The following is a 144,179-nucleotide window of genomic DNA, read 5'->3' on the forward strand; positions in this document are numbered from 1 at the left end:
GAGAGAGAGAGATGATGAGACAGAGAGAGAGAGAGTGCGGGAGAGAGGGAAGAGAGAGAGAGAGAGAGAGAGAGAGAGAGAGAGAGAGAGAGAGGAGAGAGAGAGAGGGAGGAGAGAGAGAGAGAGAGAGGAGAGAGAGAGAGAGAGAGACCTAAGGTCAGTTACAATTGCGGCATTACGGCGAACAACACTGAAATAACAATCACATTAAGCTTCAGAGCGAACATTGCATCGTATCGGTGCTCCAAGAGCGAGGCGAATATGCCGGGTATAGTTTATTTCAAGAGTCGGTAGCTTCGATTGTCATTGACAGCCACATGTACGTATCTATAGCTGAGTGGATTTCTGGGAAAACAACCCAGCTCACTCGGTGGTGACCGCTGCGCGGCTATTCTTGTTTGGGTTATGGAATTGCAAGCCCTGCTCAAATATTTATAGAGCAGCGACGAGCGCGCCTAACAACACATGCGAACGGCAACAGGCTTTCACATTCTTCTGGGAGGTCTAATCATACGGCATCAGAAATTGAATCGACAGCACGAAAAATAGGCGGCGGGATGCAATTTACCGTTGACGGTCTGTTTATCGGTCAGGATAACAGTGATTTTCTCTCAATTACAATGCGGTCAAAAATTCCCGCTGGAAAATACCGCTGAAACTCCCGCCGTAATCTAATTTACCAATGTCAACAGCAAAAAAAAAAAAACAGCATTGAGGGTAGAGGCGTTAGCGTTGGCAACACTGTGGTTAGTAAGACGTATGCCCAGCATTTTGTTTGAGTGCTCTTTCGCTACTCAATGCCTGATCTGAGCGGTGAGTAGTAACTTTCATCCTCTAAGAATGCAGAGCCAAGTTAAAAATACGTTTGAAGATACCACATCAAAGGCGTTTCAGCAATGATGTGCCGTGTCAGGCGGAACTCAGTTTCACACTGCATCCGGCACTTCCTCCCACCTCCCTCACCTCAATGGTGCTGAGGACGGCGCGGTGCTGTCGCGGTATCTCCCGCACCGCGCTGGCCGGCGAGTCGTACCGCGAGCAGGGGCGGCTCCAGGAGGGAGTCCTGCGGCCCACGTCCGGCTGCACGGGCGACAGCAGGTGCGGCGACAGGGGGGAGCTGGCCAGACCGGGGCTGGCCGGGCCGGCTGGGGGCACCGGGCTGAGCATCGGCGAGTCTGGCAGCAGGTGGTAGCCCACGTACGACTGAGAGCGGGGCAGCGGCGAGTCGGCGCCGGCCGACCAGCCGTCCGGACTGCCGCCCCGAGTTGGCACCGGGAAGGTGCAAGGCGCGAGAAAGTTTGGCGAAAAGTCAAATGTGACCTTTGGCACGGAGCGGGAGCGGGGTCGCGGTGAACAGCAGACGCCCGGCTCGTTCACGACATAGCCGGTGCCCTCCCAGTTTGGCAGGTTCTGGAGCTCCTTCTGAAACGCGCGGATGTCCTCGATGGAGCTGGTGCCGCCGGCGCCGTGGAAGTCCGGGTTCGACTTGCAGTGGTTCTTCTTGCGCCACATGCTCGTGAAGGGGAAGTTGAACGCCAGCGGCTCTCGGCACTTGTCCGTGTCCCGTGACGCGGCACTCGATCCGGTGGTCCCTCCGGCGGCTAGCGCGCGGGGGCCACTCTGCGACGACGAGCCTGTCTCTGACGATGCCTGCTGGCGCGAGTTACGACTCCAGCTCTTATAGGCGTCAATTCTCTCCTCCCGACTCAGCGTCCTTAGTCCGTCACCCTCGGCCGAACACTTCCTCCGAAATCGTGTCACATCGATACCGTCTCCGGAGCTGATGGAGTCCTGGTGGGGTCGCGGCGGCCGCGCGGCAGGATCAGGGGAGGGGAGGGTGGAACAGCTGGAGCGGAGCAGAGAGCTCTGCCACTTCTGCAGGTGGAAGAACGAGGTCATCAGCCGGTGCAGCAGCAGCCGCACGAAGATGATGGGGTGCAGCGCGAACGGCAGGCCGGTCAGCATGCAGCTGGTGAGTCGGGACGGCGGTGACACCTCCGGTCCGTGCTTCCCCGGCCGGTGCAGGCGGATCAGCACTGCAAACACAGTGAAACGGGGCGGGATCAGCACTGGAAGCACAGCATACCGTGGCGGGATCAGCACTGGAAGTACAGCACACCGGACTGGGATCAGCACTGGAGACATCGCAAACCGGTGGATGCATATTCAGCAGAAGCACATCAAAACGGGGCGCGATCAGCATAGGAAACACAACACACCGGGGCAGGGGACCACAAAAACTTTGCGACACATTTTACAAGAAATGAATCACTCGATGGCGTGTGGTAAAGTGCAAAATATCACGGCTCAGGGGTCTCGTAATGCAGCGTAGCTTATTTTGCAGGACCGATTAGAGCAGTATGACTGACAGCTGACAGCAATGTGGGGCCTGTGTAATGTGGCTTCCGCCATGCTTGGTTCATTGCAATGATGTAAAACTACTGCGCAATAGACTCACGAGGAAAGGTAACGGTTTTGTAATGCTGCAGGCTAAAGTGAATTGCTATGACATTTAGCCGTTATTGCGGCATCGTCGCTATAGGATCATGAACACGAGACATCATTGCAGACATACTCATGAGTCAGCTTTGCGACAGGTCTTTACGTGATCGTGTCACGTCCTCGCTTTACGACATCAGGTACAGGAAGCTCGTGACTATGCTCATAATTTGAACGATCGAGCGTAAGTGCTTCGATTTAATCACATCGATCGTTGAGATATGCAACACCACACAGGAATCAGAGCCGTTGCGATAACGAACGTATGCCCTGTGTATCTACTATTGTATCGACGGTTTTAACGTACCGTCTTCTTCCATTGTAAATCTTCCGCCGACCGGTGTCATTCCCGACAGAGACAGGCCGTCCTGAAAACGCCACAGCCGTCAGCAACACACAGTTAATGAGGATGACTATGCGCTTAATGAGTGAGGGAGAACTACGAGAGGATACGCTGCTATATCTGCACGAGGGAATGCTCGTGGCTTCCAGCGCGTACCCGCCAAACGGGCCCCTCAGTCACGTGACTTGTTCAGGAACACACAGGTGTAGGGGACTGTAATTAATTGGCCTAATCTACAGGAGACTTTGCCATTCCTACACGCCATTTGTCGATCGATGTTCAGGAGAGCATCCCCATCAGTCAGCCCTAACTAGCCACAGTGCAGGGTTCGCTGCAGCCTACAGACCGCCGATGGAATGACTCGTTATTATTGCTTTGGGTCCCGGGTTTAGGTGGGATTCATACCATGAAATAGATTTATAACAAGTAAGCCATTTTTCCGTTTACGTAGATCGACAGCAAAACTGTGTGACGGTAGAATGATGCACAGTCAAATGTCGCTTTTACAATTTATTTTATTAAATTGCGTCGCAGTTTACCGTATCGTCGCCATGTCGCATCGGGCACGCAAAACCATCGGTTAGAAGTTGTAATTATGCATCTCGTTTGGAACAACAAACTGAACCGCCCAAGTAGAACAATTATTCAAAGGTCAACGAACAATGCAGTTCGTGTGGCATTTACAAATGGCATGAATTAAGCGCGCCGGCCTTTGTACAAGTACTGCGCATTAATAATAGAAATTAGGTACCCAATTTCTCAGTTGGTTTGGTTCTAGTGGAACGTTAAATAGGCATTCACATACACAACATGCCAATTATTGCTAGTGTGCCGCTCTACTGAACATGTTTAGAAGTTTAGGAAATAGGAGAGAACTACGACCCTTCAAAGTTTGAGGCGGTTGGTATGATGACAAAAAAGCAATAAGATGGCTCCGATAGAATGTTCGCATTCTGGGCGAGAATGTAAAAATTCAAAATTCAAGAACTCTTGCATCAGAAAGCACACAACTATAATGAACGTAATCCATAAAGCTGAGTGATTGTTGAGTGGAAGTTTTTTCTATCGACACATCGACCTGTGAGGTTCTAAGCCCACGCACATATCTTTTTTTACACAGCCATGGCTTCGAGAAGTACCTACAAACCAATTACTTTTTCTAAAAGTCATTCAATCCACCGCAGGGGTCCACATTACCAAACGCAATCATCTCAGATAACCATGCTGCACCCATTTCTCGCGCTCGGCTGTACCCGTGTTCGCGCGAGCGGCGCCCGTTCGGTGTCGCCTGCGTTACCTCGAAGTACTCCAGGATGCTGAGCGTGGCGCCTTCGATGGAAACGCCCAGGATGTGCTTGTTGTCGGAGCTAGACACAGTGAGGGGCGCCACAGAAGTGGAGACGATGTACCGATCCTCCAACGAGCCGTTCACGGGTGACAGCGGGACTGGACCTGGAACGACGGGATCAGTTACGTGAGTATAGCGCAAATCGGAAATAGCAATAGTGAAACAGACGTGTCGGTGAATTGCTATAAGTAGGCTCTAAGTAGATTAAAATCGCTAATGCCTATGCAGCCACGATGCCTAATGCGGAATGATAAAACCAATTTATAATAACCGAAATACCGACGTCATGAAAATCCTGTTCCGTATTGCCTAGCAACGAACAAACAGGTTTGACCCATTCATGTCTGATACATAGACACAAATTGTAATTCGAAACATATAATTTGAATTGCATATCAGCTAAATTTCCTTCTTCAGCAGTCTGTTTTATTTTCACTCCTCGATGAATGTTTTGGATACTCGAATATGCCGTTCAGTCTGGTCTGTACCTATCTCGGAGGAGAGGAGGCAACTTTATCAACTTTATCAGCTATCTGTATTCTATCTCGCCGCCGCCGCCGCCACCGCCGGTGTGTTGTCGTCCATCCGGCGGCGGCCGGCGGCGGGCCGGAGGTAATTTCCCTTCAGGGTTGCCGCCGCGCGTGTATCAATCGCGCCCGGCCGGCGGGGCAACATATCCCAATCAGACGGAACGGGGTTGGTCAGCATTTGTGGCCCGGAGCCAAAGTTGGAGGTCAGCAGTCAGTGGCCATCGCGGCATCGTCTGCCCGTGTAACAGCTAACATTCCCATCCTTTGACTCACTTTGGAGCAGGTCAAAGACGCTGGTTCGCTGGTTGATGCGGTTCTGCAGTCCGATGTAGACCATCACACGGGCGGCGTGGTGCTTGACAAAGCGAGCAAACATCGTACTGTGGTTGGTGTAGTACCTGAAAACCCAGAGTGAGTACGGTTCAGCCTCTGGATACCATGCAGCCTCAGACAGGGAACATACTTCATGCCAAAATTGCTGGCCTTATTTCAACGTGTAAACGTTTGTAAAAGATGTGGTATGTCTGCCATATCTCTGTAGGGCATGTCCACGAGAAACTATATCACAGCCAGTGCACCGACAAACTGTAATCACCCAGGATTGAACGTCGCGTGTTCACGCTCGGAGTGCCGTGAATGTTTCCTAGCGTGATATCTGCCTATCCCGGTGCTGTGGGACCCCATGACATGTTGGCCAGCTCATGGCGTGATGGGTAGCAGAATATCTAGCACGGCGACTCCTAATTATATCCGAGCGGGTCCCGTGCCACCGGTAACCCTTCTCGAGTGTCGGAAGCAACAGCGACCATTAGTGAGATCCTTTCAGCCACGCCTCGGCAGGAATGGTTCGATCGCAGCTGCTCAATGGCCATAACATGGGCTGATTGCGTCGCCAGAGGCCAGCCCGAGAGGTTTAGCTGACTCAGTCAGAAAACTCTAATGGTTGAAATTTAAGACTTTTAAACCTTTAAAGGGATCAACTTACGATATGCACTCGTATGCATCACAAATTCTAATATAGACAAAGCGCCGTTTCCATTGCTATAGATTTTCAAGGCTTTCGAAATGCGTAGGTACGGGGACCCGCAGTTGCTACTGTACACGAACCCCAACTCTAGCCGTCTGTCCTGCCCAGTAACAACCGATAACATTGATATCGACTGCCAGTCCCTGTACAAGAGCAGCTGAGGTTTTCTGTGCGTGCCCTCTGACAGCTTATCGTTGTTCCCTGTGAGGGTGCTGGGACAATTTACTCAGGGTCGCTGTATGTACAGTAGCAACTGCGGATCCCCGTACCTATCTATTAGCGTTGTTTTTACTCTCTGCACTCCAATATGAAGCTCAGCTTTATTGGCAATTTTCCTACGGGATGCTTACCAATGAAGCACAACTTGGAAATGTTTTGGTCCATCGATGTCTACAACGAAGTGTGTTTTTTGCCCATGTTTTCCCAGTCTGTCGTTGTCGAGTTCCGAGTGTGCAGAAGTTAGATAGTAATAGGTTTGTTGTGCACTTTCGGACGTCGGATTGATGCAGAGCGTTCCACCCGGACTAGTGACCAGTCCCGACTAAACTGTGGCCCTTCATATACGAACAGCGGATCTCTGTTTAAATCGCGTGCGGTACGTACTTTTACCTGGCGTTGTCGGGTACGTTACGCCAATCTTTGAGCTGTCACGTTGAAGCACGTCGATTTTAGCGCAAGAGCTCACGCTGTCACTCACCATTCGTCCGACGGTAGAATGAGCTGTATCAGGCTATCCACGAGCTCGGTAGCCAGCAGGGCGTCGTGGTTCACCGGGTCCAGCGCCAGGTTGGCCATTATTTGCAGTGACAGACACAGCAGTTGCTGAAACATGGAACGGGTGTCAGCACAGTTCGCCCTCCGGAGCACTCGGGAATTCTGAGGACAGCAAAGTCTGCACTCGAGGATAACATAGTCCGTTATAACATTCACGGCCAGCACAGTTTGCATTTTAGGCTGCACTACAATGTGCTGCTTATTCTATTTCTCAGAGGACGGATGATGAAAAAATCCGTCCAACAACGCTGTCTCTTTTACATGCGTTATATAATCATTTTATCACCGTATCGTATCGTATCGTTATCGTATAGTCTCTAAGGCGTCTAGTCATTTCTCACTTTTTTATACATGAAGACGATGCACTAGTCTAGTCAGCTTGTTATACAGGTTTTCCAAAGTGGCTATATAAGAGTTGTGCCGCATATTTCGTCCCAGATGGACAAAATCACAGCTGAGCGTCTATTCGCAGTTGTCAGCAGACCGTGGCCACGGATGGTTCCCTCGTGTTTGTCCAATGGAGCCATATGGTGTTTATAGGACACGCTACTACCGGGACACACTTTTCGTACGTACTACGTGGATCCCTAGAGGCACTTCTGGACAGTATTTGTACGTTCAGAGATCTGTGCCTACTGCCTCTGCTGTCGTAAGCGCTCGACCATATGAGTGAATTTCAGAGACGTTATGTTACGTAACACCGAGCTAAACGGTTTATCAACCAGACATGACAGGAAATATGCCGTCCGAAACTCATCTGAGGCGTGCCCAGGAACCTCGTAGCTCTTGGAAGTGGTGCGTACCCTGTATCCTTTAGGCCACCTTTGAATTTGGTGCCAAAGGTAAAGCCGCTTCCCACGTCTTGAATGAAAAGTGGCTTCTAGGGTCATCTATTTGGTAATAGGTGGAAATGTATGCAAAACGAATAAGGCGTGCCAACGCTCAGGAGGATTTCTGAGTCGTTTTTTCTGGCACCGCCCACCGGAACTCACTCGGCTGCATCTGCATTAGAAGAAGCAATTACGGGCCGACGGCATCCTGAAGGGCCCGCGGTGGCACCTTTGACCTATTGTTCTGACAGCTTTTTTTCCGTCGTCTAGCGACGCTTCTGATCAGATGATATATCTCGTAATGTTACACCACTCAGCTTCTGTTGGCTATTGTTAGGTAATGGCGATAGCAACCAGAAAAATACCAGAAACTACCAAGATATAATGTTACGTCCAGTAGGTCTTGTGCCGAGCATTATCTAGAGGTTCGTTATTACTGCGCGCCAGTCGCTGCCTCGGAACGGGCGCGACTGTAGCAGTTCTCTAACGCCGAGCGCACACCATTATATGCTCTGAGAGAGACGACCGCGCGGCATGCGAACCAGCTGTGAGAGATATGTCCCGGCCGGCACGCCCGGCGTGATAAGGTCATACACACAGTGCGCAGGGGTCGATGTAGGGTGGCGTGTAATATCGCCCGAACTCGTAGAAAAGAATACAGATAAAGATGACAATGCAACAGCGGAAAAGTGAGCACACATATGTGTAAGTACGAGTTGTTCAGGCGCCAGGCGTCAGGCACCATGGCTTCACTGAGTGATCCGGAGTATCTCCGGTGTCTTACGGCAAGTCAAAGGCCTCAACATGCGGTCACCAGAAGGCACCACAGTCCAGCCAGGCCACCAAAGGAACGACGTTCTCGCCTGGTCGCCAACCATCAACTCTTTCTGCACCGGGACGTACTCAATACTCATCGACAGGTACTGTAGTCTCACAAGGTCATTCACAAGCACCGCGATCCTGCACTAGGGCCTACGTGTCATCGACAGGCACTGTTGTCTCAACAGGACTCATATCAAGCACCATTGTTTCTTACCGGGTCATGCGTGGTATCCAGGGAGGAGACCAGCAGTCTCAGCTGTGTCTCCTCCACCAGTGAGACCCGGTACGAGCTGCTGTGGGACAAGTAGAGCAGCAGCCGGGCGCTCAGGATCTGCAGACAGTGCGGCTGGCACTCCTGCACCCTGGCGGCCGCATAGCAAACTATCAGCACGGCGGCACAGCCTACCGCCGCAGGTATCAAATCGCAGCTCGGCAGAACAATAGCTGCACTTCCTCGTACACCAAATCGCAACAAATAAGTGCGCATAATATCATGACGGCGTTATGAGAAGAATATCAAAATGAATTAAGAATATTATCATTTATGGAGTAGCTTACCAAAACGGTATATTGATCAATAACTGTTATTGATTTGGTCGTAGTCCATGCCTTTCGGTAGGATCATTGCTCCTTATTCCATATCCTTACGCTGGGGTGGATCGCTCCTTATCACATACCTTACGCTGGGAGTGCATCGCTCCTTCTTCCCCATGACAATCCGCTTGTGCAGCGTGATGGCGTTGTGCATGACGTTCACCAAAGTTCTGGCTGGCACACTGCACAAAGCATCTGAAGAGAACGGCAAAAGAGCTGGATAATAAAACTCGCATTCATTTCACTGGGCCAAGAGTCGAATATGTATGCATCATGCACATAAACAACATCCAAAAGAGATTCAGGGCAACGATTAGCGGGGCTGAACTTAACCTTAAAGTACTTGAGAGCCCGAGCGGACATAACGTAAAACGAGCCGTTTTAAATATAGAAGAAGGAATTCATAATGACATTCCGAGGTTATTACGCTTTATCTTTAATCTTTATTGGCTTGATATCATCCTTTATTGGATGGAAGTGTACTGAATGCGCATATCATGACAAAAGAGTCGCCATTGAGCTACAGGCAGTCAATGGTAATAAATCTTATAGGTAAATAAAAAGTAGTCGTCAAAGCCTTAATTTTCACAGAAGCCAGCAGGAAGTACGCTCATTACATCGCTCGCTCTTGAACTAATAAGGTCAACGCACAATGCCTTCTCAAACATCTTTCGAACAATGATGAATGTACCTGAGTTTGAGCTAGCAGCTATATAGCTCATTGAACTTTACTGCGACCGGTAACCTTCTCGGACAAGTACAAACGATTCGGTGCCGAATCAAATGCCATTCAGGCGGGCCATCAGGCGCGCAGCGGTCAATACGAGCCGCTCCTGCAGCCTCCCACAGACTTCCGGGGGCGGCCGCGGCTCCATGTCTGGGTCTCAAAAGTTGTGCGTTTGGGTGTCGTTCGATCGCCAATCGCCGAGGTACGAGCGCCGCCTGACGTGCCGCTGATCACCGCGTGAGCAGACATTTGGAGTCGGAGGGCCTTGCTGAACGGACATCGTCCGCCCGCCCACCGGACCGGCTAGCACCCGAGTTACTGCTCATTGCGCAGACGACGGACAATGAGATGGTGCTCCCCGCGTGGTTTATGTCCTCTGGTGAAATTCTACAATGGCTCGCAGGAAGGAAGCGTGGGCTGAGCTTGCGACAAGGCTGGTGCGCATATGGCTAGTTATGTCCCAAAGAGTCGTAGACCTCGGCGAATGCAATGTAACAGGATGTGTAGTTGTACGGTCCATCTCACTCCTGTAATTTTTCTCAGTAACCTTTTAGTTCATGCAGTCTCGGTTCACACCATTAATTAAGATCTAAAACGTAGTCTACATAAAGTGCGAGGAAGGAGAGAAGGAATAAATATATTGAAAGTTAAAATCACGCCTCATTCATTGTTTAGAAGCATCGGAGTATTTCGTACACCGGCAACAGTTGGTAGAAAAGACGGCTTTATAACTTTAATAAATTATATAATAAACGGCTTTAATGAATTACCAAATCATGCATTACCTTAAACGAGTCTTATTCCACATCCACCTGTCTTACTCTATTCGAGCCGGCACCTGTGATCTGCACTCCCTCGGAGAGCCCCATTATTTCCCATCCCCGGCCGCGCGGCTGAGAACGCTGACACCACATGGGGCTACGTCTAACAGAGAGCAGCGCAAACAGAGCCAACGATGAGAGGCTGCAGACGGAGTGAATCCAGCGCGGGAGTCCCCGTGGCCGTGAGCAGAGAGCACACCCGCAGCCGCCCGAAGCCACGTTTATTTTCTCCGCCCGACCGCCGGTTTTCTCACTGCACCAGCGGCACTCGGTCCTCTCCGCATCAGACGGAGCCGACTCAGGATGAAAGAGAAGAGCATCTCATTGGTATGCCGGGTGGCCACCGTGCAAATACTCGACGCCTAATGATGCCAGACGCCTGATGTGGCAAAGATTTGTCACAGAATCAGCGGACTTCAACAGCTGTGTGTGCGACGGCTTCGATGAAATTATGGAGGACTAGAAAGGTTATGTAAATACGCCATGTTTGATTATCCTAGAGCGCCAGTGAGCTAATGCGCTTGCATTATCTTGCTGGATTTGTGTGCTAAGAGCTAACACAAAAGTCTCTTAAGTCTAAGGTGATTGCACTGCAGCAAAAGAGCTTCAATTTAAGTGCCAGATGTTGTAAGATCGTGAAAGACCCGGTATTCCGTAATAGTTAGTAGTGCTTGCTCAGAATGAACAAATGACAGACATTCGATCATCATTTATCCGGTTAATGGGGCGCTTATTTTCCGTATCGGCCGCATGTTATATCGATATTTAATACCTCCATACACATCTGCCTTGCTTTAAACACACTACCTTTCCATTGTTTTATCCCCTAAAACTCATTGGCTCTTTTGTAGTGAATTGATTACAAAGGGCAATGGGTTACCTGCAGTGTTAAGTTACAGATCAAATTACCGACTAATTAGCGAACATCCACTGGTTCACAAAAGACCTGCATACGTCACTACACTACGCTTGCCCTCTCTCATGAATATGACATTACTGTGTGAGCAAAACCGGAGACATATTACTCAAGCGTGACGGTTGTCTGGCATGCGACAGCCAGTGAGCCATTATCCATCACATTTGGTTCACATTTGACCAGCAGCCGTCTACTTACCGGTGACATTTGGTTCGCGTTCGAGCCCGACCCGCGGTCGCTCTGGTCCGGACGGATTGTCAAGAAGGTGCTGCTGCCACAGCCCCCGGCGACTCTCTGAGCTCAGCTCCGGTGCAGGGCTCTCCCTGAGGAGACGGAACGACATTCAACACGAGCAACAGACAGTAAGAGCTGCATATTGCATACGAAGAGGCAGAATCCTGCGTAACCTGGCAACGGAAGGCAGCGGGCGCCATTGGGCCAATACACCACTTTGTAGCATCGTGATTAAACATGACATGCATTAACTTAAAATGGCAAACATATACCTTTGATTATTTCCATACCTTTGATTGTTTCTGAATCAGACTAGCTACAAGTGTTTTAGACCTTAGAGCGCAGATGCATTGAATCAAACTGTATAAGCCAGCACGCAAAGAGCACGCCATAAGCCAATGATCTATGAGAATTGATCGTGCCTCGAATGCATCAGCTCCATAAATGACATTTCCACAGCGTTGCGTCACAGCACACCGGTCAAAGACCAGTTCGCGGTGGTTCGGGAGCTTCCTTCCGCGACAGAGGGAGGCGCTGGCTGCCGCTACCACCGCCGGAGAGCCCCTGTGGTTCGGACGGCGCTGCGGCCGCTTCCAGCGCGACGCAGAGGAGTAATCAGTGCCAGACTGCACCTGAGGGGCCTCGGGAGCCGGCCTGGCCGTAACCGCTGCCGGCACGGCCGACTCCCTTCCTACTCTCTCCTCTCTCTCTCTAGACTCTGTCTCTGTTTCTCTCTTTCTGTCCTCTCTCTATGTGTCTCTATATGTTGTCTTCGTTTCATTCTGTAATATTTTTCCTCTGTCTCTCTCCCACCCTCTCTCTCTCTCCATTGCCCTTCATTACCTATTCTTTCTTCCTCTCTTTCTCTGTCTCTCCTAATGCCATCTACTTCAAAGGCAGCTCTCATTTCCATCCGGCACAGCTGTAGCGCCATGTTGCCCCGACTCTCTCTCTCTCTCCACATCCCGGCTCTTTCGACCTCCTTGCTGACGACACAGGCCCCCTCACAGACGGTTGTCTGGCTAATTGTCTCCCAATGTGAGGCCGAGCTGTCACCGCCAGCCGGCTGTCAGCTCTTGTGACGGCACACTGTCGCCGGCGGCGCTGTTGTGATGACCGCAGTCCGGACCGTCGGCCGTCGTCGCCAGCGTCGTCGCGTGTTGTCCTGGCTGATCAGCCGTCCGCGGCGCAATGGTCACACACATGCGGCTGTGGCCGGGGAGCTCGGCACAGCGACCAGGCTTTGTACTCGGCTGAATCGTTTCGTCTGTAGCGCGCCCGCGACTGCGATTGGTTGCCATCCACCCACGCCGGCCTGCCGGAAGCGCCATCCACCGGTATTGATGAGTCTGGAAAACCGCCGCGACGGCTACCGGCCCGCGAGATGAACAGCCTGATGCACTTTGGAAAAGGCATTATCACTCGCTTGGTTGATGAAAGCAGGCTTCAGGTGAGAATTATCTGGTCTTCTTCGTATAATGTTAGCATTTTACGCTGAAAAACTCTGTAAGGCGGCAAAGTAAACACAAAACCACATCGGGGTGTGTTTACATAATGTAATCAGTAATGTCATTGCATCTAAAGCAGATTCATCGAGGACATGTCACATAGGACACACGTGCTTATCAATTGTATTCATTGTTTTCCAAACTTCTGTCACTTTTGATGCGGTGGATGACGTTTCCACCGGAAATTCAGGAGGTCTGTCTGACCTGCCGCGCAGCAATATCGTTTGAACGGCCGTGCCGGAGCACGTGATCACATTCTGAATACAAACTGCGCAGCTCATGTCCGCTATCTGGAGCTGCGATGGTAGCCATCAGGGTCCGCAGGCCTCGTAACGCCAGCCATTGGGCTAGCACGCCGGCCCGAAGCTCACACGAGCCTCAGCCGGAAACTCAAACAGCGCTCTCTAACAGACGTTCGGCGCCGCTGAGATTCGTCCACCGGCTACCTACATCCGGCGTCGTTGAGGCTCGTCCACCGTTTTGTGGAGTCGGGAGGCGGGGCTGGCTGTCGGTGAGGGCCTGTTTTTCACGGCGGCGGACTCGGCGACCGGGCCCGTACCCAGCTCTGACAGGCGCTCTGTTGTTGACCTCAGCCAATGCCGGAAACGTTAGCGGCACGCTCGACTGACTGAAATGGCTCGCTCTGGGCAGCCAGTCGTCACAGAAGGAACAACATCGCCCACGTCAATTGATTTCGTTAAGTGAAATTGAATTTCAAGTGGTGCGGCGCCAATGAAATTAACATACTAATGCTCTCTGGCAAGGAGGTCGGGTCGAACATGGAGCATTGTCGGCACTTCTTCGGCGATAAGCAAGTTCGGCACAATGTTAAGGAGCCACACATTAAAAAAACAAAAACAAAAACATATGTGCATTCTCAACTGATTCTCGTTGAACGTTAACTTTTATTGAGTGTGGTTCGACTAAAGAATGCCCCTGCTGGTCGTTTTGGTCTTGAATGTGATCTTATTACATATTTTGCATAGGTATTTGATAATTACGAGTTTTGTTCGCTGAAGAAGTCCTCATAATTATATCTTACTTTTGAACCAGTTATTCTCTGACCCCAATAGTCACCCCTGACCCAACCCTCTGACCTCACCAGCCACCCTCTGACCTCACCAGCCACCCTCTGACCTCACCAGCCACCCTCTGACCTCACCAGCCACCCTCTGACCTCACCAGCCATCTTCTGACCTCACCAGCCACCCCCTGAACTCACCTGTCGTCACCCAACCAACCTGTGTCTCTTCGACCCCACCTGTGCCCCTCTGACCCAATGGTCACCCCATGACCTCACTGGCCCCCTAGTGAACCATCCCCTGACCCGACCACTCGCCGCCTGACCCACCTGTGACTCTCGGTCTCCGGGGCGCCACTGACACCGTCACGGGTCACCGTGTGATCCACCACGCGGTTCATCAGGTTCAGCGCCGTGAACTGCAGGTCCTGCGAGCCCTGCACCATCTCTGCCGCCATGGTGATCAGCTGGCGCAGACACCGGGTCAGCTCCCGACCGTGCGCCGGCAGCGAGAAGTGAGACACGGCCGTCTGTAGGGAGAGGGGAAGAGAGACAGGGTGAGCTGGTGGCAGAGTGGCAAATGCAGCGGTGGAATCGCTGTTGGTTCATGGAAGTGGTTGAAGATACAAGAGCAGTGTCTATCGCGTTTGCAAGGAAAAGACGAGAGCATGTCATCAATAATGATATCGACATACCTCCCGATCACAAAAAAATAACTATGCTAAGGCCTAAGACTACATCGCTTCGGTAGCTGACAAAACTAAGAAGCCGGATCCTCGAGACGGTAACCGGGGAGTTAATCCCACATTCAGCCAGATAGCACGGAGCCAGCGCTGCAAATAGCCCACACATTTCAGCTGAAACTGTGTTTTATCACCATCTGATAAGACACTGAAGGGGCTGAGAGTCGCTCGCATGCGACTCCATTTCCCGAATAGAGCAGCAAATTGCAAAGTTAATACAGCTGACATCTGGCTAGCAGCACGGGCGCGTGTTAATTTATGTATGTAGGACGTAGGAGCGCCGAGCTGCTGTCCGTGCAGTGGTGCGTCCCACCCCGGGTAGTCAACGGGACAGGGCTGTTGAATGTTGAGGGACCCAGCGCGTGTCACACGTCATCAGTGGCAGCGCCGGCGACCGGGGCCGGCCCGGTGACTCTAATGGCCTTTTATGACGCAAGTGAGCCGCTGCCACCGCCCTGCCCCGGCCCCGGTGGCCCGGGGGCGGGGTAGAGGGGCGGGTTCACTTGTTGCGCACCCACTCATCACGAAGAATAGTCCTGATATGGACAGCCGGGGACGGGCAGATGGACATTAATGCCGGGGTTATGTACAACAATCACAGCTGTCTGTAGCGCTTTAACCCTAGAACGCCTAGGGGGGGGTTGTATCAACCCCCCCCCCTGAGGTTTTTCGGAAATAGTGCAAAAACGGCGGCGCGCAGTGCCGCCAAATTTTGGGTACCTTATGGGGCAAACCTTGCGCATCTTTTGATAAAAAAAATTTGACCGGGTCATGTCAGGTCACGGAGTTATGACGTCACAAAGGGAACAGCCTCCGGCCGGATTTTCACAACCTGAGTGCCAACGCCCGAGGTTTCCTGCCGGTGGTACGGACATCGGTTGATGGATCGTGATGAAACTTCCCATGCATGTTGGGGCAAGTATTGGCTATCATATGGTATAAGAAACTTGACCGGGTCAGGTCAGGTCACGGAGCTATGACGTCACAAGAGGAACAGCGTCCGGTACTATTTTTGAAAAGCGCCCGAACCACTATTTTGCTAATTCTTGTCACCTCAAAGGGAATATGCAGCAATATTAGCTTCTATAGGGAGCAAATGGACCTCCCAAATCCAAAAATACAATCAGATTTCAAAAATTTAAATTTTGATTTTTCGAATTTCTGCCGCCGACTGTGACCTTGCCGACTTCCGGCGCTCCCAACGCGCCATTTTTAGAGCTAGGGAAACGAAATACATACCAAACGATAGAGAATTGATCAAGGAGCACGATAGTGAAGGTTTCAAGTCGATATCTCCCACCGTTTTGCCGCAATCGCCGCGGAAAGTTGAAAAAAGTCTATTTTTCCGAAAATTTGACCTTTGACCGGTCAAAAGTAGGTCAAATGTTGACCTAGGACCAAAAAATATACCACCAATCGCGAGATCTCGTTGAGAGCAATCCGTTGGTTTTTTCCGCTAAGCTCTACGACCTTCCGTTTCGAAACGCCAGGGGGGGGGGTCGTAACAACCCCCCCCCCTGGTCGTTCGTGTTATGAGAAATGGCCTGGTCGTGCGAGGGTTAATGTACATATGTGTGATATGGTTAGTTGATTTACAATTTCACGCTCGATTATGTGGGGCTAGTCGCCAGCATCAGCACCGGCACCACAACCAGAGTTCCAGCCTCCAACATCTCGTGCACACCGAATGGGTGACATCGAGCTGCTGTATGGGGGATGGTAGCCCACGATTAGCACCGAGGAGGATGGCGTCTGGCCCGCCAAAGCCGCCCATAAGCAATAAGGAAATAGTTAGTTGAGTTTACAATGGTAATATCTTGTGACAATAACATAGTTCCGTTGTGAAAAATGTATCTACGAATGTTGTTAAATTAAAGTTGGGATTGAACGAAATGAGGAATTGCAATAGTTAGCGAACTGAGTCATGCGAAATAGACCTTGCAACTTATGGCTGCAGGAAATGTTAATATTTCAAATACTTTGATGTTTCGTTTTATTTGTCTATTACATTTGGTTGTAGCTGACTGTGAAACTCAGGGCTGAAACGATGTTTGTTACAAATGGTGTTGTGCCAATCAAATAATCTTAGGGCAGGCGAAGACAAATGTGAGCTGTCAACCTCAACCCACTACAAATAACTACACAAACGGTTCTGAGAGCCGTTTGAGTGTTGAAGTGCGTTTGCTTCTTTAATCATTTTATGTCCACCAGTACTGCGCAGAGACCTCCAGTGCATCAGAATACCCTATACTGGAATTTTCTTTGGCCATAGGCAACTGTGCTGCAAGAGATGCAGATCATTGTCACTACAACTGCAGCAAATAACCTGATCTAAGTCGCTGGTATGTGCTTCCTTCTACCACTGGCATCGTTCTCGGCATGGTCGCTACGAAGATAGCGGGAGGGAATGACAAACTCTGCATCTGATAGCAGCATAGAACGATACCCTGCGGAGCAGACCGCATCGCCGCAGGATGGCCTCTCTCCGGCGCACAATAGTTTGCGCTCGTATGTTTCCCCGAGTTGTTGGGTCAATCTCAATACCACAGATAAAGTGGTAAAAATTCCGACTAACTTTGCACAAGTGATGTCGGAACACACAGCGAGTTATGTAGGCTGGAACTATACGAGTACTTATGAAAATGCTGTCGTCAGTGGCCGACCCGCGACCCGGTGCTGGGTCGCGGGCCGGGGCAGTCTGCGTTGGTGCTCTTTAAGTTCTGTGTGGCTTAAGCAGAAGCTCCTGTTTCCGTTGATGAAGGCTATAGTCGGTGTTGGGAGCGAGGTTCGTGCGGAGTTACCTGTATCGCAGATGATTGCATTTGTATATGTATGATATGGGATATATACATGTAATACATGCCTGAAGCGTCGAATGTGTGTAACGTTGGTTGAAACCCCTGTTTCGCATCAAGAAACGTTAAGGCGTTTATCGTAAACCTTAAAGAATTCTTACGCTGACATTTTTTATTTTGAATTTTTACATCTCACGAATCAAATAACATTTTCTATCCTTCCTGAGCGACTATTCTTACGTTTAATAGGAAACACGGTTTATGTAAATACCAAATGTTATAATTTTACTTCAACTAATCAAGAAACGAAGAACTCCCAAAAAATGAAAACCATTACAATCAAAGAAGGAGTGGACTTTTTGCGATAGCATACACTGCTCAGTCAAATATATGCACGTATTGTTGAAAAACAACAGCATGAGGCGTCCTTTGCCTCTGCATGATTACCAGAAGATAATGCTGTCCTCTTTCTTACCTTGAGGAGCGTATGCAGAACTTTGGAGAGTTTGCGGTGCGTCTTCTTATCGGTGACCTGTTCCAGCCACTCGATGATTGGCGTTAGCTCGGCTCGCAGATGGCCCAGTACGTGGTAGAGCACCTCCGGATTCTGAGAGATGACTGCCAAACTGTCCAGACAGCGGTCCGGGTCCTCCTCCGGCGGCGGCCCGTCTGCCAGGGGTCACCGGAGGTCAACAGAGGTCACCAGGGGCTAGCAGAGGTCAGCAGAGGTCAGCAGAGGTCTTTACTGACCTCCGGTCAGTAAAGGTTACCAGGGGTCACCGGATGTCAGCAAAGGTTACCAGGGGTCACCAGAGGTCAGCAGAGGTTAGGTACCACTGTGGTTACCGGAGGTTTAGCGAAGGTCCAAAGAAGGGGTCATAGTAGGTCAACTGGTATGCCATTGAAAGCGTAAGTGTGTTATCAATATTGAAACATTTGTCAAATAATTGGCTGGAAGGAAACTGGAAGTAATAAAATAAAGGAGTATCATTTGAGTGAGTACTGAACTGCTGAGTCCCAAGTGAATGAAGGAATACATTCGTGAGTGGATGAGTGAGTGCATAAGTGAGTGAGTGGGCGAGTGAATGAGTAAGTGAGTGGGTGAGTGAGTGAGTGAGTGGGTGAGTGAGTGAACAAACGAGTAAGTGAGTGAGTGAGTGAGTGAATATACGAGTTAGTGAGTGGGTGGGTGAGTGGGTGAGTGAGCTAGCGAGTGAATGAACGAGTGAGTGAGTGAGTGAGTGAGTGAGTGGGTGAGTGAGTGAGTGAGTGAGTGAGTGAGTGAGTGGGTGAGTGGGTGAGTGAGCTAGCAAGTGAATGAACGAGTGAGTGAGTGAGTGCGTGAGTGAGTGAGTGAGTGAGTGAGTGAGTGATTGAGTGAGTATGTGAGTGAGTGAGTGAATGCAGCAGACAAACTCACCGACAGAGGAGAACTGCCGAAGGTGCTGGAGGAGCTGATGGGACCGCTGACTGGCGTCCATCTCCGTCTGAGAAAGAGAAACAAGCCAACGTTTATATGAGGGGCAGAAAAAAGCGAACAATGATGATTCAATGACACCAACACAAAAATGTCGCTATAGCTGTACTGCATAGTGTGCATACTTTATAGTTACCCACGAGTTGTAAATGCAGTTTGCAGTTAGTAAAAGCTTTTTAGGATGAATACCTAATATTTTATCGATATCTGAAATATCGACACAGGTATAAATATTAAATATACCATAATGTGTGTGAGAAGTAAGTTAAATTGATGTTTGCATAATAACGCAAAGGAAAAGAAACAGAAAAGCGGCTATAATAAACCACTTATGTTATGCATGCATTGCAAAGCAACTTTCGACATTCGCGGATCCGGCACTCTCAGACTAGGTAGCCCGGAAAACGTAGGGGTCGTGAGCGCTGAGCTAACCGCTGCGATCCGTGGCGTGCTCGGCTGGTCTGTGGCTCACTCAGCTGGTTTGGGGCTCACTCAGCTGGTTTGGGGCTCACTCAGCTGGTCTGTGGCTCACACAGCTGGTCTGTGGCTCACTCAGCTAGTCTGTGGCTCACTCAGCTGGTCTGTGGCTCACACACTGGTCTGTGGCTCACTCAGCTGGTCTGTGGCTCACTCAGCTGGTCTCACTCAGCTGGTTTGGGGCTCACTCAGCTGCCCCCCCCCCCCAGATTGTTATGCTGTGCCGGCACGCGGGCTTTGTTGAGACGATCAACTTCCGCGGCCGTTCGAGTGACCCGGCTGTTTAGAGAAGCTCGGCTTTACGTAAATCCCAACGTCGCTGCACTGCCAGATTTTGGAAAACGAAGGGGAGTTCCGCATGAAGAACAGCCCATTTCTGAACAGAAATCGACGCACAAATCCCGCCAAAGAAAAGGCATCTCTTTACATCGGAAAATAGGGTTATGATGTCACGGCATCGAATATCGATGCATCCAGCTTTGTAAGCGGTAGCTTTGGTGGCAGCTCTCTCGGAAGAAAAAGACTTGTTTGTTTGATGTTCTGTAAAAATTGAGCAGGGTCGCACATTTTTGATGATCCAATCACTAATGTAGATTCGTTTTATTTACGAATATTTGTTTCACCGATCTTCTTTTTCTCTTTCTTTCTCACTTTCTTTCTTTCCTCCCTTTCTCCGACTCCATCTTTTTTTCTTCAATTCACTGTTTCTTCGAAGAGCATTTCCTGTCCACCGCTGAAATAATCCGCTCCGCGCAAAGTGCGGCCTCTGGGGCGACTCGAAATGGTGCCGCGAAACAACGGCTGCCGTCACCGACGCTGACGCCTGATGGACCACAGTGGAGTTGGCTGGGAGGGGAGGGGCTGGGGAATGGGAAGCCGAGGATCCAGTCCAGACCCGGCGCGACATTGCATTTCACCTGCACGAGCTGCAAGCCGGCCGCACGCGACTGTGGGTCGGCGGAAAATCGACCCGTCGGCTCCCTCCGACGTTGGAGAAGGGGGAGGGAGGGAGGGACGTTGAGTATTCCATTCCCAGTCCAAACTGGAAACGCCACCGATCCACTCAGCGGTTTGCACCAGAGCCGATGGTCGTGGTCTGTACCAATGCATTACTAATACATAGCTCTGCAGTCCGCACCGTGAACGGCATCGTTTTGCATGTCAAAAAGTAATGGTTTGAATCAGTAATACTAAATAAAACAAATACTGACGCTAAAAACACAACAATATCTACACTGGTATATGATACATCATTAAGACCGACCAATTACTCGTGAATTACAATTTGCAATCGAGCACATGTGTTTGCTCGAGGAACACAACATGGCTGATGACCTGACCTGACAGCGGTAAAAGCATAAACAAAACTGATTGCGGATATGGCTGGTCACTGGGCATCTGTGTTACATTTTTCTACTGACAACATCGTCACGCATTCCACTCAGGATCCAATCCATATTTTGTCACCATAAAATGGTATGAGCCGTCCCAATTTTCAAAATTGCTCCGAGCTCGCATAGCCACAGCGGTTCATATTCTATGCTGCGGTGGCTTGAAACGAGGTCAAAGATATTGTTCAATAAGGCGCAGCGCGAAACATCATCACCGCTGGGGTAAACAGGGGCCGAGCACGCGAGTCTGGGCACCCGGGCAATATCGCGCTCCACTCCCTGCGCCTCCCTCCCCTTCCATCCCTCTGCTGACCGACGGGCAGCGTCCAGTCGGCCGCAGTCGGACCGGGTACACCGCTCCGAGCCCCGGCCCAACCGCCGCGCCGCCGGCCACTGAATCGGAATGCTCAATATTTCAGGCGTCGTATCAGTACCGCCGAGCCTGTCCGCTCAGATCATTGATCCAATCGACAGAATAGGGCAGGGAAAGATCACGACGTCACGGCGTATGGACATCTAGGCCGGCAAGGCAGCTGCTCGTTCCGGCAAGCAGCTGCTCGCCCCGGCAAGGCGTAGAAGCGCCGCCGTCATCTCGCGCGAGGTCACGTGCCAAGCTAGTGGGGCTGTCGTTCCGGGTTCAGCCATCGGTGTTTGATATTGGTGCCGCGATGACTGCCGAGACAGCGGTCAGTTTCAGACCTCATTAAACTGAGTGGCAAGTGCTCACCGCCCGGGCGGTAGAGATGGCAGCTCGTTCACTGGCTATAAGACGCTGTGGCGCTTCCGCGGAGCCTGTTGTATGATGTTCGGTGTGACGACATTTTAAATGTGGTTGCTGTCGTGTACAGTGTACACTGCAAGATTTACGGTCAATGTCTGTCAGAGTTAGGGCGTGGTTTATTGCCGAAATGGCGCCAATAAATTTGTCAGGGATGTTGTTCTATGAGCCCTGCAGCAAGCCGGTCGCAAATAATTAACCGACCTATCACAAAGTCCCCGTAGATATTTTCAGTTATGTTCGGAAAGTGGTTTACAAAGAAGTTGAAAACCTCCCAATGACACATAGAGAAAGACAAATTCTAGAATCCAGCTTGGTATGTCCCTGCAAAACACGCACTTTTCTTTAAACATGGCTAATTTAAAGGTAAACAATCATGTAAAATACATATTTGATGTTATAGAATCTGCTACCCGCTTTAAAAAAACTGCGATTCCCGAAATTAAATCTGAAACAGATAGGTGCGAGACTCATACCAATCGACTCCAAAAATTTGCGATGCTCATTCCTGAGAGTCTCATCAGCCGAAAAGCAGATTGCTAGCCTTTAAGCAAATGTTTTGTGATGGAAGGGAAAGATGAACTATTTTAATTGTGTTGTTACTTGTTACCACATAACGCTTCAGAATGAGGTAGCTCGTGTTGGGTCAAATATTGATCCCTACATATCTTAAATATTTAACAATAGATATTTGTATCAGTGAAACGCTAAAAGCGAACAGCATGTCAGGCCTCCTGGCAAAAAGACGACTGGATATGACATGCAAGAAAAGATCAGCTCATGTACGTACTTTGTCTGATATCCTTACCACGAATGTGCGATCCATCAATTCTGGGACAAGAAATCCGCTACCAATCGAGGATGGATTTATGCAGCCCTAAATGACAGCTCTGGCTAGTGTGCCGGTGAACAGGAATTTCCCGGCATGAATGCATGATATATTTGTAATAAGTGTAAGTATTGGTATATAGTGAGTGCAGCAAAGACACCCAACTAAGTGTTTCAGAATGACACTGACTTTTTTAAGCCATTCGTCGTCAATGGTATTTGTGTCGACTGCTTTCAGAAGTCAGTCGTTGCATTTATTCACACTACAGCAACCGTTTGCCATTTTATCCCGCACCGTAGACAGTGTTTACAATGGCTTCACGTGCAAAGAGAGAAAATTTTCAGATGTCGTTTAACTGATTTGTTAAACGTCTACATAGACGTTTAACCTTCCAGGCGGTGGGGGGGGGGGCATTTTTTTGCCCCCCTTTAGTTTTTTTCAATATATCTCGAGAACCGCTGCGCCGATCGTCACCAAACTTTCAGTATACTCCCGGGAGCAGCTAGCGCACATGGTGACCAAAAATTTTTCCCATAGGCTATGATAGGTTGGCCGCTAATGACGTCAGAGTGACGTCATTTTTGCCATTTTCGACCCAAGAAAAGGTTTCGCGGGAAGAGCTGTCAGGCCTACAGCTTTAAAGATACAGAAAAATGTTTCATACATAAAAGGTGTGGAATCAAAAGGGCTACAAAACTGCTATTTCGGTTTTTCGAATTTATTGGATTTTGACCCCCAAAAAATATAATAGCCAAAAAATCCAAAAAGTTTTTTGAATTTCGAAAAACCCGGAACATATATGATAGTCCCTACCGCCTTCTATCTACATACCAAATTTGAGATCGATACCTCTTCTGGCCAAGTTAAAGAGAAAAACTGTTCAAAATCGATGACGTCAAATTTTCAAACTCAATTTTTAGCAATTCCAGACCTCGTAGCTCAAAACAAAGACCACCATTAGACTCCCCGTGACGAGCTGCATTGAATCGATACCTATTTTATGCAAAAATATCAACTTTGAAATTTGACCTTTTTTGACCTGACCTTGACCTGACCTCCACCAGAAAGTGACCTAAACCGTACCTGATGATCTTATAACCAACACCATTGAGTTGGAAATGAAAAACTGGCCATAAAACATGCATCGCATAACCTTAGTAAAGTTGGGCTCATGTGGTGAGGTGACCCTTGGTGACCTTTGGTGACCTGACCTGTGACCTGACCTGTGACCTGACCTGGTATGACCAGTGACCTCTAATAGCAACATATGTACTAGACAACTGACGCCTTATCGCTGATTTTCGACAAAATGCGTTTTACTCGGTGTTATAGCGCTTTCCCTAGAAGCCCCGTGAACGGTGAAACAATTTATCTTTGACCTGACCTGTGACGTCATCGGTGACCCCGAGGTCAATGAAATTTGGTTTCCCTCCACAAATTTGACAGGGCTATCGAACGCCGTTTGAATTTTCCGGATCCGTCCAGTAGTTTCGGAGATACAGGGGGGGGGGCAAAAAAATGCCCCCCCCCACCGCGCGGAAGGTGGCTGGTAGGCCCACCGCCTGCCGGGTTAACAAACTGTTAATTGTCTAGTAGACATTTCGTCTAGTCTGAAATATGTCGTATTTTTTACATAAAATGTATTTTTTTACCTTTAAGCGCCCGAAAGATACCGGCGGTACGGGATAAAATCATTAAATCGCTCGAAGGTAGAAAAATCTTTTAAACGTCGAGCCGATAGGCGAGACGTTTAAAAGATTTGTTCTACCTACTCGCGGTTTAATATATTATACGTATTATCATCGCATGCATGTAAGTTATTTTGCAAAATAACTAGTTTTCTGATCGCATTTTACGATTTGACCATAACAATCGCTCTTCTAGACATGCATGTTGACATTAATTATGTGTTGGTCATCGGGTTGAAAGTATTATTGAGGGATATGTATAGCTGACATAAGTGGAAACAAAGGACGAGCAGGACAAAAAGGAGGCAAACAAGAAAGGAAGTATAAAAGGGAGGAAGTAAACATGACAAGGAAGTCAAGAAGCAAGAAAAAGATGGTGCAATTAGAGACAAATTGCTTCAATATTGATTCCTTTATTAAGTAATTGCAGATCTTACTAGACATAACTAATTTGAACGTAGCTGTGACTTAACATTATTTGAGAGGCTTCATGTGCAGTTCGAAACTATTTCAGCCCCCATTCAGCCCACTTTCACTGACTGCCAGTTATGATACCTTGATCTCCCGGTGAGCCGAAACTGGCTCATTACTCGCCGCTGTAGGCCAGATGGGCAATTCAAACCCGAGGCCAGCATCGATCTGATATATGTACTTATGCAATTAAGACACCTTCAAGCTTTCCGCTAATTGCACTTGTGTTAAGTTATTATGTATTTAGGACATATCCACCTGGGTTGGTTATCACGGGAATCAACGGCAAACGAACCAAGTGATTACTGGTGCAGTCGTAAAACATCATAACTGCATTGCCTAACAAAACTTAAATTAGTAAGAACCCATTTGATAACTATTGAATGTGAAACATTATCTTCAATCAGCATTTTTAACGGTTTGATAACAAAACTTCCTTCTTTTGCAGAGTTGACTACAAAGGACATGGCTGTCCGATGATGCATGTGAGAGGGCGAGGAAAAGAACAAAGTCCAATACACCTACTTTGATGCTAATTCATCCTAGCACGTATGATTACATCCTTATGCTACTCAAAGATCAAAGGAATAACAATCAAGAAGCATTTGTATCTTGTGTGTACTGAGTTTGATGCTGGAGGACTACTAAGCTGCCGAAACTACCAGACAGACATTTCTGGGCATTTATTATTCAAATCCAGACATTCCATGACTTGCGCAGAATGCCTCACCACTCCATAAATGGTTCCCGCCTTCTCTTTTTCTTTATTCGAGTGCAATGTGGCAAATTCTATTGAGATGGGGACGCTTCAAATGGGTCAGCTCTCGGCAATTGACTGCATGAATGGGGACGCAGGACGCACCGGGTGATATATTTTTCGCGCCGGACGGACGATAAATCTAGATTAGACTCCACAGGGAGACCAAGTTGAAACATTTCCTCTAGAATGATACCAACACAAATGGATAGTACCGCGAGAGCGCCTCACCGAACCCGCCTCTGGCTCCGAGACGGCAAACGAATAACGACACCCAGGAGTGGAAACTTTTACCATTTGGGAGCATCGCGGCTAACGAAACGTTTGCGTCGCCAATGCAGCGGGCCATTGAGCTTGACTTACTTGCCCTTTTTTCTCCCTGTTCTCCCTGTCGGTTAATTATATATTGTGCGAAAATATTAGCCTGAGTCACCGAATTAATTATGGATTCCCTCCGGAAAAGCGACCGAAGAGTCATGGCGGACCCCGGCTAGACACTGCCAGAGTGGTACGTATATAGGCACCGTGTCAACTCGGAGCGAGCTCCAGCCATCCCCTGCTCCCGACGAGCTCGTGACGCTGCTCTGACGTCAATCTGCAGTCTGAGCTCCCCAAATCAGCTCGCCGAGCCCGGTCCGAGCCCCGCGTCCTCGTCGCAATGGGCAGAGGCGGCGGAACAGCTCCCATTCTCCGCGGCGTCAGGGGGTGCTCGCCGAGAACACGCCACAGCTCTATATCGGCGTCCCGTCGGACTAAAACTGCACCGGCCGTGGCCCGGTTTACACTCCGGACCCGCGGGTAATCACATTCTGATAGGAGGGCGCCTATTTTGGGAGCTCGAGAGCGGAGCAGCCGGCTTCACAGGCTAGCCAGCGGGGGTGGAGGAGGCTCGGTCGCTTTAATGGTACTCCATCCGTGCGACAATCCGTTGATCGGCCAATGCACTGGCGGATCTAAGAAAGTACTTACAAACCAATTTATGCAGTTTATTGGGTTTGATATGCCGACCTAGCATCACGACCTAGATGATTTTTGTGGTGTGATGAGCAAAGAAAAAGCAGACAGCTTAAATGCGTTTTGAAGTACTTACGGTTGAGGAGGCTCATTGAATGAATTTAGGAGGCTGCCAAAATAGATCCCACGACTTCAGATGCGTTTTATGCGCCGTGGGGAGCAGTCGTACAGAAATAGTGCCTCGATGCGTTTTACTATTTCCGTTCGAACTATTTACCGTCCGGGATACATTAATTTTTGATAGATCATCGAACTATTGCAGTCCGACGACATGCAATGTTCCAAAAATGCGACACCAAAGGGATTATCAAACTGCAGATATGTCAACACAATTAACGTGCCTGCAGCAACATGCATAATAAAACAGCACTAAGGTCACCGAGCTAAAATGAGCGGTACGTTCGAGCCAATCGATATCGAGTGTGTTCTGCAAATCACCCCGATAAATACATAGGTGATTCTGAGGTCTGTGTCTGAGTGCGATAGACAGCAGACATGTGCATGGATCCGAGAAAATGGATCTGGGATCTGGTCCCACGGATCCTGATCTCGGATCCGACAGGATCATAGATCCAGCTCTGTAATTTATCGAGAGATCCGTAGGGATCACAGATCCGAGTCTCATTTTTTGCTTGAGATCCAGTGAGATTATAGATCCTCACTTATTTTTTGTCAACACATATATCCCAAAAAAGCACTTGTTTCAACTCACAAACGTTCTGTTTTAGTGATTTTATGTGATCGCACGTCATAATCCATAGTTTTGTGTCACTTATTGGCATAAAGAAATGGTTTCAAATGTGGTGCATGGTGGGATCCACTCAGATCATAGATCCATGTTCGCAATTTATCGTCAGATCATATGAGATCATAGATCCAAGATATATTTTTCACGCCGGATCCGGTGAGATCATAGATCCCAACCTGTACTTTGCTTCGAGATCCACTGGGATCATAGCTCCATCACTCGGATCCATGCACATGTCTGATAGACAGTATTTTTACCGTCTCAAGCAAACAGTCGGTAGTGGGTATACCTCTAGCGGATTCATGTAGTGGGATAAATCCTAGCTTACTTACTTGGAGACAACTGGCCTACTCCTGTGCCCCTTATAACACAGCGGCTCACATCCTGACATCGATATCATGGATAGCCACATAAATGCAAGGTTCGCAATTTAACCTGTTGCATACATTATGGAACATTATGAACCTTGACAGGAGCTTTTAGTAGAAGTTTAACCCGCGCCCTGGTGGGGTCTGTTTATAACGCGACCTGGTGGGGGGGGGGGCTATTTTTTTTACCCCCTCGTATCTCCGAAACTACTTGACGGAACCTCAAAATTCAAACGGCGTTCGAAAGGCCTGTCAAATTTGTCGAAGGAAACCAAATTTCATTGACCTCGGGGTCACCGGTGACGTCACAGGTCAGGTCAAAGATGACATGTTTCACCGTTCACGGGTCATCTAGGGAATGCGCTATAACACCGAAGAAAACGCATTTTGTCGAGAATCAGCGATAGGGCGTCAGTTGCTTAGTACATATGTTGCTATAAGAGGTCACTGACAATACCAGGTCAGGTCACAGGTCAGGTCACCAAGGGTCAGAGCCCAGAGGTCAGGTCACATGAACCTAACATTAGGTACTAAGGTTGTGCGATGCATGTTTTATGGCCAATTTTTCATTTCCAACTCAATGGTGTTGGTTATAAGACTATCAGGTACGGCTTAGGTCACTTTCTGGTGAAGGTCAGGTCAAGGTCAGGTCAAGAAAGGTCAAATTTTAAAGTTGATAGTTTTGCATAAAATGGGTATTGATTCGATGCAGCTCGTCACGGAGAGTCTAATGGTGGTCTTTGTTTTGCGCTACGGGGTCTAGAATTGCTAAAAATTGAGTTTGAAAATTTGACGTCATCAATTTTGAACAGTTTTTCGCTATAACTTCGCCAAAAAATAAGGTATCAATCTCAAATTTGGTATGTGGATAGAAGGCGGTAAGGACTATCATATATATTCCGGTTTTTGCGAAACTCCAAAAACTTTTTGGATTTTTCGGTTATTATATTCAAAAAATCTATTTTTTTATTTTTGGGGGTCAAAATCCAAAAATTTCAAAAATCCGAGATAGCAGTTTTGTAGCCCTGTCAATTTGACATCTTTTATGTCTTTATCGTTTTTCTGTATTTGCAAAGCTATAGGCCTGACAGCTCTTCCCGCGAAACCCTTTTTTTGGTCGAAAACGGCAGAACATGACGTCACTCTGACGTCATTTCCAGCCAACCTATCATAGCCTTTGGAAACATTTTTGGTCACGATGTGTAAAATTGATGTCCGAGAGGGTACTGAAAGTTTGGTGGCGATCGGCGCAGCGGTTCTGGAGATATATCGAAAAGTCTGGAGGGGGGGCAAAAAATAGCCCCCCCCACCAGGGCGCGGGTTAAAATGTAAGCATACTCCAGCCGATACATTGTAAAAGAAGTACTTCCCACATCATACTCCTGTCGGCTCATATCTTTATTTCAATGTTTTTGTTTTTAAGAAAAGTTTGAGCATCAGACACCTGTCTTTGCATTGATAATAAGATGTGTATCTTCAGTAATGAAAAGTGTGTGACTTCCCAAATCAATCTAAACCAAAATGACCCGCTGATTGCGTCAGCCAACACGCACTTTGCCACTAAATATAGCACGTGTATTATGTAAGCCCAAATTGTCCGATATACCAGTGTCAAAACGGGGAGCTCAAGCACCAGTCTCTGTTCCAGCACGACTCCGCCTATCGAATTGTCGATATAACTACATATTACACACATATCTATTTTAAACGCGGTGTCGAAGTGTAGCACGCAACGCCTGGCATTCTAAAATGAATCTGAATGCGCTCCAGCCGGAAAATCCGACCAAATACGTTTGTCGCAATTTCCTTTTTGGTAATCTGGTAGTGTATCAAGAACTGATATTACGCATAAACATGTTCCTTTGAATACAACAGGAATAGGCAAATCTGATAACTTAATATTTCATTGGTAATTCCAGCAAGCTATACGCTAGCGTACCTAAACCTTAAAAGACCTGTGACACACGTTGTCATCAGTTGGCGTATGCTGATAATCATGCTAAAATCCTTAGACCAAGTGCGCCGTTGTTTTATAAAACTCCGAGCTGTTGCAAGTAGCCTCCGAGAACTCGGCAAAAAATATTATAACAAAGTCTTGGGATATATGTATGGACTTCACAGGGACCGGACTCCATATACCCCACGTACGACCCACGCCCATGCGTGACTGACCTTGGCATTGTTGTCGGCGTCATCTCGGTGCTCCCGGTGCTCCCTGTGCTCCCTGTCTCGGCGAACACTGCCGCTGCGGCTGCGCACGGAGCCTCGCGCCGATCGCGGGCTGGTCTCGGCCGAGGAGCGGCTGGCGGCGCCGCTGCTCGCCGGTTCCTCCCTGCCCTTCTCCCTGGCGAAGAGCCGTGAGATGCCGCGGCAGTGCAGCCGCCGGATGAGACCGAGCTGTGCAGCGGCGCGCGGCTCTCGGCTCGCCTCGTCCGCCAGTCGGGCCGCCTGCAGCGCCAGCGCCCCGACCAGACACTCGACCACGTGCGCCTGCAGGCCGGCTAGCGGCGGGTACAGCTGGGCGGCACACACGCCGCTGTTGTTGGCCCGGTACACAGTGGCGCCCATCTCGACCAGCTCGTGCAGGCAGTCCTCGTCGGGCGCGGCGCGACACACGCACACATGCAGCGGTGTGTTGCCGAACTCATCCGTCACGTTCACATCGGCGCCGTATCCGACCAGCTCGGCCACCGACTCGGCATCCTCGGCGACCACGGCTGAAAACAGCGGCGGCAGGCGGCGCAGGTAGGCCGGAGAGCCGTACACGGCGCTGAACGTCCCCTGCTCGCCGTCCCGCGAGCGCAGCGTCGTTAGCGGCGCTGCCAGGCTCTTGTTGACGCGCAGCGGAGGACGCACCGGCCGCGGTAGATCGTCAGCGGCCCGGCGAACTGGCTCAGCAGGCTCGGCGAACAGCGCCCGCGGGCTGATGCGGACTACGAGGTCCCTCAGAAACGAGCTGTTCTGTTGGAGTGTGGCCAGCGCGCGCGGGTGCGGCTCCTTGGCCAGCACTGTGCTCTCGGCTGACTCCAACCGCGACTGCCGCTCCGACAACTTGAAGCGCACGCCCACAGTCCGCTCGTGCGGCTCCCGTTCCGGTGTCGATGACCGGACTGACGACTCGGAGCGGGTTAGTTCCGAGCGCGGCTCCGATGGGCGCCGCTGCGGCGTCTCGGCCGTCTCAGGTGGCTCGGTGGGCGGGGGCGGGGGCGGCGGCGGCGGCGGCGGTTCGCCGTCTAACGAGATGCCCCACTCGCCGGCGGCGTCTGGTCTCAGCTGTCCCGTGTTCGGATCGAACCCCTTGGCCAGCAGCAGGCGGACCACTGAGTGGGCGCATGCCTCCACTGCCAGCTGGAGCGGCTGCTGCAGGGCCGACGGGATCCAGCAGGCGTCCCGCTCCGGAGCGCTGCGGGACAGCATATCACTCAGGGGTGGCGAGAGAGCGTACTGCGGCACAGTATGTCACTCAGGGGTGGCGAGAGAGTGTACTGCGGCACAGTAGACACTCAGGGGTGGCGAGAGAGTGCACTGCGGGACAGCATATCACTCAGGGGTTACGAGAGAATGTACTGCGGCACAGCCTGTCACTCAGGGGTTACGAGAGAATGTACTGCGGCACAGCCTGTCACTCAGGGGTGGTGACTGCCAGGCAGCGTATGCGACCTATTTGGTAGCGGTGTAAGGGTAGCGAATTTCAAGGTGGTGAGGACTGAGGAAGTAGCCGCGGTAGCACCGGGGCGGGGCAGCAGAACACGGGGCAGCTGAGACCAGACGCCGCCGGCGAGTGGGGCATCTCGTTTCAATAAGAAGCCATCTACGAAAGCCGTAGGCTAGCTTTCCTAACTAAAGAAAAAAAGCACGCTGGTATTCGGCATAAAATTTTACATTCTAACGCAATTTAGTGATTTGAAAATTGGCAAAAAATACACTAAAAAATGACAGCTAGCCGAAAATTTTGGGAACGGTTGTTGTCGTAGATCTATCCACATGCGACTGTTAAAATGAAGAAAATAAAAACTCCAGCCAAATGGATAGCGATGGTAAAACTCAGCTTGTGCATGCACCATTAGTTAGCAATACCACGCAGCTACTAAGCGTTGCGTTCTACCAATTTGTTTCCCCGGTGGTAACCACCTGAGGCTAGTAGATACCCTCGTAAGCTAATATTCCCTACCATAGTAAAATCAACCTTTCCACGGGCGGATCCAGCAGGTGAATTCGGCGATCAAGTCTCCTCCTTTCCATAGAGGTGTTTGCCAATTTTTGATATGTTGGAAGGAGCGTCATCCAAGGACTAGCTGAGACCCTGAGCAATTAATAGTTTTATGGACGAAAGGCCAGAAATTTCTTGCAACAGTTCCCTGGGTGTGCTTCTGCTGCTATGGTAAGGTATACCATGGCAACACCATGACAACACTACACCCTTACTAACAATCCACGTGCGTCTGACTCTGCTGCAGCGGCGCCGCCATGTCAGTTCCGGCCGCGCGCCGGCGTTGTGAAGGTGCTCCGTGGTTTTAAATATTTGAACGGTGATTGTGTGGGTGGTTAGCGTAGCTGACGGTGGAGGATACTCGGAAATAACAAGTAAGTCGTTGTATCTTCAGCATAATAATACTTATCTCACGAGTGCCATTTCCAGCAAAGATCGCAGCCTTTGTTTCGGTTCATGTTGTTGAATTTCCTTGAGACCCTGTTGGACCGGGTAGGGGGAGGGTGGTGGGGTGGGTATCATTGCGGGCATTTCCCAGCGTCGGAAATCAACGTGTTTTTTTATTTGTTAACCCACGCCTCACTGGGGTATGTGCTCTAACGCGCCCCACAGCACGTTACAGCACGTTACAGTGGGGGGGGGGGGGGGGCTCCTAACTCCGAAACTACTGGGCCGATTGTCAAAATTCAAACGGCCCCTGGTAGCCCTGGAAATATTGTTGAGCGAAGCCTAATGTCATTGACCTCGAGGTCATCGATGACGTCACAGGTCAGGTCAAAGTAAAAATATCAGCGTCTTGGCACTCTGGGCGCCGGCCAACAAATCAGATCAGGCTCATTTTTTGTTTGCACACTCGTGAATATATGCGTAACATAACCTGAGGGTACCGAACTTGTACTTCGAATTTTTCAGGTCAAGGCCATCTCATCCCAGGTCACGAAAGCTTTATATCGTGCATCGGTGACGTGAGACATGTTTTATGGTTCATGTAGGCCATATATATCGAAATCAGTGTTGTATGTGTCAGTTTAGGCCATTTTAGCTGAATATAGCTGAGGTCAGGTCAGGTCACTTTAGGTCAAAAATGGTCAAATTTTGAAGTTGACATTTTTCAACAAAAAAGGTGTTTGTCAGATGAAGTTCACATATATTCAACGCATATGTGTTCAAACACATATAGACCCCGTTTCCATGGGCATCACTGATCCGGATCAGCAAACTTAAATCGTATTATATTTCTCGAACTCTTCGTTACATGATATAATTCCAAGTGGATTAGGCTTATATAATCAGTTAATCCCTTATTTTCATTTTCATATATTGTCTAACTATACTGGATTAGCTAATCCATTTTTACTGATCCGGATCAGTGATGCCCATGGAAACGTGGTCATATTCTGCTTTTTTTCATTCAGAAACGTATATGTAAAAAATAAAAAATACAATTTCTGAGTTTTTATATTTATAATTTTCAAAATATTCAACATTTCGAAAGTCCGAAATCAGTTTGGTAGCCCTGTAGAGTCCACCCATGCAAAAAAAGGATCTAGCTTAACCCTCAAGGCGGTGGGGGGGGGGGCATTTTTTGCATCCATCTTTAGTTTTTTTTTTCGATATATCTCCAGAACCGCTGCGCCGATCTTCACCAAACTTTCAGTACCCTTTTGCACATTGTGACCAAATTTTTTTTCCAAAGGCTATGATAAGTTGGCCGCTACGTCGGAGTGACGTCATTTCTGCCATTGTCGACCAAAAAAAAAGCTTCGCGGGAAGAGCTGTCAGGTCTATAAATTTGATTATGCATAAAAATGTTCAAGACATGAAATGTGTAGAATTACCAGGGCTACTATACTGTTCTCTCGATTTTGTTTTTGAAGTTGACCCCAAAAATAAAAAGAAATAGATATAATAGCCAAAAAATCCCAAAAGTTTTTCGATTTTCGAAACAAACGGAATATATGTAATAGCCACTATGGACTTCTATTCACATTCCAAGTATTAGATCGATAACTCCTTTTTGCCAAGTTATAACAAAAAAAAAACTGTTCAAAATTAATGACGTCAAATTTTCAAACTCGATTTTGGCAATTCTAGACCACAAAGCGCAAAACAAAGACCACCATTAGACTCGCCGTGACGAGTGGCATCGAATCAATACCAATTTTATGCGAAACTATCAACTTTGACCTGAAATTTGACCTTTTTGACCTGACATTGACCTGACCTCCACCAGAAAGTGACCAAAAAAACCGTCCCTGATGGTCTTATAACCAACACCATTGAGGCGAATATGAAAAATTGGCCATAAAACATGCATCGCACAACCCTACTTAGTAAAGATAGGTTCATGTGCTGACCCTTGGTGATCGGACCTGGTATTATCAGTGACCTCCAATAGCAACATATGCTCGTATAATAGGCAACTCACGCCCTATCGCTGATTTTTGACAAAATGCCCTTTACTCGATGTTGCAGCGCATTCCTTAAAAGACCCGTGAACGGTGAAACATTTTATCTTTGACTTGGCCTGTGATGTCATCGGTGACCCCGAGGTCAATGAAATTGAAGTTCCCTCGACAAATTTAACAAGGCTATCGAACGCCATTTAAATTTTACCGATCCGTCATAGTAGCTTCGGAGATTCGGGGGGGGGGTCAAAAATCCCCCCCCTCCCACCGCGCGGAAGGTAGCCGGGAGGCCCACCGCTTGCCGGGTTAAAACTCAGATCTTGAGAGCGATTACCGTTGTTCAATGCTTTGCATCAAAATCGGCCGAACATGATGTCACTCTGGCGTCATTTCCGGCCGATCTATAGTAGCTACGAAAATTTTATTAGTGCACAAGGTGTCAAATAAATTGATGCAGCCGAAGGTCCTAAAAGCTTTGTTTTGATACGTCCAGCGGTTTTAAAGATATTGCGTAAACACGAGAGGGGCTATGAATAGCCCTCCCCACAGTAGGGTGGGGGTTAACCCTCGCCCGTATTGGTGTTTTTCCAGCCACGAACGTTTAAGGGGGGGGGTCCGTTGAACCCCCTCCTTGCCGTTTCGCCCCTGATTGAGCTAGAGCTTCGCGGAAAAAACGAGCGTGCTGCCCGTGACGAGAGAAAGCCGATGGTACCCAATTTTATCCTAGGTCGTCGGTCCTAGGTCATCGGTTGACCTTCCAGGTCAGGTCAATGACCCAAAAGTGGGGAAAACTGGGACCTGTTAGAACGTCGTAAAACGTGGCTGCTATTGGGTTTTTTAGGGAACTGATCACGAATATCATGTTAGCTATGATCATAGATGATGTCTTCATGCATTTAGGCCAGGTCGGGTCAGGTCAGGTCAGGTCAACCAGTAAGGGTTTTGCCGGGTATTCGTAGTAGGTGCACTAGGTGGCAACCGCCTCTGACAGCTTCGTAACATGTTACGAAGGCACCAAAACTACTTCGTAAATGTTCATATATGGTTGTTAAATTCGAAATCAGCTAAAAAAACTAGCCTAGAAAGATGCTGATAAAACTCGAAAAAGTAAACCGAGGTCATCAAAGGTCAATGAACTGACCTGACCTTCTGGTGACCTTGACATCCACCCTAATGCATGGGAGCAGCATCATATCCCATGTTTGAACGCTTGAAACCACGAAAGGACTGCAAACGCGCGGCAAATGCGAGCCGACATACGCCGAATCGCGATTCCGGCCAAACATGGTCTCGAAAAGTAGGTCACAGGTCAAAGGTCATTAGTCAGGGCCATTACATTTTTTAGGGTAGGTGTAAAATTGATTATAACTCGAGGGTACTGAAAGCTTCGTTGCGGTCGGCCGCTTTTTACGCGAGGTATTCGCGAAAAACCGAGGGGGAGTCCGTTCGACCCCCCCCCCCCTATACGGGGGAGGGTTAACAAGCCAAAACGTTGCTAATTTTTATTTTGATCTGACCTGTGACGTCAACGGTGATCTCGAGGTCAATAAAATTAGGTTTTGCTCGACAGTTTTTCCAGGGCTATCAGACGCCGTTTCAGTTTTGACAATCGGCCCAGTAGTTTCGGAGTTGGAGCGGGGGGGGGGGGTCTATAAATAGCCCCCGCCTCCCCCAGTGGAGTGCGTTACAGAACATACCCCAGTGGGGCGCTGGTTAAGAGTAGAATTTTTGAATTATTGCCAACACTCAACACTGCACCTCATGGCAATTAATTCATTATAGGGCATTTTACCTGAACCAGCCTCTGGCCTAATGTCCCAAATTTGCTAAATTCCTCACCCTACAAATCCCCTGTTCTATTAGATGCTGCCATTTTTTTAAAACAACTTATCTTAAATCCTTGTTTCATCAAACTGGGAGCTAGGTCACGGGACACTGCGAGTCAAGGTGGGAGGGGTAGGAGATAGAGTGTCACTGCAGCACACACAATCAATCTTTCCATTGGTTTATCTTATATCAATGCCTGCTCTTTTCCAGAGCTGGCTTTCGAAGTTCGAACCTTCGGTATATGGCTACCAATGCCCTTGGAGAAGGTGTTGCGTGATAAATCGCTGGAAGGGCGACATTCAACGATTGTGTGAAAAGAGACCGATTGCATTGTGATGATAAAGTGAACTGTAATAATTGTTGTTCATGCGCGTTGTTTGGTTATGTGCAGACGTAACTTTGTTTGTGGCCAAATGCTTTTTATGTGTGAAATATTTCATGTAGGTTACTAGGTAGATGCTTTGGAAAAGTGAAGAGCTGCTTTGTCGACTGCTAGGTAGATACTGTCATGCATGCTGTTGTGCATCAGTAAGTGGCTGTCGTAATGATAAACAAATTTGGCATGGATAGGCTAAAGCACAGCATATGAAGCATGCTGGTTGATGACTAGTAAGATCCTGTTAACCGACTGGTAATATCACAATAAATATCACATAGTAAACTATTGTTTTACGATGGTTGGCCAGCAAAGCAAAGCTGGTATCCAGATGACAAAAGGATGGTTTTACCATGATAAGTCATTAGTAAGCATTACCAGGGAGTAGCTAACGATAGTAAAGTCCTAGTTTCGTGCTAGTATCACGTGGGTTTTTGGGCATGGTATGACGACATATAGTTACCGTGTTAATACCATGGTAATTTTTACTGGCATTGGTATTCACATGGTTTTACATTCATATTAGGCCTAGTATTTGGGTCGTAAGTTAGTTTACCATAGGTAAGAGGCTGTTCAAAATATGACCACCACTCGAAAACTAACTAGGGTGGTATTTTTCTTAGTAGGCGGTACCAGGATAATACTAGCGTTAGTAGAGCTTTGGTTTCTTATTAGTTATGCCTTAGTTTCAGCGTAGTATGATGAAAAAATATTACCATACTAAGACCATGGTAAACTGATGAGCATTGGTAGTTGCATAGTATTCCTTTGATATTGGGCCTAGTATTTGGATCGTAAACTGGTTTACCATAAGTAAAAGGCTGTTCAAAATATGACCACCACCCAAAAACTAACTAGGGTGGTATTTTTTTCTTTCAGTGAAGGCAAATGTCTAGATCACTGTTTACATAACACTGCATCGGGAACAATCAGACCGCTGCAGAATGCTAAGTCAATTAGGTAAATGGAAAACAATCAGGGAAACCTGCCATTAATTTTCAATTAGCAACCTAGAGACAGAGGAGCATTGGAAAGGAAGCCCAAGTCATGCACCGTGATACCGCTCGATTACGCTTTTTAATGCATGACTGAGGAATGGTACGTCAGTTTGTGGTAACGACCAAACTAACGACAAAGATGATCTTTCCAAGTTTGAGTAGTATTTTATCATCAGGGGCTTGTGATGAGTTAGCTGTAAATCGTTTCTTTATTTGTTTTTAACAAACGGAGAACAGGAGCTCCAGCATCCTGTTTCATCATTGCTGCTGGGGCACTGCGCACTCACCTATCGATGCTCCTGTTCTTGGTTTGCTGAACCTGTAAACAGAGGCGGCGCGTCAGATAAGATAACGCACCTGTCCACAGACTGCAGCCAATGAGCCGCGATAGCCCACGCGGAGCGGTCACTCACTGTCCGACTCACTTTGGCTCGGCTGACCGCCGCCGCCGAGATCACAGCCACAGTTTGATCCCCAGAGATCGTACAGTTCCGACGGCTGTCACCGTCCCGTCGACGGGGACGCTCTTTTCAGTCTTATTGGCCACAGCTCCACTTTTTTCTGCTGGCCATCTACGAAAGCCACCGAGTTTTCACCGCCCCCGTGATCCGGAGAACATCGCTGATAGACACTAAACCTGCCGTGTTTTATAATCGGCTTAGCTCCGATTAATCTCTGATGGAGAATCGAGTCGGGACGCAAACGAAAACGGCAGCATGATTCACCGTCACCGACGATGAGATATTGATTTTAAGATAACAATGAGTTGATGTTTCCTTTCAATATGAAGTATGAAAGAAATCAGAAGTTGGCTCAAGCTCCGTGCATTGTGACACGTTTGAACAATGTCTAAGGATTGAATATCCTAGTTGTTTTGCAAAACCTGGCCTAAACTGAGCTTGATTTGGAACACGTTATGACTAATGCCACATTTCATTGTTCAGCTTTGTGACGATTCCACATCAGCTATTCTTTCGCAATAGTAGGAAGCATCCATCGTCCCCAAAGAGCATTGCTCGCTATTTCATATATATCATCCAGTCATATCCATGTCACTGCTTCCGGGCGGTTAAAAAACTACATAGAAGCATGGTCAGGTCAAGCAGTAGCGAAAACACGTTTGTGCATAAAAAGACATCCATTTTCCGACATTAGTTACCAAAACATTCGTCATTTATTCAATTTTGAATAATACCAAACGGTTTAATAAACTAATAAAACAGTATGAAAATATGGCATCTATGCTGCATGAGTGCATAATCATATGCAACATCAATAAGCATGAAGCAGCGCCTACACCACCGATTCAGTAGTATATGCTACACGCAACACGACACATATTGTAAGCCAGCGCCCCTGCAGAGAAAGGTGAATTGGTGAAGTTGACCAACGGATTGGCATGCTTTATGAGCCGATAAATCCGGCACTATGACGATGAAATTAATAGTTTGATCTATGACAGGGCGTCATAGCCACCTGTGCTGGAGGGATGGTCGTCTGGCAATCACCAGATGGCAGCGGGAAGGAGGCGCGAGACTGTTGGCACAGCAACAACGCAACTGACTATACATACTGTCGGCTGTTCTTACTTTACATTCTGGATAAGATCATATTTTAGCCGGCGCATGGGCGCTCCTACCAAACTCACCTTTCGAAAAGGTTTGCAGCATTTCGCAAAAATAGACAGAAATATGGCAATGCTTTATGAACTGCATAAACTACAGCTGGTCTGGACACAAGCAAGCAGTATTTTAGCGGCGACAAAAAGGCAGGGACTGCTACCAATCACCTAGTACAGGCAAGCAATAATAATCCACTCCACTCCGAAACACTCACCATGAGTTTGGCGGCGTACGTAGCAATGATGACGGCCACTGTGCTGGCATCGTCCTCCTGAATTGCTTGCTCCAGACGCCGGGCCGCTCGCCATAGGCACACATATCTGAGGGACAACATGATGTTGAAAAATCGCTTGCCAGACGCACATGCTCCTCCGCAAAGATCACAGCAGGGTTAGAATGACATCCCCGTCACTACACAACGGAGCTGACATAGAAATCCAGCCTAATGGAATAAAAAAAAACAATTGAGCGTTTGTCAAACACGATCTAACCATGTTTATTATATTTTAGAGATACTACTGTCAGTTCAATAATGGTCGGTCGCACCTTCCATTCCCGCCTTTTCTGCGCAGCTCGAGACCGTTTTTTGGTCGGCGATCACCCCGCTCTTTCTCGTTCCTTCGTCAACAAACTTCACTCTGGTCGTGAAAATGATAAATGTTCCCTTCCTTCCCGTTTGGCCCAGCTGTTGACTGGTACGGGCTGTGGCTGGGAGGCCAGGGCGCAGCTGAGGCTTGGCAGCAAACGAATCATCCTTAGGCTTTCCTTTTTTCCAACAAGACCTTATAAAACACTACACTACACCAACGAATGATTATATGCATCATTTAGGGGAGAGTGGGGCAAAGCGGCCACCCTAACGCTTCTCACGATGCCAACGCTTGTTTTTTAAACTTGGAAAGATTCTTTCTATACCAATGTGATCCCTATTAAGTTGCCTTTTATTGCAACTGCGTTTTATTTCCAAAGGCGTTCACATATGAAAGATATTGACAAAACTTTAAACCTATGCATATTGGCCACTTTGCCCCATACCCTGGGGCAAAGCGGCCACCGGCGTCTTCTCAAGTCCCGATATGAGAAACAAAATAGTTGCCTCGTGTACGACTAGGGTATTTGATGGTGACAAGGTTAAGCGAGGATGGATGTTTACTTTATCATCTTCCACATGTAGGTAAGCAAAGAAAGGATTGTCATGAAAATAAACATTTAATTGCATTATTTGGTAACTCATGCAACTGAAAAGTGGCCAAGATGAATGCATTACGACACATTTGAATATGAATAATGTTTTTTATCCAGATGGAAGCAACTTATGGCCAATTGGGGGGTGGCCACTTTGCCCCGGCCACTTTGCCCCGCGCATACCGTCCGAGACAAAAATATTCCAGCTTAGCTATTAGTGGGGTAAAAAACATTAAAATTGGTAGAATACAAGTACGATAACCATGCAATGCATGGACAAGAACGCTTATAGAAATTCCAAACGGTTATGGAATAACATAACATTTAAAAATTGTAAACATAGTTGGTAACCTGGCTAGAAATGCTTTTCCGTGTTTCACAGAACAATGGTGATGGGCCTGAAACCCCGGTCTGGCTCATTCGAACGACCGTGAAGAGAAGTATAATTGGAAACCATAAATTGGAACTGACGCCAGCTATGAAGGGCTAAAACGATGGGTGGCCGCTTTGCCCCGGGTGGCCGCTTTGCCCCACTCTCCCCTACATAAATTAGAACTGTGCGGTACGTCTGATCAATCCAGAAAGAGCTATAGATAGTATCCGGCACATATATTCACAGTAGAGAGACCTAATTCTGAATGTAGTGCATGTGAAATACATAGTATAGGAACGTATCTGTCTCGCTACAAAGGTAATCAATTAGATTGACCTAAATTTACATCCGTCTATACCAACAGGGCTACTCAAACCGGACAGACGCTACATTTTCCACATTTTTCATTTTCAAGAAGAACTCAGCTCATTTGACGTGCTATGCTTAGAGACCACCAGCACGATTGGGCATTCTTATTCTCACTATAGGATAGGCTATCCCGATGAACGGCTTACTACAATAGCGTATTATATTCTTCTTCTTTAATGTCATTCTCACGGAGAAAGGCTCCGCTATCGTGTCTATCTGCCGTGTCGAAGTAAGGCCGCACCTGTCCTATCGACCACTCCACCGTGTGAAGTGGGTACTCCTTAGACGGGCGTGACCTACAGTGGAGGCCCCTCCAGGCTCTCACAGCACCCCAAATAGAGCCGGCCGGAGCCGGGACATTTCAAAAGACCCCAGCCCGCCGGCTCTGGGAATTAGTCGGTTAAAACTGGACGACAACCTCTCACCTTTCACATGTGAAATAAGTTGAGAGCACTGCGCTTCTCGCTAGAGTAGCTAAGTTGTATCCAATTTACCTCGCTAGCTACAATCTTTTCATTAAGAAACTTTTCTCTCATACTTTGTTGTTGTTATGCTAATAAATGACACTAGTAAACCTACATATCTCGGAGTATTAACTCGCATTCTATGCAGTTAAAAGTCAACCTGATTATTCTTCCAGAAATGTGCTGTTTCACATTTTCTAACTGTCGATGTCGTTTCTCGCTGACTCCTGTGTGCAGATGGCATATCATTAACGACTCGAACGGCCAATCTCGGGGCGCACATACGCATGGACACCCACGAAGCCTGCGCTCGAAGCCATTTCCGTCCGGCGCTAAAACGGGCGGACGGCGCGCGCTGTGACGTCACGATGAGAATAACTGGGTAATTTATGCCTTAGACTAACAGCCCACGGGTTTGACTAATTAAAGCCATCTATATACCAGAGCAGAAGGATAATGGTCTTTCCCAGTGTAAGGGTCTATATGTTATGTGCTGAATTTTGCAGGTTTATTCTGGAATTATAAATGAGTTTTCCCATGACTTTAAAAAAAGCTTAGGTGATATTATTTCGTTATAACTATATTTCTTCTAAAATGAATCAGAGTAAGAAAGCAGACTTAGTCATAAACTGATATGCTTCAACAATTACACATCCCTTTGCTAATCTACGACTGAATTCGGCACAATAGCTATGACGTCAGGGAGGGAACACTTTGCCTTGGGAAACAGGTTCCCAAGGTGGCCCTGTGGTCTCATGACGCAACAAAATCGGCTGCCGCTGCCGGAGCTGCTCGTAACTGAACCTTTATTGTCGCACTGGAGTCGGAAATGAGACGGTCTGCATTCGGCCCCCACAGCCGCTGGGTCGATTGAAAGGAGCGGTGATCGGAAGGTGTAAGTACGTGAGGATCGGGCATCGGCAATCGGTGTTGTGTATGCAGAGAACAATTGAGAATTATTCGTAGAAGGGGGAGAAGCCATATCGCATTAAGCGCTTAGGTTTTAACACCATAGTTTGTGGAAATGTGACGATGGAAATAAACATTAGGATCTATTGCAACATGTCAAAGGAAAAGGAAAAGAGAGTAAAAATTTAGGATGCATATAATTTCCCAAGTGTCACTCCACAGTGTCGAGGAGCAAAACACTGTCTAGCCAGCATGACTGCTTATCTGCACGTGTGTTTCCCTTTCATCATATTTTACCGTTTTTTTATCACCATCTGTTTTATTGACGACGGGCAGTAATAGCCACATGTGCACGTGGAATGTCCTGAATAAATTGTCTATTGTCTATAGTCTATAGTGCATAATATTCGGTAGGTATGGTGACAAATGACAATCATCTCACATCGACATCGGTGAAGTCCCGTGAGGCGACTGGAATGTTCCAGCAGAGTCCCCACATATCAGGTCAATACCGACGCCCGAGGGGTCACGTTCCGGGCATAGGTAGCATAGCTTCGGACGCACTGAGCCGAGAGAAAGCGGATGACAGAAAATTCTTCTGTGGATCAGTCCTGTGTCGCAGCACGCAGTGCGATGACGAGCAAGAGTTGGTATTATTTTCTAATAACGTGTCGTTTGTCGCACTGGTGACGCTATAATATGCTGCGAAACAATTGAAGGACGTGTGCAGCGCTCTCATGGGCTGGATGACTTCCTTTAGATGTATTGGATGATATGACACAAGAAAATAGCGAAGGGACCAGCATCTGTACTTGACTTGAGCATCCTTGGGTGCAGAAACAATAGACAGCCCTCTATTAATCCTACGGCTTGCACATCACCACCCTTTTGCAACATGCATATCTGCACAACTATGTTCTTGCACACATGTTACATAGCATTTGACTCTATGAGCGCCTGGTTAAATTAGGATCTGTTTACATCAACGATTCATTCTTATCATATCCAGCTGTTTTAACCCTCGCCCTGGCAGGGGGGGTCGATGCGACCCCCCCCCCTAAGGTTTTTCGAAGATAGCGTAAAAACGGCGGCGCGCAGCGCCGCCAAATTTGGCACAGCCTATGGGGCAACCTTTTTACATATGACCTGAAAATTTCAGGTCCGGGTGACCTTGGGTCAGGTCACCAGGTCAGAAAAACCGGTACAAGGTCATGGTCAAATTTCAATTTTCTTTTTGCACCTGTCCAACTCACAGTTTTCGACTGATTTCTTTCAAACTTTCAGGATGTGCTAAGTTCACCGAGTTGTATAACATATATTACGGCTTTTTTGAGGTCACTGACCTGAGGTCAGTTAGAGGTCATTACGTCGTAATGTTAAGCCTATGGGAAAATACTAAATTCGGAAAATACTGGAGATATCCGCTTCGTTCTATCACTTTTGTGCTTTGAAACCACGGTACTTAACAGCAGGTCACTTGGTGCTTCGTTGTTTGGTGTACTTATCCATGGGTCAGGTCAAATGAGGTCAACTGAGGTCAAATGACGTTTTTGCCAATAACTTGGCACATAATGACGCTAGAGCTTAAAAAATGGTACCATTGTGTTCCTGGTGATCAGCCGAATCGAATGATATGCGATATGATGCAGTTTGGTTAACTTGAACTTAATTTATTAATTTAAGTTTACTTAAAATTTAAGAAAAACTTTAAGTACACTTAAGCAAGCTAAAAAGTATATCATTCGACGCGCCTTGACGTGCTGAGTTCACTGGTGCTTTTCTTTTTTCTCTATCTTTATTAGATCAAAAGTTATAAGCGAAAAACTTTTGGTCTGTTTTTAGCGAAATTTTTACATTTATACCCCCCAAAACCCTCCTAAATATTGACCTAGAGCAACCAAATTTGCACAGGGGCGAGAACTCCAGGGGGCCCACCTACCTACCAAATTTGGTGTTTCTAGGTGCCATAGGAGCCAATCGCGAGGGGGGGTCGCATCGACCCCCACCCTGCCAGGCCGTGTTATGAAAAATGCCCTGCCAGGGCGAGGGTTAAATGACTTAAATGCGTTAAAAACGACTCACCTTTCATACTCTGACGCTTGTGATGTCTCCATGACGGCGTCACATCATCATCCGGTTTTTAGAAAGAGCACCGAGCAGTCGCGCTTTGGCAGTCTCTGAAACAAAACATAACCAATGTGACACGTTGGCTGTGCCTAAAAAGCAAACAGGGCACACTCTGCAAGCCTGTTGTGCTGCAAGTAATGTGCGTGAAGTTTTCTTGCAAGTTCTTGCAAAGTCAGTCAGGCGCGTAGCGCTAGAATCATTATAAATGGAGCGCCATCCAGAGTCACAAACATTCTAATGCCTTTCATGTGCCTGCCCAACAATTCACATAACGAATGCCGAGAATGCTTTGACTGTTCTAAACCGGCAGCACCCAAACTGTTCTGGACTTCTACTATGGAGTTTGCAAATGGATAATCACATATTTTCGCTGCCTTCGTGTGCTGCATTCCTTCCGGTAGATGCATGAGACACAAAATGCAATCAACTGAAACTGCATTATAAAAAAAATGTAAGAGAAGTTCACACCCCTTCTACCAGCTTAATAGAGCCTCTTACCCAAAAATTATTCTTTTCTGACTGACACTGACAAAACGCACACCAATCAGCTCATCCTCAACATCCTTTGAATATTTACAAAAAGAAACAACTTCTGCTTTGTCAGGTGGGAGCTGAAAGTTTTCCTCAGCTTGTTGTCGGGTGCGAACAAAGCTGCCTCGCCCGGCTTTATGGCGGGGGCGGAGGCTGAGGGGCGGGGTTGGAGGTTCAGGGGCGGGGTTGAACCGGCTCTCTCCGTTGCAAAGGCTGCTTGTTACAGCGGCGGGGACGACGACTCGAGTCACTGCCACACGCCCGCACGGTCGCCGCCTGGCAACAGCGTCTGATTGTGGCAGCGCGGCGGCCTGGATTTCGGGCCGGCTGGAGGGCACTAGGCCGCGGCGGACCGAGAAGCATATTTATTTTCGAGAAGCATATTTCCGAAATCCGAGGGCGTGCTGATCGATGAAGTCACGGTTCAGTTGGAACTTGACCTGGGAGTGGTGGCGTAAGTGCGTGTACTCGTATGATATCGTGGCGTATGTATATGGTCGACGAGGGGACAACCTATTTCTTAGTATCAACACTGATAAGCCCTACAGAACGTGTTCATTGTTCTCTGCTCAAGGTTCACTGAGGATTGAGTTTCCTTGTGATATCAATTGATATTTGAAGTTTCGATTAACTAAACCAGCATGAATAAATATGACATTTCAATTTATTTCAACAGAGTTGCCCTTGTGATCGCCTTGCAAAACATGCAAGTTTGCTGGAAATAAGAATCGAGATGTGCAACAAAGGCTGGTGCATTTTTTGTCGCAAAGGTCAAGTCATGATTAGAATAGGTAATGTGATCGGCGGCGATCGAATGTGGACGGCAGCCTTTCCAGAAAGGGCATCCTGTGACCAGCCGCCACCATCGGTGCAGTGTGCTGCGTCCGACCAGCTCAGACGGGAGACGCGCATTCCGTTGAGGTGAGAATTGCATCACACCTAAGGACTATCAAAAGTTTTTTTTTTAGATAAAAAACGGCTCAAGTTTTTATCGGAGTTAGAGGCGATGAGTGAGGCTGCTACTAAATTAGCTCGTATTTTGGGAATGTCATGGTATATAATAGCGTTTATCGGGACATTGGAGGTGTTAAGCTTTAGGGAAATTTCATTGAAAATTAAAGTGGATTAGACAGCGAAAAAAAACATTATTTCGTAGAAACTCGCTGAATAAGGTCAAAAAGGCAAATAAAACCAAATGATTACCTGTAAAATATAAACTGTTCAAATATCGTCTATTGTTTGCCAACCGAGCAGCGATTTCGAGGAAAGCTGCACGGCTCCAGCATACATCCTTCCCTTCCAAAGCTCACACACTTCCCACCGAAAGCATTCAATGAAACACTCGTCATGGCCTAACGAAATATATCAGAACCAACACTCGAGTAGCCTTGTCGACAAGCATCAACCTTTGCCCTCTCGGCACACCACGCCTGGTCAAACCAGACGAGATCATGCGTCATGGGGCGGTACTTGTCGATATGGTCACGGTCAGCCACTTTACCTGATATCGGACACAGGGGATTTAAGGTGCGCTCGGTGACTGCTTTGTTAGTGTAGGTACGAAACACAATGTCCGCGGATCATCACAAGTGTTAGATAATCAGAGATCTTACCAGTCACAGTATAAGGAGCTTTATGTAAGACCATGACCTGAAAGAATTGGTGACTAGCCCATGAAAAAGATTGTGAGTTAAGGTCCAAGACGAACTAATTGCATCGTTAGCACTTATCACAAACAATATTGGCAAGTCTTGAAGTCGCATAAACCTATATAAGTATATTTAACAGTGTAACCTGCAGCTGACTTCCTGCATAACGCCATGCTAGGTTCTCCTGCTCTTATATTCAACAGCTTAGCTATTATAGGCATAGCTTGCTTCTTTCAAGAGTCAAGACATCACGTGCTTTTGCCAGATTTCGCTCGTGACGTCTGATATTGATGCCAGATCGCGGTCATATGACTCGGACTGGCCACAATCTATCTGAAGAGCATGATAACATGAACTTATAAAGGAGGGCGCGGACGATGCTTCGTCACACTGTCGGTGGCCGTCCGTGGGACTTCAGGTCACCTCCCACCTGTCAGGATGCTGCGCGCGGCGGTGCTCTCACTGCTACTGGCTGCGGCCGTGCGGGCCGACACCCCCGCCAACTGCAGCTTCTCCGACATCCAGGGCGAATGGCTGTTCTACTCGTCCGACCCAACCGGCGACAGCACCATCCAGTGTGACGACGCCACGCCGATGGACAACGTCATCGCGCTCTCCCTGCAGGCCCCCAACACCGTGGTGGACACGTTTGGTAACGTCGGCACCTGGACTCTGATCTACAACCAGGGCTTCGAGGCGACCGTCAACGGTCGGACCTACTTCGCCTTCTCCTACTACACGCAGGACGGCGAGGAGGTGACCAGTCTGTGCGACCGCACGTTCCCGGGATGGTCTCATGACGTCACTGTTCGCAACTGGGCCTGCATCCGCGGGCAGAAGCAGGGACCGAGCCTGCCCAAAACGCACCGCGTCAAGCTGGCAGATGCTGTCAAGGGTGCCAAGAAGTACGCCAACAACCACGCACTGATCGCTGCCATCAACGCGCGCAAGGAGAGCACGTTCAAGGCGAAGGCGTACCCCCAGCACGAGAAGTACACAGTGGCGGAGATGCACCGGCGCAGCGGCGGAGCCAGGTCGCACCTCCCGCAGCGGCCCAAGCCGGCTCCGATGACTGAGGCGCATCTGGACATCATCAAGTCGCTGCCGGCGAGTTTCGACTGGACTGACATCAACGGCGTCAGCTTCGTGCCTCCTGTCCGCGACCAGGCCAACTGCGGCTCGTGCTATGCCTTCGCGTCGATGGCCGCCCTCGAGTCTCAAGTGCGTATTCTGACCAACAACACCGAGCAGCCCGTCTTCTCGCCGCAGGACATCGTCAGCTGCAGCGAGTACAGCCAGGGCTGCGACGGAGGCTTCCCCTACCTGATCGCCGGCAAGTACGCCAAGGACTTTGGCGTGGTCGCTGAGCCTTGCAACGCGTACCAGGGTGTGGACACTGCCACCTGTGGCACGGACTCGAGCTGCGGCCGCACCTACACCGCCACCTACCAGTACGTCGGAGGCTACTACGGCGCCTGTAACGAGGCTCTGATGATGGAGTCCCTGGTGAACAACGGGCCCCTGGTCATCGGCTTCGAGGTGTATGACGATTTCACGCTTTACCAGGACGGCATTTACCACCACGACTTTGCGCTGGACCACCTGAAGAGTGGCGAGTTCGATCCGTTTGAACTCACCAACCACGCGGTGCTTATCACCGGGTATGGTGTGGAGGACGGCGTCAAGTACTGGAACGTCAAGAACTCTTGGGGCACCGAGTGGGGCCGCGGCGGCTACTTCAAGATCCAGCGCGGCAACGACGAGTGCGCCATCGAGAGTCTGGCCGTCGAGGTCAAGGTCGTCCTGTGAAAGGTCAAGGTCGTCTTCTGAGGAGATCAAGGTCGTCCTCAAAAGAGGCCAAGGCCGGCTGCACTGGTGACTTTGTTGAGTGTTTGTTTGTTTTTGAGGTCATGTGATGTAATAAATGTATGATCATCGACTGGAAAAGGAGATTCTTGTCACACCCGAACTAAGTTTTGTGTGAGGCTGCAGTTCAGTACCTACTTGAGATGAACTAGACCTGTCAGTTGATTAACCCGCGCCCCGTTGGGCTCTGCCGAGCAACGCGCCCCGTTGGGGGGGGGGGGCATTTTGGCCCCCCCCTAAGATCTCGAGAACCACGCAACGTAGCGACAAGCGGCAAACGGTGTTGGATAGCCCTATCAGGGAACTACCTTGTGACCCAATTTTATTGACCTAGGTCAAACCGATGACGTCACAGGTCAGGTCAAAGGTCCAATTTTCACCGTTTACAGGCATTTCAAGAAATGCGCTGTAAAATCGAGTAAAATGCATTTCATTGAAAATCATCGATGGGGAAATGTTCTTCAAACACATATTTTGCTAGTTGAGGTCACTGATACCAGGTCAGGTCACAGAGGTCAGGTCACTGGGGGGTCACAATATCAAAGTGTCGTGTGATGCATGTTTTATGGTCCATTTTACATGACAAATGCGATTATGTGGGTCAGGCAGCCTTTGGGGCCAGCTTAGGTCACGTTTTGGTCAAGGTCAGGTCAAGGTCAGGTCAAATTAGGTCAAATTTCAAAGTTGATATTTTTGCATAAAATGGGTATCGAATCAATGCAGCTCGTCACGGGGAGTTCAATGGTGGTCTTTGTTTTGCCGTACGAGGTCTAGAATCGCTAAAAATTGAGTTCAAAAATTTGACGTCATCATTTTTGAACAGTTTTTTCGCTATAACTTGGCCAAAAAACAAGATATCGATCTGAAATTTGGTATGTATATAAAAGAGCGCAGGGACTATCACATATATTCCGGTTTTTTTCGAAATTCGGAAAAATTTTGGATATTTTTTAGTTTTTCTAAAAAATCAGTTTTTAGAAATTTTTTTGGTCAAAAACCCAAAATTTTGAAAATCCGAGATAGCAGTTTTGTAGCGCCGCTTTTTGTCTACTAGACCATATAAAGAACTTTGAAATTGCTTGATAACTGTAGATTTGGTGAGCGTTTCAAGATTGCATGTGTTTTGCTCATTTTTGCTCGAACATGACCTCAGTTTGACCTCAATAACTCCTGACCTAAGGTGACCTAAGACTTGAAATTTTGTGTGAAGGTGTCAAATTGATGCCCGGGAAGGTACTGAAAATTTGGCGGCGCTGCGCGCCGCCGTTTTCTTGCTATTTAGGAAAAACCACAGGGGGGGCCAAAATGGCCCCCCCCCAACGGGGCGAGGGTTAAGAGCAAGTTAAACTGCTTCGATTAAGGAGGCGATCAGAGCGTGCGAGCTATGCAAACGAAATTGCTCTGTTATAAGTAAAGTTGACTTGATTTTATGAGCCAAATTAAATCATAGATCGGCTCAATTTTATATCATAGTTACATATGTGGAAAATGTGTCTGATAATCGTGCAGATATTTCCGCGCCAGGTTGAAAGCGAAGAAACATAGAAAAGGTATATAATTATATATGTATAATTTAGTAGGCATGGTAGAAGCTGAATGCTAGAAGGGAAGTTACTTAGTGAACAATGCTCTTCTCAGTTTGCTTATCTGATTTTATTACAGTACGAATCCAGACATGCACAACACGGTCAGGCGTTAAATCGATCACCTGGGCGGGGAAAAACAAACAAGAAGCCAACCTCCAACTGTGCTCATAAGCATCAGGCTCAACACAATAAGCTGCATGTAACACTCAGTGCCACGAAAATTGCAAAAAAACGTTGCCTGATTTTATAGGTTGGCTCGAGGCAGGCTTGTTGTGCAGTTCAATATTTTATTTTCTTATTACACTTTAAAAAATCACTCAAACTTTAATTTAACCCAAGGAAGTGTTTTGGGTAGTTTGAGGCGCAGTCTTAATCTTGACGTCATGCTGTCAGTTTAATCAGTAGCGGCGGAACACCTTCAATTAAGGGGGGCACTGCCGGCTTTTGGTCCCATTCTTTCCATGCAACGCCCATATAGGGCTAATGTTAAAATGCCAAAATCAAAGGGGGGGGGGGGCACGGTGCCCCGGTGCCCTCCCCGTTCCGCCGCCTATGAGTTCAATCATTTGATAAATTGTCTGTGTCCTAAAAAGAGCTCGGCCATACCTGTTCAGTTTAGGTGGCAATAGCTCGTCACGTAGCAAGGTGCAATTATCTGGTAATTTTAGCAATTCACATGTACGTAAACCGCACATATTATATAATAACAGGCAAATAGCTGTCAATAAAGCGGGAGACGCGACACTTTAGTCTGCTCCATATTATGATGGGTGATGTATGCCTTCCCCCATAGGCTCCAATGATGTGCATATTATGATTGACGAGGCATCCACCGGAAGCCGTGAACGTAATGGGCCTTGCTCTAAGGGGCTGATGTTAATGGTGAAGAAATTATGTAATTATGGTTGGTAAAAATATGCTTCTGGGGGAAAGTAACGTGTCATTATTGATTACAAATTGGCAAATGCATGAGCAAATCAAATGCATTTAGGAATTGTACCGTAACAACAGAGTGCACTGCACATGCTTTGAAACTTTTTTCATTTCAAACATCTTTTTTTTTGCTACACAAGCTGCACATTTATACCAGTAGATTGTGACATTTACTTTTGCATGTCTCGACGTACAAATAAGTCTATGATTATCAAAATATGGAAAAATATCTTGTACCTATAGCATATATCCATATACAGATGGGAATTCTGACAAATGCTCCGGTGTTTTGCTTCAATCATTTGCAGCACATTTCTTTCAGTTTTCAATGATGTCTAATGTGAACTGTCAGGCAGTTTTACATTTCATCTAATGGGTCCGACAACTGGCCCTAACATTTGTTGTCCTATTGTAACATCGGTTGTCAGGGGCTAACCTAAAAACAGCATTTGAGCACTAGCCACCGATTTAGAAGCTCGAACCAGTCCATCAACGTCCGCTCTGTCCGCTGTAAGAAGCTAATGGATGACGTCGGAGGCGCCGAGCACGAGGGAAATATCGCGCTGCCTTCGCTCTGCACAAACTGAACGGTCATACAATGCAGCAGCACTCAAAAGGCGACAAGTTGAAGAGTGGACGTATGCATCACCGAACGGCGAACACTAACACTTCGGACAGATATTTATTCTAATATTCGTTCTTCAAATAAAACTCCTTAGGACATGCCGCACGCTCTACAGACTACATGCGAAACATGTGGACGACTTTTTACATAGGCATTTGCAGCAGCAAATGCCTGACGCTCATTTAAACCATTTTGCACATTAATACAACAGTAGGTTGATGGCGTTTGGTCACCAGACAGGCTGCGCGGTAGCTCTGCGTATTAGCAGTAAGCACCGTGTTACTAAGGCCGGATTCGGAGTGAATGCAGCGTGCTCGTGCCGGTTCCCCGCAGAGCCTCTGGAACCGGTGCGCGATTGGTAGGCTGTGCCGCACGGCAGCGGTGCCTGACGGCACAGTATCCAGCCATCTCGTGTGCCGACCGAACGGCCGCTGCTCGGTCTTTGGTTTCATGGACCAGATTATAACAGCGAAGAATAAAGCTAGTCCAAAATATTCAATTAGCTAGTCGAATGATTCATTTCGTTCCGATAGACACCAGAAGCGTTCCTAAAAGGTTCTCTGTGCCTGCTTCACTTGACTCAGTGACAAGGAACGAACAGCCGGACGCGCAGCAGCTCATGTTCACCATAAAGCTGGACCAGCAAAAGGTCACGGGCACAACCAGCCGCTCTCGGTCGCCTTGGGACCAGGGTCACGTCATACGGTCCTGTTAGTCTAAGGTGGTCGGGCCTCATCCGAAAACCCTCGGACGGCGCCGCGCTGGCGGCAGCGCGGGATCTTCACTGACCCAAAGTCCACTGATAGGAATGGAAGGCCGAAGTCGAGCTAATCTCTAGACATGCAGGGATTGGAACATCGAGGAATCTGAAGTTAGATATTTACATAATGTTTTTTATTCGGTTTATGTGTGCAATACATAGCCCCACCATTTTCTTGTTAGCATTGACATTAATAGGTATCTTATGCGTGAAATTACATGCAAAGCCGTTTAGATAATAAACAATAAAAATACAGGGTGGGGCAGAAAGATTTACCTGTTTGTTTTCAGCCCATAACTCAAAAAGTTTTGGACGGATTTTAGTGAAATTTTGCATGCGGCTTCCCAACTGACTCGTGTATAATTTTTATGATTGTGTTTTATTTCGTCATGGTTGTTGATGAGCTATGGCGGAGATTGCAAAAAGAACCCAAATTGCGGCGCCGATGCAGGCTGGCCACAGCGTCCGAAGCGTTCCCAAACAGCTCGGTGTTGCCATAAAAACTGCTAACAGTATAATTAAATGCCTTAACCCTCGCCCTGGCAGGGGGGGGGGGGGTCGATGCGACCCCCCCTAAGGTTTTTTGAAGATAGCGTAAAAACGGCGGCGCGCAGCGCCACCAAATTTGGCACAGCCTATGGGGCAACCTTTTTACATATGACCTGAAAATTTCAGGTCCGGGTGACCTTGGGTCAGGTCACCAGGTCAGAAAAACCGGTACAAGGTCATGGTCAAATTTCAATTTTCTTTTTGCACCTGTCCAACTCACATTTGTTGACTGATTTCCTTCAAACTTTCAGGATGTGCTAAGTTCACCGAGTTGTATAACATCTAGTCCGGCTTTTTTGAGGTCACTGACCTGAGGTCAGTTAGAGGTCATTACGTCGTAATGTTAAGCCTATGGGAAAATACTAAATTCGGAAAATACTGGAGATATCCGCTTCGTTCTATCACTTTTGTGCTTTGAAACCACGGTACTTAACAGCAGGTCACTTGGTGCTTCTTTGTTTGGTGTACTTATCCATGGGTCAGGTCAAATGAGGTCAACTGAGGTCAAATGACGTTTTTGCCAATAACTTGGCACATAATGACGCTAGAGCTTAAAAAATGGTATTATTGTGTTCCTGGTGATCAGCCGAATCGAATGATATGCGATATGATGCAATTTGGTTAACTTGAACTTAATTTATTAATTTAAGTTTACTTAAAATTTAAGAAAAACTTTAAGTACACTTAAGCAAGCTAAAAAGTATATCATTCGACGCGCCTTGACGTGCTGAGCTCACTGGTGCTTTTCTTTTTGCTCTATCTTAATTAGATCAAAAGTTATAAGCGAAAAACTTTTGGCCTGTTTTTAGCGAAATTTTTACATTTATACCCCCCAAAACCCCCCTAAATATTGACCTAGAGCAACCAAATTTACACAGGGGCGAGAACTCCAGGGGGCCCACCTACCTACCAAATTTGGTGTTTCTAGGTGCCATAGGAGCCAATCGCGAGGGGGGGGTCGCATCGACCCCCCCCTGCCAGGCCGTGTTATGAAAAATGCCCTGCCAGGGCGAGGGTTAAAGGGACAGGTAGGGTGTCGAGGAAGCCCATCCCAGGCAGAACAAGACATGTCCGCGCCAAAGAGCTGGTTGATATCGTGCACAAGATGGTGTCTCGAACTCCTTGGCGAAACATGCGCAAACTGACAAAGGACCTCGATTTTTCGCCTAAAACGATCAGGAGAATCATAAACGATGATTTTGGCCTTGAGTCATACACGATGCAACGTCGACGCCTAATTTCGGCGGCATCCAAGGAGAAGCGGCTTCACATGGCCCAAAAGATATTGGAGGAAATCAGAAGCGCCGGTAGCAAGGTCTTCCTCTGATCTGATAAAAAGATTTCCACGGTTGAGCCCCAGATGAGCTCTCAAGGCGTCAGAATCCTGGCAGATGGTACATCCAGCATTGATCCTGCTATCCAGGCCAGTTTTGGTCGCTACAACCTTGCTGGTGTCATGGTTTGAGCTGCCGTCGCATCCGACGGCTCAAAAAGACCCTTGATCTTCATCGAGGCGGGTGTGAAAGTCAGTTCACACGTTAATGTCCATCTGCTGGAGTAACATGCTCTGCCTTGGATCACTCAGTCGTTCCGAGACGGATACGTCGTCGTCCAGGACGTTGCGTCGTCTCAGACGGCCAACTTCACTCAACAGTGGTGCAAGACCCACATGCCTGGATTCTGGGACAAGGACATGCGGACACCATCAAGTCCAGACCTGAACCCGATGGACTTCACCACCTGGGCCATCCTGGAGAGGGAGAAGTGTGCAACACCACACAGCAGCATCGCCGCTCTGAAGCTGGCACTCGAGACGGCATGGTCGAATTTCGACGAAGACACCGTGCGGCGCTCGCGCCTCTCCGCAGGGAGAGGTTTCGGGGCAGGGGTGAAGACCAAAGGTGGTCAAATTGGTTCATAGTGCCGTTGCTGAGATGTGTACATGCTACTGAATACGTGTACCAAAAATCATTTGAATATCTTCGTTCTGGACCGAAATATTTTCAAAAATCAAGAGGTAAATCTTTCTGCCCCACCCTGTAAATGTAAGCAATTCGATGCGTGATGATAAACATAAGGGAACGATAAATGCATAAAAGATTGAAAGAATAACAACTTTTAGCCACAAGTTCGTGGACTTTATCAAACATGAAATGTTTACGTTTGGATGCCTGTGGACATGAGCCAGAAGAAGTGGACTTCTCTGTTGACAAGAACCTTTCATCCACGTCACCGAACACTGTGGAAGCACTTCTCGTCTGAGCGGGGTTTTGCAGAGGTAACTGGATTCTTCTACACCGCAATCACGGCGCTGAAATCCCTCCAGATCAAATCAAACAGTTGTGTCGAGCTGAAAACCTCGGGAATATTGCGCCGCTAGCTTTATCGAGCAGGACCTTTTCTCTGATATGACGTTTCAGTCGGTGGCAGAGATGAAATCAGTGTGAGCATAAGCGATGTCACTGAGAGGCAGACCGTTATAAGAAAATAACTACGCATCACGGTACGCTGACGAGTGACATGGGTAAATTTAGTTACGATAAAGAACATGAAATTGATAATTCTGCTGGACTGCTACTGCAGGTTAGTGAAAGCCTTAGCAGTGTATGCTTGCGTAATGTATTATTGACAGTTTCAGGCTACATACTGGCCTTTTAGCTCTAGTTTGTTGACTGGTGGAGTTCAATGTTGACGTGATGGTAGCCGCGGTAGAAAGAACGAGTGAAACTTACATATCTTAAGAAATCGATGCTCTGAAAGAAGCTGTGAAATCCCGCTTTTGATTTCAACTATACCATTATTTACACGATACAAATGAAGCATTATTCGTCAGAGGACAGGAGCGTTATGTGTTTAAGGACAGGAACATCATCCGTTAAAGGATAGGGGCGTTATCCGTTAAAACCATAGGAAACACCGTTGGGCTAATGAAGGTACGGGCGCGAGCAGAAAAGCCAGGCGCGGGATAACGAGCCCAATCTCTCTCGGCCTCATCTATCGATTACGTCTGATTACGGCCGCGGTGCCGGAGAGCGTTCGAGGCTCGCAGTGGTAGCGTTCAGTGGCGGTGCGGTGTCTGGATGTGGGGGCCGCGGCGGCCGCAATAACCTTGGAGAGAGAAAGAGAGAGAGAGAGGGAGAGAGAGAGAAAGGGAGGGAGGGAGACAGATAGACAAACAGACAGACAGACAGACAGACAGACAGACAGACAGACAGACCGACAGACAGAGGGAAAGAGAGAGAGCGAAAGATAGAAAACTAGAGAGAGGAAGGAGAGAGAGAGAGAGAGAGAGAGAGAGAGAGAGAGAGAGAGAGAGAGAGAGAGAGAGAGAGAGAGAGAGAGAGAGAGAGAGAGAGAGAGAGAGAGAGATGCGTTGGTTATATTCACCACTGCTGTATTATCAATGCGCAGTTATGCTAACACAATTATTTTGCATTATGCTGTCATTTGCTACATGAAAGCTGCATCCATGTCAACTCAAGCCAGTCGGAATGACGTAATATATGTGTATACTGATTACTGATCACAAAGTGATTTAACCATATAATGAGATTATGGCAATGCTTACTTGACACGACACACATCTAATGTATAGTGACGGTAAATAGGTACCAAAATAAAATAGCTACCAAAATAAAATAATAATGCAAAAATGATCAACACAATGAAAAATAGCCCTTGTGTGAACACGAGCGCTACTACACATGTAGGTAGCCTATAGCCATAGTGTATATCAGAAGAGCTCCCTTCTATTGTACCCATCGTTACAAAGCCAAACAACGACGCTCTTTTCTGAGCGTTTTCAAGTGAGCATCACTTCAGCAGTTTGGAGAATACCTGGCGTCTGTCAGTAGGTGAGACGTCAGATCGCCGCTCGAGCCCTGATGCTAAACACCCTCATGGTGCCGTGCAGGGGAGACGGGCCAAGGATCGGCAGCCGGGCGATATTGACGTGCGAGACTGCCCTTCTGACGGTCCCGTATGCTGCCACAATGTGGTAAACACAGAATGGTCGTGGCTAGATTGGAATGATCTAGCAGAATGGCCGTTGTAGAATACACATAGTCTAAAAGCCAGGCTACCTTTGTATAGAAGAGACCTATTGTTCCGTGGCTGGTGTCCTGATTCATCATCAAATGTTTTTTAAGTTTTCCATTTATCATTTCCTTTGCTTTTGACGGGAAAATCTCCGTTTTTTATCCTCCCCATCGGCATCGAAGCTCTCATTTGGTGACAAATTTCAAGCTCTGTTTAACATACATAGGAGCTCAGAAGATAGTTTGCTGAAAGTATGTCTGATGGTGATTGATGATGGGGCTTTGGGCCATAAATGGTCAGCTTAGTTCGTCGTGTAGACCATATGGAAGCTATAAACAAGCCATTTCAACGCAATATCGTACCACAGCGCCATCAATAAGGTACGTCAGTTTTCACCTTACCACAATGCATAATGCATGGTTTTAAGCCGTGCTTTACCAACCTTCAGGCTACTCAGTACCATTATTTCAAGCTTAGGGGTTGATAATTCACTTGGCTATTCGCCAGCTGACATAGACACGTGGTTTCTTCTCCTCTACTCTGTGACGCCGTCACCTGTTGGTCTGTCTGTCTATTTGTCTCTGTCTGTATTTGTGTTCTCTGTCGCTGCATCACTCCTCTGTTTTTCTCTCTACCCCTTTCTGATTTTTAAACCTGACTATCACAAAACCTTCATTCCACTAAAATTCACCTCTTCCTTTTCTCAATGGATGACGACACCAATACCAGATATGTGCTTCGCGATGAAGATCGGTGACCATAAACTAGTGTCCGATTCAGCGCTGGATGTTTGGCTAACCGAGAAAGTAGTGCTGATTAACACTCGGTAAACACACGCACCAGTGCAGTCAATTTCCCAGCTCTCACTTGTGCGCGGTGCGGGGGTGCACCACAAAGAGCTACGCTCCAACTGAAGCCGGTGGTCACGTCAGTGGCACAGGATACGGGGAGAGAGAGAGAGAGAGAGAGAGAGAGAGAGAGAGAGAGAGAGAGAGAGAGAGAGAGAGAGAGAGAGAGAGAGAGAGAGAGAGAGAGAGAGAGAGAGAGAGAGAGAGAGAGAGAGAGAGAGAGAGAGAGAGCATTATAGATGATGTGATCACGCTCCTAGATAGCTTGTGGCAAGGGCAAGTCTCTTTTATTTTATTTTTTGTTTATTGTATGTAGCTCAAAATAAAATAAGCCCTCCTAAAAATGACCACAGATAACTGCAATACTTCAGACGTTCGATGCGGCGTTTGGCTAAAACATGCATAATGTGGTTGGCAATGTGTTACTTACTCATTTGTTCATCCTTTTCTTCTCCAGAACAATATGAACCGTTTGCTTATTTACCCTGGACGGCATTAACCCGCGCCCCGTTGGGCTCTGCCGAGCAACGCGCCCGGTTGGGGGGGGGGGCCATTTTGGCCCCCCCCTAAGATCTCGAGAACCACGCAACATAGCGACAAGCGGTAAACGGCGTTGGATAGCCCCAACGGGGAACTACCTTGTGACCCAATTTTATTGACCTAGGTCAAACCGATGACGTCACAGGTCAGGTCAAAGGTCCAATTTTCACCGTTTACAGGCACTTCAAGAAATGCGTTGTAAAATCGAGTAAAATGCATTTCATTGAAAATCATCGATGGGGAAATGTTCTTCAAACACATATTTTGCTATTTGAGGTCACTGATACCAGGTCAGGTCACAGAGGTCAGGTCACGGGGGGGTCACGATATGAAAGTGTCGTGTGATACATGTTTTATGGTCCATTTTACATGACAAATGCGATTATATGGGTCAGGCAGCCTTTGGGGCCAGCTTAGACCACGTTTTGGTCAAGGTCAGGTCAAGGTCAGGTCAAGGTCAGGTCAAATTAGGTCAAATTTCAAAGTTAATATTTTTGCATAAAATGGGTATCGAATCGATGCAGCTCGTCACGGGGAGTTCAATGGTGGTCTTTGTTTTGCCGTACGAGGTCTAGAATTGCTAAAAATTGAGTTCAAAAATTTGACGTCATCATTTTTGAACAGTTTTTTCGCTATAACTTGGCCAAAAAACGAGATATCGATCTGAAATTTGGTATGTATATAGAAGAGCGCTGGGACTATCACATATATTCCGGTTTTTTCGAAATTCGGAAAATTTTTGGATTTTTTCAAAGTTTTTCTAAAAAAATCAATTTTTTGATTTTTTTGGGTCAAAAACCAAAAATTTTGAAAATCCGAGATAGCAGTTTTGTAGCGCCGCCTTTTGTCTACTAGACCATATAAAGAACTTTGAAATTGCTTGATAACTGTAGATTTGGTGAGCGTTTCAAGATTGCATGTTTTTTGCTCATTTTTGCTCGAACATGACCTCAGTTTGACCTCAATAACTCCTGACCTAAGGTGACCTAAGACTTGAAATTTGGTGTGAAGGTGTCAAATTGATGCCCGGGAAGGTACTGAAAATTTGGCGGCGCTGCGCGCCGCCGTTTTCTTGCTATTCAGGAAAAACCACAGGGGGGGGCCAAAATGGCCCCCCCCCCCAACGGGGCGAGGGTTAAAAGTAGGTGCTTTAGCTAACAGCCAATGACTTGGACTCCCCTTTCTGACCAATAATTCGTTAATTGTGTGGCTCCTTCACATCGACCGACATAAGCCAATAAAAACCACCCTCCCTATATCGACCCACGTAGAGGCTACCTCACGTGCCCTCCTCCCCTCCACAACTCCTGCCCCAATCCTCGCCGGTTCGGAAATGACTTCGGTGTGACGTTGGCGACAGCGTCCCGTTTCGGATCCACCAGCTAGGGACCCCACCCTCCACCCAACGGCGGCATCTCGCTTCCAACCGTCCGGCCGATGACAAAGTTCACCTAGGCGGTGCAGGAGGCGAGGGCGGGGGCGGCGGAGAGGAGAGGAGAGAAGAGGAGAGGATAGGAGAGGAGAGGAGAGGAGAGGAGAGGAGAGGAGACGGCGGGGGCGGCACGCTCACACCCAAGGGCCGTGCCGCCATCGATTTCAGTCGCCACGCGAATCGATCCAGATTACGGAGCGCGGGAGGCAGCCGCCCCGCTGTTCTGAAGTGACCCGGTGTGTTGAAGCTCGGTGTGTGAGGCAGAAATAACGAGGAGAGGAGCGAGGGCCAGTACCAGTGTAGTGTACAGCCGACCATGGATGTTATTATCATATAGAAATGTGTGTGCTCAGTGCTGCGACTGACGCACATAATCAAGGCTGACTATTGTGTATGCGACGGCTTATACGCGCTACACAACATATGTACAGATGCAGACGAACACTAACGACTGATGACAGGTACCAAATTACATAGCACATTAGCTTAACGGGAAACGTACATTCAGCTAGAATGTTTGACATATCAGTGCTAGAAGACTTAAAAACTCAAAGATTGCTTCTGGTCGGACCTAAGCAGAAACAATGGTATAGTATGAGCCAGTCACGTTGTTTAAATCGCATTTAAGGCAAGCTGTTCATAACATTTCCTTGGCAAACAAGAACAATAAGAAAATATGGAGCACAAAACGTACATTATCGGTACTCACACGGTGTGGTACAGCTAAAAAAAGAAAAAGAAAAGAAACTGCGAAATTATTTTTAATGTTCACAGCTTTGTTTGTGGGAGAAACAAGTCGTGTAAAACGATGAATTAGTGACTTATCCTAGTAAAGATGATTGTTGTTTACAATGAAACTGATTAATTGCGAAATGGCCATTTTCTATCAGCTAAAGACACTGCATAGAATGACAATATCGACTTATGTGATAATTTTAACAACAGTCTCTTATGTATATGCTGGTTTCGTATAGTGTTTCATACAGTGGACCAAGGCTCATTTGTTCGCTGAGTGAAATATGAGAATGGAAGCCAGTCATCGACTAAGTGCTTTGGCAGGCTTGACTAGCGTCACGTTTCTGAAGGTCCTGGAATTCGTTCCCATGGTGCGTGAGTTTAAAGCACGCACCTATTCGCTACTGTTAGTGATTCACTGGTTGAGCTCAACACGCTACACGCCAACCCCATGCGAGGTCAGCGATTAATAAAATAGCTAATGGACCACCGTGTTTTGCTTCGATGAACCTTGATTCCATCTTTACAAAAGCGCACATTTGCAAGCGCACACTTAACCCGACTCCCAGCGGGATGCAGTTTCGCTACTTTTTGTATTACCTAAACTAAAAGCAATTCCTACCAAACAAAGTTGGCCGCTGAGCACCGCTTTATTTCCCCGGAAGAGCAGCCAGAGATGCAGTCAGACGCGCTGCACGTCTCAGTAGCAGTCACGATTGCACCATTTCCTCCACAATGTTCCGATGAAGAGTGTTGTTTCCAGTCTTCATTGCCAGAGATAGGCTGACATGTTCGCCTCCATATCGACTTCATCCTCGTGAAAATGACGTCTATCAGCGATTGGGTACGCTCGAAGCTCGCCTTCCAGCCTTGAACGAATAGTTTCCCTGAGCGTTGTTTTTGCTCGGGGCAAAATGTTACCAAAGCCTACCGGCATTGTTACACGGTTGGCACAGAAATTATCGGTAAAACTGTATTTTTCACCAATAGCATTCATTTTTCTTTATGGCATCACGTTCAAAGACGCTTTCAAATTTTCATGAATACCTCTCTCTCTCTCTCTCTCTCTCTCTCTCTCTCTCTCTCTCTCTCTCTCTCTCTCTCTCTCTCTCTCTCTCTCTCTCTCTCTCTCTCTCTCTCTCTCTCTCTCTCTCTCTCTCTCTCTCTCTCTCTCTCTCTCTCTCTCTCTCTCTCTCTCTCTCTCTCTCTCTCTCTCTCTCTCTCTCTCCTCTCTCTCTCTCTCTCTCTCTCTCTCTCTCTCTCTCTCTCTCTCTCTCTCTCTCTCTCTCTCTCTCTCTCTCTCTCTCTCTCTCTCTCTCTCTCTCTCTCTCTCTCTCTCTCTCTCTCTCTCTCTCTCTCTCTCTCTCTCTCTCTCTCTCTCTCTCTCTCTCTCTCTCTCTCTCTCTCTCTCTCTCTCTCTCTCTCTCTCTCTCTCTCTCTCTCTCTCTCTCTCTCTCTCTCTCTCTCTCTCTCTCTCTCTCTCTCCCTCTCTCTCTCTCTCTCTCTCTCTCTCTCTATCTCTCTCCCTCTCTCTATCTCTCTCCCTCTCTCTCTCTCTATCTCTCTCCCTCTCTCTCTCTCTATCTCTCTCCCTCTCTCTCTCTCTCTATCTCTCTCCCTCTCTCTCTCTCTATCTCTCTCCCTCTCTCTCTCTCTCCCTCTCTCTCTCTCTCTCTCCCTCTCTCTCTCTCTCTCTCTCCACTAATCTTTTTTAATGTTTAATGTCCAGCTTATCGCAAAAAGTTAGTGTTTATTTCTTCATTTAATCGGGACTAATACGAAACATTTATATGCAAAATAAATATTTTGCCATAAAATGTAAAGTTCCAGCCCTCAATATTGAGTTACATGGTGAGTTACATAAGGGTAGCCCTCTGCAGGATCCTCCCTTGCTAACCCATCCAGTTTATCACTGTGCTGTGCAGGGTGCACGTTGATGGGATGCAGGCCGTTGATGAGATGCAGGCCGCTGATGGGATGTAGGCCGACTGACTTGATCACAGGACCAAATTAGCCGGCACGAGCTGACCATGGTTGTGATCCCGCCCCCGGCAACCCAGAGTTTCTACAAACCACGCAGAACTGCGCTGCATGGTCGAGTAATTCACCTTGTTGTGAAATTACTTGGTTACCTGAAGACCCGAGGCTCAGCATTTCCAATTATTTCGGTACATTCTTACTCTTTCCGTAATGAAATGATTTAGGTAAGAGTGTAGCAGCCACGGTGCATTTAGGAATGCGAGAGCAACACGCGGGGGAACAAGATAAAGCATAAAGCATAGCGTACACAATACACATGTAGATATTGTTTGATGTTACACACCTATAATATAAGAAGATAACACGTAAATTTCAATCTCTTTTTGGCATTGTGACTTTTCAAAGTTTGCTAATTAACACTTCGTTTCAAAAGAACATTTTGTTACGTTTGAACATCTATTATAAATACCTACCGGGTGGCCCAGAAAAACGTTCCCAACTTTAAATCAATATTTCTCAGAAAGTGATAAAGATACAACATTGAAACTTCGAATAGTCAATGCGGCACACATTTTCAGTAAATGGTGCGATTTTCATGGTGTTCGGTAAATTACTTTTTAAACGGTTCTTGTTTCAAGCATGTCATGTAAAAAATACTTTTTTGCTCCGATGCTTACTAAAAAATGTGAGTGAACGGGTGAACACTTTCACCCCGCGGCACCGCGGCCTAGAGCCATGACTTCTACTGGCAGCTAGTCTCATTGATGGTTCGGGTATCAGGATGACACATTCCCTCAGGCAACCACGATGGCTCTGTGCCAGCGGCATCGGAAGAAGTTTCCAGTTTTCTAACCATCTTGTGGCTCAAATGCTTTCCTGGCTGACATTCCTGGGAAAAGGTAGCTTTTCAACCAGTTTTTTTTTTTGTCATCGTCTGGCAATGTTGTTTTTCATAAGCTATTCTGTGGTCTTCTGGCACAGGAACCAGTCTGCTTTAGTTTGTTTTCCTTATCCGGTCGATTTACTGTTTAATCTACTGAAAGGAGGGTAATCAGCAGTAATCCATGCACCTTGCCACTCCTGCTCGAAACATGATTTGGTGTTGAAACGAATGACATCCATGAGCACCATTTTGGCTTAGTATTTGAATATTTGGCACATAGTGAGACAAAAATATTTAAAATAAGAACATACGTGTTGGTTTCATTCACGTGCTTTATTTTTTATTCTTTTTTATAGCATGCGACGTCTAACCCTATCATCACTATTTTATTCTTTTTTATAACATGCGACGTCTAACCCTATCATCACTATCGTTTGACATCGGCAAAAAAGCAAAAACGTCTTGCTTATTAGTTATTTCAACTCAAGATTTCCAGCTTGAAAATGATGGTATAGTGTTATAATTTGTCATACTAATGCGCAAAGAAATGACGCAAACTTGATGAAAAAATTGGCTCGTTATTTGTACTCGAATTTGATATATAGGCCTCCAAAGTTCGGAACGTTTTTTCTGGGCCAACCGGTATACTGCTACTTTTTATTTGCTTTCTTTTTCTAGCTCTGCTCGAGTTCTATTTACTTGCCTTGATACCCTGCTCTCTTTCACGCAAAGATCATTTTCCAAATGACTTGCTGACAACAATTGAGGTCATCAAATCATCAAGCCATGCTCCATACCGGTAGTCTGGAGGGGTGCGGTTATTTTTTCTCATCTTAGTTTACTATTTTGGCGCGATTTTGACAATTTCTGGCGCATTCCACTTATTTACTTTAGCGGCCATAGAGCAATGGTTTACTAACGGGAAATGTGATGGATTGCAGCAGCAATGCTTGGAATATAAAGAAGAAGTGAAGCAATTATGTTACCTATTATTTTTTATAAAGACAGAAGGAACGTGGAAGAAAAAACATTTTGTGCAGCATGTGAAATCAAGGAAATAAAATGGAAGAAGGGCTGCTACTTTTCATGCGCCCGAAACCAGCCACCTCATCATCATAGCATGGTAATGATAGTTTAAGTTTATGTTAAAAAAGAATAGGAGCTGCTGCAAAAGTCTTTGTGATGCCTCAAAGCCGTTAAGTCAAGTCAGGCATGCTCTTACAGACTGAACGTTCAAGTTACGAGACCACATCATACCGCTCCAGTGGCTAGTGCTTGAACTTGTCAAATACCTAAATGTTTTACTCAGAAATTGTTTGCTTTATTGGTTTCATGAGTTTCACCAGATAAAGATACAAGGCTGGCTGATTTGGTGTTAGTTATTCATATTAAAGTGCACTGTTTGTGACAAGATTATGGAAATTGTAACCTCAATAATGAAATTTCATGCTGTCAAAGCTATGAGATGTTGCCTTGAGTTTGAACTCAGGCAAACATGGATTGAAGCTGTTTTCTAAAAAAAAAAAACTGCTTTTGAGTAACTTTCACCTCATAATTTGTATTTATTCAATCTCAGAATGGGAGCAAGGCTGAATCACAATTATCTTTTGGGAAATGCTCTACAAAACTGCATTGTTTTTATTTCTGTGGCATGATTTTGTACCTAATTCAAAGACTTTCTCTGGTGTAGTTTGTACTTTGTAAGATTGTTTGAACTTCTACTTTCTGACCTGTTTGGTGCCAATAAATCCTGCAACCTATTTGGCTTATTTACCCATCTCTCTTGCCATTCCTACATATTTCATGTCAGTCTATTGCATAAATATTGTGTAGTTAACATACTTCATGATATACAAGTGAATGGTACCTATAGAGGCTTGATGTGGGTAAATGAGAACCAATGCACCTATATTTTTTTTACAATGGCATCAAGTCCTCTTGTCACGGCCATGGATATCACAGAAGATTTTACTGAACTGCGCAAGAGAATCCTGTGCAAGGAAATGTTTTGCATGATTTAGCTTAACAGCATAAATTTTATTTTCCCAGTTGCATTGGAGCTCTGCTGGAGTTTGCTGATGACAGGATGCTGAAGGGCTGAAGCTGGTAGCTCTGGCAGGAGTCCAGTGTCCACCAGCTCAAGATCCGACGCCCCCGCGTCGCCGCCGTGCGGCCCTCCGCGGAGACGGGGACGGCGGTCATGATTGAAGACACCGCATTTCCCGCCTGGACTGTCCGGTCGGAGACTGGTAATCCCTCCGGTGAGCCGCACACCGTGGAGCTACTGCACCGCGCGTGTCCACCCGCAGCGCAATGCCAGCGACAATGCCGTGAGTGCGACATCTGCGTGCATATGACGCAGTGCGACTGTCACGACTCGCGGCTCAGTGTTCTGTCAGTGTGACAGTGCGGTTTAGTGTGACAGTGCGGTTTAGTGTGACAGTGCGTTTTTTTTTTAAACGTGCGCTCGCGCTCGTTTTAGCGAGGTGCTCTGTTGTATATAACCACCTTGATGGAGACCTATGTGCTGCCGCTTGAGTTTCAATGTACAGTTTTATGCATCAAACTAGCGTAAGTAAACGGCTGTCAGAGGTCACTTTGAAGCGCAATTAGTACCCATAACCCAGCTGGGTTGAGCGAGTCATGTGACTAGTCCCGATGAACGTACTGTTTCGATGTCGTCAGTCGTAGACTTTTGTAAACCATTCGTTTCGGAGCTCTGTGTTGTGTTGTTCGGGACCGCAGTTGTTTGAGCAGTTTGCTTTATGCGTCGTACGCTGACAGAACGCTGGTCGTACACAAATCATGTGTTTCCTTTCACCCCTAATGGGTTACTGCGGTACCTACCTATGCAGTTGGAATGTGTCTCGAGACACTAACTGGTCGCACTTGGTTGTGAAAATGACACTAGCTGGTCGCACTTGGTTTCAAGCTGCGCTTGGAAATCGTGCAATTCTATTTGCATTTTGCAATGCAATTTTATTGCCGTTACCGTATTGGTAGATAGTGTCAGAAGTTGGCCATTTGATACGTTGTCACTTGTCAGACGCTGTTGCCTTAAAACTGACAAATTGATGGGCCGCGTTTGTGTTCCTGTTAAGAAACGGATCTCAATATAAAGTGATTCAGAGGTAGGAACCTGAATGCATTCGTTCAGACTTTTCATTTTATGGGGATGCACTGTTTCATGAGCAAGAACGAGCATGGCTCTGGTTGAGCGAAGCGCAATCGATGTTTGTTATCGTGTTTGTAGACTGTGGCCATATTTACATCACTATTCAACTCCACGCACCAGCATTATTTAAACTGCTTGAACCTCTTCTTCATTTCGCTAAATTTCGGGGTCGTCAACCTATGGTCCGTGGCCGTTACGTTTGGCCAATAACTAGATTTATGCATATTAACTGGTTCATATAATCTCAGCATGATGCCCCGGACAATTTTTATTTGATTCACTGATAATGAATGCATCCCAGTACCGCACAAACTGAGACTGAAACTGGACAACTCGCTTTTCGAGGTTCAAGTTCATTATCTTCAGATGTTATGGTATGGTAGCATTTAATGTTCGAAGAAAATGGTCAGCGTTAGCAGTGCTAAGCGGGTATTATGAGCTTTCAGTTATTTCAATATTTGTGTAGGCTATTATTCTTGTGGTATCTCCTGTCAATTTCACGCGGAACATATAGTATTATCTTATACAATCGCGGTAATTGCATATTTTCTGCCGGTTACTGTTATCATTGATTCGTAATATTTCGCTACGAGCGTGGCTCGATTCACATTGTTATTATATTGGCATTCAAGATTTAAGAATAAAAATCTTTTAATGCATTCCAATTCCATCAAAATGTCAATATGCAAAAAAAAAAGTTCTAAAAGTTGCAGCAGTTTTGTGAATCAAACATAGCTGTAAAATAGGCCTGTATAACTTCAACAACAGTGCGCCGAGAAACGTCTAAAAACGCGTAAACAAAAACTAAGATGTAAAAAAATAACTGCACCCGTCTGGAGAGGTGAAGACTCGATTCTTTTTGAAAAAAATGAATAATTGCTTATGCGTTTTGGCTTCTAAAAAAAAAAACAGTCGATAAAAAACAGTTCAAACCGGTGAGCAAAAAGTGAAGTGTTAACAGCTATTGAAATTGTAAAGTTACACTTTTCGAGCATTTCTATTTCATTTATCTCTTACTGAACAAGCGGAAACAGCGTCGCATGAAGAAACCTTATTGAAATACACGTAAAATTAATGAAAGCATTGAACACCGGTTCGCACGATAGAAATAAAATAGAATCGTACCTAATAATTACTCAATGGACTTACACGGCAATGAACTAGATGTTTGTAGAATCCCGTGCTTACATAAGAAGTTGAAAAACCTACGTCAATCAAGTCTGTTATCAATTGCAGATGCAATTAAGTTAACTTCATTTGTGATAGTAGGTAGTAGGTATATGTAGGTATATGTACAATTGCAGTTACGATATTGTATACCCAAAACATTCTTATTTTTCCTATGATATCATATTTAGCGAACGTAGCGATACCTTATCTCCAAAAGAAGCACCACACCGGACACCCATTCCCACCAACGAGCGATACAGATCAACAGGTGCAGCGACAGCTTTCTCGCAGCGTACCCAAACTCTCCTTACCTGCAGTCTCTGCCTGCCGACTTGGTCTGTCCGTCCGACCCTCACCCAGCCGCTGACCTGGTGACCCGGCCGGCTGCGCGGCGGCAGCCCCGGGCGGTCCGCGGTGCGGGTCCGTCGTCTCTCACACAGCTACACACCTCGCGCGGCCAGCCACGGCAGGTGACTGCCGGGAGGAGGCCGCCGACGCCGACGATCCCGCCACCGCCGCCGCCGCCGTCGAGCCGACTCAATCAATGACCGCGCAGGTCGACACCGAGCGGCACGGCGCCCCGCGAGAAACCCGACCTTATCAGATGACCTGGTGACCTGATCGGGTGACGACGCTGACTTGCTGACTTTGGCTGCATTGCCGCCGTTTATCTGGCGCAGTGGTGAAGGTTCCACAAATGAAGTGATATAGGCACATACTGATATACTTATGACATACGAGGGGGTATCGAAAAGTTCTGATCATCACATAGAAGATATAGACCGATTTTGATGATTTTTGGTAGGCATTATATTTGGTTCTCAAGAACAATGTTCCCGCAAAGAAAATCCTGAGACGTGGTTTTATCTTATGTAGGAGAGACTTAGAAGTAAAAAAGATGAGCATTGGGCCCACTGAGGACCGAACCGTCATCCAACTAATGCATTTGAAACGGTATCACACTGATAAAATACATCAAGAACGTGAACTTAGCTTATGGCGAAGAAAGCCCATCTCATGCACTTACCGAAAATGAAGAAATAATTTTCAACTTGGTTGCATGGCCTTTGCAAGGGAGTCAAGAAGTGAGTGACTACCAGTGATTGACAAGGTGGTGACTGTGAAGGAAGTGGAGGACCTCATCCTTACAGATCGTCGTGTGGCCTTTCAGATGATTGTGCAACAGAAAGGTCTCAATGCTGGCAGTGTCTGAAAATATTATCAGCGAAGAACTACAGACGATAAAGGAGTCAGCCCGCTTAGAAGTTCGTGTGTCTACTTTGTTCCAGAGAAAAATTCGTCTTGGCCTTTCGAAACGAAAACTAGGCCTTTTTTAGGAAATTGAAGACATCTTTGATCATTTGATGACTTGTGACGAATGCTGGGTCTATGTGTATGATTCAGAGACAAAACGATGATCTAGACGTTTAAGCACGGCACATATGCCCTTCTTAAAAGGCGAAGATGCAGAAGCCGATATGGAAAGTCAATGCTCTCAGTGTTCTGGATCTGGCGTAGGATAGTCATTACCGACTGTCTTGATAATGGTCGGATAATGATAAGCATGCGCTACTGCACACTTTTGAAGAAATTGCGAGATGGCCTCAAGCAGAATCGCCGCAAAGAAGCCCAAGAAAGATGTTTTATCCTCACAGACAGTGCCCCCACCCATTCGTCCTGAGCTGCGATTGAAGAAACAACATGATGTGGACATTAAATCCTACCGTATCTAACAAATTCACCTGACCGGGTATTAACTGACTCTTGATTGTTACGGGAGATGAAAAATCCACAGTATGGCCGGTGATTGAAGGACAGAAATGACGTCATTGATGAGGTGAAGCACTGATTTACGGGACAGTGCGAAGGTTCTACAATGACCGCCTGAGGCAGTTCAAGAAACGATGCAATAAGTTTGCGGTCGTGTGTGGTGACTTGTGAAGAAGTAATGAACATCATGTAAAAAAATCAAATTTCTATCACATCTAATTCATGGTGATGATCAGAACTTTTCGATACCCCCTCGTATTTTCAACTGTAACACACGCTTTCTGACACCGTAGACATTCAAATGCTAAGCTGTCCTGCTTACAGGCGTGGTACTCCATTGCAGGTTTTTTATCCACAATCAGGGGCTCCACCAACGGGGGGGGGGGGGGGTCGCATTGGTCCGGACGCCCAATAGGTTTACTTTCGTAATGCAGCCTTATGTATAAGGGTGTTCATTTTTGGGTTGGACGCCCCAATCCTGAAACCGTGGCGGAGCCCCTGCTCACAACATCGAAAGTTTCCAAAGCTAGATAATATTCAGCTGTTTGGTAGTCCCAACCAAAGGTCTGTTGAATGGTGACACCACTTTTACATCATGCAGTGACCTCTTCAGTGAACCTCTGCCGTCGACAGAATGCCAGATTCATCTGATGCATAAACCTCACACGTTGTCCCGCTTTGCGCAACACCGCAGAAGGTCACTCTTCACGCTGAATGATACATCGCTCCACCAATCAGAAGTTAGCCAGATTCCAGATTCCAGTGCATCAGTATCTATGTATGTACACCGACATCATTCGTTTCGAACCTGAAACACTGTGGGTCGTGGGGTGAACACTATGGACACCTGTGTTTTTGTTGTTGCGGAAAGTAAGATAGAAAATCGACGGTATTAAAACTGAACATAAAAAAACTTCAAATTAATGATCAATGATCATACAATTCATTAACATAAAAGTTAAAGCATCAAGACTGTATCGAATGTGGGAAATCGCATTTTCATCTACTGCACGCTCAGTTGGCGGTAAGAAAAAAGAAATGAACGCCTTTCCGGAATGGGTCTCAGTCCTCTCGAATGTATCTCCTTTCTGGGTAGACTGCACCGCATGACATTCGTGTGTTGCGGCGCAGTAAGCCAACTAATCGACAAACATCTCATGGCATCGGACATCGGTGCTCCGTAAGGAACAAACATCTGGTAATGAACTCTTACTTAGGTGTTGTTTTTATCCGCTGGGACTCATCTCATCATAATGAACCCTAACTAAGGGTTCATCTCACATAATGAACCCTTAGTATTCTTAGTATTTAGTACAAGTAATTGTAAGAAGTATTTTCCCATGTTTTTACAGTTTACATACATTGCAAAACTCGTAGACGCCGCCACGGTATATAGCAATTAAACCTCTCGCAAGGATAAAGGCGTTAATCCTGCTAGTGGATGCATGTCTACTGCTCCAATTATTCTCAAAACCCCATTCATCTGGGAAGTATGTAGAGAATCTGGCCACCAGCGTAGCGGCAGGTTTCACCTCCCAACTGTGTGATAGTGCTGGTCCACGCATACGTAGTACAGGGAGCAGCGAAACACGCAACAAAATATGTGGCTTCGTTCTTCTTTATCACCTCTGACACCTGCACAAAGTCAAGAAGGGTGTTTCCCACCGTGCTTTGTTAGGCCAGACTTGTACAAAAAGCGTCATTTAGCACTTGGCTCAAACTTCGCAAAACAGCCTCAAGTCAAACAGAAGATAAAAGAAAAAACAGGGCTGGATCAACACTGGTTACACCCGAGATAAGCCCGAGCTTTACTTGGCGGTGGTGGTAGTGGGGGAGGGGTGGCAGAACGCAACAAACAACAACAACAATAACAAGATAAAACATCACTTCTAGCAAACACAAGAACGCAGCTGCTTGAGTCCCAAGATACCGAATACAGCGCGCCATAGATAATGGTTTTATGGGGTAGATCGCACCGCATGGAATATCTATCCACTATACAACGGATGCTTCACGACACATTGCAACACATACTTGGACCTGACTGGGGATTCCCGATGTGCTAGTTGCAAAGCGCTCTAACATCCGTCCATCAGCGACCTTAATCATCAACGGACAGTTGATAGAAACAATGACAACATTCTGCTCTAATAACATCCGGCACAGGCCAGAAATGGGTCATTCCCGTGTCTGAAGGTAGGCACGTCCCTATTACAAACCCTCCCCCGGACCGACTGAAGCAGCGGCCGGATAAAACCCGCCGACGAAACAAACACACCAAGAGAAAACAACGCACAGCGCTTGGCGACACAAGGAGCTTCCTCCCCGCTGATCCCGCGCGCGACGACGGCGGCTTTTGAAATGACCCCGGTGTGCTTTGTCGGCGACACAGCTCGACACGGAAACGAGCCGGCCGGGAGCGGCGCGCAGCTTTGTTGTTGCGCTGGGACTCTCTTTGAGTCGTTTCCTCTGAGATATCCAATTACTTTTATGTTGTCGCGCAGGCGGCCGAGGAAGGTGCAGACGATACGCGTACAATGGTAATTAATGCCTCCTTTGGGCAAAGGTGAACTCCAGAAATGCTCACGGCATGGTCCTGATTTTAGCATTAACGCTAAAGTACACACATGTATGATATTGAGAGGTGAGCGGACATTGAGAATTGCAGATTAAATCGCCATCCTTTTATTACCCGGACGACAATAGAATAACCTCAAGAAAGACGAAAATAATCAGCAGCACACCAAGCTAACAAAAAGACATATGCAAATGAAGATCTGCGTAAAACTTCTGTGAATTCGTCCGACTGAAGTCTATTGTCACTAGTCACTAGTCAATGACGTCAATGTAAGAGAACACATTAGGCGACATGAATGTGCACATGAAAAAAAATAAAAACGTTGTTTATTGCTAGTAATTGTGCGTCTATAGCATCAGCATTCATTAACGATCCATTAAATATTTTGACTTGCTGTGACGTACAGAGCCAATCTCAGAGGCTGCTGCCTTGTCAGCTCGGTGATTGATGTTATGAAACAGATTCTAGGCACAGTATTCTACTGAATAGTGTAGTTATAATAGAATAGTGTATAACATTATTCTACTGGGCTTGGATAGTCGTAGGCCTTTGGTATTTTACCAATTTCATCCAAAAGGGAGGGATAATAAGTAATAGGTACAAAATTGGGAGAACAAAAAAAAAAAAAAAACTCCAAAAATAAATGGCCTGATTAATGTACCTAATTAGGTATAATCCGCAAGGAAAATGTATAATCCACACGGAGCATCAAACCATTCGAATGGTTTGGATAGGAATGCATTCCTATCTAACACCAGGCACCACTGTCACACGGCCTTCCCCCACGATCTAAGACTTTCCCCACTTCCCATCACAACACCTCTGGACGGCGTCATACCCGACCAGCGCGACCCTGACCCTCCCCCGGTTCTGTTTTGGCAGGTCGTGCCGCGTCACTGGCCCGGAAGCCGGCTGTATCCGGCTCAGTGGTCGCCCTGTCTGTCCTCTCGTCCGGCCAGCAGACGCGAGACGAGGCGCAGCGACGTTCATCCGATTGCCGACGGACCGGTAAAAGGCCGACCGGGCGCTGCAGAGCCCCAGCGGTGACGGCTCAGGCAGCGGGGCGGCTGGGTCGGCGCCGCGAGCGACCGACCCGGCGCCGCGCCGCAGTGCGACGGTTGGGGTAGTGTGGGACGTATCTCTGGTGGTGTGTGGAGTGTGGAGTGACCTGCGACTGGGAGGATGGGGGAACGGGTGCTGGCTTTCACTCGATAACTTGAAACAAGAGTAAATAGTAAGGAGGTGCAAAAATATTATTTGCTCCGAGATTCAAATTTGTAAGCCCTCAAGCAAACAACAAAGACGTTCTTACTTCTTAGCATCTGTTTCGCTACTGATGTTTCTCGTTAGACATTAGACAAGCATAGATACAACTGAACATGAGCTCACTAGCGATGTCAGGCGCGCCTCTCCGTGAGAACGCACACTGTCATACCAACTTACCTATAAAGCCTTTGGAGTTCGAATCTCGGTGCGTCCATTTCACATCGATTCTTCCACCGACCAAATCCATTCCACTGCCCGGTGCCATCTGACTCACATTGATTTCCGAACGCGGCCAACCAAACAACTTAAAAATACGACAAAAACGTGGGCTGCCAGGCAGATTTATTGAAATACCCAGCTTCTTAAAACACCCCAGAGCAACAACAAACCGGAGCGAAGGCGCTCCCAAAATCACGTAATGCATCTCAAAACCTGCCCGTCTCACCACAATCACCACACACACCACGCATTGTTTAAATACCATCACTTGCGTTCATTTGAACACGGGAACGAATACCGACAGCGGCCCGTCGGGTCCACGCACATCGAGTGGGCCTGTGGTGGCAAAACCTGACCTCACTCCCCACCGGCGTCGCCGCGCGTCTGTCACGCTGACGGCGGCGGCAGCGGCACCCCGGGGAGAACCCCGTCGATTCCGACGACCCGCCGTCGATTCCGACAGCCCACCGACGGAGAAATCGAAGGCAGACCGCTACCTGACCGCGGGGGGTCGAGAGGGGGAGCTGCGACGGCTGGCAACCGCCGTAGAGTTATGACTGACGGCAGTATAGCCAACCAGTGGGAAAACAGTAACTCACTGCTGAACGCTGGTACATACACGGACTGATCACTTACAGGCGGTAAAACACAAGGCTGATATCAGTTGGCATGTGAGCGGAGCCACCCAGGCTAACAGCTCCACCACGTTGTCCTGAGAGCCGCCTCTCTCACCCACAAACGTAGGCACAGCATCGATATAAAACACCGTTACGGAGAGCGCCTGTCCGCCCCGTACGTATCACACGAGTCAACTGGACCATGGAGCATCGCACAGCAGTCGAATACATGGCCGATCACCGCGGATCCCACGCCCCCAACACAGCGACCGCACCTCATGTCAGTGCAGGGTGGCACTGGAAGGGCGTTCGCGATACACAGGGCGTCCAGCTGCCGAACAAGCCCTCCAACACATCCTCTGAGCGGCCGAAGGTAGGAGCGGAGCGGATGGGACCAGCCAGCCACTGCGGCCTTCCCCGGGCTGAGTAACAAGTTCAGTCTCTGTCTGAGCCAGCGCCGAGGGTGAACGCCTCGGTGACGCGGACACGGACTGACCTGAGTGGGTCCAGGTCACATTCTGAAGGGTACGCGGCTCCACACGCTGCAGGAGACCACGCGTCAGTAGGACTTCTTGTTCCGCACGGGAAGGAGACCTTCTTTGGCATAGCTGAACAAACTCAGAAGTCCTTTCTTCTTACCCTTCCTCGAGAAGTAATTGCTGAGAACGTCGTCATCTGAAACATCAGAGAATATCCGTAGTTATACGAGCTCTTCGCGAAACACTATTGGCAGTACTTCTGGTGCATGCTCGCTTTATGTCGATTCTCGCCAACGTTACACCGATAACAGCACACACTTGAGGTGTTTTAAAGGTTTTAAATCATCACAATCTTTTGCTTCCTGGCTTTTAAGTAATGACCTCGGAAGTAACAGCGCAAACTTATCGGCTGTAATTCATGGTTGCATTATAAAAAAACTTTCAGGACGTAACGAAAGGCTATTGTTTTCCATCGCCATCAAAATATCCCTAAGGAGGGAGTCGTAAAACATTCGACAGTCAGTTTTAAAGCCTCATGAATCAATGTCCGCGACATGCATTGTCATTAAAAACGACAATACGACGATACAGCGGACGCTAATGTGGCGAAGTGTTATTTATATATGGACATGACACGCCTATACGAGCCATAGACATCGTACGCGAACTTAAGTCCGGGATTATTTATGGTCCCAAGCGCAACAAATGTTAAACGACATACGAGCGAGTAACTGGTCTACCGTATGGTATAACGCAGCTGGCTTGCTGTGTTATTTTTACATTGATTGCAATTTGCAGCTAAAATGTTACAGCATTCAAAACTTTGTGGGAACAATTTCTTGAACTAAAAATCAATGTTTTAAATGCTTTCAGCTCGCGGGCTAAACAGCGAACGAGACCCGAAAATGTTAACACTATACGTTTCAGGTAACTTATGATTCAGTCTTCAGGTGCAGCGAACAAACCAACTCAAGTATTCTGGCGCTTTCATTACATCTAGAACACCACTCGTATTCCGTTTTAGCCCCGCGTCGGCTGAGCCCCCACTGAGTAGCCTGCTGTGCCCGCCGGAGTCGCCGTGTACCGGCAGTGTTCCGGTTGTGTTGCACATGGCCCCGGTAATGAACACCGCCCCGCCCCTCCCCACTGCAGCGAACTCGCCGGCGGCACGCCACGGCCCGTGTGCGGCCGTCACGAACGGCTGCCACCGGCGCGGCGGCCGGCCGGCGCGCGGTCAATAGAGTGTGACGCCGCCACTCTGAGTCGATTGATCGGGTACGCAGCCGGCGCGTCCGGCCGGCCAGCGCTCCCCACCGGATGCAACCGGACGCCGCCGCCAGTTCCGCTCTGCTCTCGGCGGCCGGCCGGCGCGGGAGCGCTCTCAGCCGCGCCGACAGCCGACTCGGTTACGTCGAGCTGCCCACCGGCAGCACTCCCCCGAGAGCGCCCGCACAGAATGCGGAAGAACCGGTCCGCAAAGTTCATGCTCACTGCCGCCGGCGCCGTGTGAGCTCATGGCCGTACGGCTTCCGAGACGGCGCCGCATGACAGTCTGAGACGCTCAGTACATCCCGAAACGCAGGACAGCCTGCAATTTTTATCATCTGCTCCAAGTTGAGCGAGGTCAATGAGTTTTACATCAAGTTACGCGCGTGTGTGTGGGGGAGGGGCGGTGTTCGCATAGATGAGAGAGAAGTTAGGGTGCTCCTTGGAGACGTCAGACTTTCAAGTTGGGAGACATACGATCTGCCACGCAGCCACCGCGTGCATAACCCAGTGAGTACGTAACCAGCGAGCGGTGAGCAGGGACACAGCTTGACGCATGTGATGACGAGGGTTACTGACAAATGCATCAACCAACGTGTATCAATATGTATAAGGAAATGTTACATGTCATCAGCCCTTAGCCGGTATACAATGCGCTATTGAAATCGACGGTCTCGTTCAACTAATTAATGCTGGGCTCTTCCTGTAATTGCCTCGGTTTGTCCATAGAGCCACAACAAAGCGCGATGCGGTTTATCATCAATTATTAAAACCGTCCTGCAATTGCATTGTTATATCCAACGCCAAATGCTGTAATAAATCCATTGTCAGCTAGCTTCGATGCCCGTCCATATCGCCGTGTTATCGGCAGCATACGGGCACGGTGTACGGCGGCACAGCATACCTTCCACGGCGCACATTGCTGCTGCCATCTAGCGACGAGATTATCGTGGGGCAAGTTCCAGCCAGCAGAGTGGCACCACATTGCTTGAATCGGACTGGATTTGGGATTGAGGTTGACAAGAAAAGCTCGCTTCATGTTTTGACATTTCAATGAAATGCGGAAAAAACAAATATGCAATGACATAAGCATAAGGAAAATGAATTAGCCACAGCAAGATTCACTTGAATCATACCGAAATATTTCAACTCCACCACAAACAAGTCGGACCTGACAAAAACCGCAACCCACTGCACTTGTCCCTTTTTCTAAACTCCACGATCCAATCTTCCAGTGTCCTATCGCTATCAATACCACCACGGAGGTCGATCGCATACCCCTCTTCCTGGGCGAGCACAGAGCAGTACCGCTACGCCCTTGGTAGTTTTACCACCGTCGGGTCGGCGAGACGGGTCGTTAAAAGCACCGTTCGCTTCCACCCAGACGGCGACCTAGACAGCCGGGAAGTCAGGCCGGCCGCCCGCAGTCTGACAAAGGTTACATCACGTGAAAAGTTGGGGGCAGAGGATAGCGGAGGTGTCAGCCGGCGGCCGGTAAACAGTCTCCACTTCACACCGTCACCGGCAGGACAACAGCGATACCAGGTGTCAGCCAGCGCGGCAGATCGAGGTGACTTTTGACAGGCTATTTTCTAGCCCAATAATACTTTGAGTGAAGTCCAGCCACGCCTGGCATTAATGCACTCCAATATGACACCATGCGTCCGGCAAAACATGTTTGTCTCCAATTAGAAGTACACCTGGAACGCCCGCTAGTAATAAGCTCAACGGCAATTTTACTACCGGCAAGTGGTAAGAATCCCACCTGCTGAAGAACAGAAAAACAACCATCAAACGAAACCTAAACCAGCTAAGCAGCTACAAACGAAAATGAAATAATGTAATACAGGGTGACCCAAAATTAATGTCACACCCTCCCATATCCTTTATTTTGCCTTCTACGGCGCAATATTAACACAATTTCGCCAGCACTGGCTCCTAGACCATATTGGCTACATTCTAGTCACGTGACCTTCAAATTTGTGTGATCCTAACCGGTCAAGGGGAGTACGGAGGTCATTTCCGGGGCAGTACCCAGCGCGCGCGGACCAGGTGTCCAGGATGGCAGAACTGTAGAGCAAAACGTCCCGCAGCGGGGCAGTCGGCATAGTTGCCGGCGGCATGACCCACGGCCAGGTCGCCGAGGCACTGGGCATTAGTTGCCGTACGATTTGGCGCTGGTTGTCACGCGACAGAAGCGGAGAGACGCGTCTATCCGCTTCTTCAGGCGCGCCTGAGAACCAGCTAGGTCACGGCAGGAAGACTTCCGCCAGCCGGGTAGCGCAGATCGTCATCGCGAAGTGCAGAGCTAAAGACTCCACAAGTCCACAAGGAAACTGGCAAGGATGCTGACTGCCAACGGTCATCCAGTCTCCAAGTCGACAATTCGTCGGTACTGGAGGTTGTCTCTTAAGCTGAAGCCCACCAAGCCATATCTCCAACCGAAAACTTCTGCTGAACATGTCCAGGGTCATCTTTCAACAGGTCGGCGCCCCGGCTCATCGAGCTAGAATGACGCAGGACTGGTGCAGATCGAGCTTCCCAGCATTCAAGGAGAAGGACAAATGACCGGGAAATATCCTCGACCTGTCGCCGAAAGAAAATCTTACGGCGATCGTCCGGTAAGAGGTGAACAAAATGGCACCAGGATAATCTGAAGGCACGCTGACCAGGAACGTTCGACCTGTCTGGTCCAAGATCAGTCCACAGAAACTGAACATGTTGATGTCTGATGTGGAGAAGGAAATCATTGTCCCGGACCGTATGCTTACCCGTATCAGGGAGAATGTGGGATACATATGTAAGAAAAGCGAACCGCTCATGTTTGTTATTTTCATGCAATTAACGCTGGAAAGGTGTGACATTATTTTTGGGACACCCTGTATAATGACTACCACGTATTTCCGAGACCCACAACTAACCGATCGAAATAACACCATTAAAGTCCACACAAACTCCTGAGTCCTGAGCCTGCCGAACTTGGTCGTGCGAGTGAACTCGTCGCCACTGTCTCGTCGCGAAACCAACACGACACGGTAGCTGAACGGACAGCTCCACCACATACAGCATGGCAATGGGCATATCGAGAACATCCTCTCGGCCGAGGTGACGGATGCTCCGGCGATGCTGGGCCACCAGGGCGGAAAATTGGAGTCGCAGCTCAGAGTGGTGGTGCAAACAACTGTGTGGCCGCATGTAGTTTACGTGATACAAATGATGCGAAATGAATTTTTGAAGGCGAAACAGTAACTGCTTACCAAATAATACAGCGGGAATTGTTATGTCATATTCACTCCAAATAAACGGTGAAAAAAAAACATAAAGATCCATACCATATCCGGTTGAGTCTAAACGAAACATTTCTACAGGAAATCGGAGTCAACTTATTGACACTGCACATTAACGATGACCACATAAGCCAATACGATTACAAAATAGATATCTAGGTTTTTATGATCTCTATGGGTTGCACACTTTAGATCATGGCTATTCACAAGATGAGATGTGGTCCACGTCATATTCAGCTATGACCAACATCCATATATCCCTGTGAATTATATGGGTAATACACCGAATCGGTCGGAAAAGTACCCGCCAGGCATCATTGATGCTAAAATATCGGGTTGTTGGTACAGATAAGGCCCAGAGCCAGGGAGCAAGGCGGGAAAATATATCAAATATTTTTAACAGTAATATAACTGATAACACTGTGGAAAAACCTTCACCAAGGTAAGAAGACCAAAAATGTATGCCAATGAAAAAAAACATGCTAATATGATAAGAAATATTGATTACAAAAATGATCAGCACCTTTCTATAAAATTTCGCATTGGCTAAAATTCAGTATATCAGGGCGGATTATTCGGGCTTCAAAAAGTCGATTTCAACTTTTAGAATTTTGATCACGAAGAGAATTACTATATGACTTACCAGAACAGCGAAAAGAGCTATATAACACGAAGAAGCTCTGAAGCACGTAGCAATGTCTGTACTGTTTCGTAAGCCAGTTATCTCGTTCCCTAGCAGGCCGGAAAATGTCCGAATTCATTTCCACCCATGCGGCCAGCGCGTCATGGTGATGAGACCGGACCATTGTCCCCATGGGAGATGATCACAGAGCCTGGCCGCCTTTTTACGAGTCGTCATGCAGATAAGGCTAATATCTGAAGCGAATCCAGCTGTTCGATTCGCTCGTTTGGAGATAACATATTCATATCGTCAAAGTAGGCGAATTATGTATATGGAGGCCTCTGAATGCAAGTCAACTTATTCAAAACACTACTCAACCATAAATACCAGACAAAAATGGTATGTTCGGTCTATATCCCTTTCTCACTTACAACGCCTGTGCGAGTGTACTGTAAGATCTTACCCCTTCCATTAACTCACCTCGCCGATGTAAGCTGTTGTCGGCCATCGTGGGGAGTACGTTCTCGTTTGCCGACAGGGAAACGAGCAGCTCCAGTGGCACCAACCACAGACACACCACGAAGTAGCCGATGACCTGGCGAGAGGCGCACATTGAGTCAGCGAGACGGATCATTGCTCAGTCACCAGTCGGTAATGAAAACCCGGTATGCATCGAGTCAGTCGAGGATACGGATTGAGATTAATTGTCCATGAGTAGCGTGAGATGAGGAAGGATGTGACCTGGATAAATATTTTTGAAAATGTGAGCGATTGGGATTTGAGATGGATATAAAACAAAATGAAATGCAAAAAAAAAAATCCATGAAGATAAAAATTAATATAATGCAGCCATCAAAAGCCCTAATCAGTCGGAGCTTAAATTTGGACGAAACCGATGGTTCACAACGCACGGTAAACCATGACAAACGAATCAGGAGACCACAGAAAACAACAACACATCTACTTAGTCACAGGCCACACAAATCCTGGCACCATTCTGAGAATATCGCTCCATCTCGGGCAGCACTACGGTCTGGGCAGGCACACCGCGCGCAGGCCGTCCTCCCGGGGCGCGCAGTGGGTGAAGTCTCCGGCCGGTCCGCCGTCCCCCGGGGCGCGCGGGTGTACAAAGTCTCCGGCCAGGGACCGCGGGTGCAGAGAGTCTCCGGCCGGTCCGCCGTCCTCCCGGGGCGCGCGGGTGCAGAACTCTCCGGCCAGGGCGCGCGGGTGCAGAAAGTCTCCGGCCGCTCCGCCGTCCTCCCGGGGCGCGCGGGTGCACCAAGTCTCCGGCCGGTCCGCCGTCCTCCCGGGGCGCGCGGGTGCAGAAAGTCTCCGGCCACTCCGCCGTCCTCCCGGGGCGCGCGGGTGATGAAGGTCTCCGGCCGCTCCGCCGTCTTCCCGGCCGGGGACCGCTGATGTTTGCCGCCGGCCCGGAACTGACGTCCGTGGCCCGAGTTCAACCGGGTCGCCGGCGCCCGCGGACTCAGCGGCACCAGTTGGAGCCGCACGTGAGGTTATGTCGCCAGTCGGACGCGGGGGACACAGAAAGGCCGCGGCGGGAGCGACACGACCCAGGTAATGGCGGCAGCGGCACACGTAATGGCAGGCATGGTGAGTCTGGGATGGGCCGGTAGTTGTAGAAATGGGAAAAACGGCTTGTGGTAATGCCTTGGCGAGCTGTTGCAAAACGATGCAACGTTGCAGTTTTTTCTAAGTCGCATCACTGGTAAGGGTCCAATATCGCTGTATCACTGCGCTTCGACAGAACAGCTAGGCGACGCATCTATGAACGATCAACGGATGCTCCCAAGCGGTGTGCTGAGCCATCGAGGTCCTGTTGCGACTCTATTCCGAAAAAGCTAACTTTTAAGGATTTTTACATTTGACATTCGATTAAGAAAATACTACAAAATCACAAACACAGCCAAACATCTGTAGCCTTAAACTGCTGATGCCCTAAAAAGGAATCTTACAAAATGGTTTATACCGTAAAAACTGAGATCAGTCAGCCCAATCACACATCCTTCGGCAAATCTTAAACCAGCATCAGCGCTCTCAAATTTTAATCTTTCCAACGCACATCAGTGTGAAGCTCGTTTCGGTGAGGCGAAACACCGATAACCTTATTCCAACCTTCTGGACTCGTCCAAGAAGCAAGCACACATGCCATCGTCGGAGTCGCATCAATTGCTCGACCAAAGCTAACGACAGTGCAAGATCGCTTACCAGAAGCCAGACGGATCACGTTGCTCGGCAGACGGTCTGACACGTTGCAGCTCAAACTAGCGTCAAATATCTGTGCAATGATATTCAGTGATGCGACAACAGACAGGCGTCATTTCCTCCGCAAGGCTAGCTAGTGCGTCCTCCGCAAAGCTAGCTGGTGCGTCGGCAGAAGCCAATAAGTGGGCTCGAAATAGTCCGCTTCATGCACCAAAGACCCGGCAGTCGCAGTCAGGTGGAAACGTCTCGACGGAAACCACCACACGGAGATGGAGGCGAAAAGGCAGCTTCAGAGTAATCGGTGCGAGACAAGATGACAATTCATCGCTGCCGCAAGAAGCACTTATCAAGGTGGGCGTTTGTTCTACAGCTAAGTCGTCAGAACGCATCTACATGTGCTTACTCGACACCTAATATACCTATTTATATACTGATGTAAAACAATGATCGTTGACCATTGCGGCAGAATGAGCGGCATGCCGTACTGCTGAAGCGGTCATATAATATTTAGCTAGCTTATGTAACTACGTATAATTAGCTAACGAGTGTAATGCACGCTGCATAATGTATATTTCCTTTCAAATTTTACAAACACATGATTTTCAAAATCAACAATTTAACTAATTACTTAATTAACTAGTTCACTACTAACGATAGCATGCCGAGTCAACAGTAGGCTGATTCAGCGCTGACAAAGTCACTCCTTCCGTCTCCGGTTTCTGCCGAGCACGCTGAGCAACAGTCTCGCCGAGAACAAAGCAGGGCTGCTCTGCAATCCCAACCGTGCCCGTCCAATTGTCTGCGAGAACACCGCTCCAACAATGCAAACCGAGTGGCTTAGCTAAACTGGAAAACAACAGGATCAGCCGACAAAGGCTGAAAAGAATTGTCCCCGCCCGACCGGTGACCGCCGGAACGCGCCGCGCCGCTCCACGGGAGGTAGTTCCCAGGGGGAGGGGAAGGTCACGTTCACTGGCGACCTGTTTATTTGACCCGGAAAGGAATGGCCAGCGCCCGCCAGCTTCTCAGGCTAAGCGGTCATTTGTGGCGACGAGCGGGCACGGACGGAAACACTCGGGGGCGACAAACATATACGGTCGGGCCGCCGCAGACTGCACCGTGCGGGGTAACTGGGGCAGCCAGGAAGGACTAGAGCAGCAGCACCATATTTATACACCCAGCAAAGCACCCAGCATACGACCACATTTGTTCTCGCAAAACAACCATGATGTAGTTTATATGCGTTCTGTTTACACATAGGCATCAAGCGTAATATTATTTTATTTTACGTGCAAACTAACCCTGCTAGCTTAGGACACTATGTGACGAATTAGATTTGGTCTGATTCGTGATCAGCGGCGTATTTAGAAAATCGCGAAGGGGGGGGGCAAGGGTTTGGAGGGCGCCACCTCACCCAAGGAGGGCGCCATACGGTCGCGAGATAAAAAATCGCTCAGCGGGGTGGGGGGGGGGGGGTTGGGAGGCGTTTTTTACCATGCCACCAGTTTTTTTTTTTTTTGCGTAACCTCGTATAGGTCGTGCTGCATTGATTTTGCATCGTGTGTATTCTTTATACTCCAGGTCACAAAAGGTCAAGTGTTCTTGAAATGCTGCGCCGAAGGCGCGCGAAATTTTTGAAAACAACCTTTTCCTCCGCTTTTTAGGCACGCCTTTTATACGATCACCGTTCAAAGCTCCTCTCGCTCTTTTACCAAATTTGAAGGTGTAAAAAATACCTAAGGTTTGGTCGGGCCGCTGCCACACAAACTGTATAGAAAGCTTGGCTCATGGGTGTCGATGTATAAAAGTTTATTGGCGGTGGCATATCTACGCAGTACGCACCAGATCACCGTATCGGATTGATACCGGAGCGCGAGATGCGTAAACATCATCCAAATTACCTCAGACCAGCCTTCATAGCCTTCTCACAGATGCATACAGTGTACCCACATAACCAGTTTCAATCACCGAAACTTCAGATGCCTGCTGTTGCGGCCGAACCTGTTGACAATACTTAATCGTAATCCATATAGATGCCATGATGCACGTAAAGTAGGATCAATCCGTTAAGACCAAAGACGTGTTTTATGCATCGTAGAGCGTAGATAGTTTTGGTAGGTATAGGTACTTCATTCATTGTGCTGAATGCACGTTCATTTGTGGCAGTTTTCACAGGCAAGACATCAACTATGTGCAATAGAACGACTAAGTTGAAAAACATGCCAAAGGAGTAAATAAATGATAAGAGGGCAGCGATCAACGGATGTTGCCAATAGGTAGAAGGGCTGCGATCCACAGGAGGGCGCTAATAGGTAGGAGAGCCCCGATCAACATCCCGAGTTTCGATAGTAGGGCACCGATAGGTAGGAAGTTGGCGAGCAGCAGGAGGGCGCCAATGGATAGAAGGGCAGCGATCAACAGGAGGGCACCAATAGGTAGGAGGGCCCCGATCAACAATCAACAGGAGGGCGCCACCAGGTAAGAGGGTGGCGAGGAACAGGAGAGCACCAATAGGAGGGTGGCGATCAACAAGAGGTCGCCAATAGGTGGGAGGGCGGTCATCAACTGGGAGTCGTTAATGAGCGGAAGGGTGACGATTAAAATGGGGGTGGCAATGGTGAGGAGGGCGCCTTTGCTCAAGAGGATGACACGAACAGGAGGGCGTCTGTGCGGAGGGCGCTGGTCAACAGGAAGGTACCAGTGGATACAGGGGCGGATCCAGGAAAACTCCAAGGGGAGGGTCATGAATCGAAGTGGTGCCCCTACCTATACCCAAAATTAAAAACTCAACGGATTTCGTCCACTTCGTTTTGGTGGTGCCCCCATTTTCAGTTTTTTTTATTTTTTATTTTTAGTCAGTATCTTAACTCTTAGCCACAACCACATTTACCAATTGTAAGCAAGTATATATGAATGTGCTATGTGTATATATGTTGTGGACGCTGAGTAGTGAGTACTTACCAGGAACGTTATCAGGTAAGCAAATCGTTGTCAGTCCGACGAACTTGACCCTGGCGTCTAAAGGGTCTGTCCTTGACACTTCAGGCTTGTCAGGGGCACCAAAGTCCTTCCAGGGACACCACAAACCTGTCAGGGGCACCTACGGCCTTGTAGGGGCGCCACAGGCCCGCCAGGGGCACCACAGGCCTGCCAGGAAGCAGGGGCACCACAGGTCTAGCAAGTATACACGACAGGCCTGTCAGGGGCACAACGGGCCTGTTGGGCCCATGAGCACCCCTAGGGGCAGGGGCACCACAGTCCTTCCAGGGGCACCGCAGGCCTGTGAGGGGCACCAGCGGCCTAGCAGGGGCACCAGTCAACACAGGCCTGCCAGGGGCACCACAGACCTGCCAGGGGCACCAGAGGCCTGCCAGAAGCACCACCGACCTCGCAGGGGCCTGTCAGGGCCCAGGGGCACCACGGGCCTGTCGAGAGGCACTTCAGGCTTTTCAGGGGCACCATAGTCCTCTCCGGGCGCAGGGGTAGCAGGGGCACCAGAGGCCTGCCAGGGGCACTACAGGCCTAGCAGCAAGGGCACCACTGGTCTATCAGGGGCACCACGAGCCTGTCATAGCCAGGCATCTCAGGCTTGTCAAGGCCCAGGGGCACCACAGGTCTGTGAGGGGCACCAGCGACCTAGCAGGGGCACCAGTCAACACAGGTCTGCCAGGGGCGCCACAGACCTGCCAGGGGCACCACAGACCTGCCAGAGGCACCAGAGGTCTGCCAGGGGCACCACCGGCCTCGCAGGGGCACCTTGGGCCTGTCAGGGGCACCACGGGCCTGCCGAGGGGCACTTCAGACTTTTCAGGGGCACCAGTCCTCTCCGGGCGCAGGGGTACCAGCGGCCTAGCAAGGGCACCAGAGGCCTGCCAGGGGCACCACAGGCCTAACAAGGGCACCACGGGCCTGTCAGGGGCACCTCAGGCTTGTCAGGGCCCAGGGACACCACAGTCCTTCCAAGGGCACCGCAAGCCTGTCAGGGGCACCAGAGGCCTGCCAGGGGCACCACAGGCCTATCAAGGGCACCACTGGCCTGTCAGGGGCACCTCAGGCTTGTCAGGGCCCAGGGGCACCACAGTCCTTCCAGGGGCATTACAAGCCTGTCAGGAGCACCAGAGGCCTAGCAATGGCACCACAGGCCTGCCATGGACACCACAGGCCTGCCAGGGGCACCACCGGCCTTGCAGGGGCGCCTCAGGCCTGTCAGGGGCACCACGTGCCTGCCGGGGACACTTCAGGCTTGTCAGGGGCGTTACAGTCCTGTCAGGGCCCAGGGGCACCAGGCCCGTGGTGTCCCTGCTAGACCTGTGGTGCCCCTGGCGGTCCTGTGGTGCCCCTGTCAGGACTGTGATTCCCCTGATAGGCCGGTGGTGCCCCTGGCAGGTCTTTGGGCCCCCGGGCCTCAAGGGGGGGCCATGACCCATGTGACCCCCCTTGGATCCGCCCCTGAGTGGATAGGAGGGCGGTGATCAACAGGAGGGTGCCAGTGGTTAGGAGGGCGGCGATCAACACGAGGGCGCCAATAAGAGAAGGGCCCCGATTAACATTCAACAGGAAGGACTAGGGAACCAATAGGTAGGAGGGCGGCACTGAACAATAGGGTGCCAAAAAGGAGAAAGGCGGCCTTGAAAATTTCACATGAGGGCGCAATAGGTAGGAGAGCGCCAATAATTATGAGGACGCCGATCAGCAGAAGGGCGGCAATATGTAGCAGGGTGGCGACCTACAGGAGGGCGCCTTCGGGTGAGAGGGCGCTTATTTACGGGACAGCGGCTTACATAGGCGACCACCGTTACGCTTAGAGAGCTACAGCCTACAAATGTGGTTGGAGGGCGCCCGAGGGAGCCCTCCAACCGTATTTGGAGGGCGTATTTGGAATGGGCGTCCTCCGAAGGCGCCCTCCATCCGTATTTTCCCTGTAAACACATTCGCGATTGGAGGGCGCCCTCCAGTCGCGATTGTTTTTCGATTCGATTATATCACAATTGCATTTGCGATTGGACGGCGCCTTCGGCGCCCTCCAATCGCAAAGGGCGCCTTCGGCGCCCAAGGGGGGGGGGGGGCCATGGCCCAGTGCCCCCCCCTGCCTACGCCCCTGTTCGTGATCCCACACACAAAACATGACGGTAAATAGTTTAAAGGTCGAGCACACCTTCCTAAAAACAAACTTCAAAATGAGGAATTTCGTATGCCTTTTATAAACAAACGTAGCTCAGTTTGTGAACGAAGAAACACACATTATCAAGAGGGTAATTTTTGAATCGATTGGACATTATTGCACCTGAAAACCTCTATTCGGGCGAATCGTGTAGGACGACAACAACAATGATGGGAGATTGCTATATTATTTCACAAACGCTCCCTAGAATAGTGTCTTCAAAGCAAATTAAAATAATGCGAGCCCCAAGGAAATGTTACTCACCTCGTGGAATGGATAGTATTCTGACGTGAAATGCTGGAAGGCCAGATAGTGATTTACCACCAGCAGCACTGAAACATGGGCAGCGTGAGTCAGAAATAAGCATATACCTACCCTGACATGATTCTCAACTGCGGTTGCCGATAATAAGCAGCGATGAATCAAAATCAAAGCTCCAAGTAAAAAGAGTGAATGAGGGACGGAAATGCGAAAGCAAAGGGAGAGAAGGGATGAGAGAAAAGAGAGAGAGAGAGCGAGAGAGAGAGAGAGAGAGCGAGAGCGAGAGCGAGAGCGAGAGCGAGAGCGAGAGCGAGAGCGAGAGCGAGAGCGAGAGCGAGAGCGAGAGCGAGAGCGAGAGCGAGAGCGAGAGAGAGAGCGAGAGAGAGAGAGAGAGAGAGAGAGAGAGAGAGAGAGAGAGAGAGAGAGAGAGAGAGAGAGAGAGAGAGAGAGAGAGAGAGAGAGAGAGAGAGAGAGAGAGAGAGAGAGAGAGAGAGAGAGAGAGAGAGAGAGAGAGAGAGAGAGAGAGAGAGAGAGAGAGAGAGAGAGAGAGAGAGAGAGAGAGAGAGAGAGAGAGAGTATGCATCTTGTAGAGGAAGAGCTCTGTAAGGCATCGATGGCAATCATAATTTCAGAATGATGAATGGGGAGCTCGAGACCTTTCTACCAGATTCGCCGGCACTCTCGCAAATAAAACACTCGGCTCACGCGCGGGGATCGGATAAGAGGGCCATAGAAAAGCAAGATCACGTTCTTCTTTGGTCTGGCACGGCTCGACGTGATACAGGCATTACCAAACGAAAAACACAGACCATGCTCTTTGATACTCTTTTTTATGGAGTGCAGAATTTCCTTCACATCAAAGGCCCACACTCTACATGACCGTAAAGCCCTTGGACCGCCTCTGAAGCTACTGTGGTCTGCACATCTCATCTTTTTAGTCACGTTCACATGACCTTTGAATGATCGATGCATCAAACTAGAAAAAAGCTTAAAGGTTGAACTGACTTTTCCGAAATTTACAAAGCTGGTCGTCCCAGCAGGGTATAGGAAAAAACGACAAGCGAAATACATCGACAGGTTGGCATGCAGATGCCGACAAATGTAGGCCCTATCTAGAGGGCTTAGTCCAACGCACATAGCCTCATCAAATACCGCTACCAGCTCCTGCATCGCACAGCTGGCACATTGCACAACTTTTCCCATCCCTTCGAGCGCTTATCTCAGCTGGCGCGCAACAGTTTTCGGCCAGAACGGGCACACGACCATAATTAAGGTATGCAAATTGTGCGCCGACCGGCGTGGTGTTTGCCCGCCGGTCGCATCAGCGCTTTCCGAGACGTCGAGACACACTGCCGTTCTGGGAGGGAAGCGCACACCACGCTAGCGCGACGGCCATCCCCCGAGATGGGCCTACTGTGTTTACACGCTCCGTTTGCCGTAAAGGTTAGACCGGTGACAGCCAAGGACTAGGGACGAGTTCACTCGAAACTCCCGCTGTTCGTGGATGGATAGAACGCGCACTCTGTCCACGAGCCTGGCGCATATATCTCATTTAACAAGCATTTTAGGATAATATTATGCAAAAGGATCATCTTATGATCTACTCAACCAGTGGTGGAGTGCAGGGAAAGACGGCAACGCGGCAGTGCAATAAGGTACAGTATGGCGAGCGCGAAATCGGGACTCGTCTCATTCTGCATTCTTTCTTTTTCTTTCTTTTTATAATCGCTAATGACGCTACGGGGTAGGAGTATGCTGTGTATTGTGTAATGTCTGCATTTTGTGAGATTTGTGGTTGTGAGAAGCAAGCGAATAGATGGCGTCGAGTTTCAGGGAAAACAATTCACAGCTGATATCATGGCGTAAATGTGACACTAAGTGCGTGCGTAAGTAAGTGCGTAAGTGTGACGCTAACAAGGCTTTGAGTTGTAAGGATATGAAACAAATTTGAATGGCTTCGAGTGTATCAGAAGCCATAGGGTTTCCAGGCGCGTTGCGATGCAAATGTGTGTGAGTGTGTGTCTTCAGCGTTAATTAGTTAGTAAGGCGGGCACGTCGATTGCTTGGTGCGTGCTTGAGAGCGGTGTAAACAGTTTATGGGTGCTGGAAATGTAAAGCGTCGTCAAGTGTGTGCGTGATATAGCGAGCGTTTCTGTTGGCAATCGCGGTGCGATGGGGACGCCTCACTTACCGCACGCTAGCAGGAAGGAGGGCGAGAGCAGCTCGACGTAGGGGAAGGTGCGCATCACCAGCAGCATGGTGAGCAGACCCACCATACCGCAGACGGGCACGTGCGGCGGCAGCGGCTCAAACACCAGCACACCGACGTGGATCACAAACACCACCTGAAAACAGAAGCAGAGCTCCGTAAGGATCACAACTATCGCCTAAAAACAGACAGATATCCTGAATGGATCACAAACACCACCTGAGGACAGACAGGGATCATGAGTAGATCACAAACACCACCTGAAAACATGGTCAGAAATGTGTATGGAATATGGATAACAAACACCGCCTGTGAACACAGGCTTGAGTGGATCAAAAACACCGCTTGATAAAGGACAGAGATTTGAGTGGATCACAGACAGAGGTATAAATATGTGAATTATAAACAACACCTAAAAACATAGACAGAGGACTGAATGGATCACAAATACCACACGAAAACGTAATTATGTCCACATGAAAAAATATGGTTCAGAGCATAGAAATCCGCGTATGTCACAAATCTGACCTGAAAGCACAGAAAGATCTGAGTGGATCACAAACATGATCTGAAACATAGAGATGTCTGCGTGAAGCACAAACATAGTTTGATGCATGAGATGAGAAAAGCAAAAGTAGCGTAAATCATAAACACGCTTAAGAAGTACTAATATAAATTACAACGACAAAACACAGTTTGTAAACAAATTTGTATAAGCAAAACAAATTTGTATTTGAGTCTAGCTTCGGGACAATATGATCTATGTGAAACGTGATAGGATAGCTATAACATATAACATTGTCCCAATGTTCCGATAAATTATACGAAACCGTTCATTACCCACACATACTACATAGATACCTAGCTTGACAAAATTAACATTGTACTATATTTCATATCGAACGCCCCTCGATTTAGGAAAAAGATCCGCAAATTGTGTTCTGCGTAACTTCGACATATTCGTCGCTTACATACATATACACAAACGATCAATCATAATATTTTTGTTTGTTGGGGGTTAGGGGCGCGCCGACACCGACGCCGATCAATGATAAAAAAACAGCTGAAATTCATCTCATCACTCATGTTCTTCTTCTATATAAGTATGTCGCAATGTACAAATTCTGATCATAATGATGAACAAAAAAAGGATGGTTGGGTATACAATACATATATGAACCGCAAAATGTCATTGGAGAAAGATCATTGATGATACAAATGGAAGATGAAACAACTTAAACAAACCTATTCAACAAAAATAGCATAATACGTTTATATGTCAATCAGAACAAACCACAAAAATATGAAATGTATACCATGGCAACGGCCCCAACACATCAAGCTTTTAACAAAAACGGGAGCAGTGACAGCAGTTACCCACAAAACACGGATCATAGCCAGCTTTGCAGTGACAAAAATAGAGCCAGCATAGGATTGGTGAGCGTCAAAGTCAGCATTCACATCAGCCTCTATTGGCAGCGCCATTACAATTTCAATCTCTGCCCGGCAAATTGCCCCGGGGATTCAAGGGATTTAGCCCTCGAGTGCCACCAGCTGCTCGGGCGGTGAAACGCGCCAGATACGACTCGGAATGGAGCATTGACATGCGGTGCCGGTGGCCACCGCCATTCAGGACGGTTCAAGCGCTGCTGGGGAGCGTGCGGCTTCGGTCCAACCCCACACACCACTCACCCACGGGCACCGAGAGAGGGTGGGCGGCGCGCCGGCTTCGTCACAGCATTGGCGAGGTTGGGTCTCAGACGCAGAGGCGCCTCAACGGCCAGCACTGGAGAGGCCTCCGCTACGTGACAACATATTACACAATAACATTACCATCCAGCGCTCTTCATCAGCTTCAGCCTGCTTGTTGGCATGGTTAGTTTACGATAAGGATTCAGACCTTCATCAGAAAGTTCTTCCGTTCCGAAGTTGGGGCAGCTGTAAGGAGGCTTTGGCAGGGCGCCGATTTCCTCGGACAAAATAACGAGGCGTTTTCGATGAGTCTCTCGGTGATGATCGACTCAACTTTGGCCATGTCATCTAACGTTCTCTTCGACTCTCTCGTCCCATGTGAACTTGTCTTAAATCAAGAGCAAACTCATGCAGTAGGCATAGATATCTTTGTTCATTTATGAAGCTTATTGATATGATGATGGTTGTCTTAGCAATACAACTGCATAACACTTGTGAAGCTCAGATGGCATCCACTGTTTCTACCGTTTGTTGGAAGCAAGTAACGGAGGTTCAAACAGCATTTCTTATCCATGACGGTGCCAAGCATTTCAAGCTTCGTTCGGGAGCAGGCAGCCATTTGCATGTTGACTGCAGTCATTGCATGCCGATAATGTCGGGTGACATTTATCAACACAACCGTCATAAACAGCACCGATGGACATGCTCTGCAGCTTGTTTACCAGTATTGCAATCGAGTTTTTTTTTTCTCTCTCAAAATTCTAGATCAACCACATCATAAATAACAGGTGAATGCTGTGAGCATTATGGGAAAACTGCAACATAAGGTGAATGTTGTGAGCAGTGAGGACACTTTCAGCTCAAGTTACGCTCAAATAAGCGACGTAATAGGAAAATATGATTATCTGGTAAACAAACCACCTTTCATTATTTCATTCGCTATAGGATAGCACGCTCGGTAGGCGTACACCAGACTACTCAAGGGGTTAAAGCATTACGCATAATCACCCAGGCGAACTAGCAGGGAACCATTGTCATTTATGTATCATGAACTTTATGACTGCGGGACAAAAAAAAAAATGTCATGCGGTGCGACTATCGTATTCCCAAGACAGCAAAACAATATAGAAAACGATCAAACAAAGGCGACTGAATGAATAAAAAGTGAGACCGTCTTACATCGATCGCTCTCATTTCAGCTTAGGAATTCCCAACTGTAATGACCCAGTGGGTCCAAGTTGCAACACACGGTGGATTCGCATTGGCGGCCGCCCGGCCCAGTGGGGCCTCAGACAACCGGTCCGCACCTGACCGGCCATTCACAGGCCGCCGGTGACGCCACAATGCCGCCATCCTGCCGTCCTTTGATGGGCGCGCACAATGCCGAACATCAGTGGTAAGTGGTAATGGAGCGCTCATAGGAGCGCCGACTGTCGCGCTGTACCACACCCACGGCACGGCCAGAGCGGGCTGCCACAGCATGTGCCGGGTCGTTCTGGCACCCACATTGCAGCTGCTAGAGCTGGTCCCATAACCCCATAGCAGATGACATAGAAAGGCTCGCCGTCACGTGGGCAGAGCCGGCACCCATAACACCCACACCGCCACGAGCAGAGCTGGCACCCACACCCCGCGGGTGGCTCGGGCACCCACACCCCGCGGGTGGCTTGGGCACCCACACCTCGCGGGTGACTCGGGCACCCACACCTCTCCGAACGGCGCCGGCCGCCGACGGGCCCGTCGGCCCATTAGCACACCAGAGTCAGCTGTGACACCGTGTGGGAACAGGTCACTGGGTAGGAGCGGTGGGGTTCCTACCAGGAGCTGCTGCCGCCGCCGCCCCCGCTGTCGCCGACAGTGCAGCTACTGGACGAGCAGTTTGTTTACAGCCCAGAGGCCGCAGCCACCAGCATCAGGCCAATGGTATGGGGGTCACTAAGGTAGCCACGACACTAAAAGTTAAGTAGAGTCGCTTAAACACAATTTTTCACAGATATAAAGGGTTAAAAGATCGGAGCAGGAAATGCAAAAACAAAAATGGCCCAACATCGAACTGAATCGAATAATTCACATGAGGTGTAGCATGTTCACAGCCAAACGACCAGTCACCGATGTAAGAACCGACAAAACCCTGCCCTAAGGCTTTATCTTGCTTTCAATAATGAAACTTTTATCTAATTACAACGAATATAGTTCACCTTAGGCGCAACGAATACATACAGCCTTGACATCTGCTTTGGAACACTGGATAATTTCGATCATTACTAATTAGGTATCCATTAACAATGAAAAATACAACAATAATTGAAAAGTTGTTGCTATAGGTTTAACAGTTTATATTGCATCCCCAGTACAAAACAAATAGCGCCCGCCGTATTCTTATTGTTCTCATCATCTACCCAGGAAAACCAGCTCCATCCACCACTGACTGCACCGGGGGCCGCAGTCTAGAGGTGTCAATCGGAACCGAAAATTTTGGAATTCCGAAAATTTCCGAATTCCGATTCGGAAATCGGACGGACAAGTGACAAACACTTCGGACATAATCGGAAAACTAGTTGAAAATAACAAATTTCTTAAATAAGTTAAAGTTCAAACTCATTTCCATTATCAAAATGCAAATTGCAAAACATGTCATCAAAATTGGCAGGGGATATGTGGTTCATACATCATTAATAATTATAGTGCAAGATGAACATAAACATAATTGCATGTAGCAGGTAGTTCTGAGTCAAATATATACCTACATATACTTTGCCAACTTTTAACTCTAAATTTGAAAATGTGTTTACGAATGGCAATAGCCAATAGGTGACATTGTTGTCAGTAAGCCCATCATAAGATAACACAGTTATGAATATGATGTAGGTACAATCATTGACCTATGGGAAGCACTAGACACCAAAGCAGTAAAGAAGGAAATCCAAAAATAGATTTGCCTCACTTGAAAGTTAACAGAAGAGGCTGAAGAAAATTGCAAATATCAAGGTGTGCCAAGTAGCACAAGAGTCTTACCTAGAACCTCCTATCATAAAATCATCCCCTTCCACCCCTTCCCCCCAAAAAATATCCGTGCCGAAATATCAAATACAATAAATGCTACATAATGCCGATAGCCTATCCAAATAAACTGATTACCAAAAGATGATGAAATGCGGCGAAAGCGTCATAAATGTCACCTAAGGAAAGATGGCCCCCGGATGAGAATCAGGGGAGACACAAAATGACGTCCAAAATAATAAATACAGTCAGTTTGCTTAACAATTGAATAATTTTCGAAAAAATATGATATTTTTCAATGCATATTGAATTTATAATAAACAACTAATGGTAAATGCACTTCAATAGGACAAATTATCTGATAATGACGTCATATTATTGATTTACTTTCACATCATCGACTCAAAGCCGGATACCATGTTCCATTCTACCGAGAATGGTAGCATGAAATGTGTTTTCCTTTCTACCGAGGATTACAAATTTTTGCTTGTGAATTTCAGTGAATTTGTGTTAAATCATAGCAAGTATTTTCGTTTTTGTAATCGCTTATTTTGTTTCGATATTCAGAGATGTGTGGCTCACTGAAGAGCACGTTTCTTCCAGAATCCAGATGTACCTACCTATCTCACATTTTTCTTCTTACATGAACTTGAACTATTTTGCTTTTGCAAAAAGTGTTCTTCTTTACATGTCAGCCAGTGTGATATAAGATGAAGATATGCATTATTGTAAGTGACTAGCTTCTTGCATTATTGCTGTATTAATTCATCATCAAGTGGCTTAGTGTCAAAAAAGGGATGCGGCAAGAAGTCAATATTTGAGAACACAAGTTTGAGGGATAAGGCAATGTTTTGCATTATTCCTGCCTACTCAGCTTCAGTTGTAGGCTGTAGCACATTTTAAAGAAGAATAGGCTTGTCACAATATGCTGTGTTTGTGTTGTATATCAGATTAGGCCTTTTGCCCAAATGCCCATTCCCTACTGCATATGATATTGCTTCAACATTTTTAGTTGCCAATATTTTGCACTCAAAACCAGATGGCGGATATCTGTTATTTAGTTATCATGTGGTACATAATAACATATACCTAATATAGATCAATTCACCCATCCTCTCTTTCCATATCCAGCTTTCGGACAGTTTTCGGACAAATCCATGCCTTGGACATTTTTCGGACGAAAGTGAGCTAGGATTTTGGACATTGGACGGACATCGGACAAGAAATTTCTGAAATTGACACCTCTAGGCCGCACCACTGCCCTCCGAAGGTCAAAGGTCAGATACCGTCTATGGCTGGGCGGCAATGTAATCGGGCATGCCGTGCAATGTGACGCCGGCGAGACAATGCCGGCGCACCAGCGGCGTGCGTGCCGGTCCTCCCGGGTCAGGGTCATTGTCAGCGGAGTGGGCAGAGGACACCGTCCGATGAGCATCCACACCAGGGACCGACCCGCCGGCATACAGGAATGCAGATGAAATACCGTCACCCGCTCCCCTTTTTCTCCTCTTCCCCTCCCCTCTCTGTCTGTGTCTCTGTCTCTGTCCGTGTCCGTGTCCGTGTCCGTGTCCGTGTCCGTGTCCGTGTCCGTGTCCGTGTCCTTGTCCGTGTCTGTCTGTCTGTCTGTCTGTCTGTCTCTCTCTCTCTCTCTCTCTCTCTCTCTCTCTCTCTCTCTCTCTCTCTCTCTCTCTCTCTCTCTCTCTCTCTCTCTCTCTCTCTCTCTCTCTCTCTCTTTCTCATTCTGTGATGGTTTCTCCGTTCTCCTCCTTCTCATCCATAAAAAAGAGCTTGTCCATCCGTCTACCTTCCGACTAGTCTCTAAACATGCACACAAAGATCAGCACACATTCATAAATCATGCAAGCGCACAAAAACGGTCGCATATTGATTTCGGAAGTATCGAGCAGTCAGCTCTCATTTCCATCTAGAAAGGACGCCTGTTGACGCTTTTCCTGTATCGAGCAGGTTGAAAAGAGATGCATTTCAAAAATGTATTTATGCAGAATCATGTGCCAGAGAGTTCAATCCGCCACATTAAAACTTCGATCGGCCCAAAATTGGCTACACATGATGAAATTCAGTCGCGAAGCATGATTCGAACCCCGGTTGATCACGTTGAAAAACTCGTTGATTATGTACTACCTGCTAACAAGCAATACAAAAGTATTGGTAACAACGCCCAGGCTTGCCACAGCCCGCAATCACACTACCTGAGTATCCTACATCTATAAATGTTGCCTATAATATTTCGGAGAAAGTTCGTTATCTGGGCCACAGGCCAGTCACTTGTATTACACGGATGAATTGGCCGCCTTCAAACCAATCGCCGACGTCCATTAGTTTTCCACTCTGTCATGGCCAGGTGCACAAACGAACGATGGACTCCATATAGATAACCGCAGGTTGTTTGAAATAGACAAACACTATTCGTTAGATATAGCAGAATAAATCACTGAGCGTTATCTAAGTGTCTCAACTAATTACAATGAGAATAGTGACCATTAGCTTCACGAAAAAAAAATCAATTAAAAGCTAGAACGATATAATGAAACGCATGATAGCCGACAATTAACGCCAAGGGACCGGGGCCGAATGTAGCTGATATATTAAGTCAATCGGCCCCCATTTAATAGCCCCTGTAGCAGTGCGGGAGCCCAATAAACAGCATTTCCAGAGGATATGTCGCTCGGTATTTATACCAAGGAAAATCTAACAGCATATACAAAATATGCGACATAAATTATTCTTCAATAAATTCACCAGCAGTAAGCAGTTCATGATTCAGTTGATCATTCAATCCTACCACGAACTATCAAGTAGGTAAGTATTATCCCAAAGCTGCCAACATTTTTCCAAACACGTTTTTATTCTTACTCGTACCCGAGCGTGAGTAAAGAAAAAACTTTGATAGCTTCCACCTGGTCACCACGTGTCATGTCTGAGAACATTGATACAGGCACCGTCGCAATACGCTGCACTCCTATAAGTATGAGCGGCGGCCGGCCGAGTCTATGACGTCAGCCCGTAATGGAGCGATGAGCGATACGCTCTCAGCGTGAGGCGCACCGGCCGGGCCGTGATAAATGCCGCACTCAGGCCGAGTCAGTGCGCGTTTGAAGCCCACACCGGCTCTTCAAAGCACCGCTAGAGTGAGCACTGAGCACGGGCCGCTCTGAGCTGGGCAGCCGGGCGGAATAAAGTGCCACCATGGATCGGCCCGTGTCCGGGAAACCTCGGCCGGACAGCCGCCCGACACGCACTCAAAGGGCCCGCCTGGGCAGGGCTGAGAGGCTTTGAGAACGGGGAGCAATGGATTAAAAAACGTGTGTCACACTGACCCAATAAGCATCTCAGGCAGCCGACATACCTCGAACATCACACAGTCAACGGAAATGCATAATGCATATAACCCTAGGCAATAGGCATGTATACCATTCCATAAGGATACAGTGGTTACATACAAAATACTGGTTACATGCAACGCTATGAATGGATGACGTAGCTTATAAATGTGTAGCGCATCGCTAAAGAAGCTCACCTGTTCTAAAAAAGTTGGATATATTATGTGGAGTGTGGACGTGGTTCGTTCCAATGTTCACAAAAATAAGTGACAGAAACTTCAAGAAAATGGCAAAACTTGCCCATTATCAAAATAAATTAATGGACAACATTCATGAACGTGCCTGTTGCTACGCCTTGAGTGCACTGTGAAGCGATCATAAAAAGCACCCACCGACACCAACTCAACACTGACTCCGGCTAGTGACTTTATTGCCAGAAGCAAAAAGTGGACTGGTTACATGCATCTAAAATAGTTTCAACCCGCCATCTAATTTACGGCCAGATCAGTTTCGTCGAACGCATTTGACACCGATCACGTCGAACTCCGATGTGCCCAGACAGCTCCGGTGCCTCTTCTAATGCCGGATCCGCCGGATCCCACCACCCACCACCGGTGGTTGGTGGGTGTTTTTGCGATGGCCGTGATTATAAGGTTTACCCGATTCGGCTCGGAAATCAACGGGATAGCATTTCTCATCAGAAAAGTGTCAGTAGTGACGAGCCAGCCGTCGACCAATGCCACGAGGGCACGCCTCGGTGCGCAAGAAGCTTTCTCCGAGATAATGCATTAATAGCGTCTTTTTAGGAGAGAAATGGAAGTCGAAAACAACAACAAGTCAATCATTTTCCACAAAATTTTGAAGCTTGAGTTTCTCACTCATATCAACTAGGATGTGAAACTGTTCATAATGGCATGTGGCGTTATAACATGAATTGCTGAGTGACCAGTCAAGACTAGGCCCTTGGTCCTGGGCCATCTTACCCACATAAGCCCCAGGAGATCCGCACTGGAAGCGAGTAGCTGTGCCACGGTGCGTTTCGTAAAGGACAGTAATGCAAATGTCACGAGACGCGACCTGCAGACGGCGCTGAACTTAGATGGAGCCTGGTAATGCTAATGGCATGATTAGACTCAGGTTCATCAGGCTTAGGAACCAAATGAGCGAGCTGCAATGAAGAGATATCCATTTGGGCGTAAGAGGAGCTCAACAACTGTCGAATAGGTTTTGCACGCAAATGTGGAGCACGGCTACCAAATATGTATTGAGTAACCAAGGCCATTGTCATATTTTCTAATGCTTTAATCACACCAGTCTCTAACTGATGTTTATAAGCAATCAAGCAATTAAAGGTGACTGGATGTTGTGAAAAGGTCGAATGGTGACTGGTGAGCCGAAGACGTTTTTACAGAAAAAGCTTTGCTCAACAAGATTTCCGGACGAAGCCAAAGCTAAATATTATGGTTAAGTCTTTTGAAAGTCACAAGCAGATCATTATTTATTAGCGACCACCACCGTCACTATCGCAGCCTATTCCCTATCACCGCTACTGTCAATTATGCCTCTCTGCAGTCACGGTCTAACTGAGCGCTGTGGTCTCAGAGCTTCCGTGGTAAATACATATTGAAGCCCGACATATTCCCGCAGCAGGACACCTACCTGTCAACCAAGTGGGATGCTTGGTGACAAAAAAAAATCGGCAGACGTGTTTTATAAATTGGAGTGAGCAAAACCACACGTAAAAACAGACATCCTATAAAATACCGATGAGCTCGTCAAATCTATAAGTATCGCCTGGTTCTGTGACGCATCATTCGCTCTAACTTGCAAAGCCCGGCGGCTTTGGGCGATCAATGCGGCTATTAACTTTTCTATGGCAATGGCTGTTACCCGCACCTACCCAGAGTGAACTATCTGCTAACTTTCCTCCTTACCGACGAGAGCCCCAGTGCAGCGGACTTTCTCGGACGAGAATTTCCGACCGCTAAGCTCTATAGAACGCTACCAAATCGTGCCAAATAAGATGAGGCTCGCTGTTCTCCGCAGCGCCGCGTGCTGCTTTAGAGCCCAGCCCGCCTAGCAACAGGAGTGGTTACGTGGCTCTCCCGAGCCCCCCCCCCCCTCCCTCAGACCGGCTCGTCCCAACCCAGCTCCTCCCCTACCCCTCCCCCTGCCGCTCCGTGTCGCTATGTCCATACACGCAGGAAAAACGGTGCCACTGTACGCCCCAAAATACTAGGAAAATCAACCTGAAATTACAGTTTTTGTGTGATCGAAATCGGTTACCAATGCATCGTTGGCAGTGACATGTATTTAACATGATGTTTGGAATGGCTGTGTATCTAAATAGACTATTTTCAGCGATAATCAAACGCTTTTGGGCACACCCCTACCATCCGTTAAACATATTACGATGCATTCCAATGATGGCTTGTGACATGCCACCGCTGAAAGCTCTTGTGATTAGGGCCGATTCAGTCTATGCCTCTTCTTTGCAAATGAAAGCCAAACATAACGTAAGTACTTCGGCCAACAGTGCATCATTCGGATACAGAACAGGCCAAGCACCAGCCCACCGACCGAGGCAGCTGCTGTATTATAGCCACATACTGGGCTGTAGTATGCTGCAGGCATTCACACTGCAATAGATGGGGTCGGGCAGCTGGCGCCATTGATTGTCTGGGCACCGAGCGGCTGCGACGGCGGCGGGTGGGCGGACGGCGGACAACTGACGGCCAGCGGTGGGCGGCGGGCGGCGGGCGGACACCGGCGCCGCTCCGTCCTCTGATGACCCCCAGATGGCCAGCGACTGAACTCAGACGAGCTCAGACTAGACCAGTCGCATGGTGTCACTCAGGCCAGTCTGACTCGACAAGGAGACAGACGGACCAGAAAAAACAATAAAAGGCAAAGACGTAATTGGAACTCATCTACCACTTTCCAAATATCTTTCCTTGAACATTCTGGAGAACCTCAGTAGTCAGTTCGCTACGCGGAAACGCACGCAAGAGCTACCACAGTTCAGAGCACAACAAACAAACGGGCGAGCGGCGACACGCCTTCTCGGAGAGTTCAGGAATTATGCACCGCACCACAGCTGTCAGCGCGCGGAACCAGGACAAGATCCGTCGAGAATACAGCCCGTTTCTCAGCAGGAATAACACGGTCCGCTCTCGGCCCAAGAGGGGGAGGCGTGATTACGAATGCAACCAACGGCTGCCGTTGAAATGGCGGCACGAAACATATAACTGGAAATGACATACGGCCGCCGGCCCGGCCCGGCACGAGTCTCACAAACCATAGAAAAATAGCGGAGAAAAACTCGTGCGTGATGGAAAAATGAAATAAACACGAGTAGTTCCAGAGTGTTTCGTGCGAGTAATGAGAAATGCCAGTTATGTCATGCGAGAAACTAGTTGGCATTCGGACACAAGGTTGATATACAGAGCGAAAGTTAACGTGAGAGTGACCGATCAACGTCCATTCTCCAGCGGCACCGCACGACACAGGTTACCACATCTGTCGCTAGATGGCTCTCGAATCGAGGCGCCTGGCACATGCTGTGCCGCAGAGCACAATGCTGTGCGAGCCAAGATTACGTTACCGTACTACTCGTGCGACCCGCTCCCTGAAGCTGAAATTGATCAATGATCAATGATCATTGATCATACCACGCCGCGGATGAAGATACATTTACTGCATAGTGCATACCTACTGCATAGGTCACACAATTTGAATTATATGTGTTATGTGTAAAGCATTTCCTGTTTTCTCGCAAGCGACGTTGCATTTTAAAATGAGCTTCAATATATTTGTATTCACTTGGACTGGCTGATAGCCACGACAGGTAGGTGTGGCCAACCATTACGTAGGTATGTGAAATTTGAGTCTGATGTAACTAGGTAGCACCGCTGCGAGCTTGTTAAGTAACTTATTAATTTCGCGGCCACGAGGAGCGGAGGAGACAAATGTGTTTTTATACAACTGCACCAGCCTTCGTAGGAAAAAAAAAACGGAAAGGCATTAGCAGTGTCAAATTCAATCCGAGAACAGTCCAAAGCGCAACAAATCAGAATCAACATTGAAATCGATTTGCTTCTGAACGACGCTAACCGGAAATCTCCGTTGACGATGAGGCAAATGAATATGATGGAACTTTAATAATAATGATTATGATGGTGACCTATATTTTAGCGCTCCCGACCTGCAGAGGTCAGCGGCGCTCATACCATATCACATCCAGCCACGGTAGGTTTAGCGTCGTATCACGCTGCGATCAGGTGCGTCAGAGGTCTCCAGTCTGCTCTCTGCCGGCCCGGCCCTCTCACGTACCGGGGACGGGGAGCAGCGGGAGCGCGTACCCAACCCGGACACCGGCACAGTCGGGCAGATAAGGCACCGGCTCCGCGCCGGCCGAAACCCGCCTGAATATCAATGTCCGTCCCCGTGTTCCGCTGACGCAGCTCAGCTCTAGGCTCACAGCTCACCGGTCGGGTCCCGGCTCTCAGCTCTTAGCTTTCAGCTTGCAGCTCTCGGGTCGGTCCTCAGCTCACAGCTCGCAGACGCCGCCCATCTCTCAGCTCGCAGACGCAGCCCATCTCTCAGCTCGCAGCCGATCTCTCAGCTCACAGCTCTCAGCTCGGCGCGGCTTAGCTAGCAGCTCGGTTCATTCGGCCAGTGACCGAGAGGGACATATCGCCCCCCGGGGAGAGAGGCCCGATCGGGTCAGGCGACTAGGATCGGCTTTACGCGGTCGGCGGACATATACCGGCGCATGGCGACCCAGGGATCGGTGGTAGCGTCGACAGGCCGCATGGCGAACCAGTGACGTCGACAGTTCAGGGAGACTACCAGACGCATTGATAGGGTCCGGTAATCGGACTACAGTAAGACTACAGTAAGCCACGGCTAATACACTGACGATAGGATTAACTTCAACCCACACATGCTCAATGGATGTAGAAACAAATGTCAGAAATGCAGGAAATAAATGGCCGCGCTACAGATGCAACATACAAAGCAGAAAATAATCTACAAAGGAAGTAACATCGTCTTAGCAGATCTGTCTGGAAACCTATCAGCAAGACCTTAAAATAAGCCCCAGACAGGATGCTTTCCGAGTGGTGATCCGGCTCAGTATTGATCGAGACTGCAATGATGCATCATTGATGAAGCCGTGTTCAATATCTTGGAAACAGGTAACGCGCCTAGAGTGCAAACCAAAATTCGCGTTGCATACGACACGTACCGAAACAAATAATGCATAGCCTTTAGCATGCGTCGGAAGAGGGTTCGCTTCTCATCAACAAGAATAGCCCCGGAAAGCGTCTCTTTGGGCTCCACCCACCGCATCATTGCCCAGAGACGAGGACAAGCAGCTATTTCTGTATCTCGCTGCCACATAACCCCATATAACCCCTATACTCCCAGTCAGAGATACAATCACATTTTACCGTCGCCATATGAAAACAACAAGTTCGCCGAACATAGACCATAAAGCCGCCAAGTGTCATAAGACACCGAACCACCGAAAACGGTGTCGTCTAACCACAATACCATCCGCTGTTGCCGGGCGGGCCGGCCCGCGGAGCGCTGCCCTCTCGGCACAGCCTGGAGCGCCTGCGGCGACCCTTGACACGAGCGAGGAACCCAGCGGGCGACCCGCCGCGGCACGGCGTATCCAAGCGGGACGAGATCAATTGGAAGACGGCCAGCCGACGAGCGACCTGGCACGAAAGGCTCGTGCCGCGGCTCAGGACGACACGTAAAACAGCGCCGCGATCCTCTTGGCATTAAGGGGCGCGCGAAGCTATCTGTCCGACTGAAATTGTGCCTTCAGTGGTGTAGTGCCGTTGTTGAATGAGCCACAGTTCAGATTGAAATTCGAATACAGTTAACATTATAGGTAGACAACTTGAGCTACTGTTCATTGTGCATTCTATGAGGGTGAAAAAAACACCTCCAAGAGATACCTGTTACAGATACTTCAATGATTAACATCTATTAATGAAAGAAGATGGTAGATATAAACCATAAATGAACGGAACGCACTCATTTAATGCACGGCTAGGTGTTGCTATGTGAGTAACACAAGAAGCGTCTTTGCTCGGTGGAGTGAATTGGTACAAAAGTCACCGCGTCCTGATAAGTTAGGTGTGCCGTTTTGCACATATTCACATTAATAAACCAAAACCCGTCTGGTCCAACTTCAAAACCCAATTAGGCGGCAGTCTCAACTCGGAACCCATCTGAAAAGTTCGCGCTCCCAGAACTCCCAGCCACTGTGCCATTCTAACTGCAGTTTTAATTGCGACTTGGTGCCTGTAAATTGCTTTCTCGCAACTAAAAAATAAAATATTCAAATAGCACCCAGTGCCCGGCGACTGCTACCAGTGGCCAGCCACACAAAATGCCTTCCAAACTATCGGACAGTCCGTGCATGGTTTCCAACTCCACCCAAACAAGGCCGTCTTTCCGGCCGTCTTTCGGCCGATGCCGTCTGGGGCAGTACCATCTCTGTCGGTGACGGGAGACGCGCCGTCTTGGCGACATGGCGTCTGAATGGCGTCATCAACAGCCACCCGATGGCCGATTACGATAAGTCCCGACCGAAACAGCCGCCTGAGCTCAGCACCGAGCAACAAACCAGAGAATGGCCCCAATGGCTGCCGTCGCAGCACATCGTGCCCCACCTATTGACGGCTGTCAATGGTCATGTGAGGACAAGAATGGCCCAAATTGTACCGTGCAATGCCGTCCGACGAGTTGAGATCGGGGTTTACGGGCGACGGTGCCGACTGGTATTTTACGTCACAGGAGTGGGCTGTTATTGGTGTTTTATTATCAACATCGGGGCACCAGAGGAGTAACAGGCCAACCATAAGATTGTTATCATACTTCGGAGAGTGTTGCTACTTAATTTCACTCGGCTCTGAAAAGCAGGCCTGCCATATTTGCAACGCACGATTTTGGTAATATGCGGTAAAACTCGCCATCTCTGAACTGAAAGTAGCCGAGGAAACAATTCCTCTCGAATCAGTGACAACTGGCACCGGTGTAACAAAACCCTTGGTACGGACTCAAGCGGGACTAAATAGGGAATTCGTCGCAGTTTACGGCACCTGCACATTGTTGCAAAATGCCGAGCTTCCTTCCCTCGCAACGGTGCATCAGCAACACAGCTCATACTGAGCTGAGTACGCAACGGCGGCAGTTTTCCACTTATCATAGCGAACGACTTCCAATCCGCTGACCTGGACACAATTCCGATGAAAAGGTCATGCATTGCGTTCATCTATCATGCAAATACTTTCCAATGGAATGCAGTGTCGGTTTGTTGCGACTTGAGAAGGAGGAACAATACATAAGAAGATCGAGTCAATACCAATGCCGCCACAGTCTCCGTGTCAATAACGGCCGTAAGTGTTGTCATTGGCTGTATGATTCCGTTTAAAATACGCCTTACTACAACAAATTATTTTTAGCATGCCTTGCATATGCATAGCATGCAATTCGCAATTTGTTTGAACGAATTAATGTGATAAATAGACGATCGGACCGTAACAACTGTGTTTAGCTGTCTAGTTTTGCTCAAAATTATTGTTTTTAAGAATATCTCGATGAGATATATGTATAATGCACTTATATTTATTTACCATGAATGTCCAGTTCCTCATTTCAAACTGTACCTTCCAATCTACTAATACCAATCAGGTCAGCGTAAGTAAAGTACAAGACATGCAATACAAGTCCTCCACGATCAGCACTGGATTCGGTGGTGGATGCACGTGGCCGCAGGGTCACACCTGGACCGCAGAGGAACCGTCAGCAGTCAGCACCCAGGTGGGCACTCCATTGACAGCTGATCTGACCAGTCATTTGGGGGGGGGGGGGACTTCGCCATGGACCGCCGGACAGCAGCGAGTGAAAGGTTGAATCCCAACGCCAGATCAACTTGGCGGCTCAGAGATACAGGGTTGAGGAAGTAAGCGAAAATCAAATAATATTTCTGAATATGATACTACGCCGAGCATTTATCAGACGAGCAACATTTCCGGACTGCGCTGTATAGGACAGAGCGCGGGTACTGGCACCGGGCAATGACTCGTTCGACAAATAATGAACGGGGAGCGTCCACACTTATAATCGTCAAGACATGTTTATGACCTTAGGCACCAAAAAGCTCATTCCAATGCCTCAAATAGACAATGCCGCTGCCTGTCTTACACTATCGCAGCGATAGCACAGCGGACGCCACATACCATGTCTCGCGAGGGGTCGCAGGGGTCAAAGGTCACGGCCCCACCCGTCGTGCAATGCCTCTTGTCGCGAGAAACTGTGGCGGGCAGTCCTCATAATTTCCCTGCCGCGGTGGCGCCCGACGGAGGTCATTAGGCTGAAGCATCGGCCCCGAGACGGACGGAGCCGACTCTAATGATTTAAGCCGTCTGTCCGGGGCGCTACTGCGAAGGACTAACGATCCCAGAGCCACCTCTGCAGCTCAGATACTCGTGGCCACAGCCGGTCTTATCGCACTGATGACCTCCGGGAAAGACAGTGGTCGACTCTTTCACTAACGGCACTGGCTGGAATGGTGGCAGGCGCAATCGATCGAGGAAATGTCTCGTGTGCTCCTAGCCTAGCTATATCGAGTATATTGGGGATAGTCGAGCGAACGATAGAGATTAGAGATGGCCACAATGCTTGGGTTGTAGCCTTGCCGGGACTGCAGTGGTCATTGACACCCTGAATAAAACAGTTAATAGTTATCACTTGAAAACCAATATTAAAATACATCAAATATTAAAGCAGATAGAAATACTATAAGTATGTTCATATAGTCTGTGTTTGTTCATAGCCACCCATCCATTCATTAAGACAAAATTCATTTAAAAGTAGGCATAATTTTTCACACATTTACACAATAGTCCCAGAATAGAAAGGTGTTGCAATTGACCCCTCCTTGTACTTGTAGAGTGAAAGGGACTTACCAGGATCGTCCAGCGGATAAAGCGGCCGGCTGCCACAGAGTACTCCTCCACCAGCTCAGCCAGGTAGTACAGGCATGCCGCTGACAGCATCAAGACAAGGATGGTCAGATTCCTGATGAACAAGGCTGGACTGATTTGTGTTGAAAGTCATTGATTTAATGGCATATCATGATTTGGTGACGTATTTTAATACATTTCTTGGGTCGGAAACACGGAGGGGGATTAACTAATTTTGAAGCAGGAACCTCCATGTGTATGACCATTTCTTGTAATACTCAAAGAATATCAACAAGTAAAAGGACTGCTCCCCATTTATATTCCCACAGATGATCTATAGATCATTTCCTGATTTGAGCTGAAAATGGTGGAAGTTGAAGTAAGAAATTACTTAATTACCACATATTTCCAACAAAAAAATGAGAGGATGTGGGATCAACTAATCCAAGTAGGTATGTTATATCATAATGTGAACAGTCAAAAGGCAAAAGCTCGGTAACAAAGTTATTGAATATTTCAATTTGATTCTCACCTGTGGCAAAAGTGAAGAAACAGATCTGTAGAAGAAATGAAAGCCATCCTACTAAATTTAGAAACCACATATTTATCTATGCCTATGCCTTTTTTTGGCAAATAAAATATCGAAATGTAGGATCAGATACTAAGCAGTGCAGTGATGCTTGAATGGTGAATAATTGTCCTTACGGCCCAGATATTTTTGCTTCAATCTGGATTTATCAGTTAGTAAATTTCATTACGCAAAGCTTTAACCATCAATGCACATAACCTTCCCATAAAAAAGCCGACAGGACTAATCCGCTAATCTGAAGAAAATATCCAATGCCGTATTCTCATTCGGCTTCAGGAAGTCAACAAAAACAGAATTTGGCAGGATAAGTATTTTGCAACAACTGCGCAAGATTTGTCGCCAGTTACGATGCAGAATGCTACCAAACACAAGATTCCTTCATAGCACAATTTGCTGTACTTCAATTGATAGAACCTCTTTATTTCAGTAAAATTTGAAACATGTACACATTCAATGAATAATTTCTACACATTTTTCGATAAAATAGATTTTCATCATAAGTTAAATGCAAAATAAGAAATATTCAAAGCGAACCATCACAGTGTGGAGTACAGCCCAAACAGCTGTTGGGATCACCTGATACACAAGATTCTCTTCGAGCAACGACTGCATTTCTTCGCTGGTTGTGGCCGGTCTAATCCGTCGTATTCAATTAAGTTTAGTGTTATTCGTTGAAATTTAATTCGAAGCGGAAGTTCCAGCAGCCAGCAAGATGCCGACGACTTTGACTCCACACCAGGCTCGTACTGAGCACACAATGGCGATCACAAGAGACTACATCTCACAGCCTCGTATCAGTGAGTTTGAGTTCAGTAGTGCTATTTCTATCTATTTTATTTAGCTGCCAAATCATATGCTTTTTACAGATTCAGCATTCAAAATGTCTTGCGAATGTTTTTGGTATCATAAATATAGTCTGAAATATGGATAGTCATTAGTATTTTAAGGGACGGGCCAGGTTTTGAGTACCCACGCTAAATTTAATCAATCATTGCTGGTATTGGATGCTAAGCCTGTGTGAATGTTATGTGATGCAAGGTAGATTATGCACTGAGTATTCTTGTACCTACTGTGACACTATTTCTAACTGCAGTGCGGAGTTTTCACAGTATCTGTACCGGTATGGTATCTACTATCTATGGAACAGGTGCTGTATCACCAGGCAGCAGGCACTGTCCCATCCCAGCTCACAATGCATTGCAAGAATTGGGTTGTACTAGCCAGTGAGAAGCTAGACTTTTATCAGTTAAATATCATGCATATGTCACATTCAAATTTGATGTTGCAGTTATCCTTGCTTGGTACCAGTAGGTACCTACTGAGTACAGGCTGGTTAGCATAGCTCCCTCCTGCTCCCCACTGGTGTGGTTTCAGCTGCCGCTTAATTTAGCATTCTTGTTTCTGAGACAGTCCATTTCAATTAAGGGCTACTCTTTTTTGTTGAAAATTGCCATTTCAACAGTAGGAACTCATTTCAGGGCCATGGTATGCACTATGCAGCACAAGCAGCAGTGAGACTGAGAGGCTTTGGGCTAGGCAGGGAGTGACTAATTGATGTGCTTGTGTGTCCCAGTGTCCCATAAAACTATCGAGTTCTTATTACATTTGCCTCTTCATTCCGGGTAAAATTACACTGGGACTTGATAGTTGATCCGGCCCATTCAATCTCAGTCTTACTGAAGATAAGGTTTAATGACAATTGCAATCTGAACTGTAACACTAAATCATTGATAATCATATCATAATTGGCCCCACTGATTCTATATTTGACAGGATAATGTTGCTTACCTGGCAGCTTTAGCAGTCCTGCCTACCAAGAGGTGATGACTGATGACAGTCCAGTTTGGAACCAGGAACACTGACATGAAGGCCTGCAGCACAATTTACTTAAACATTCCACTGAGTTTTTTCAGCTATGGGCTTTTCATTATGAGTTACCTATGCAACATAATTCACCACTGTAGGCTAGCTAACTACACAAAACAGCTTCCTGATTCTACCTATTGTGGTGTTTTGGTACAAGAGGCCTCTGAACTTGGTTCTGAGCCACCCTAGAATGGACGTGGGTCGTGGGGCAGATACCTACCTGTCTCCTCTCCTGGAGATCTTCTAATCCTAACATTTGGTATAACAAGAACAGATTACAGAAACCACCTGAGTCCTGAAAGCTCACAAGAAGGCCTATCAAAGCCCTGAGTAGGTACCTCAGGCATTAACTTGTCAATGCCAAAAATTGCCCCTCCCTAAACTACGATCAAAGGTTGCATCTTTGTTTTTACGATTTTAGTTACCTACAATTTATTGATTGAGGCCTGCGATATATGACATACGACGCTCTAGGCTATGTATGCATTGATTAATCTGATAATTTGATTGTGACAATTAGATCACCTGATGCTAAGGATACAAATGCAATATTCAATAGGTACACTGGGCTCGGCTCCCTGTGCAGTTTTATGCATTTATGAATGTTTTATGTAAAATATCGATGCTTCAGCATAAATTGGTGGGCTGTTGCAGAGGCTTGTGGCCCTCCATGTGAAAAGACCTCCATTACGATCTCGTGCAACTCGATCGCTATAGCGCCGTTTAAATATTCGTGGCAGGAACTTGGCTCAGTGGACAATTGCTAGCAATCGACTATTTATTTTTCTGCCAGACCAAGTGAATACAGTTTGTTCTTAGTGAGGAGTAAAGGTATAATTGAATAGGTATCTTGCTGATAGGTATCTTGCTAGGTATCTTGCTATCCCTGGCCTGGTGCCCAGGGCCTCATTGCTATGAAACTGCTAAATATCCGAGCATTCGGACTAAGTGCTGAAGTCCCCAGCTGCTGCGCTGGTATATTGCCAGTCGTAATACTGTAACCTGTGGGTTGCTTTGCTTCGCCTTGAGTCTGGTCAATGTAAACGGGTTCCGGGACCACCGAGTGATTAACCATCCAATCTTCGTAATGACGTATTGACTATTATGAATACAGTAGTCTGTCTTAAACCGGGTCCGGGTCTGTAGGTGCCGGTGTTAATGCTGATTAAAAAGGGGACGAATTCGTGTGGTGACTCCTGGCATGAAATCGGCATATTATAACTTGCTTTTATCCAGTACTTTCTGGCCAAGGTCCGTTACATGATGCTATTATTATGTTCCACCAACAGGGACATGTATTCATTACGTGCTGAGCGCAGTGAAGCCATACATTTGCATAGGTCGCCGTAGCATTCAGGGACAGGTTATTGGCTGGAACGCGTTTGGCGTAAAGCATGATTGTGCTCCCGGGTATTGAGATGAATGCGTCATAAGCGTGCACTACTCGCGACTAGTATCGGTATTGCGGCGGTGCACTATCGTCCATTTGATTAGTGGATAGAGTAGGCTAGTCTGGTCACTGCACTAGTCTAGTCATCAGCATCGATTTAGCGATGTGATAACGATTCTTAGTTCAAAGAATTGCATCGATCCTAATTTACAACTGCCATTTAGCATTGCGAATTTAGGCCAAATGCTGATTTATGGTGAGCTTGTGGGTGCTTTTGGTGGTGTGCTTGACGTCACGGTGCGCCATTTTCTGTCCTGTGCTGCGTGACACTCACCCCGCCACACCTTTTGACATACACTCATCACATTCATCATATTTATACTACACTCCTGAGGTCATCTCACCAACGTCTTCCTTCTTCCCTCGACAGCCTACAAGACCGTGTCGGGCGTCAACGGTCCCCTGGTGATTCTCGAGGGCGTCAAGTTCCCCAAGTTTGGTGAGATCGTCAACCTGACTCTGGGAGATGGCACTGACCGCCAGGGTCAGGTGCTCGAGGTCAGCGGATCCAAGGCCATCGTACAGGTGAGCGGCGGGACTGGTGTGGGGGTATCCCTGTCTCTTAGTAACGTTAGTTTTAAAACTTTGGTGTTTTTATGAGTTCTGGCCCCCGTGTTAGGTTTGGTGGACTGTGGGTCGTCTGGAATAAAGGTTGGGCTGAACAGGAGGGGGAAGCCGATATCGGATTTACGTTGTATTTGTGTTTGCTGTCGCCGATACCGATTTAAGTAGGTTTTGATTGTCATGTTGCCGAGAGTGGTGATGTTTGTGCCGGAGACGTCGGTGGTGATTAGGGTGGTGGTGTGGTTTCTGGGGTAGTTTGGCTGAGTTGGTGATGGTATCGGTACAGAGACGTTCTACCGATGCCGCGGATGACTACCACTGCCGATGGCGGTGGAGCCGCCGAGAGCGGTGGGCGGGGACGGCCCGCCGGCAGACAGCGGCCCGGTATTGGACCGCGGTCGTCTCCGGCGGCCGTGCGGCGAATTTTCATGGCGGCCCAGCCATCATTTCCTCGCCGTGATGAGCCGTAAATTGTGCCCACGCCTGTGGCCGGGGAAATAAAACCGGCCCACTGTAAATTGTGCCGTATATCCGGCCGAGCCGGCGGCCACGCTCCGACCGCTCGTGCCGTGGGTGCTGAGCTCCCGACCGCCGGCCAGAGAATGGCCATTGTCCAGCTATGGCGCCACTACGCGGAACGTGCTTGGTATGTGTAGGAAACGGTCCTGATCGCAGCTACGGAGATTTTATCGGTTGGGTGTGGAATACGTCATCGGGGCTTGCCTACCGTAAACCTGGCGAAAATGTGTTTTATCTTAAGACGCGAAACTGTCATTGTAATTTACTTGGTTTCGAATGCCGGTAACTTACTTTGACTTGTTGGCATCTTGCAATTGGAGCATTATCTGTAGGTGAATTTCGCACTTTATCGGTAGTGTTTTTAACCTGCTGTTTTCTCACAGTGTTTTCGACACTGCCTTTCCTCTCGGTGAATTTAATTAAGTATACCTTGTCCGCAGGTGTTCGAGGGTACCTCGGGCATTGACGCCAAGAACACGATTTGCGAGTTCACCGGCGACATCCTGCGCACTCCCGTCTCCGAGGACATGTTGGGCCGCGTCTTCAACGGCTCCGGCAAGCCCATCGACAAGGGACCGCCCGTGCTGGCCGAGGACTTCCTTGATATCCAGGGTATGGCTTACTGAACGCGGCAAGCAGCTGCCCGGTAGTGTGTGGTGGATGGTGGGGTAGACGGGGGAGTATTGACGGTACTTTTTGCGGATATAGGGCGGAAGAGATTATATTGTGTGATTGGTAGGGATGATATGCGAGCAATATAGGTTTGCATGCTGTGGTGTCGGCATTCACGTATGTGCAATTAGAGCATCTGGGAGAGCTAATGAAATAAGTTCCCTGATACCGGGAAACGATATTGCGTTTTTGCTATTGCCGTCAATTCTGATCAGCTCAATTAGATGGTGAGTTATGCGTTGTTGTCCCTGTTCCGGTATAAGTTACGCTGACAGCGAACATCTTTTATTAGCTCTATGCGAAATGCGGCTTCGAGTCGAGGCTGCTTAATGTTTCACTCTACATTAACTTCAGCACTCTTGGGAAAGGACATACCGGTGCTAACAAAATGCTTGTCGTGTCACTAGTCTTCCGATGATAAGCAATCGTCAATGTAATGGCCTCATCCTTTTTCAGTACACCAGTCTCAGCTGAATCCCCACTACCCTGCCATTCCTTTCGCATGGCTGCTGACTCCTTTGACGTTCTTACGACCATAACGTGACCGTGACCGTGACTGGTGCTCCAGGTCAGCCCATCAACCCGTGGTCGCGTATCTACCCGGAGGAGATGATCCAGACGGGAATCTCTGCCATCGACGTGATGAACTCGATTGCCCGTGGACAGAAGATCCCGATCTTCTCTGCCGCCGGTCTGCCTCACAACGAGGTGAGATAGAGTCAGATGCGGAGTCAGAGTCAAAGTCAGAATGATTAGGTAAAGACAAAATGATGTAGCAGTGCGGCGTCATGTTTCATGTGCGCATGTTTTGGTGTTTGATGACGTCCAATTTGTTTTCTGGTGTAAGGTGTCGCCATGGGGAACGGACACTCTGGCTGCCATAGGTCACGGTTGGTGTTAACTTGCTGCTTGTGGGGGGTAATTACATGGCGCATCCACCCTGTGCTTATTGCTGTATATAATGAGCAATGTTCAGCTATTGTATTTTGTCATGTTGAATCCATATTTCTATGGTTCTTGTTAAGTTTTACAGCATCGATGTTGTATCGCTTGATAGAAGTCGCTAAATACCATACCTCGGGACCTATGAACCTTCAGTTACATGTATAGTCCCAGTATTCTTGCCCTTACACCTGTGCTCCATTCGTTTTATCCGAATAAGCCCACTAACTGTGCTCTTTTCTCTGCGTCTTGTGCTGTGCAGATCGCCGCCCAGATCTGTAGGCAGGGCGGTCTGGTCAAGCTGCCCACCAAGTCGGTCATGGACGACCACAGCGACAACTTTGCCATCGTGTTCGCCGCTATGGGTGTCAACATGGAGGCCGCCCGATTCTTCAAGCAGGACTTCGAGGTGAGGACGCTGAGGATGCGTTTTTGGCTCGCATGTAGGCTTCGGATGTTAGCTAATGGCGTTTTGAAGGCTGGTTTAGTGATGTTTCTCGTTATGGTTTGAAAGTACTTCACGCTCAAAATTTAGTGTATGGTTCAAAAGATGCACTGGCGCTTCACGCTGGGTATCATGGGATCATGTTGCTTTGTAAAATGTATCGTTATCGTGCTCGATATCTTGTGTACTGAATGATGGTCATTGGTGCTTATCTCATTATCTGGGTTCGTCTCGACATGATAGCTCAGTGTTTGAAACCTGAAGCACATGGGCTTCACTGTGACTCATAGACCACCATTTTGTTTTTCTCACAGTTCCAATATCAACGTTAGCGACCATTGTAGCTCATGCACACTAAAACCTAAACTCATCGACCACCAAGAATCACTGGGATCGTTAACAACCACCCCTCCCCCTCCCTCCTTTCCACAGGAGAACGGCAGCATGGAGAACGTGTGTCTGTTCCTGAACCTGGCCAACGACCCGACCATCGAGCGTATCATCACGCCGCGTCTGGCGCTCACCACGGCCGAGTTCCTGGCCTACCAGTGCGAGAAGCACGTGCTGGTCATCCTCACCGACATGACCTCGTACGCCGAGGCGCTGCGAGAAGTGTCGGCTGCCCGTGAGGAGGTGCCCGGACGGCGTGGTTTCCCCGGATACATGTACACCGATCTGGCCACCATCTACGAGCGGGCCGGCCGTGTGGAGGGCAGGAACGGATCCATCACGCAGATCCCCATTCTGACCATGCCCAACGATGGTGAGTGTGTGTGGGAGAGGGGATGGAGCTTGGAGGATTAGAGAAAGTTGTACTGGCTTGAAATAGGGTTTGTATGGATTTCGGTAGATGATTGATTTAGTTTAAATTTTGAAGAAACGGTAGTACGATATGCTGAAAAGTTACTGGCGGAAAATTGCTCTGTGATCGCTTTTAGTTTTTAGTTGCTGCGTAGTTTCAAATTATTGTAGCCACATTAGAGGGGCTATATTTTTTTAAGTTCCGGCCTGGCCGTGTCGCAGTTTCGTCCCGGGTCCAATTTTAGACGATGTGTAATCCACACAGCGTACCTGAAGGGATTAGAGCATACTGAGATAGATGAGCAAGTGTGCCTTGGCGCAACGCCCCTCCGCCAGCGCTCGTGGCATCCCAACTAGTCTTTGAACCGCCCTAGACTCAGAAACCCCCAGCTCTGTCGGCTGGAGTGCGGGGTACAATCCGATCCCGATAGGAGCCATCAGAACCAACACCCTCGGCCGGCTCGCACAATGCACCTGCCATTGACACACGACAAAGTTAAACAGCTGTTCGTGGCATGTGACCCAACTCGGCCGAGCGAGCGAGTCGAACTCAGTCAGCCAAGTTGCCGCATGCAGCTCCTCGCTTGTATGCCTCCGGCTGCTTCCGCATGTGAGGGCTGGCGCGGTAACTTTGGGTACAGTCTCCTCCGGCCGTGGGAACGTTGTGGCCGCTGCGTACCTCTCGGCTCTCCGTCGTATGGCCTCCAGCTGCTGTAGGCGGCTCGTGCGCCGTCGCTGCACTTTCTGTTCATGGTTGAATTGATCACGATGTGAGCTGAGTTGTTCGTGGGCGTTTTATGGGCGTGTAACGGGCGCCGGCGGCGGTGGAACTAGCGAGAACAATGAGCTGCCGTCTGAATCTTGTTATTCTGGTGATAAACAGATGCAGCTGCTGGGGTCATTAACATCTTTCTGACGCACCGGTGACGGCTATGGCGCTAGCCTATGACGCACTTGTCGATTATCTAACCCGCCAATTGAAATGCGAGTATCCGACCGAACGAAACTCGGGCACAATGGTGAAGAACGCTACAGGTGCGTCGTTACCGATGAGAAGCGCCGTTACCGCTACCGCCCGCCGGTCCATAAACTTTCTAGAATAACGAAACAAAGTTGGGTGTTAATTTTTTTACGCCAGAAAGTAAAAGCAAAGTTTTAAGTTTCGGTGTACCATAAAGTGAGGAAGACACAGCTTCCTAACTAGACCACCCTATAACTTTGTTTCTTTACCTACTGATTGCTGTTTTTCCGAACATCTATCCATATATATCACTTCTAACCTCCAGTTTCTCGCCTTCTCCAGATATCACCCATCCGATTCCGGATCTGACCGGATACATCACCGAGGGTCAGATCTACGTGGACCGGCAGCTGCACAACCGGCAGATCTACCCGCCGATCAACGTGCTACCGTCTCTCAGCCGTCTGATGAAGTCGGCCATCGGCGAGGGCATGACGCGCAAGGACCACGCCGATGTCTCCAACCAGCTGGTGAGCACGTCCGCGGCTGTGCGGGATTATACATATATGCTGAGCGTGTTGGGATGGGAGGCTGGGAAGCACAGTAGTCCCTACTGTGGGCTTGACTCTAGATTCCGTTGATAGCTTACCGTTGAAGGCTCCTGTTGGTAGTTATTTATCACGCTTTTGCCGTGTTTAAGTATTGATCGGGTATGAAAGGGTGCGGGATGTGGGCTGGACATCAATTGTACTTAGGTTTACTTTCACTTGTAACGTCCAGGGTGAAGGAAGCTCATCTGCAGAGCTATTTTAGGGGCACTTATTTAAAGTCGCCACTTTAACTTCGGCATGCGTCGGTGACTTCCTGATAGTTTTGTCACTCTGAATAGGCACGTTAAATGATGTGCGTCGATAGTTCTGAGTCAATTCAAACTTTGGTATAGCCGTGGGCGGGAATGTGCGGCTAATGCGTGGTCTCTCGGACGAGGGTGCTGTGCGCTTTGACAGTGCTGCGAGTATGAAGCTAGGCACTTTGTTCAGAGTTTTCCCGATGCGTTCTCTGAAATGAACTTTGCAGCAAATGGACTTGCGTAGGAGCATTTAAATATTCAAAATATACTGCGCGTTTCCTCAGAGATAATGCGTTAATTTAGGTCAGCCGTAACTCTGGATCTTCATTTTCTGTAGTTTTAGTGAGACATTATTACTATGTAGCCGCACTTCCTGTAACCGTAAATCATAATCACCATCTGTTACATCCCGCATTGCCCCACGCCGGGCGTATCTCACCACTAACGCCCCGCCCTGTTCTCCTGTGCTCTCTCAGTACGCGTGCTACGCCATCGGCAAGGACGTGCAGGCCATGAAGGCTGTGGTGGGTGAGGAGGCCCTGACGGCCGACGATCTGCTCTACCTCGAGTTCCTGACCAAGTTCGAGAAGCACTTCATCACACAGGGTGAGTCGGGGTGGTGGGTGGAGGGGTTGAGGTCCTTTGTTAAGCGGCGTGTCAGAATTGATTGAGTGAAAGCCGATCAGTCATTGGTCTGGCATAGTGCCTGTTGGCGACCACGCTGTCATCGTTACCTCATTGGTTTTGATGGTCCATTTGATAATGTAAAGTGACCTGATGCGTCGTAACATTTGCAGTTGAGGAATATTTTAGTCATTAGTCGATAAATGTCAGGTGTCCGAGTCGCCAACCGACTTATGAGTAATGCTAACCTGAATTGGGAAGTAATTACGTCATTTAAAAAAGTTTATGTATTGTCGTATACTGCGTAGTTTAGTGCTGAAAAGCTGGGAGAAGTCTTGTTAACTCGGCCCATGACCGTTGACCATTTAACGAGTGTGGCTTCGGCGTTTTTACACTTTTTATTGTTCTGGCTTGCTGGGTCACATGTGACGCTTTTCGTCCATTTCCTTCGCTTCTTTCAACATTTCCATGCTATGAGAAATGCCTATTCAGGTGCGCTGTTTATTGTATAACGCATATCCACCAGGCTTCTCTTCAAGGCTTGATGAATTCACGGTTGAAATGTCAAATGACAATTATAGCGAAATAAGATGAAACTGGTCGTCTTTGTCAACGACCTCTGAATTCCGAGCGCCCTAAAAGTGCAAATCACAGGCCATTGTCATTTTGACGCACCAGTTATCAGCTCCGTGCTCCACGTCGGACTTCTTTTGTAACCGGCACTCTCTCTTCGCCAGGCAACTACGAGAACCGCTCGGTGTTCGAGTCGCTCGACATCGGATGGCAGCTGCTGCGTATCTTCCCCAAGGAGATGCTCAAGCGAATTCCGGCCAGCACCATCGCCGAGTTCTACCCGCGTGAGAACAAGAGCACTGCGGATAACAACTGAGCAGCCAGCGCCGCGCCGTGTGTGGTAGGTCAACTTCAGTCTCCCGCAATCGCCGCTAGGTGTCTCTAAAGTGCATCGCTGCGTCAAAGTGTGAGTTAATTTTCGGCCATTTGGTAGACCGTGCCCAGTACGTTTTTATCGGCACGTTTGTGCGAATTCGTTTTGAGGCATGTATATTTGTTACCGTTCAAAGCCATGGCCGTGTACATATATTGGCGATAGGTGGATCATATATGTCGAAGGGAGCGCGGCTGGTCCAGTGGCCAGTGTGTGCCTGTGCGCCCTGTCCTCAGTGTGAGCGTCTTGTGTAGATAGTGCGAATTGCGTCGTCGATATACATTCCATGTGGGTGAGATGCGTAGCTCGACGGCGCGCGTCTAAGTGATGGATCACATTCAGTTATAATTTGCTGAAGACGGTCAGCAGCCATAAATGTATATCGAATGGAATCAGTGGCTGACGAGGCCCGGATGAATGTAGCGAACGATCATCTTGTGTGGCTGATGATGGAAAAATATACACTATACACAAACTAACATGGGAACTCTTCATTGGCCAAGTTAGCAATCGGGTCATGAAACCGAGAAAGACCATCGCAGAAAAACGTCAGTTTACCGCATTTAAATAACAAACAATGCATGCAATTAACTGCACGCACACTGTGTAATCACACGCATACCAATGATCTGTGGAACTCTGGGTGGACGGTGCACCACGCTGCCGATCAGGCATGGACGGTTGATGACGTCCCGTCTCCACTCCACTTTAAAGCGGGCGTTCGCAGGCGTACGACCGTCCTCAGTCTTCGACTCCTGGCCGCTGTGGATGGAGGATTGATGGATTTAAACTTCATTTTTTCTGTAGGAAGTATCATTAGAATATATGACCTTCTCCTCGGAAAATGACCAAATGAATGAAAATGATTATTTATTGATGAATTGATGATATTTCGGTCACAGACCTTCGTCTAAATCGAATTCGTGAAATCGTACAAGGCAAAAGTAGCGAGTGAAATGCGATTTTTGTACGATTTCACGAATTCGATTTAGACGAAGGTCTGTGACCGAAATATCATCAATTCATCAATAAATAATCATTTTCATTCATTTGGTCATTTTCCGAGAAGGTCATATATTCTAATGATATTTCCTACATTTATCATGCTCCTCGCAACAGCTCTCAACGATATACGAAACTTCATTTTTTCTTCCTATTGCCAATGCTTATGAAAAACAATAACGACATGAGCAATCACACTGCTGAGATTGTACGGAATTGCCATTATGTTTGCCGGTCCCGTTCTGCTGCGCTCTATCCCCTGCAATAACGGTGGATTCGTCACGTTGCCGCTTACCTTGATGATGGTGCCGCTCCTGCGGAGGAAGGAGAGCAGCAGCTCCTTGTTCTCTGTGAGGAACTTGAGCTGGCTGCGCTGCAACTGCTTCCGCTGCTCCTTCAGCCAGATGGCCCGCTGCTGGTCAATGCACGCCATCGCAAACAGCTGCGGAAGGAGGGTCGAGGATGATCATGTCCTGAAACATAGACCACTATCATCAAATCATCAATCATCATGATCATGTTGAAAATAGGCACTTCATTACATTCACGTCATAAAATAATTTCAAATTCATGTACCGATCTTTCACAGGCTGCTCTCACTAGCTCATATCCACTTCTCGATGGATTAGATGTCATTGGAATGCTATTTAAAATAACTGCCATTCAAAGCATCTCATTTATATCAAATTGACCATTTGACGTTGAAACTATCGACATGCCCTAGCTCTAGCCGGGCGGCTACCTTGAACTCCTTGAAGTCGAGCTCCGAGTCTCCGGACACGTCGAACTCCTTGAAGATGGAGCGGATGGCCGTGCTGTAGAAGTTGAACATGAAGCCGATCCTCTCGAATTCCTCGGCCGACACGGAGCCCGACTGGTCAAAGTCCATGATGTTGAACACGGCCCGCGAGTGCCGGTAGATAAACTCCTTCTCCACTTTGTCCTGTGGGCAGAGAATGTAAACAGAGATTGAACACCAAAAACTTGTGTCGTTTCTTGAAATACGTTTATCTGTAATAGGCAGCGAAGTCCTTTGTGTCAAGAGCTGATAAGCATCGTCATTCGTCCTGTTAACGGATAAACTCTTTAGCGCATTTACGAGTATCTCTGTCCAAAAGTCGTTTCAAAGTCAAACCGTATCGTGCCTAATGCAGCATAATGATTATAAATATGGCTTGTCTTTCTTGGTAAGTCGAGCTTAATCACTATAATTTAGCCATGATATTGGTCCGTCATCTTACTGGTTTCACATTACGCTTATCAACTTATGCACCTGTATTTTACGTACTTTGACGGCGACCAGTATGGCGATGAACAGGTAGAACTCGTCAAAGTCGATCTCCCCGGATCGGTCGACGTCAAACAGTTCAAACAGGTCGTATACCTGGTGGCCCTTGAGGTTTGTGCAGCTGCGCAGCCACGCGCAGAATATGACGTCTGGGGCACAAGGGAGTTAGTATAGGTCACACGTTTTAGCTGACCAGTCGTACTTCTGTCATCACATTCGGAATTAAGAGAAAGAGTATGTCTTTAGGGCTTGACTTTTTAAGGCCGCCCCACACTGGAACTCGCATGCGGGTTGCGGGCTTGCGGGTTTTGAGTTTGCGGGCATAATACTAATTCATAGTGTGATTAGACCGTTTCCTTATGGTAACTTCATGAATGCAGTGAAGCCGGTACACCTTCAGAAACTTACATATAGTCGCAATACCAGTGCAACGAACCAAAATTCGGCTCCAACGAAAAAACCGCAAACCTCGCAGAACTCGCAGACCTCGCAGCGAGGAAAATCGAAAGTTGACTCAAAATCAACTTTTGGAATGCAATGCAAGGTCGCTCGCAAGCTAAAAACATGCAGACTCGCTTGTTTGATGGTAGTGTGGGTCACTCAGCCTAGATTGTATTATTTGATTTTGAAGAAACCCGAAAACCCAAAAACTCGCAACCCGCATGCGAGGTCCAGTGTGGGGCGGCCTTTAACCAGCAGTTTGGTTAAAAAAAAATGCAATCTACAAATTATAGTTGAGTTTACACATATGTAGGAGAACGTGAGCATTGACACAACCGTTTAATCGCGAGACTGAAACCAACCGGCTGAGCCATAAGCTCGATTTTTCAATCAAATTGTGCATGTGCGTTTGAACACAAATGATCATATGCTCGGTGATGTGCATTTGTTATCAACGTGCGCTTATCATCATCATCATCATCATCAATTTATTACAACATCCTTGACGGACAAACACATATACATGTACACATACACATACACACACCTATACCTACATACACTACGAGTACGATCAGTTTTTCAGCCGACGGGGCCTATGAATGGCCTTGATTGAGAGCATCGCATGTCAACAGTCTGACGAGGCTCCAGGCACAGGTTATGTTCATCATAGTTTTGTAAATGTACGCTGATTTATCACGCCAATCTTTTGGCACAACACCAGCCGAAGATATTCGATGATTGTCAGCCTCACGGCTAAATTAGAATGATGGTCGATTTCTCCGTCTTTTGAGGCCCCACCCTTCCCGGTAGGCATTCCGCATGCACTTACCGTTAATCGCTGATGTACCGTGAATATCAAGCAGGTTGAACAATTCCATGCTGAGAACGGCTGATCGCACTGTCATCAGAGAAAAACTTGGATCCAAGTGAAATGATTTCAGCAGAACAGATCGGACTTCCATGATGGTGCACTCAGTTGGTGGCTTGATCTGTAACGTTTTGTGTGGGCTTTGCAATGTTTATACTTTCACTATCTTATAAGCCTGATTAAGCGTTGTGGGTTCTAGCAAATTCAGTCGTCTGTCAATATTTGATTCGTTTCACGCTTTGTTTCAATGCTGTTTTATTGTCATTGCCAATTTATTGCTATGACTACTTCGATCAAGTGCTAAGGAACCTGCGAAATGAAGAAGGTGCCCTATTTTCATGTACTCGTAAGTCATAACCAACTCATAACTTCAGCGTCAAAGTAATGTGAAATGAGTCAGTTTTCCAAACCATGTGCGAGGATGAAATCCTTTTTATTTTGCGACAAGGACCACTGATTCAATAAATGCATCGTTTCTTTAGGGCTCTGTCATTCTAATTTATAATCTATCGATGAATAACCACCTAATTAGCTATACCTATTGTAAATAAGACTCATGTCATCCTATACCCTTGGCTGCCTGGGCTCTCAGCGACAGAGGTTATATCGAAAGTCACACAACGGCAAATTACATCGACATAAAGGCTTTGTTCTCTCAGCACGGTGGCGACATTGGTCAGATTGCGGCGCAATTTAGCTACTTTGCGTGGTCGTGACAGCTATTAGCGTTGGCGCTCCGAGGTGCCAGTGGGCCGAGCCGGCCATTCGTAACGGCGATCCGCCAATTTCCGATAAGGACGGTCCAATCGGAGCCCGTCGGCGATACCGGCCAAATGAAGAGCTGCCGCGTCGGCAACCGGATGGGCCGCTCTGCCGCGAGGCGAGACAGAGTCGGAGTGGCTGCACGCGCCGGTCAGCTCTTCAGGTCAGCTCTGGTCTGTTCAGTGAGTAAGGAGTAAAGCTTGTGCATATAGCCATCATTTCTTCACATGCACATCATCGGTTTGAAAGTTGTAGTTAGCTGTGCGACTCGATAACACTACGCTCACTTTTCCAATTGCTGTTAGATGCTTATAATGGGCTTTTTCTACAAATGATGCTAGCACACGATTCTCTGGCGTTTGACGCCGTTTTGAATATTATATTGCCTTTGCACTTGGCATGATCGTCCGCATTCCATTTGTGATGGGAGACCACTTCAACCTCTTCTAACCTACCACTTATACCATTACCGTTTCAACCAACGGAATGCTCTTCAGACTATACTCCGCCACAAAATTGTTCCACAGTCTCTCCCGAGCTATTCCAGCGCACCTGACCTCGCTTCGGCACCTCTGCGGGAGGTCTTTAACCACTTTTGAACACCCCTACAAGCACCATCGCTGAGAGGACCGCCGAGCTTCTGATCCCGTCCCGCTCCCCTGCCGTCCGCTCCGACCCCTCTGAGCCGGCACTCGAAATCGACCCCTGCAGCACGCACCAGGGAATAGTTTCAGTCATCCCGCATTCTCACATGTCGGCACTCTTGGTGTTTTTGTAGCCGAGTGCATGATATTTGCTGTGAAGAGCTGCTCTCTGTTTCTTCGTCAAGAACACGGCCGGGGTATTGTCTGGCGAAAGGTTGGGGTGAAGTTCAGTGCTCTGTGATGGGGATGGGGTGTAGTCACTGCCCTGGATCATTCACAAACCTGCCCTGACATTGAAATTAAGTAAAGTTTATTGATTGTAAGGGAATGAGCTAGGTGCTAAGAATAGCTTTGTATGCATGTCCCTATTGACTTCGGAATTCTTTCACAGCCCTTATCAATCGTCCTTCTCGAAATCAACTTATGCATCGCTGTCGATGGACTGACACCGAATGTAACACATTTCAATAGTTTACCTTATTTGGGTTTCACGCTCTGTCATCCATTACTACGCAAGCACAGCACCGCGTAGAGCTCGACTATACCATTTCTGGACCGCAATGCACCCCTCTAGCCGTCCTGAACGGGCGTCTCACCCCCTCCCCAAACGTCATCACAAAGCTGCCGTGTAGTGTTCCGTCGCGACCGTCCCCTGTCCTGAATTCAATGCCGGCCACCCTTGGGGCGCTGTTTTTCCATGTGAATGGCGCCGTGTGTGGGAGGTTTTCGGTGACAAGTGCTCGCAGTGTGGCCGTGCCCAGCTGCTCCCGTTGCCCGCTTTTGTGGTGAGCCACAATGGGGCCGCCGCAGGCCCGACTCGGCCGGTCGTGAGGTCATTTGCTTCCCTGGATGTGGTTCGCTTGTCTGCGTGCAACAACCATGCCTGGAATATGACTGCTCATGAAACGGTTTTAATTGCCGGACAGTGCACAACATACATGTCATCTTTAGTGGCGTGGCAGATCAGGCGCCCGTCTCGTGATTCGGTCAACAAGCTGTCTTGTCAGAGCGGGCTCTAAGGACAGTTTAGGGTCTATAGTCAGCTTGTCGTCCGTACGGATTAAATTTCATCAACAAAACAATTTAATAAAATAATTGTGACGTTTGAGTGTGCTTAAAAATGTTAGAAATTATAAATTGGGTGCCCCTGATAGAAGGCCAACAGCACTTAACGGTAAGTGAGTCAAAAATTGGGCACTGCACTGATTGTTATATGGTTGGAGTAAGGGCTACATTAAAAATATGGTTGCGATTATTTCATTTAGCTACCATCTGGATGTTATGATAATCCCGGTCATGAGATTTTGAGGCTTCATGGCCTCAACCGCTTACCCTTCTGGGTAAGAGGTGACCGTGGTTGACTCATTAGCGACTCCACGGGGAGTCATTGTTTGGAGTTCGCCGCAGCCCGGAACCCGCGGGAGTCGCGGCGGGAGTCGGGCGACCTCCGCGCGCGCGACAAGCTGGCACAGATCGGCACGCGCGCTCGCTGTTTCGGGATCAATAACGAGCCGGCATATAGTACCCGTATGGCGGCGTTTTCACCTGCCTCCCAATCGGCAATGATTGGCGGAGTTACAGCGCACCTGACCGGCGCGAGCAGCCGCCGCACCGGCCGCCGCCGGCTGCACGGCGGCGCGTCACATTAGCGCCAGTCGCGCCGCATTAACATGCAGCACGTGCCGGCCGGCGGCGGCGGCGGCGGGGACGGCGGGGGTCCGCGGCTCGGCCACGGTCCAGTGGCCGCCCGACAGTCGGCAGGGAGGCGACTCACTCCCGCCGCTCCTGGTGGCTTCTCGTCCGGGTCATGTAGGAAACCTGGGAGCTGTTATGAAACTGAGAGGTTTGGTCGGGTCACCGGATGTTGAGCCTCTGGAAAAAGGACATGGGGTGACGTAAAACTGATATATCTCGACCTTGCACAGCATCTCAATGACGTACTACCTGCAACGTCCGATCAGTAGTCATCTCTGACCGACTTAAAGTCAACCATGAACAGATCACCAGTCGCATGCAATATCCATAGCTCAGCTTCGATCCCAGTCGCGACATCCGGTGCCCGTGGCCCGGGCCGTCGACACACCTGGCGCACATGGGCGCCGCTAAACGCCGCTCTTATGTCGTTTGTCTCGGCGGCGTCAGAGCGCAGTCTCCGTCAAGTGCGATGCCTATCGATTTCCCGAGCAGCAGCGGCGGCGCGTCCGAGCGGACGAGTTGTCCGCAGCCCGACCCGGTGGCGTCTCCATAGCCCGCTGCAGCTGCTGCCCGAGTCTGGTCATCCGGGGGTCGGCCCAGGGCGGGCAGTGAGACACACCAGCTGATGGTTCGGCGTCTATCGGGCCCCGTCTGAGGCCGCGACAGGCAGGGGGCGGCCCGACAGGCAGATGATACACACCAACGCCACCGGTCGCTTTAAATATGTAACAGCGTTTCGCCTAAGCGTAGGGCATTGTTCCAGTGATCGACCAAACCTACTTGGAGTGATTGTAATGTAGTCTTTACGGCAGCCTTCTGACCGAGTTGTCTCACATGGTGTATTGGTGCGGCAATAACCATCACGGTTCAGAAAGACTTTCGGAAATGGATTTGGCTTCCGTTACAAAAGTACGGAACGGCTGTCCTAAACATCCTGGGGAGTTTAGAGCGATATTTTTTATGAGTTTAACACAAAAGGGTGCGTTCTCCCCTTATACACAATAAGCGCTATTTGAGAATTTTCTTTTGAACAAATCATAAACTTTCCTAGCCTATCTAAACTTGATTTGGCTGGCGGTGTGAGATGGGCCTTGGAACGTTTTCATTTGCAAATCGCAAAATATTTTGCATTAGCTGCGTTAAAGTGATCTTATCACATAAAATGAAGAAAATTATGTTACCATCATTCAGAACGACACACAAAAATGATGCCGAAGGGGCATATGGTTTCTTTTTCATATAGGCCCATCTTCATCAGGGCATGAAAAATAATGCAATACCCACGAGGATGTCACGCAGAACAATACTAAAATACAAAATGAAGATTATCTTCCTACAAAATTATAAGTTATTCGCCCATGCATGGTTCGGTGATGTTTCGTGATGGCTGTACTTCGGTCACATCCGTTGGAAGCTATTGGGTTGTAGTGGTTGTGATTCAGTCGCCGTGCTGATCGCGTGTGCGGCGTTCCGCGGTGATTTGGTCGCCTCCGCCGGTGACCGTGCAGGCAAGCCGAAGACCCGGCGGTGTCTCAGTGATCCGGTCTCGCAGTAATTTGGTCTCGTGATTCGGTCTCGTGACTCTGTCTCGCAGTCATACGGTCTCGTGATTCGGTCTCGCAGTGATTTGGCCATCGGTCGCATCTACTAGTGGTGTTTTGGTGATTCGGTCGCGTCTACGTGTTGATTCGGTCCCGTCTAACGGCGGGGATTTGGTCGCCGGTTGCCTCCACCAGCAGATATTCGATCGCGCGTCTCTGCCGACAGTGACGGCAGTGATTTAGTCACCTGGTGATTCGATTCGGTCTCGCAGTGATTCGGTCGCCTCTGCCGGCGTTGATTCGGTCTCGTCAGTCGACTGTGATTCGGTCGCCTCTGCCGTCAATAATTTGCTGAAGTTCGGTCGCGCTCTTTGGTGGTGATTTGATCGCATCTGACAGCATAATTTGGTCTGCTGTAATTCAGTCACCTCTTCCGGCAGTCGCAGTGATTCGGCACTACAGTGAATCGGGTTCGCAGTGATTCGGTCACCACTGCCTGCCGGTTGTGATTTGGTCCCGTGTTCGGCAATGATGGCAGTTATTCGGTATCGTCTCGCAGTAATTTAGTCTCGCAGTGATTAGGTCTCGCAGTGATTTGGTCGTCTCTTACGCAATGATTCGGTCTCGCAGTGATTCGGTCGCCTCCGCCGGCCGCCGCGCCGGCCCGAGACCCGGAGAGCGGCGAGGTAGCCAACCACCTGCAGTCGGTGAGGGTCCAGGTGGGGAGCCGGCACCTGCGGCACTTCAAGTACCCCCATCTGATCCCGGCGACTGATAACAGCCGCGCTGGCTCGTGCCGTGCCCAGCGGCCAGGGGGAGAGAGGGGCCGGGAGAGGAGGGGACTGGGGAAGACCAACCGCCCAACGGCTGCGGTGATTATTGCTAAATAAATGTTTGGCGCGAGTTGATTGTAAAGTGATTTTGTAGAGGTAAGGGTGAATTTAAAGGGAAAAATGAGCAATAAACAAATTGGATGATGATGGAATAATGGAACAGAAAGGAACAGAGATAATTATAAAGTAAGGGAGGGGAGGAAAGAATAGCCAAGGAAAAAAGAAGAGAAGAGAGCGGAGCTTGAAGAGAAGAGAAGAGAAGAGAAGAGGAGGCGAGCGGCGTCCCGTGTGCCCCTGACGGCGACTCCGGCGGAGTCCCGCCCGGTTCCGTCGCCGCCCGCGGTGGGCGGGTGCGGACTGCCACCCCTACCGACCGCCCACAGTGCTACAGACGCGGCGGCTGCTCTGTCCAACGGAGAAACAATGCTGATTGGTGTTCCGGTTCCCTGTGGTGACAATGTCGCCGACACCAGGACCGTTGTTACTTTGCGGATAACTGTCAATCAAGGAACGTGCCAAACACCGTGGATCGGCCAGGAATGACAGGCATTTCTCTAATGGTGTGTTTTGGGCTATTGTCAAGCGATGTAGTAATTATACGGTCAATTTGAATAACTACTGGTTTGCAGTGGTGTTTGTATGTGAATTTCAGCCAGTATGTTAGTTGTAAATAGTTGTCCTGTACAGCGTAAAAATAACGAAACAGTACACCTCACTAATTTACCCACATATGATACTGCAAAAGTGTGCAACGTTTTATTTAGCTCGTGAAAATTCGATCGAAATTGCAAATAGACTTTAAACTTGGCTTGTTTGTTCGCCATATTTGTCCAATATACACAGTACACACATATTTTTTTCAGTGCAAATTATCGGTTTCATCGTCTTCTCCACTGTCTGTCCATGACCTCCAAAACGGCGGCGAATACCACCGACCAATTTCTCGATCAGCGCGCGGGCCTCGGTGCCCGTTTTTGCCGCTAAAGCCGTGTCGATCGGGCCGGCCCTGGTTGTTGATCTGGCGCGCCGTTCGCGGTGGCAGTTTGGCGCGAGCCGAACCGCACCAGCGGAATGCTAATGCCCCGCCAGAGGAGCAGGTGGACCTCTCCCCGCCCCCTCCCCTCTTCCCGACACCCCACACTTCCCCCGACTTCTCACTGACCTCACGGGCGTTCCACGGACCCTCCACCCTTGTCTGAGTCGCTGTTATTACTACCGGACTGCTTGCTAGCTCTGCCCCAGGCAACTTGATGCAACGGAGACCTCCCCACAATTGATAGACGTTTCTATACCCACCTCTTTCTCTCTCTCCCTCTCTCTCGCTCTCCCCCCTCTCTCTCTCTCTCTCCCTCCCTCCCTCCAGCTCTCTTCCTCAATAGTTCTACTCCTCCATCACTTTATATCGGTCTTGACTCTTCTGTTTGGCTGTCTCATGTCTGTCTGTCCACCTTTGCCGTTCTATTAGACGGAAGGGCCTCCCAGCCTGCGTTGGCTAGTGCACATTCCAGAGAATAACAATGTGCTGCATTCATGAAGTCGTCCAAGGACCAGCGCCGATGTTCAGTAATGAATCGCTGATGCGATTCGCGTTGTGATACCAGTTGTCTTGTCAGGAGAGGCCCTAATTGTCCATAAATTGACGCCGGTGTGTCCGCACGCATTGTAGCTGCATGCTGATGTGCATTAGGGTCCTGTTTGAGGTTCTCGCTGGCCCAGAGGTGACACCGGGTCGGGTGTCAGTCGGTCTTGTCAGGACATGTCGGTGACATCTCGTCAGGGATAGCCAACAGCGGGATTACACGTGCTTAGGCAACATGTTCGGGAAGACTTAACGACGTGCCGTAGCGCTGTCGTTAAGAGCGTTGGCGTGTCAAGCATGACCAACCACTCAGCCGTCATAGAGACGTCAAAGTGCAGATGCAGCTGTCAACGGAGGCTGTTCGGCGAATCGCTGCCAGACGTAATGCTGGCTGAAGCTCTGGCAAAATGTTGGGGTCGGACGATGGTTTTGATTCCTCTCGAAGAATGTTTTCGAACAGTTTTTACCTTTTGGACCATAATCCTATAGAACAAGCGATCCATTATTTTTCATTGTTTAGTTCCCAAAGGCATGTTTAAAATATATTTTATTTGCCCCTCTTCGATTGTCAATTGATTTCGTTTTCACTGGTAGTTCAAAGTCTTGATGTTAATCAAACACTCACAAACAAGTACTTTTAATTCTTGTAGTGCTCTTTGTATGTAAGGCATGTAGGTGATTGGTAAATTCCTTTTTAATGACCTCCTTACAAATTATTTATGTTTTTGATGTATTTAGCTTGATACAAATTTTCGGCCACGGGCCTTGATCACATATCAGTTTAAACACAGACACGAAAAACACACAGACACCAATGCAGTTACAGTTTTGCCAGTTTTTTTTTCAGTTTCTGTACAACTTCGCGTGATAAAAAAGCACAATATACCTACAGTTCTAAGGAATATGTTAGATGGGCCCAATAAAAACGATCATAGACAACCTAATAGGTCAAAAATTAACTTTAAATTCGTTTTCGTATTCGATTCATTCATCTACTTTTCAACGTTCACTCATGTACATGCACATAAAACCCGATAACTACATAATGTACCACGATGATACATTTCGATTCAGTTGCGGCTTTAGCTTTCGGATTTGTAGCGACTCACTTATCTTTCGGTGTGGATGGTCGCCGGTTTTTTGAATGATTTCCACCGTTAGAGGAATTACACCCCTTTGAAGTTCTAATTCTCTGTGAGCCTAATACATCAAAAACATAAGCTAAATACATCAAAAACATAAATAATTTGTAAGGAGGTCATTAAAAAGGAATTTACCAATCACTCACAAACAAGGCTCTAATAGTTTTTTAAGTCTATAGAACACATGTGTTTTATAAGTCTATAAAAACACATGTCAAAGCTGAGTCCACCTGAAGTCCTTCCTCCAGTTCATCTTCCCGGCGCACCAGAGCACGTCTTTATCACTCCCTTCTCTCCTCTCCCTCTCCTCCCTCTGCTCCTCGCCGTAAGTGCCCCACACGCGGCACGGCTTTTGTCGAGGCGCCGTATCAACCACAAGAATCGAGACCGGCAAAAAAGCCGGCAAAAAGTCTCAACACAACCGCTGCGCATGTTGCCGGCCAGACGACTGAACAAATCTGTGAAATATAATTCCCATTAGGAGCAGGTGATTGGGGAGCAGGGAGGAGCGGGGAACGGGAGGAGGGGAGGGCAGAGCGCGTGTGCCCTCTGTTCCCGTTGGGGTTTATCAGAGTGGATCTCGACAGCCTGGAACGCCAGTGGAGGACCTCAAACTCGCAGCTCCAGTTGAATGTGGAAGGCTACACCTTGACCCTGAGAGAGACGGCCCGTAAAAAAATGTGTTACAGCTTCTTGATAACGACTGGGAATCTTTACCTTAGTTTCCTGAATGTGTTCTCCTTTGAGGTCTTATAAAAAAACGGAAAATGCAGACCTCTTTGCAGACCCTTGCAACAGTTAATAGTTTGTCTCGAGGCATTGACAAAACTAATTGATATTCATCTGTATCAACATGCGCTGCTCGTCCTACGTCAGAACATGACACTTTTAATATGAGCACGCGCTTCTCGCTGATTGAACAAGTTCGACTAGAAGTTCAAGTCAGCATTAGCGTGTTCATGGGCTTCTGAATAAGCCTCCACCAGTTGGCACGTTCTGGTTGTGCTGTTACTGAATTTATGCAGATTCATGGAGCTAAACACTACATTTAATGCTCATTTTAAAGTGCATATAGCCAGAAAAATCGCCATTCATCCGAACTTGACGCTGCCGAAAGCAGCTGGTTTCTAAGATGTGCATTTACGACTGCTTATGGTAAATTTCACGTCATTTTTGCCGTTGAGTTATTTCATCTATTACCACAACGAGAAACATAAACAGTTGGCGCTAATTATCAGTTGAGTCGGTTATATGGACAATCCTGTTGAGGCACCGGCGGCTGAACGTATTCCGACTACGTGCACGGCCTAGAGAGAGGGAACCGATAATGCATTGACTGCACTGACGGGCGCCGAGCGCCCCCGGCTGTCATGGAAGCACCGCCACGCCTCTGAGCGTCCAGGGGTGCCTTCTTTGCCGACCAGTAGTCAATAGCCATAAAATTAGCACGGCCCGTACTGCTGGGTGATGATGGGTCTGGGTAGGCGAGCGGCGGCGGCGGCGGTGGCGGCAGCAGCAGCGGCGCTGACTGGCGAGTCATGAGCTGATCGCTGCGCCCGTCCCTCCTTCCTGGTTCTGTCTGCCGATCAGCCTCGGCCCGATGCAGATCAGAGGCGTTCCGATGCAATCAACACGAGCTACTGTGCTCACTGTTCAGTGTGTTCAGCGCCCGGTGTTCACGCTGCAGTCAGTATGCACTCGGCATACAGTGGATGACTCTCTAACGCGGACCGCCAGCTGAGTGTGATCAATCGTTAGCAGTCGAGGTCTCGGTGTTTGACTGGTGAGATGGAGATGCTGATTATTTGACGCTGAATGACAGCAGCACTGGTCAATTGAGAACTGTTAGGATTGGCTGTCTGAATGATGGGTTCATTCTGAAATGGAAACACAGGAATGTGATTCGAGATATCATCCTTGCTTATGCAAATTAAATTATGCTTTTGTGAAACATGGCGGGTCTACATGCATTATGCGTCATGATTAATTGGCTACGAAAAAACAAAAACAAAAATGTTGGACAAAGGTGGGGCCTATACACCGAAGGATTTTCGTCCCCATGACACTTTCGTTTTCCGTCATTATCATTGTCATCAACTGAACGACGCCAGGCGGGACAGGCCGAATCTATCATCCACCCGATGTTATCACTGCATCGTGTGCCCGCACTCAAAGGTGACGGATTGGAGGAAACCCGGACTAAACGCCCTGTGATAGCACTAATTAACACGAGCCAACGCTTCCCCACCATGTCAATTGTCAACCCTTTCCAAATCCCGCGTCATCTTCGCCGGACGGTACGCATTCTTGTCATTTTATTGGTCTCTTAATTGCTGGCAGTCACGCGATATTTGATAGGATGAGGCTGGCTAGAAAACAAAGGGTTGGCGCCCAGCATTAAACGAACAAGGTGACAAAAAGTTGGGAATATCATGAAGAAAATTAAACGGAAAGTATGAACTCAGCAATAAAACAAATATGCAAAGTATTTTTCTCCATACGATCCACTACCACTATTGGGCACAAATGAATCAATTCACCTTGATGAGCAGAGACAGAAGCTTTTACCGGGGATATTGTGCCGAAGCGGCCCTACATTCTCAGCTGCCAATCCAGGCATTTTCTCATCGAACAGAAACCAATTCAGTCCCGGTTCTGGCGTATGTTTTGTGCTGGATCCCACGGCAGGTGTGGCGCGGCCTTAAAAAGTGTGTATCCGAGGCCGTTTGGGTGTTACAGTTGAGACACGGGGCGGCATCCATGCCCGGCTATGTTCACCGACGACACACGATAAATATCCCGCCGTGGCACCCCGCCGCGAGACCGGCAAACCGTTCACTCAGTAATCAGGCCCGTGTTTGCCCACGCCGGTACTTTGTGTGGCCACTGCGGCTTCGGAGAGATACCAATCAGCTCCGTTTCCTGCCGCTCCCGCCACCGCCGCCGACCGCTGTCGGTTTGTAATTCATGCGCCAGCTTCGCACCATAATTAGTCGATGCTATCGCAGCGCGGCGCGCTGATCGGCGGCGTGTGGCGCACACCGAGCGCGTCACTCGTCACCGCCAGCGCGCCACGATTGCCGCCGAGGCGTCAGAGCAGTAAACTGGGCCGCGGGAGGAGGCGGCGGGGAGAGGATGGGAGGGACGGGAGGGTGTGGGAACGGAGCCGGTAGCCGAGCGGGAGAATGTGACCCAGTGGGGCATGAATGGAACTGAGCTTGTAGACAAATCGTCTAAAAGAAAGTGAGCGTCAAAGTAATGGAATTGGTTTGCATTATCGTGTCGAATTAACATAAGATGTGTTTGAAATTCGTGGCTGCAGCAAGGTGTATTGTGAAATATTTTTGCTTAGGTGGGTCACTACTCTTTACTCTTGCTGTCGCTTAGAAAAATATAAGAGATTAGTTTATCTAACCTTGATTTTACTTAACCCGCGCCCCACTGGGGGGGGCTATTTATAGCCCCCCTCCCGTTTTTCTGCAATAACTTCCAAACCGCTTGACGTATCGGCGCCAAACTTTCAGTACCTTCGGCTGCATCAATTTGACACCTTGTATCAAAATTTGAACTTCGTAGCTACCATATAGGTCGGCCGGAAATGACGTCAGAGTGACGTCATGTTCGGCCGATTTCGACGCAAAACATTGAACCACGGCAATCGCTCCCAAGAGCTAAGTTTTTAAGCTAGATCCAATTTCTTTGCATGAGACGACTCAGAATAGACTGCGCTATCAAACTGCTATCTCGGATTTTCGAAATTTTGAAAATTTCGAAAATTTTATATAATAAAATTCAAAATTTATATTTTTACATTTATTTCAATTTTTTTGACTTTACGAAAAAACGGAATATATGTAACAGAACGCATTATTATGACTAACTCTAGCAAGTTTCAGCTAAATATCTTCAAAAATGGCCAAGTTATACGCATTATTGCAAAAAATTAACAATTATTAATTTTTCAAATCAATTTTTTAGCACGAATTTGACATCGTACGCCAATATAAATAGCACCATCGTGTTCCTGATCTCAAACTGCATCCAATAGACACCTTTTTTGTTGAAAAAAATTAACTTCAAAATTTGACCTTTTTTGACCTGAAAGTGACCTGACCTAAGCTAAATTTGACTCAAAATGACCTCGAATGACACAGACGACATCAAATTCGAAATATTTGACCTAAATGGACCATAAAACATGCGTCACGTGACCGACGGATGATATAATATTTTCGTGACCTGTGATGACCTGACTGTCGCGACCGGGGGGTACTGTGCGTTTGTTGCCTAGCAACGAAATTGTTGTCATATTTTTGTGCTTAGAAAATTAAGGAAAAGGGGGCTTTTTTTGGATGAGAAACTGATTGAAACGGGGTCATTATTATAGCTCATTCTGAAACAGTGAAAGTAAATATGCAAAGCCAAGGACGATGCATTCACTGATTAACAAGTGTCAAAGTGACATTCAAGAAAGGTTTATCTTTATGTTTCAACTTATTTCTTAGTTTATTTTCTCTCGTTAGCCGCAATGTGCGACTTTTGGAACGGTGTTTTTCATTTCGATCAAGGAGCGAAGTGGATCAAGCCTGTACCAAAATAAACATTGATTTCGAAAGTGCATTTGCGGCATTAAGTTTCATATTTTTTAACGGCTAACGGTGACAGTTCCAAAATGTTTGCAAAACTCTAAGATGAACTGCACAGCATAAGTTTAAGAGAAGCTGCTCAGATATAAAGTAGCATGATGCAAACCAATGTAGCGTCTGAATTCAAGTTATCAACTTTGATTAAGATACACTGATTTATTTGCACCAATCATGTCAGCATCTGATTTCAAAAGGAAGCGTGGGAGGATGCTGTCAAATCTCACCAGAGTAAGAAGACGAGCCCTAGTAATGATTGAAAATAGAGGCTCTAGGACGCAGCTGGTCGACATGCTTAAGGAGCTGGACGCTGCACTTGAGTCTTTAGAAGAAGTGAACGAAGAGCTCAAAGAAGCAATAGCAGAAGATGAAGCACTTGTTCAAGAAGCGGTCGATTACATGAAGGTTGCAGAGCAGCAACACGACGAAGCATATCAATGCATACGAGAATATTTGAAATCCAGACAAGGTGAAACACCATCTATAGTGTCGGGCTCAATTCAGTCTCACCAGTCCAGCAGCTCGTTAGCTGCTCGAAGCGCTGACATTGCTTTTCAAGTGAAAGAAAAGGAACGTAAGCTTCTGGAGCGGCGACACCTGAGAGAAAAGGAAGAACAAGAGTTGCGAAGAAAAAATGAGCTTCAAGCCGCTAAAGATGCCGAAGAGTTAGCCAGGCTAGAAGCGCGCCTTACCGCAGCTGCTGAGAGTGAGCTCAGCTGGGACCGCAGAAAGGATTTTGATGGTGAGGCATCCGCAGTTGAAGAGCAAGGAGCTCAAACCGAAGGCGATTCCCCAGCTGAAAAGGAGTCTGAAGATGACAGCCCTGAAGTGCATGTGCCTATTCTGCCGTCCAGCGCCCGTCCTGTGCCAACGCAATCTGAATCTCTGTTCGCAAGAAGTCTCCCAAGAATCACGCTGCCAAACTTCAGTGGTAGTCCGGGAGAGTGGCCAAGATGGTTCGCGCTCTTCCGAACATTGGTGCACGATCAAGCAACCTTAAACTCCACTGAAAAAATAGCGCATCTACAAAACGCAGTAACGGGTCCGGCGCAGCAGCTGATCAGTGGGATGCTCTACGAAGGGACTCTCTATGAAGAAGCGCTGCACGCGCTAGAAAACCGCTTTGGCAGACAAGAGGACATTGTGCAGGCGAAAATGAAGGCTATCTTTGCATGCCCGTCGCCAGCAGATCTAGATCTGCAAGGATTGGAACGGTTTCACTCAGCTGTTCACTCTGCCGTAACAGTTCTTCAGAACCTGAAGTACGAAGGAGACCTTCAAAGCACAGAAAACCTGCGTAGAATAGTGGAGAAGTTGCCGCAAGAAATGAAGCGCGTTTGGAGCGCACACGTCGTTGAAATGGAGCCGGCCCGAGCTACATTGATCAACTTCGACCAGTGGCTCACAAAACAAGTGAGGATCTCTCAGAAGCTCACTGCCGTGACAATTCAAGACACTGATCAAGTCAAAAAACGCGCCTGGCAGTCCAGACCAGCAACTGGAGCACAACATCAAAAGACAAAAGAAAAGACACTGGCGACACTGGCTACAAACACTACAGCCTCACTCGATTCTGACACTTGTGTGTGTTGCAGCGGGAAGCATCATTTGAAGGACTGCGAAGCATTCAGAGCGCGAGACGCCAATGGCCGAGCTGAGCTAGTGTTCAGCTCAGGAATGTGCTTCATCTGCTTAAAGAAAGGCCACATGAGCAGAAATTGTGTCTTTTCTAAGAAGTGTGGAATAGACGGGTGCAGGATGAAACACCACAAGATGCTGCACGGCAGTCACCGTGTAAGGCCTCACGGTGGTGACCAGAGAGTCATAGCCGCAGTAACGGGAAACCGACCAGCAGAGGGAATGACGCTTCTCCAGATAGTTCCCGTTCGAGTGCACGGCCAAGATGGAAGATTTAGAGACACGCTGGCCCTGCTAGATCCAGGATCTCAGACCAGCTTATGCTCGGAAGCAATCATCAGAGATGTGAAGATTTCAGGCGAAGCGCAGTCGCTATGCATCGAAAATGTTGAAGGACGAGGAAGTACCAAGAGGTCTGAAAGGGTCCAGCTGACTCTGAGTCCTTTGTGCGAAGGTCAAGATGTTGACCGCAAGATCCTTGTTCCTGAAGCGTTCTCTGTGCCGCGAGTAAACGTCCGAGCACAGCACATTCCTAAACGATTGAAAGATGACTGGAAGCATCTACAAGGCATAAACATACCTGACTGCTCACAGGGAACAGTGGAGGTGCTTCTAGGCGCTAATGTCCTTGAAGCCGTTCTTCAACGCGAAGCCAAAGTTGGACGAGCAGGAGAACCGGTGGCGGTGCGCACGGCATTTGGCTGGACGTTGACCGGCACGATCGCTGGTTTCGTCCCACCTCAAACCAGAGAGGTGATGTTCATCCACCGTGCGGACACAGAAGACAGGCATCTCGGAGAGTGTGTCGAAGAGTGGTGGAAGACTGATTCATTTGGCACGAAAGTTGAGCTCAAAGGGGAAGCTTCAGCAGAAGACCTGCGGGCATTGCGTCTCCTAGATACATCAGTGAAGAAATGCGGAGACCGATACGAAGCAGGACTTCTTTGGAAAGGCAAAGATCAGAGAATGCCTGACAACAGAGCATCAGCCATGAGAAGACTTCAGAGCCTTGAGAAAGGCTTGTTACGTAACCCGGAAAAGGCTAAGGCGTATGAAGCCGAGCTCCAAGCTTATGTTGAAGCGGGGCACGCACGCAAGCTGTCTCAAGAAGAAGCCGATCAGCGTTTGAAAAAGCGCTGGCTTCTACCACATCACGCGGTAGTAAACCCCAATAAACCCAAGCTGAGGGTAGTCTTTGATGCTGCAGCGACACACCTGGGAGTGTCCCTGAACAGTGAGCTGATGAAGGGACCGGACATGCTGCAGAATCTGGTTGGAATTTTGCTCCGCTTCAGAGAGGAACAGACTGCCATGGTAGCAGACATCAAGAAGATGTTCCACCAGATCAGGATTCGCCAGGAAGACCAGCCAGCATTAAGTTTCTGGTGGCGAAACCTTGACACCACACGACAGCCTGATATGTACCAAATGCAAGTAGCAATATTTGGCGCGAAGTGCAGCCCAGCGATCGCAAATTTTGTACTACAGAGAGCGCCAGAAGACGGCTGCACTGACACAGAAGAGTCCACAGCAGCCAAGAAAGCGGTTCAGACCAGCTTTTACATGGATGACTTCGTCAAGTCAGAATGTTCCAGTGAAGCTGCACTCAATATGAAAAGAGAAGTCTCCAGCATCCTCGCCAAAGGAGGGTTCTGCCTCACGAAGTGGATGAGCAATGAGGAGAGGGTGCTGGCTGAAGTCCCGGTTGATGAAAGAGCTGTCTTGAAGATAGACTCGTCGGGCAAGTCGTACTGCAGCGTTTTAGGATGCAAATGGACCCCGCAGGACGACTACCTGGCCGTCAAGTGTAGCGTAGTCGCGGTGCCGCCGACGAAGAGAGGAATCCTGAAGCAAGTCGCGTCTATGTTTGATCCTTTAGGGATCGTGGCGCCCTACACACTAGTGGCGAAGAAACTGATCCAGAGTCTCTGGGAAAGAAAGCTAGGCTGGGATGAAGGAATCACAGGAGAAACCCTACATATCTGGAGACGCTGGCAAGAAGAGCTTCAGCATGTTGAGGACGCATGTGTTCCACGGTGGTATGGCGCGCCGGAACAAGAAGTTGACGCTCAGTACGAGCTGCACATGTTCAGCGACGCCTCCGAATTAGCGTTCGGTACCGTAGCATACATCAGAGTATTGTCCAGCGGCTACTATCACAGTCGCTTTGTGATGGCTCGCACTAGGCTCGCACCTCTGCGACAGCTGTCGATAGTCCGACTTGAGCTGCAAGGTGCCGTCATGTCAACAAGAGTAGCCAGTCTTATCAAAAGGGAAATGAACTACAACTTCAAGCGAATCGTCTTCTGGACAGACAGTCAAGTGGTGCTGCAGTTTTTGAAGAACGAAAGTCGGCGATACCACACATTTGTGGCGAATCGTGTATCTGAGATTCACGACACGACAAGCCCAGATCAGTGGCGCTTCGTGCCAGGCTCAGAAAATCCGGCAGATCTCTGCTCAAGAGGAAAGGAAGCAAGAGTGGTGGCTAGGCCCAGCGTTTCTAGAAAGCAAAGAAGAGCACTGGCCACCACAAGAGGACGTAGGAGACATCAGTCCAGACTGTGTAGAAGTCAAGAGGTCAGCAGCCATCTGTGCGACAAGTCATGCTAGTTCACCAAAAGAAGAGATCACTTCTCTACTGTCCCAGCTCATAGACCCGGCGCGGTTCTCTTCATGGACTCGTTACAGACGCATTGTCGCATGGATAAGGCGATTCATCAGCAACGTGAAGAGCAAGGTTGCTGGCACAGAAGTCATTGATGGTCCACTACGCAGCGCAGAAATTGATGCGGCTGAAATCAGCATAATAAAGGACGATCAAGAAACCTGCATGAAACAAGCTAGTCTCGACCACCTGTCTCCATTCCGAGATCAACACGGCCTCATGAGAGTTGGTGGGCGCCTGAGCAAGACTTCGTTAGACGAGTACACGAAACACCCCGTCATTCTTGACGCCAAGAGTGAGATCACCAGACTGGTCATTGTCGATGCACATCAGCGAGTCATGCATTGGGGATTGGAAAGAACACTTTGTGAGCTGAGATCGAAGTACTGGGTGCAACGGATGCGGTCAGCTGTGAAGAAGCACCTGTGGAAGTGTGCATTCTGCCGTAACCGCCGCGCCTCGCCTCAGCCACCCAGGATGGCAGACTTGCCAGAGGCCCGTCTAGACATGAGACGTCCGTTCAGCACAGTCGGACTCGACTTTTTCGGACCTCTGACGGTGAAGAAGTTTCGAAAGACAGAAAAGAGATATGTGCTGCTGATCACATGTCTCGCCACTCGGGCCATCCATTTGGAGCTAGCTGCTTTGATGGACACCAGTAGCTTCATCATGGCACTGCGCCGCTTTATCGCACGAAGAGGTAGACCTCGAACTATCTACTCGGACAATGGCACTAATCTAGTCGGAGGCGAAAGAGAACTGCGAGAAGCCATCGAACATTGGAATCAGGCACAGATATCCGATGCTTTGAGTCAGAGAAACATCCAGTGGGTGTTCATCCCGCCAGCCGCCCCGCATATGGGCGGTGCATGGGAGCGTCTGATCGCCTCGGTGAAGCGCTCCCTCAAAGTGGTTCTAGGAAACAAATGCGTCTCGGAGGACGTTCTTCAGACGACCCTAGCGGAGGTCGAATTCATGATCAACGGCCGTCCTCTGACCTACATTAGCAGTGATCCTCAAGACCCCGAACCTCTTACGCCCAACCACTTCTTGTTGGGCTCATCTGATGGAAGAGAAGGACTACCGCCAGGGGTATTCAATGATGCTGATGCTGATGTTGTTGGACGGAGGAGATGGCAACAAGTACAGATCCTCGCTGAACATCTGTGGAAAAGGTGGCTCAAGGAGTACCTTCCTACGCTGATGAACAGACAGAAATGGAAGACAGAGAAGAAGAATCTGCAGATAGACGACGTAGTTTTGGTCGTCAACAGTCAGAGTCCTAGAGGATACTGGGAATTGGGACGCATCACAAGAGTCTACCCAGGCTCTGACGGAGGAGTCAGATCAGCGGAAGTGAAGACAAAGAGTGGGACGTATGTTCGCCCGACAACGAAGTTGTGTCTCTTGGAGAGTCTCAACTAAGCCTCTAAATCGGAATCATCGGAGAATCCGTGCGACGGGGTGCACGGCCAACTGGCCCAATATGTGATGCTCATGTGAGACGAACCGTGAAAGTAATTTGATCTTGATGGAGGGGGTACGTTCTGTGTTCGAAGACATTGATAATGATCCGCGTGGCTAGCACCCACATTTGTGACCTGCGTAAGGTCAACGCGAGCCGTGACAGAATCGGCATGGGCCGTTAGTGCTCAGAGCTGACACGGTGTGGTCGTTAAGTGCAGAGTGAAAGACACCGAGGGGTGTCAGGAACGTGTGGCCTGTATCGCGAGTGACATGTTTCGTGTTCCCCCTTGTGAACACTGGTGGGGGAGGATGTCGCGACCGGGGGGTACTGTGCGTTTGTTGCCTAGCAACGAAATTGTTGTCATATTTTTGTGCTTAGAAAATTAAGGAAAAGGGGGCTTTTTTTGGATGAGAAACTGATTGAAACGGGGTCATTATTATAGCTCATTCTGAAACAGTGAAAGTAAATATGCAAAGCCAAGGACGATGCATTCACTGATTAACAAGTGTCAAAGTGACATTCAAGAAAGGTTTATCTTTATGTTTCAACTTATTTCTTAGTTTATTTTCTCTCGTTAGCCGCAATGTGCGACTTTTGGAACGGTGTTTTTCATTTCGATCAAGGAGCGAAGTGGATCAAGCCTGTACCAAAATAAACATTGATTTCGAAAGTGCATTTGCGGCATTAAGTTTCATATTTTTTAACGGCTAACGGTGACACTGACCTTGACCTGAAAATCAAAGTACAAGCTTGGTACCCTCAGAGTATCTAGAGCATCTGTTCACGAGTGTGTGAACCAAAAATGAGCCTGATCTGACTTGTAAGACGGCGGCCAGAGCCCAAAACGTGAAGAAGCCAAAATGCTAATAATTTTTACTTTGACCTGACCTGTGACGTCATCGGTGACCTCGAGGTCAATGAAATTAGGTTTCGCTCGACAGTTTTTCTGGGGCTATCAGACGCCGTTTGAATTTTGACGATCGGCCCAGTAGTTTTGGAGTTAGGAGGGGGGGCTTTGAATAGCCCCCCCCCCCCAGTAGGGCGTGTTATACGCAGACCCCAGTGGGGCGCGGGTTAATTAATGAGTTCGATTATTTGTAATCTCTCATTTCATCGCTCTTAGGGAAACTAGGCAGGAATGAGGCATTTCGGAGTGTTCTGGTGACCTGGTGAATTAATTCTTTTAAACTAAGACGCGATTGTTAATCTTATTTTGGGTATTACAATGCAACTATTAAAGCACATTGGATAGGGTCCAACGCCACGGGTCGACTGACATGCAGCTTGGCCTAATAAGACGTTGAACTTAACCTTTCCATAACCTTTAGTTAGTGATTTAGAAATGAGATGATATACCTATAATTAGTCGCGTTTTTCTGAGAGCAATGCATTGAATAAATCACAGTTTTGCATATGGGCTCTGCGTCAAAGCTTTTGCAGAAGAACTGCTAACGCAAAAATGCACATTTTGTCTTTTTTTTGCCTGTGGATGTCAAGTACTTGGGAGGATGATGACTATCCAGTTTTAAACAGAAGGATTAGCATTTCTTAGTTGCCATTGACTGATCGTCTTTATCGTGTTGCTTTGTTACATCACAAGAAAATATGGGAAGTATGTATCTATGTAGGCTGCGGAGACGATGGATTGTTTAGTGGCTCCGATTCCGACTCCGTCTTCCAAAATTGACTCCGACTCCGACTCCGACTCCAGCTCCGACTCCGGATATTGCTCTTTATGTCCATGTAATAAAAGTGAAGGTCATGTCGGAGTTCTTAATTTTATCTTACCTGAAACGATCCTTCGCGCGGTCCATGATTGACTTGCACTGAAAATATAGATACCTTTTAAAGCGACCCTCCCACCTTCAAAAATCAAAACAGTTAATGAATGGGCATAAAAGTGATGTCCCGTGGTTCAGAAAGATAAAAAATGAATTCACCGAAAAATATTCACAGGTTTTCAAGATATGGCATCCTAAAAATGCGATAGATGTTGCGCGGAAAGCGGTATACCACCACATTTTACCGATGTTTCAGTATAAGATTTGGACATCGTTAGATCTGCGCTGGCATCACTAATTCTAAGGGATCATTCAAATGCATTAGCCCCTAAGAATCTGCAACTGCAAGTTTGAAATTAAATATCTCCGAATAAAGGCAATTCTCGATGTTGTGAGTGCCCAAACCGGAGTGCAAGCCAGGAACCCCAATTTGGCTATCTCAGCCCAAAACTAATGTCAAGGTGGGATGGTCACTTCAAATAACATTCAGAAATAAAAACAGGTTCTGCCGCAGCCGCCGTCACTGTTTTATTTTCAATGAAAACGCTCGTTAAAAACAGGGGTTTGTCCTTTATTTTAACCCTCGCCAGGCGAGGGCCTTTTCCATAACACGAACGCCGAGGGGGGGAGTTGGTATGACCCCCCTCGCGATTGGCTCCTATGGCACTTAGAAACGCCAAATTTACAGGGTAGGTGGGTCCATAGGAGATCTCGTTCCTGTGAAAGTTTGGTGACTCTAAGTCAATATTTAGGGGGGGGGGGTTGGGGGTATGAGTGCAAAAATTTTGCTAAAACATGTCAAAAGTTTTTCGCTTATAACTTTTTACCTAGTGAAGATAGAGCAAAACAAAAGCACCAGTGAACTCAGGACGTCCGTGCGCATCGAATGATGTACTTTGTTACCAATTTAAGTGAACTCTGGAATTCAGTTGCCGCTAAGATAGTCCAATTTTCCCCTGACCTTGTACTGTTTTTTGTGACCTGGTGACCTGACCTGAAAAGACTGGGACTTCAAATTTTCAGAAAAGGTGCGAAAAGGTTGCCCCAGAGGGTATGCCAAATTTGGTGGCGCTACGCACCACCGTTTTTACGTTATTTGCGAAAAACCTTAGGGGGGGGGGTTGCATCAACCCCCCTCGCCGGGCGACAATCTGATTTTGAAAGGCTAGCGAACGAGATATCGTCAAGCAAACAGGTGCAAGGCGATACTTGAGCCATGTATTGTCAACTGCTACTTCGTAGTCGGAGTGGGTAGTATTTTGGCGATTCCGACTCCGACTCCGACTCCGGCCAATATTGTCAACTCCGACCGACTCCGATTCCGCCTCTGACTCCGATTCCGACTCTGACTCCGATTCCGACTCCGCAGCCCTGCAGTATATTTACGCTGCCAACAAAATTAGAGAAAAAGTTTCCTTCTGCTTAGTGTTTACCGTATTTGATCGAGATCGATGTCTTTCTGGGCGTTGAGTTAATATACAGCGAAATTCATTAAAACGATAGTTGATTGTTTTGAATAGTTTAACAACTACTCAATCACTGATTAAGGATTGTCATGATTTTCTGCAGATGCTTGATTCATGATAACGTAGCGTAATATTATGAATGCATATCATATCAAATAATTGCTCAATATGACCTTATAGATATTCACGAACGGACCACCCATCTCCTTTAGACATTGCAGCTCGGCGGATATTTACTCGTATTTTGTATAACTAGCAGTATTGCTGACCGCCGGCGCCGATATATGAACCAAAGTGAAGTGATTTCATAGAAGGCCCCGTGGCGTCGAGTACGTACCAGTAGCTCGTGATCACTGACGCTCCTGGTGGTCACTCGCATTCAGTATCCCATTCTAGTTAGTTAGCATAGCCCGCAGCAGTCGGTATTCCTAACAAGAACTGCTGCAACCGCAATTACATTGTTATAGATGCATACCAATGATCGAAGTGAACAATTACAGGGTCGTTTTCATATCCTGGTATTCCACCCATCGAGATGATTCGATTATTTCCAGTCATGTTTCGAGACAATTACATCGACTAGAAACACGCAAAGATTGGTACAATTCGTATATCTGAGGCTACGCAGCCCCACCCTTTTATTATCAGCAGCTGAAGGCTGTCCGAGAGCGTATTATTATCTAAAGCCTCATGAAAGCATTAAACACCCATCCTCCGTGTACCCGGCCTGCAGAGGTCTCCCATTAACTCTGCACTCGCAGTAAGTCATGCCGGCACTTTGCGTGATCATTGTCATTAGCCCCTGTATGAGC

At 48.0% G+C, this 144,179-nt stretch overlaps 5 protein-coding genes across 6 annotated transcripts; 2 read left to right on the forward strand and 3 right to left on the reverse strand.

The window, feature by feature from the left end:
• Positions 1-963: 963 nt before the first annotated feature.
• LOC122384897 lies at positions 964-68,115 on the reverse strand (the record flags this gene model as incomplete). The annotated part of the gene is made up of 16 exons (XM_043372707.1): positions 68,010-68,115; positions 44,354-44,448; positions 39,186-39,291; positions 37,637-37,668; positions 29,703-30,933; positions 18,953-19,019; positions 18,008-18,201; positions 14,325-14,524; positions 11,430-11,554; positions 8,851-8,962; positions 8,388-8,535; positions 6,445-6,569; positions 4,994-5,118; positions 4,140-4,294; positions 2,807-2,867; positions 964-2,036 (listed from the first exon to the last, which is right to left on the reverse strand). Coding segments are annotated over exons 2-16 (3,786 nt in total), but the record flags the coding sequence as incomplete, so codon positions are not given.
• On the forward strand, positions 46,908-48,525 carry LOC122384866 (dipeptidyl peptidase 1-like). Its single transcript, XM_043372652.1, has one exon. It carries the CDS (start codon positions 47,017-47,019, stop codon positions 48,385-48,387), a length of 1,371 nt encoding a protein of 456 aa, XP_043228587.1. The 5' UTR covers positions 46,908-47,016; the 3' UTR covers positions 48,388-48,525.
• A 5,516-nt stretch (positions 68,116-73,631) lies between the features above and the next one.
• LOC122384868 (protein TEX261-like) lies at positions 73,632-107,939 on the reverse strand. Of its 2 annotated transcripts, XM_043372655.1 has the most exons (7): positions 107,842-107,939; positions 107,209-107,233; positions 106,680-106,759; positions 89,639-89,792; positions 87,451-87,518; positions 80,283-80,397; positions 73,632-74,823 (listed from the first exon to the last, which is right to left on the reverse strand). In XM_043372655.1, the coding sequence occupies exons 1-7, from the start codon at positions 107,875-107,877 to the stop codon at positions 74,708-74,710; spliced, it is 594 nt and encodes a 197-aa protein (XP_043228590.1). In that variant the 5' UTR covers positions 107,878-107,939; the 3' UTR covers positions 73,632-74,707. The 2 variants fall into 2 exon arrangements, with proteins under 2 accessions (XP_043228590.1, XP_043228589.1); XM_043372654.1 differs by lacking the exon at positions 107,842-107,939 and having other exon boundaries at positions 107,209-107,556.
• LOC122384867 (V-type proton ATPase subunit B) lies at positions 107,842-118,384 on the forward strand. Its single transcript, XM_043372653.1, has 9 exons — positions 107,842-108,062; positions 110,952-111,106; positions 112,105-112,276; positions 112,905-113,044; positions 113,541-113,687; positions 114,156-114,486; positions 115,828-116,015; positions 116,812-116,941; positions 117,697-118,384. The coding sequence occupies exons 1-9, from the start codon at positions 107,978-107,980 to the stop codon at positions 117,846-117,848; spliced, it is 1,500 nt and encodes a 499-aa protein (XP_043228588.1). The 5' UTR covers positions 107,842-107,977; the 3' UTR covers positions 117,849-118,384.
• On the reverse strand, positions 118,382-121,782 carry LOC122384869 (EF-hand calcium-binding domain-containing protein 9-like). Its single transcript, XM_043372656.1, has 5 exons — positions 121,469-121,782; positions 120,196-120,344; positions 119,650-119,850; positions 119,203-119,349; positions 118,382-118,667 (listed from the first exon to the last, which is right to left on the reverse strand). Exons 1-5 carry the CDS (start codon positions 121,599-121,601, stop codon positions 118,647-118,649), a joined length of 651 nt encoding a protein of 216 aa, XP_043228591.1. The 5' UTR covers positions 121,602-121,782; the 3' UTR covers positions 118,382-118,646.
• Positions 121,783-144,179: the final 22,397 nt, after the last annotated feature.

Source organism: Amphibalanus amphitrite, unplaced genomic scaffold, assembly GCF_019059575.1.
Source record: "Amphibalanus amphitrite isolate SeventyFive unplaced genomic scaffold, NRLGWU_Aamphi_draft 000201F_arrow, whole genome shotgun sequence".
NCBI lineage: Eukaryota > Metazoa > Arthropoda > Thecostraca > Balanomorpha > Balanidae > Amphibalanus > Amphibalanus amphitrite.

Bases quoted from the DNA above. Each gene is read 5' to 3' on its own strand.
- LOC122384867 (XM_043372653.1), top strand. From the start codon at position 107,978: ATGCCGACGACTTTGACTCCACACCAGGCTCGTACTGAGCACACAATG. The intron at 111,107-112,104 runs GTGAGCGGCGGG...CCTTGTCCGCAG, and splicing joins GATCCAAGGCCATCGTACAG to GTGTTCGAGGGTACCTCGGG. The intron at 112,277-112,904 runs GTATGGCTTACT...CTGGTGCTCCAG, and splicing joins GGACTTCCTTGATATCCAGG to GTCAGCCCATCAACCCGTGG.
- LOC122384866 (XM_043372652.1), top strand. From the start codon at position 47,017: ATGCTGCGCGCGGCGGTGCTCTCACTGCTACTGGCTGCGGCCGTGCGG.
- LOC122384868 (XM_043372654.1), bottom strand. From the start codon at position 107,278: ATGTGGTTTCTAAATTTAGTAGGATGGCTTTCATTTCTTCTACAGATC. The intron at 89,793-106,679 runs GTAAGTCCCTTT...TTCTGTTTTCAG, and splicing joins TTATCCGCTGGACGATCCTG to GTGGTGTTTGTGATCCACGT. The intron at 74,824-80,282 runs GTGAGTTAATGG...CTGATGTTTCAG, and splicing joins CAACAGCTTACATCGGCGAG to ATGACGACGTTCTCAGCAAT.
- LOC122384869 (XM_043372656.1), bottom strand. From the start codon at position 121,601: ATGGAAGTCCGATCTGTTCTGCTGAAATCATTTCACTTGGATCCAAGT. The intron at 120,345-121,468 runs GTAAGTGCATGC...CTTGTGCCCCAG, and splicing joins CGGTACATCAGCGATTAACG to ACGTCATATTCTGCGCGTGG. The intron at 118,668-119,202 runs GTAAGCGGCAAC...CTCCATCCACAG, and splicing joins GGAGCGGCACCATCATCAAG to CGGCCAGGAGTCGAAGACTG.